At 40.1% G+C, this 144,179-nt stretch overlaps 4 protein-coding genes and 1 long non-coding RNA gene across 9 annotated transcripts; 3 read left to right on the top strand and 2 right to left on the bottom strand.

Annotated features, from left to right (window-relative positions):
- The first annotated feature begins 5,685 nt into the window (after positions 1-5,685).
- On the top strand, positions 5,686-13,217 carry zc3h11a (zinc finger CCCH-type containing 11A). 4 transcript variants are annotated; one of them, XM_017694673.2, is made up of 17 exons: positions 5,688-5,780; positions 7,500-7,561; positions 7,668-7,792; positions 7,968-8,087; positions 8,169-8,292; positions 8,413-8,607; positions 8,693-8,761; positions 8,834-8,914; positions 9,025-9,108; positions 9,204-9,272; positions 9,374-9,478; positions 9,576-10,100; positions 10,187-10,254; positions 10,358-10,850; positions 10,952-11,118; positions 11,225-11,355; positions 11,897-13,217. In XM_017694673.2, exons 3-17 carry the CDS (start codon positions 7,739-7,741, stop codon positions 12,111-12,113), a joined length of 2,502 nt encoding a protein of 833 aa, XP_017550162.1. In that variant the 5' UTR covers positions 5,688-5,780; positions 7,500-7,561; positions 7,668-7,738; the 3' UTR covers positions 12,114-13,217. The 4 variants fall into 4 exon arrangements, with proteins under 4 accessions (XP_017550161.1, XP_017550163.1, XP_017550162.1 ...); XM_037532376.1 differs by having other exon boundaries at positions 5,705-5,780; positions 7,665-7,792; XM_017694672.2 differs by having other exon boundaries at positions 5,686-7,561.
- Positions 13,218-18,591: 5,374 nt separating this feature from the next.
- Positions 18,592-25,297, top strand: maf1a (MAF1 homolog, negative regulator of RNA polymerase III a). Its single transcript, XM_017694671.2, has 7 exons — positions 18,592-19,402; positions 20,028-20,156; positions 20,261-20,429; positions 20,692-20,813; positions 22,276-22,395; positions 22,563-22,670; positions 22,812-25,297. Exons 1-7 carry the CDS (start codon positions 19,320-19,322, stop codon positions 22,831-22,833), a joined length of 753 nt encoding a protein of 250 aa, XP_017550160.1. The 5' UTR covers positions 18,592-19,319; the 3' UTR covers positions 22,834-25,297.
- Positions 25,298-25,358: 61 nt separating this feature from the next.
- trib3 (tribbles pseudokinase 3) lies at positions 25,359-30,063 on the bottom strand. The gene is made up of 4 exons (XM_017694670.2): positions 29,179-30,063; positions 28,096-28,383; positions 27,503-27,795; positions 25,359-27,229 (listed from the first exon to the last, which is right to left on the bottom strand). The coding sequence occupies exons 2-4, from the start codon at positions 28,381-28,383 to the stop codon at positions 26,764-26,766; spliced, it is 1,047 nt and encodes a 348-aa protein (XP_017550159.1). The 5' UTR covers positions 29,179-30,063; the 3' UTR covers positions 25,359-26,763.
- A 22,955-nt stretch (positions 30,064-53,018) lies between these two features.
- LOC108425713 lies at positions 53,019-110,041 on the top strand. Of its 2 annotated transcripts, none has more exons than XR_001857728.1 (3): positions 53,019-53,082; positions 99,600-99,654; positions 109,841-110,041. It is a non-coding gene; the product is annotated as an uncharacterized LOC108425713 (long non-coding RNA). The 2 variants fall into 2 exon arrangements; XR_001857729.1 differs by having other exon boundaries at positions 109,770-110,041.
- A 19,068-nt stretch (positions 110,042-129,109) lies between these two features.
- sox12 (SRY-box transcription factor 12) lies at positions 129,110-131,740 on the bottom strand. Its single transcript, XM_017694594.2, has 2 exons — positions 131,433-131,740; positions 129,110-131,237 (listed from the first exon to the last, which is right to left on the bottom strand). Exon 2 carries the CDS (start codon positions 131,178-131,180, stop codon positions 130,068-130,070), a length of 1,113 nt encoding a protein of 370 aa, XP_017550083.1. The 5' UTR covers positions 131,181-131,237; positions 131,433-131,740; the 3' UTR covers positions 129,110-130,067.
- Positions 131,741-144,179: the final 12,439 nt, after the last annotated feature.

The raw sequence follows: 144,179 nt of genomic DNA, 5'->3' as shown, positions 1-144,179 counted from the left end.
CAAGGTGGCATATGTGTGAAATCTATTTGCAGACATTGAAATGGATAGTCTGGGGCTGGTAAAGCATCGTGTGTAGCTTGAGTTTTACCTCGATTACTTCTTGCACAAGTCAAACAACTGTCTAACAAGAGTTTGACAGTTTTGCGTACATCAGATATGCAAAATTGTTTCTGAATGTTTGCCATCACCCCCCTTTGGGCGACATGTGAAATACCATGAAAATGGCGCACAAGAAAAGGTAAAACAGATTTTGGGAGAGCAATTCTGTCCTGTTCATCCCTAATCAGCCCATCATCAGCAGGAGCAGCACCCATGGATGTCCAGAAGGCACAATCCTGGGGAGTGGCCTGTGATTGTAAAAAGAGTAAATCAATGTCATTTGGAACAAGTTCATGAGAAAACATTGAGAATGTCTGTTCAGTAGCTGATGCCTGTGGACATAAAGAAGCATTAACAGCAGCTCAGCGGGCCACTTCATCCGCTAGTGCATTATCCCTTGCAAGATCAGTATCAGAAGTATTGTCATGACCCTTAACCTTTACAATAGCCAAACGCTTTGCCTTTGTACATGCTGATAGGAGTGCAGACACCAATTCTGAGTGTGAAATGGACTTACCCTCAGAGGTCTTGAAACCACGTGAGTGCCAGATCTTACCAAAATCATGAGCTACCCCAAAAGCGTAACAAGAGTCTGTATAGACAGTTACAACTTGATCACGGAAGAGTTCACAAGCTCTTACTAGTGCCATCAGTTCTGCTGCCTGAGCTGATTTAAAAGGCAGAGACAATGCTTCCCAAATAGTGTTCGAAAGAGAGCATACAGAGTATCCACAATGGAACTCTGAATCAGAGGGCTTAAAGCAGGATCCATCCACAAAGACATGAAAACCACCTTCTAATGGAGTGCTAGAAAGATCTGATCTAACACTAGATGACTCTTGAATCAGTTTAAGACAATCATGATCAGCTGGTGCACTGGAGCAAGCTGACGCTATCAAGGATTGCAAAAGGAAGACGGGAGTGTTATGAGTAGTAATGGACTTAATGGAGAGATTCTGAAGAATGGCTTCATAACCTAAACGCCGCTGAGCAGTCATGTGTTGTGTTTCAATGTTATTCAAAATTGTTAGCACCTGATGAGAGGTGTGCAAAACTAGTGGATGTGACAAAACCAGTTTCTCTTCATCAGAGACCATTAGGGCACAAGCAGCCACACCTCTAAGACAAGCGGGCATGCCCTGTAGGACCAAATTTAGAGATTTAGACAGGTATGCAACAGGTCTGTAGTTGCCTGCATGCTCTTGGGCCAGAACACCTGCTGCCGTGGTGCCGTTTTCAGAGACATAGAGGTGAAATGGCAGGCCATAGTTGGGCAGGCCTAGTGCTGGAGCAGAGCACAATGCGGCCTTTAGAGTTCTGAATCCGTGGTACATAGGTTCTGTCCATACAAGCTTATCAGGGCAGTCTTTGGTGCAAGCTCGTTTCAATATTTTGTCATGTGCTGAACAGTCCGGCACCCATTGACGACAATAGTTCACCAGGCCCATAAAACTCAGCATGGCCTGTTTCGTGACTGGAGGAGGGATGTCGCGTATGACAGAACGACGGTCATCTGAGAGACGGCGTTCTCCAGCAGCAAGCACAAACCCCAAATAGTTTTGTGGGTGAGACCTTGAAGCCACATGTAGCCAGGTGTTCCAGTAGCATACAGGACCCTTTACGGCACTGGTCCTCAGTAGTGGAAGACAGCAGAATGTCGTCTGCGTAGTCAATGACCGCAAAAATGCTGAGCAAATATCCACAACACTAAAAAATTATGATTTGCTGGGATAGAGGTCAAAATAGCTGACACGTGGCACCAGCAGGGCGATAGGTATGATGTCATTGATTCGTCTCTGATCTTGGGTAAATCGCCAGCCCTTGCCCCCTGGCTTCCGTACCGGATTCACAGCTGTATTATAGGGTGAGGTTGTCGGGATAATGACGCCCTGCTTGAGAAGAGAAGGAATAATAGGAGTTAGACCAACCTCTTTCTCTGGGGACAAGGGATATCATTTACAATAGACAGGTGTTTGATGCTTAAGTGTGGCCCTGTACGGGGGGCATTCAATGAAGCCCACATCGTCCTTATGGGACGACCACAGGTTAGCAGGAATGTCAGACAATTCTTCAGGAATTGAAACTTCAGGAAGTGCGTGTCCAATTACTTCAGTGAACATGGAGATGTTTGGTGCGGCCTGCACAGTCAAGCGACCCTGCTCAAAAGAGAGAGAGACACACCAGTCACAGGACCACTGTAAGAGAGTGAACTGAAGAGGGGGGACTGTAGCGAGGGTGGGGGCAGGCTGCCACTGCCACTGCCACTGACGAGGTGGAGGTGGAAGAGGATGTTGGACTCCGCCCCCATTGTTTTGTTCCTGCCCTTCTCCTTTTTCTTAGCTGCATCTCTACGTTTCTTACGAGATTCACGTGCAAAGTGACCCTTTTTTTGGCAATAGTGACACTCCAGATTTGCCTTTGAGGAGAGGTAGTGGGGTCCATTATACATACTGGGCACTGGTTCAAATAAGGCAGGCAGAGCTCCAACTGACTCAAGCTCTCGCACCCATTTTGCCAGATCAGATGGGCTTTTCTTGAGCAGATTTTCAGTATTACATCTAATGGTTTGTCCATGCTCCTGACACATGTTCTGTAAACATGTGGACACAAACAGGTTTTTCTCTGCATCTGTGTTTTGACCTAATCCTGCTTGTTCAGTCCATGCCTTAGTAAAGCGGTAAAGAAAAGCAGAGCATGATTCCCCTGGGAGTTGCTTAGAAGCAGTAGCCACAGTTAAATCACGATTAGAGGCATTCAGGCCAAGGAGGAAATTTCTGAGCTCTGTGTAAAACCGATCAACATTTTCTGAAACGCTCCAGTAATAAACTTGAGCACCCTCAGCGCATCGTTATCAGCAGAAAGTGAGGCTATGCCCTGAATGAAGTCTATTTTTCAAGCAATGCATGAGGATGGTTCTAAAATCAGGGCCTGTGAGCTGTGCATACTTTAAAACCTTTCAAAGCATCTACAAATGCATGAACATTAGAAGGATCTGGTAAACTATCACAAATATGTTTAATATCCATCATATTCAGTGATTTAACCTGACACATTTTAGCTCCAACCTGAACAAAGGGAGCAGAGATGTTTACACTCTGTCCTGCGCAAGAGGGAGAGGGAGACAAGCATGAAGAGGAGGGGGCAGCGCAGCCGCCAGCCCCTCCTTTGCTGACTTCCTGCTTCATGCCATTCGAGTCTGAGACCATTGCAGGGTTCACATCAGACTTACTAACTAAGGCTGCCAGCTTAGTTAACCCTTGTTTGACCAACGGAGGAGGAGACGAACTACCCTGCTTCAGAGCTTTAGGCGTCCTACTAAGTTCTATTCCATGCAACTTATCCCACACCTTTTTTGCGTTTTCCCATAACCTCCATGAATCAACCAGTGAGTTAAATCTAGCATCTCTTGCTTAAATGAGTCAGTTCTTGGATATTGCCTAAGTCCTGTACACTCAGTCCACCCAGCCAAACAATCGATATAAGGATTGCAATGTGAGCCCAAATTACAGCGTTCAAGCCAATCCTTTGGCGTTTCCCCTGCTTTAGGTTTAACATAACTAACACCCGACCCCATGGTTCACAGGCAGTATGTTAAATGGTTAATAAACTCACACAAAACAAAACACAAAGAAGAACGAAAACACACGGCACAAAAACGACAAAAATTATAACAATGAAGACTCGAAGGAGGAAGGCTTCAGGTTCACAAACACTGCATGTACTCAGCTTAACCCAGGCATGAAAACGGAAAAGAAAAAAAAGTAAACCAGTCCAATTTGGACAAGGAGTGATCCTCTCCTTTCTCTCAGTGAGCACAAAACAACCCTTTCCTGCACGGGGCAGAATCCCAGCCTGCCCGTGTCAAGAGAAACTCAGCTCCGCTTACAACGGAGGCTTCTTATGCCTTTACAGGGTTATGTAATACATTCAGACATTAACTATGAGATGCTGTGCGAGTAATAAGACAGAAGAAGAAAAAAAGTCTTACCAACGCAGCATCCCACTTCTGTCGCCAGGTTGTTCGAACCGTTTGATCGTGTTTTAGGTTCTAGGGTTCGACCTCACTACCAAAGCTGTGAACTTAGCCAGAAGCCCTCCGTCCTTCTAAGAGTCCAGCCGGCTGGGGGAAACTCAAATGACCACAGAGACAGTGTCTTTACTCAAAAAGTCTCTCCCGTTTATTAATCAGAATAGCAGTGTTTATATACACACAAATGGCATGACCATCGCGCGATCATGCGACAAGACAATAGAGGGAGAGGATTGGATGAAATAGAGATTTAGGTGGACAAGGGCCCCCAAGGACGTTCATGATGTCCAGGAACATGGAGCCTAAACAACAGATAATGTTAGAACATTGCTAATACGATGTCATTGTCACTATGGGTTACAACTAACCATATGAACGCACGAGCATAAGCTGAGGCCTCTGTATGACACAAGCCCTAAGGCCTTATGCGTACCATAGGCCTGAACCCCATAGGTCATGATATAGTCATGGACCCAGGATTGTGCATTGATCAGTATGCGCTGACATTAGGATCTAACAGTTACCACTGTCTAAATAACGCCTGCCACAGGACAAACCGTATCGGGTTCTGAACATTTTTTATTTAGCTCAGGGTGCGATAGGGGCGAGTTTTTTGAAAACCCTATTCATTCTGCTTAGACCCAGAGTTCCTGATATGGGCATAAGAACATGACGTCCACTACAAAATGACAACACGACTACAGCGGTCTATGGTGCAGCCTCAGACTGGTGCACCATTTAAGGTGGAACGAGAGAATTCGAACACCAAGCTGGCTAATAGGATGCATCGTCTTTCTTACTGTTTTATTTAATTTTTATATGTATTAGGATCAGAAGTGAGTCACACACTGATGGATTTGCTGATGTGTGTGAGTTTGTACTGGAGCTCGCGGAAGCTCGTTTTAACGTCAGGTACAGACTGAATAACGTTACTTTCCTGCTGCTCCGGACAGCTAATCAGCACGATCAGTTATTCAATAGCTACCGAGAGCAGTCAGTGCACTTTTGATTCATCCATGTGTGAGGATTATAACAAAGCACATTCAGTGAAAATCAGTTGAGAGCTCATCATATGTCAGGATACGTAGCTTATATTAGTTTACAAGCGGATATTGAGCGCTCCAACATGGCAAACGCGCTTAAAATATGTCAGTGATGTTTTGTGGTGTCCTGTATTTAGAAAGTGAATGCATTATTCTGTATAAAACGTCTGAGCGTTTATAAACTATGATTTATAGCGTCTGACCGGAATAAGGAACACATTACTGAGTAGCAATTCTCTCTCAATACCAATTCTCTCAATTATCAGCGCCAATAATACAGACTGCGTTTGAAAGGCAATAAACGCGGCCTATTAGACTCTAGATTTCAGAAGAAAGTTTGGACGAGCAGATGTCTGAAAACTTTTGGATATATAGGTTATTCTAGTTAACTAATTCAAGTTCACATTCAGTGGTTGATGTGCTTGTTTCTCAACTTCTTGGCCAGTTCTGCCACTTGAAATGTTTCCCATCTAAATCCGACGGGGGGCATTTCCGTTTGTGGTAAAGCGCTGTCGCCATTTTGTCCGTTTATACCAGCAGGCCGGGAACGTCGTCGACCAGTGCTCTTGTATGAAATCAAGTTTTAAACAGTCAAATCCATAGAACTGGTAATTTCTATGATTTATTTGTATCGATTGTATATTTAACATGATTATTTCTTAGGCGTAACTGTTCCTTGAGTTTGTTAGTTAAGTAACTTGCAGCGCTTGCTGGGTTAGCTTATGTAGCTTGATAGCTAGGCTAGCTAGCTGCTGGTATCGTTGAGACGATTCAAGGTAAACAATATTTTATTTGTTTAACCGATTGCTCGTCTTAATATCTGATATCGGACCTGGACACAAGTGTTTCATCGTGATGTGCCTCGACTTCAGCCAAGCCAAGAAGGGCCTGTCAGCGAGCGGTTGCTTTGTTAAATGCAGATGCATATAGCGTTAGCTAACCTAGCTAAGTTAACGAATTTAGCCGTTGTGTAACAGGCCCAAATCAACACGAAAACACTAAACTGTTAATAATGTGTTAATTTTATGGTCAACATTTATTCATTTTTCATTCATGTTTGTGATCCCAGAACCTTACTGTTTGTCTTAAACGCATTTAAAGATAACTACATAACCTAGGTTACTTCTCCAGTTAATTCTGTCGTTTTGCTTGGAGTATTTTACTACGTCTGTACAAGTAAATGAGGGTAGTTAGCTAATTCAAATTAGAAAGTTTTGTTTAATTAAACCAGTTATGAAACGTTAACATAGAAAACATTGCAGTCGTTTGAGACATTTTTGTTTCATTTCCACTGTTGCTGTTGATAGCGCAGACTAATCATGACTGGCGTTTTACATAGCCGTTTAGTTTCATTTAGTTTTCTGAAAATGTTTCATCACATTTCATCAGATTTTAAAACTTGATACTTAATCGTTATTACGTTTGTGACCACGCTTTATTTGTCCAGTACGTTGTACGTGTCTCTGGGCTCCGTGTCATCAGACGGCTAAACATGCTTGAATTAGAATTCCGTTTTGAAAAGAGCATTACTTCCTTTTGATTGATCACGAAAACTTCAAGTCTGGTAAATCCGAATGTACCATACATTGTTGTGAACCTAACAGTGTCTCATTGTGTGCGTAATTTGTATCTTTACGGCTCTCTTGAGTGCTGTGCTCACTAATATATCTAATATCACTAATATCTGACATGATGTTTTATGCTTTCCTCACTCATTTACCCGCTTTGTACAGTATGTGGGGAGTGTTTTTTGTTTTCTTTTTAAATGTAGGTTGTGCATCAAGTTGTTCTTCAGTCCCGGAGAAAACTGGATTTTGGATGCAGGCCAGCTTAAAGGGAAATATTATCCCTGAAGAATACAATCTTTCAGCCCCACATGCATTTTTTTTTTCACATTGGGCTTTTTATCTTCTCAAAGGTCTGCTGCAATTTCCAATTCTACTTCGTTTAAATTTTCACTTTTCTTCAAATTACCACCCTGTGTGAAGATTTAGAAGACCCCCCCACCTCCCCAAACACACCCCTCACTCACCCTCAAGATTTTCGGTCTCGTTCTCCTTGGCTTCCATCTGCAACTTCTAGTTTGAAGATATTCGTGCCCCAAACCAAACCCCTTCCATACTTTCTACATCTGTCTTTGGTGAGGAAACAAAAAGAGAAAGGAAATAAAGGAGAAAGAAAAAAAAAACCAAAGGACTGTTTCATCACCGATCACTTGTTACAAAGCAGTCTTAATGGGAGCAGGTCTCAGAGAAGGAAACCTAGGCCACAAGTAGCCTGTCTCTCATCCTGTTCAATATTTACTCATCGGTCAAGTGTTCCTTCAGGATCTAAACAGCTTGGAGCCAACCCTCAAGACGTGCACCTGGAAACGTCTTCTCCACTGCAGGTAAGTGGGCACATTAGTTTCACTATATCATTCTGTAGGCATAGAATGCTAGTAGGCGTAACATGAGCCCAAATGTAAATAGACTTGTTGCACTCTTGTTGAGTAGGGAGACTTCTGAGGGCCCTGTAGAAGCACTGAAGAGTTCCTGACCTGCAATATTCCCTGGCTGTGACGAGCATGACCAACAAAGGAGATGACTGCTACTTCTACTACTACTCAACATGCACAAAGGTAGTATAAATTGGTTCTTTTAGAATGCATTAATCCCTTAAAGTATTTGTGTATTTTTTTGTTACCTTAAAAAAAATCTGAAGCAGACACATTTATTTGAGTTGTGTGGAAAGTTGGCAATATGTTTTTCTCCATGTTATACTTTCTAACTTTTTTTTTTAATCTTCTTCAAAAGGGTGATAGTTGCCCTTTCAGACACTGTGATGCTGCCATGGGTAGCGAGATTATGTGCAGCCTTTGGCAGGAGAACCGTTGTTTCCGCAGTGTATGCAAGTTTCGCCACATGGAAATAAAAGTGAGTATGGAGTAACATTTTTCTGATTTGAGCCTTTAAGGCATTATATTATTGATTAATAAATTTTCCTGCTTCACACAGAAAAACCGCAAAGAAATCCCTTGTTATTGGGAAACCCAACCAGGTGGCTGTCAAAAACCACATTGTGCTTTCCATCATGAGAAGCCACGTATGATTGATGGGCTGTATGTACCCCCAGACAAAGGTATGACATTCCTATTTTATTTATTTCCCAAAAAATAAATAAACTCTAGTCCTTCGTGCTCTTGTGACTGTAAACAGTACAGTTTACACACATAGTGTAATGATGTTTCCCACCTCACAGGGCCAGCTGTAAGAAAAGAAAAAGATGAGGAGACTCCACAGGAGGACCATGTTCTATCTGCTCCGGCCCCCATTTCCAACCCCACCAACCCTCAGCTAAGAGGTGTCATTAAGTCGGAGACTCAGGAGAGTGTCCCCAGTCCTACACATCCACCAGTAGTCATTAATCCTGTGGATGATGAGGATGATGAAGATGGTAACAAGTGATTTGTCAATTACAGAATGTATTCACAGTGCTAAGCAGGCTTGGAAATAATTTTTTTTTGTTTTGCTGGTTGTAGATCAAGTCTCTGAAGAGGGAGATGAAGCTTCCAGTGTGTCTCCAAGGAAACTTATGAGCTCTAGCAAAGGTAAAAAATCTCTCTTCTGTCTGTTACTCATTGTACACTAAACCTTTTGTTAAATTCACTGTTTTTCCGCAGATGATTCTCTCAACTTTGGTATCAATACTTTGGAGGAGATCAGGTTAAGGAAAGCTCTGAAGGCCAATCTAAAAAGAGCTGGTATGCCAAATGATATGCATCCTTGCTTATGAAGTATATTTTGGAGTGTATAATACTTTATGCAGTGCATGTTAAATGTATTGATTGTGCACTTAATTGTTTATTTTCAGGCTATCCCAGTAGCAACGGAGGTGGCACAGAGAAGGAAAATATTCAGTCTCTCACACAGCTGGCTTCTCTTGCTACCAAGAGTGGTATGCCATGGAATAACTGATTTAGTACTGTTGTAATATACGATATGCTGTTATGGTTCTATATATTTTGATTTTGTACATGTTCTCTCCTGTAGAGTCTTCTGTGTTGGAGGACCCTGGAAAAAAGAAAGTCACTGACAGGCTTGGTAAAAGACTTAACAGAGGTAATTTCTAACCTTTATTACGCAGCCCCTTCTCCTATTCAACTGATGTAAATAGGCATCTATTCAGCATTTTTTGAGGTGGCATATTTTGCTTTGTTTAGACATCCATGTGGAAGGTGACCTTTGTCTGAAAACGAGCCTTGCTAAGCGTCTTGGTGGGTTTGTAGACTCACCTCAGAACAACCCAGATATGCCTCCTCAGAAAGGTAAGTGACTGTCCTTATTAATTTTATCGATGATACATTGCAACTGCAGTGCATCTTCATGTTGCACTTAAACCACTTTTACTATCTACTCCTTTAGCTGTAAAACCTGTGCGTGAAAGACTTGGAACAGCCCCTGATGTCACTGCACCCAAGTCGCCTAACGCTGAACCAAAGCCATCTGGGGAGATCCGGATCAAAACTCTCGAAGAGATACGGAAAGAGAAGGCTACCAAGTCCCAATTGCAGCATAAAGGTGTCAGAGTTGTCATGGAGGTGCCAGTAAAAACATTAAACTCCACCAAAAAGGGGAACAGGCCTGTGAGTGGACCTCAAGTAAAGACCTTCTCTGAGATCCTGCATGAGAAGAAAAAGCTGCAGGAGGATAAGGGGGTGTCTCAGCAAGGTAGTTCCAGCCCAGAGAGAAGTGAAGGCCTTGAAAATACTGTAGCAGTTAAAGTAGCTGCTCAGTCAGGAGAGGTCAGAGTGAAGACCCTTGATGAGATTCGCAAGGAAAAAGCTGCAAGGATGCAAGCACAGGCCCAGGAGACCTCAAGTGACAGCACCCTTAGTTCTAATGATGTGGTTGTGAAGAGGCGAATTCTTCGCATCAGCAAGAACACATGTATGTTTAAATAAGTTGGTTTTCTTAATCATTTGATATAGAAATTTTTAAGAATTTAATTTTAAAGATGAACTGTGTTTTTGTAGCAGTCACGTCAACCGTTCCCCTGAAGAAATCACAAGATTCTGAGAAGAAAGTGGATTGTGCTGCAGAGGCAAGGATGGGTTATGCTTTTAATAGTCATTTTACTTGCATATAATTTCTTTGTAGTTGATGCAGTTATACACTCTCTTTTTTTTTTTTTTTTACCAATTTAGTCTGCCAATGGAAAAAGTGACCCATCGAGCCAAGGTGTTACAGTAAAGTCCTTTGACGAGATCATGCGAGAGAAAAAACTTCGCAAGCAGCAGGAGAATCAGGCCATATCTACCAGCCAGCCAACTCCAGCACTCTCTGAGGAGAAGACTCCTATTGTAATCAGATCGCGCATAACTGGACCTGCAGCAACCCCACCGCCCACGGAGTCCTCAGACCAAGCAAAGCCTTCTGCGCGACAGCGTCTTGGCATGAAATCCCAGACCTCCTCTCCTGTGCCTGTGGTAATACCAGAGAGGATGTCTCCAGAGGTGCAGGCCAAGGAGAACTCTCTCGCCCCAAGTCCAAAGAAACTGAACCTGTCACCTACAGTAGCTCCTCATAGGCAAGCGGCAGAAGTGGCGATTTCTCCAGGCTCCAGCTCGCAGGAGCCACAAATGGAGAAGAATCAAGAAGCCACCAAAATGTCCCCAAGCAAAGTCATGGAAATGAAAGGTACTGTTCATTATGAAATACATAATCATACGTGTAAATCAACTACAGAAAGTTCTGTATGTAAACATTTTTGACAATGTGTGGTTGCATCTGAATTTCAGTGAGGCCCAAGTTGAATGTGAAACCTTCTGTGATGAAGCCAGCTGCTCAGGTAAAACTTGGCCAGAAGAGGAAAGCTGCAGGGAGTCATTGCTCTGCGGTTGCTGCAGTGAAACCTCTTAACGCTGTCCCAGCACCTGAAATTGAGCCACCCTGCAAGCGCATTGAGGTGAAGCATGTATTACTGCTGCAGCAAACTCATGAAGTACTATCAAGTAATGAATTTACACTGCTGACAAATATTAAGTTGACTTGCTACTATTTTCATTCCGTAGTCGACTGCTACAGTCTGCAGTGCAGAAGTTGGTGCTGGTACCCAACAAATCTCATCCCTTGTGGAAGATGTCATAGGCCTTCCTAGCAAAACTACATCGCCAGTTACTGAGACCCTCTCTGTCCCCCAAAGGTATGGCATGGTTTCTGATCTGTTAATACATTCCAGTCTTTGGTTATAATGTACAGGTAGACATGTAGAGTCTAAGCATTGACTCAGTCATCAGGAGTTTGCAAATTCGATTCCCAGTGAAGCTACAACCATCCATGGCTGGGCATCCAAGAGAGCACAATTGGCCTCGCTCTCTATGGGTGGGTAGTATGGCCTTATTCCTCCTTCCAAATCACTCGATGCTAGCCAGTGCAGGCGTCACTTAGCTGATGTAATAGAACTGATGGTTGGCGCTTTCCTTCAAGTGCATCGAGCTGTCCAAAACTGTGTTAACGACAGTCCAAAAAGATACGGTGGCAGTCTTTACATCCTTCGGAGGAAGCATGTATTTACCTTCACATGGTGCTGTCATGTGGCTGGAGGTGTCCTAGCTTGTGGGTGGAATTGGATGTAACTAAATTGAGGGGAAAAATGAGAAAAGATAAAGAAAAATGTGTGGTGTGTGTCTAAATGCTTTTTTTTTTTGTTTTTTCCCCACCTCCTTCCACTTCACCTCTTGTAGTCCTGTCGTTAAAACACTGACCCTGTCTCGGGCACGTCGGCAGAGTTTGGTTTCTGCTCGGGCTGCTACTAATCCAGGAAGCTCCTCCACGGTGGATGACTTCGAGGACCTGCTAGATGAATTCACTGATGACAAGTTGGAGGATGAGATGGAGCTAGACCCTGGCAAAGGCGAGGATGATCTCCTGCTAGAGCTCTCAGAAATGATTGACGGCTAGGCCTGAGCTCAGGAAATCATGGAATTACGTCAAGCTCTGTACACCCCAGCCCTAATCCACTGCCACCTAAGATATAATGGACTGTAAACTTTTAAAGTAGTTTGACTTATTAATGAGCTTATCATGATTTAACTTTATTTTAAAGTTTAAAAAAAGTTTTAGTTCAAAATTTGGATCTGTTTTCTTTACTATTTAGATTATTTTTAATGTTTAAATTGAAATGTTATATTAAATTTCTGCATATTCAGTATGTTCACTATCAATGGCTTGTGTGAAGATGGAGAAATTCAGAAAATTTTAAGAAATTGTTCAAGCCATCACAAGACATCCTCAGGAGCCTGGCTTGTACTTAACTAGATGGACTGTATGAGGACTTGTTGCAAATTATGTATTGTTGATGCAGAAAGTTTTATCTTGTATACTGTGTATGCTTTGGAGAGCTTTGTGTGAAAGAGATTTAGAGGGCCAGGAAGGCAAATCATGTCTTTAATTGATGCTCTCTTTTTTTTTTTCTTTTTTTTTTTTTGTACATTTTCACAATTTAGTTTGCTGAATATTTTTCAGGAATGGACAGAGCCATGTTATGACATCATATGTGTAGCCAGTCAGTGGATGGTGTTGAAACAGTTTCATGAAATGTATGTGCTGAAACAAATCAGTTGAATTTTTTTTTTTTTTTTTTTTTTTTTTTTTTTTTTTCCCTTTTCCCAGCAGTTGGATGTTGATCAGTTCTGTAATACCCCATTGCATGATTCTTTTTGGGCTACATCAAGCTGTTTACTTGGGACCACTTAGCTGCATTTCCTCTCCAAGTAATTCGGGTGAAATCGTATGCCCACTTCATTCTGGTGTTACCTTAATGTGAAAAGGTTGGTTCTCAGGGACTGTTTCAGCACTTTTAACCAGTGTGGGTTAAATGTTTTCCCCTTTTTTGTCAGAAATCTTGTCTTTAATTTGTCACCGTTTCCTTTTTTGCTGTCTGTTCAGAACTAGATGTAGGTTCATATAATTTGTCAGATTCTGCACCAGGTTTTGCTTAATTCCATTTATGTCAATCTCTTTGTAAATAAAATACCTTTATGAAAAAAGGTGTTCCATATTTAATATGGTTCTTAAATGAAAATGTGTGTGTTTGTTCCTAATCGTACCCAACTTCCTATTGAAAAATTAATATCAACTTTCAGTTAAAACAGTGCTTAACAGAAGCTAAACACATACAAGTCATGTGTTTAAATATGCTGCCAGGCATTAGAAACAAACCGAGATCACCGGTGTCACTAGTGGAAGATGAGTTCAGGGTTCAAGCAGCAGGAAATATTAGTTTCAGCTTGAGTGGGACATTTAAAGAAATAAAGTGAAGCACCATATTTAAAATATCAATATTGACTGTTTACGAATGTATGTATACATAATCTATAGGTAATTTCACATGGGCTATTTTTAATCTGTATTCTCATTTTAAGCCATACATGTGAGCATTTGTATATGTGACATACTTGACTAAGTTTATTCTGATTCTGAATAGTCAAAAGCTGACCACATATTTCACCAACCTCGTGACCGGAAGGTCGCCGGTTCGATCCCCAGAGCCGACAGCACATGACTGAGGTGTCCTTGAGCAAGACACCTAACCCCCAACTGCTCCCCCGGCGCTGCGGATTGGGCTGCCCACCACTCTGGGCAAGTGTGCTCGCTGGTGTGTATGTGTTGTTTCACTTCACGGATGGGTTAAATGCGGAGATGAAATTTCCCCGTTGTGGGACTAATAAGGGTCACTTAATCTTAAATCGCTGTCTTTACCCAGTCATGTAAGAAACAAAGGAAAGGCAGTTGCACAGTGACTGATAAAACTGCCCTAAACATTTTAGCCATGTCATTTACATGCTTTCATACTTGCAGTAAGACTTTTTGATGTATTTCAATAAATTTGCAATAAAATCCAGCCACACCTACAGCGATGTCCCACATCTATCATACTATTTTAAACACTCGTACAGTCACATTTACTCACACCTAGCACATAAAGGCTCGGTTACTCCCAACGGCCAGGAGCGCCTATGTCACTTGCACAAACATTGGCTTCATTTTAGCTGCAGTTTAGAGCTTAAACCGGAATCAGTCAAGTAGTAGGTTCATATAAGCTCCACATTATGGAAACCTTCAGGATCAGATCAATATAGCCGCGTATATCAGTCTTAAAGGCACAGTAACAAAACAGACTGTTTCATTTTAAAGGATAAAAGAGGTTGGGAAGTGATCGTGCAAAATGCGTTATGACTGTTTATACATAAAAGGACACAAACACTATAAGTGGACCTCAGGGGAATTGCTTAAAAAGGAAAAGTGTAAGATATTGTTGTCTATGTTGAAATTGTTGTCTTCTGGGAAGCTGCAGTTTGCGCGCCTGGGTTTAAACAAAGCCAAAATCACACATCTGCCACTAGACGTCGCTGTGTCTGATGTTTATCTACGATTTATCTTAACCCTGTTGTCTTAGCGTTTCATATTTAAACTTCCACCATAATCTCTGCGATTTTACAATTCACCATTTAATTAAACAATAAATAAATAAATAAATAAATAAATAAATAAAAGCCTGAGCCCATCTTTGAGTTTTTGAGGTTGAGTGGTCGATTTTATTTGAGTGGCGTTGAACTGCACAGACACACAGACGCGGGGGTGTGACGATGTTACTGATGGCATTCTTTTGGAAAATCACAGCAGTGCACCCGTGGTGCGAAAACCACAATAAGACACAACAAAGTTCAAGTAATAATTTATTAGTAGACCTAATATTAATCACAAATCTGGACTGGAATGGTGCAGCCATGCAATAAAATGACAATGACTGAGAAAGTGAGATTGAGACAGTTGGTGGAAATCTTGAATGAGGTTCGAAAATAGCAAAGATAGCTAGATAGATAGACAGACAGAAAGATGACTTCAAGGTGGTGATAAAATGTAGATGTGAATATCCTGTGGGCAGTAGTGACTTAATATGGTGTCACTGAACAGCAGCAATGATGTGTGGGGTGGTGCTGAAATCTTATAAACCATTGTAGTTTGGCCATTTTCTTTATTGTGTAGTCCATAGTTTACCATAGCTTTAGCTCAGCATGGTAGGCTACTCTATGATTTTATGACACAGTTTAGTTACTAATTAGTACCAAATTTTAACAGTCTGACTTCATCATAGTTTGTTACAGTATAACAGTTACCAGTGTTTAAAATACATGAAACTTAAATGATGGTGAATTCTGTAAAGTACTGGCCACAGCTGTGAACACAACATCAGGTCTCACCAAGCATCTGCACAGGCAACATGCTATCATTAATCTAGTAGGTGAAAGACCCCCGGATTCAGAGTGAGTGTATGCCAACCCTAACCAAGCAGCCAAAGCTTAATCTTCAACAGGTAACAAAAGCAGAGATTAGCAGGCTTATTCTGTGAAGTGCTCTTTGGGCTGGTTTTCACCAACTTTGCTGTCGGATTTGTGTTACTTGACTAAAGAACATAAAAGAAATAACTGGTGTATGTCCTGCTTTTTGGGATAGGGTTTTGTGCTGAGGTTGAAGTCAGCTTCCAATCTGCCAGCTAGCTTCTTGTTCTAATTTTCCTGTTCTACATTAAAGGGTGCAGCAGTCATTTTAATGCCGCTGGCACTAGAATGTAACTGCTGCACCATTAAAGTTGCAATGGGAAAATTTGAACAAGAACCTGACTTTAGCTTTGTAGCATATGTAAGGTTTAACGTTATAGGCTTTTGTTTGCTAGCAATTACATCACAATTCATCTCAGGCAATGTTGGGGTGAAATGCAAAAGTAATGAGTAGTGTAATGCATTGTTTACACAGGCAGTCAATGAATAAAATAATGCATTACTTAAGTAATGAGTAATTTTTAATACATGACTTTTTTTTTATTATGACCCCAACACTGATTATATCACAAGAGCATCATCTGTGTTCCACTTGAAAAACTCTAATAACTATCCCCTTAAAGCTATCAGACCTGTACATGAAAAACAACCACTGATTTCATTGCACCTAAAGTCACGTGGGGAAATCAGAATAAAACTCTTAAAGAGATCCAGCAAGAAAATGTTGCCAAGTGTCAGCTGCAGCTTCAAGGTATCATAGGTGTGCAGCTCACACCAACTTGTAGGGTGTTTGGTCAAAACCTCAACCTTCCCTCTGAACGCGTTGACAGATATCCTGCTCTAGAAGTTACCACAATGAATGGGACACATCATATTTCAGCACAGCATGCATTAAGAAAGGTTTTAACTGAAGCAGAATGTTTTGATAAAATTTCAAGAGCGCTATGCAAACAACTCCATCTTACAGAAAATATATCTAGCAGGTGACAGTGTATCTCAAAAGGAGTGGACTATATGGGGTGGAAAGGACTAGGAGTGGTGATTGGTTATGATGAAAGGCATTTGGTAGACATGGAAAAAGCTGCAAGGATGGAAACACAGACCAAGAAGACCTCAAGTGACAACACCTGACAACACCTAAAAAACTGTTTGGCTGTAAAGAGGCCAATTCTTTGTATTAGCAGAAACATAGGTACGTTTAAATCGTGTGTTCTTAGTCAGTCATTTGTTGTTATAGAACAGCTTAAGAATGAACTAAATCTTTACATCAGCCATTCCTGTGTTTTCTTAGAAGAAATCTCAAGATTCTGAGAAGAAAATGCAACATGTTGAAGAGATTTTTGACAAGTCATTTCATTTCATGATTCTGCATATAATTTTAGGCATGCTTTTCTTTTTTGCAGCTTGTTGAAAAGCATGACTCTCTCTGTAAAGGTTAAAAGACTTGCTGAGTTGTCAGAAATGACTGACAGCTTGGCCTGGGCTCAGGAAATTTTAGAAGCCCTTCAATGAAGCCTAGTTCTTTGTCCATTTGTATATGATCCTTTTCACAACCCTGTCCTTTGTTGTGCATTGTTTGGTACCTTGTGTGTTTTTCTCCTCATGGTTCCTTGGATTATCTCCTTGCTTCTGATTTATCTCCTGTTTGGTTTTCCTTGTAATTTCTATATTTATGTTATTAGTTGTCTTACTTCCTTAGTTTGCAGTATTCAGGTTTGTGATTATCATGTGGTTTTGATTTTTTTGTGTGTGTCCTTGTTTCTTTAATGAGTGTCTAGACTCTGCTTGCCTCCACCAGCCATTATCCATACTCTGTAAACCCTGGACTCCACAGGCATCCTGCCTCCATACCTCCTTCACTACATATATATCAAACCTATTCAGTATGTTCACTTTTAATAGCTTGTGTGAAATCGTATGCACCTTTCTGTCTCTTGACTTGGATAGTGGATTAAAAACATATTCCTTGAATGGGACACATATCGATATAACAAAAGTATTACACTATGTTAAATCACTGTCTTACCAGAGGTACAAAATATTTTGCAATTCCTGATAAAAGTCTTAACATTTTAGAATAGAATTTTGTATGTCATCATACTTACCATGTGCCTTTTAAATGCATTTGAACTTGAAATCAAAATGGACATATATTTTGTTAGTTCATGACCCTGCACATAATTTATCATATTACATAAAATATATAGTTTTTCCATCATCTTCCATTAAAGTGTAATGACTTTCATTTGCTTCTGAAACAGCCGAGTATTGACTACGTCACTGTGCACCAGTGGGCAGGAAAAAATAATATTAACTGATTATATCACATTTCACCTCGCCCTCCCACCGACCCCACCCATCATAGAATGAAAGGAAAATACATAGTTTCTGATTTATGGAGTGCAAAAATAAGTGCAGCTTCACCCACGATGATGATGTCACAAATCAATCAAAACATAGACAGCACTCATGCAGCAACATCTAGCAAAAAAAAACATTTATTCATATCCAGCAACCTAGTAGGTTACATTGTTTATTGGCTGATAAATGCACCATCTCAGTATTCCTTAGTAAATTTGTTGTTGTTGTTATTGTACAAATTGTATTGTACTGCTATATGTAAATGACGTCTGTTCTGAGTGGCTGCCCTGTGACGTGGCTCATTCGAAAACCAGCCTGGGCTGAAGCGTACAGAACAAACTGTTAAGATTAGATTTGTTTGAGCAAAACCTTTTAGGCCATCTGAAAGGCAATACCATGACACATTTGTTTCCCCACAGCTCGGAACCTCTGCTCCAATAAACATTTGAATTTCTAGAGTTATGGGTGCACGTGGGTTTAAAGTGGTATTGGGGGGTTGCTAAGAGAGTTTAGTTAGCATACTAACATGATACCAGTTCACGTGAGGCGATTTTTGAGAAAGGTTTGAGTTACGGCTGTTTTCTCTTTCCTCTCCTTCTTTCTAACTCAAATCCTACTCGGACATTAGCACGGTAGGTGGCGGTATGAACATCTAGTTTGCCATCCGCCATCACCAAGGCTACGTATCCTCTCCACTGAATTCACTCAGTTCGTGCTCCGGTCCTGCAGGTGGCAGTAAGCTCACAGTCTTCGTCTGTGGCTTCAGCTACATCAGAGATAACGGCGTCAGGAAAGGGCTAAACTTAGTTTAGCTGCGCAGCTAATATTGCGACAAATAAATATTTGTCTTTTTAAAAACTCCTTCTTTCAAAGACAACGAAACACCGAAGAGAAAGGCTTGCATAAGCCTTGCGTTTCTGCCTGAGCGCTGATTCAGTAGCTGGGATGCATAATTTCCCTCGCAATTTTAGCTTGTTTAATGGAAGGTACTGGAAATTTCACAGTAAGAAGGAGGACATATTTATTAGACATAGAAGTGCGATAAGCCCGCGACAAAGATTTTTAACGCGTTCCTAAACTGCAGGAGGAGGTCTCTGTGAAATTTTGAGTAAATAGGGAGCGCAAGCCTGTTTGTTGTTGCCTCGGCCTCATGATTTGCGTCGCTAGCGGTGGGCGAGTCAAAAACACTGCTGCGGGAGAATTTAGCTAGGTCAGTGAGTTAATAGTGTGTTTGTAATGTTAGCACGAGTTGTTTGTGGTATTTTAGTGTCGGGGTCTGCCGAAATAACGTCCAGTTAGGTAGCCAACTTTACCAGTTTTGTAGCAAATTCGAACTGATGGTTTGCGTGCGCTTAGCTGCTGTTTTATCTGTTTGTTTGCCTGAGCGTTATCTAGCTTAGCAGCTCTGTGAGGGTTCGGGGGCACCGTTTCCGTCAACATAGCAGTAACGGTAAATTAACAGACCATGAAGCTCTTAGAAAATTCAAGTTTTGAGGCCATAAACACGCAGCTCACCATAGAGACGGGAGACTGCAAGATAATAGGACGGTAAGTTCGCAGAAAACTTTAACGTGACATACGTTACAACCTAACATACGAAATGGTAACTTAATTTGAAAAAAAATCATTATTCCTAAAATGACAGTTTGCTAGACTTTATTAAAAACACAATTTTGTTTTTGAATACATTTTTATGTAATGCTTTGTATTACTTTCTGTGGGCCAGTCACTGTTTGGATATTTTGAGCATGATGGCCTATTGTAGTAAAGTGCTTCCATTAAAATAACTCCTTTTACAGCTTTTAGTAGTCTTCAGAAAAAATTAAGTTGGACAGGTATCGCAACCGGCCGATTGTCAGGATTTCAGTAACGGTATTACAGAAGAAAAAGTGGTTTTATGCCATCTCTACTTTTTTAAAATGGTAGTTCCTTAAAAAAAAACTTTTTCTTCTTCATAAATTGGATAAGCCAATGCAAGGAACTGTTTTCAGATTCTAAGAGGCTACACATACTATAATGTTTCTGTACAACTAAAACATTTCTTATATACTTAATATTGTACTGAGCTGACTGTAGTATGTATTTAGTACGTTGTCTGCAGCTTTTTCTATGCTCTATGGAATTTGCATTTTGGGTTACTGTCTGTGTTGTGATGTTTTGTTGACTTTGCTAGGATTGAAAGTTACTCCTGCAAAATGGCAGGTGAAGACAAGCAGATGTTTAAACAGTTCTGTCAGGAGGGACTACCTCATGTCCTGGAGGCACTGTCCCCTCCACAGACCTCTGGAGTCAGCCCCAACAGGTAAGAGAATGACTAGTTTGTTCAAAAGCATTAGACCTTAAGTCAGAGCTTTAACACATTTTTGGTTTGTTGTATATTCTGTATGTACATGTTTTTCCTCTCAGGCTGAGCCACAGTCAAAGTGGTGATGAAGGGGAGGGTCCTCTCTCAGATAAATGCAGCAGAAAGACTCTGTTCTATTTGATCGCCACTCTCAATGAGTCCTTTAGGCCAGACTACGACTTCAGCCGCACCAGAGGCCACGATTTCAGTAGAGAGCCCAGTGTCAACTGGGTAAGGAAGTTAAAATGTTGATCAATGTACAAGGCATATTAAAAAGTGCCTAAAAGAAACCTTTTTTTTTTTTTACTAGTTTATTTTACCGTTTGTTTTATTTTTTGTACCACATTCAGTTGTTCTGAACACTTTATTGTAATGGTAACTAAAACAGTTAATGTAAAAAGAACTGATGTAATGCTCTGTATGATCCTAGCTAGGACTGTGTAGCAGTAAAACAAAAGGTACTGATCTGTTTCATGGTTTGGTGTTTTTTCAGGTGTTTAATGCAGTGAACAGTAGTTTATCTGCTGCTGCTGGGGAGGCATACAGTCGCTTGCAGCCCCAGCTCTGGGAGGCCATTGACAATGAGATCAGCCTGGCTGAGTGTGATATTTACAGGTACAACTTATTTTAATGCACATACTTGCTAAACATTCTGAAAATACCCACATACATTCACTGCAGTATGGCACCGTACAGATCCGTAATCTCAATTTCTGTCATCATTTCCATCGATAAGTGACCTTGCTGTGCTGAATTTGGTTACCCGTATCTTCAATAATGCAGACTGTTGATTGGCTAAGCGCAATCAGCTCTTTGCAAAATTATGATTGGCACTCCTGTCAGGCGTTTCTAATAATCTCTAAATGCTACTTGTAAGGAGAATTCCGACTAACTTCTCAGAACAAATTTACAATGAGAACTGCAGTCACAGTAAATTATTAGGCTAAGAAGTGGTGGGAAAGTTGCATAAGAACATATAATGCCCAATCTTGTCATGGGTAGTCTTATTTCTTTCCTGAGGCTGAAAAACTTCGTCTTAAACTTTGTGTGCATAAGACACATGAATGGTATCTACTAGTTGGTATATAACCAGATTAGACTAACCTAATTTTAATAAGACATGTTTAACAACTAATGTAAATGTAAAAATTTGTGTGAAACATAACTGAGCAATATATAGATACTTGTGGTCTGTATTTAGTTAGTAATATTAGCAGATGAATATATAACAGACTATAACTGGATAAATTGCTAAAGATTTAGCTAAATTGCTAAAAATGTTTGAAAAAAGGGTATTTAAATTATGAAACCTTCTTATTAGACATGAAAACTGATTGCTTTGATTTCCATGCTTCAGTATAAACATGTTTTTCAGAATATCTTTTGCTTTATTTGCTTTGAATTGGCCAATTAAATTATTTTATAATTTCACAAACACTGAACATCTTGTAAAGATCTCCAGCTCTTCCGAAGGGATACCGGGGCATTCCCAAGACAGTCGAGAGATATAATCCCTCCAACGTGTCCTGGGTATTCCCTGGGGTCTCCTCCCCATCAGACATGTCTGGAACACCTCCCTAGGGAGGCGTACCAGAGGCCATCCTTACCAGATGGCCGAACCACCTCAACTGGCTTCTCTCAATGTGGAGGAGCAGCGGCTCTATTCCGAGCCTCTTCCGAATCGCTGATCTTCTCACCCTTATGAGTGGGTGAAACCAAACCAAAATTTAAAAAAAAACTTGAAGCTCCTCCATTGTTGCCAATGTTGGTGTTTACTTTTATTATTAGCTCATATGCAAACTCATGTCACTCACACACAATTACACAGCCTCCAGAGAACCTGCCTACTTTTATAGGTACCAGTATGATTGGAAATGGACAAAGGTACTAGAACAGGGCATGCAGAGTTCAGATTAGTATAAAGGTAGTAGTGAAAAGGTACTAATGGTCAGTTGAGCTGAGGTCCTGAGGGTGAGTTACATTGTGTCTGTCTGTGATGACAGTTATTTAATATTTGAACTTTTTGAGATGTTTTTATCTCTCCCACATTTGACTATTAATGGTTTCTTTCTCCCAGTTATAATCCAGACCTTGATTCTGATCCTTATGGAGAAGAGGGTAACCTGTGGTCCTTCAACTATTTCTTCTACAACAAAAGGCTGAAAAGGATTGTGTTCTTTACATGCCGCTCTGTTAGGTGAAGTTCTTGAGACAGAAGAAAATGTTTATGCAAGCACATGCTCATTAATTCTGTGCACTTAATTATGGATTCAGCATGTTTCTTGAGCATGTAGTGTTAAATATTTAATACTTTAAATATTTAAACATAGTGTTTGTGTAATAACTGTTTGTGTTTGGATCCAGTCTTTTCATGGCTCCACGGGACTCTGGTATTGGCACAGAGTTGGATCTGGACTTGGACGAAGGCAGCTATGAGGAGGAGGAGGAAGAAGAGAACATGGATGAGGAGAGGTGAGGGCAGATGTGTAAAAAGGTCATTTAGTAAGCCAAATGTCCAAGTGGAATAGGAGATGTCCAAATGAAAGGATCAGTTTCATCAGTAGTGATGTGAATGTACCTGAACTACTGTAACAGTATTATTTTCCCTTGCAGGTGTGGAGCTTTATGTGCCTAGTGAAGGTGCCGTAGTTCCAGCGCTTTGCTCCTGAATGCCTCTGAACAACATGGATGTCTCTGAGTCTGGTGTTACTTTGCCCGTATACTTCACACAAGTTATTATCCGATATGGTTGTTTCTTACTTTCACTATGTGACAGAATAAATCCATATTTTAGGAGGATTTCTGTGATAATGAGATCAGTACAGGGGTTCTATGTGTATTCAGGTGTTTATGGTGTGTAATTATTTTTTTATTATTATTTTTTTCTTACCAGTTACTGTTGGATTGTTTTTCCTTCTTATTTAAGACAAAAAATTGCGTGCTAATGGAATTTTTTGTGGCATTTTTTTCCTGTTAACCTCTTAATAGAGCACAGTCTGTTACATGTTTTATAATAATTATTTTAGACCCATCATCATGTGATGGACAAAGGTGTTTTAGTTTTTTATTATTATTATTATTTTATTATTATTGTTTTTAATGTAAACCTTCCAATTCCTTTTTCAAAATTATTCCTGAGTCATCTGCCACCAGGGGGCGGATTGCACCATGCAATTGTCAACCCACATGTCACTTTCTTTTGTTTCTGTTGAGCTTTGAGCATTGTTTGATTCGTCAAGCCATCACATTTTGAACTTTATTTTATTTTGCTGTGACATTAGGGGACCAAGCACCAAAGATTTGAGGCATGTTTTTGGATTGTTGGTTAGAGATGGTTAGAGTGTTTTTCCATGAGAATTTTTACTGTTGTTGGTGCATGGCATTCTTTGCTTATTTTCAGCGGGAGGGAAAAAAAGTTACATCCAGCACCCTTGTACCAAAGGCAAATTGCTGTGCTTAACGGCACAAATGCATTGTTCAGAGGAGGGACATTTCGGGTTAGTGGGTGACTTACATGGCCTATCCATGGTGCCCTCTCTAAACTAGGCTCTAGGGGCTCTTAACATGTTCTACTATCCAGATTCCAGAGCCACCACTGCCCTCCAAGTATAGTGTGCCTGAGGGGAGGCTAAACATAACACAAAAATTCCAGAATTAGCTTTGTGTTTGTACAGTCTTCACTTTTCCCATATATGGATAACGAAGATAGCCATTATTTAGATGCACAATTGTTTGAACCTAATCCACATATCTTGTTTGATAGATTTTAATTGTCTGCATTTGTGTAAACCTATTACTTGGGTTTTGTACCTAGCTTTGCTTTTTATTTCTCACAGATAAACCCAACCAGCATTAAAGATATTACAGTTTTAGGCTTGTATCCCAGGCTGAAATTTTCTTGAGCTTGCTTGCCTCTCTATCACCAACTACTGCATAAATATTAAGTTTCTATGGTTTTATTGCGGAAAAGGAGTTCAGTCACCAGAGCTCACCAGTTTGTACCAGTTCTAATTGTTGAGAGGATGAGATAACAAAACTTTTCCTGTTCTCTTCCTTTTCCTTTGTTCACAATTGCTTTTATTTCAGTTTGGGATTTGTGAGCATGTTTGGGATGTTTGTTTTATTTTTATTTTAAAAAAGAACAGTGCAGCACAGTGAGTCTCCAGTGTTTTTGTTTGTTATGCTAAAGCCCATGCTTCTCGAAGAAATTGGAAATATTTTCAGTCCTAGTATTATCTCTAAAATGAACACATGATTATTTGCTTGACCTGAATATAATGTTTGGTTTGCTACTGTTACTCCCACTGAATAGTGGAGTTGCATCACAGTTCTGTTGGGACATTCTGAACTAACCAGCAGCTTTTTGGGGTTTGACTAGATGTCAAGTAAATAAAGCAAGCTTAGTATGCTAAAAGCTGGTCAATCGATTTCCTTAGCTAAATGTTACAAGTGTAATTCAGATTCTAACACATTCAAGACATTCAGTGATCAGTGTTCTGTATTGTTAAATGAAAGTATAGAACATGACTTTATATTTTTGTGGTGAATTTCTTTGGTGTTCAGATTAGTATGTATTGTGGCAGCTGCTCTTATAGGGCTTTTGTGAGATGTAGGGTCAAAATGTAATGTCCAGTACATTAATAGTTTTAAAGCCAATGGTTAAAAATGTTACCTATTGATTCTTAAAGTATAAATCAATCAGCAGGTGAATGTGCAGTTTATTTGTGTTTAACTCTGTTCATTCTGTGCGACTTGGTTCTTTCAGTGTATTGTTTTTAGTAGCCTACTTCCTTACGTTCCAGAGTTTAGTATGAAGGAATTTAAGTTTTATGAATTTTTAAATGCTATAAAAGTGCTTTTTTGTCACTCTGGCTATATTATTTGGTGTGACGATATTCCAAACCAGACACAAGTCAAGTTTTACACTGCTTCTGTACATTCAAGGGGTTCAATTTTGGCAGTTTAAGGGGCAATAAGCTTTTATGGATTTTTTTTTTAATGGAGTTTTGCTCAAATATGCTGTTTTTGAAGTGGCATGTGTAATAAATCTCCAGACTTTCTGGGTCAAACCTCATGAAAGTCTGTTCATTGACATTGAACTTTCTAAAGAATTACTTGGCTTGAAATAAGTCAAAATCTGTCAGCATTGATGCAGGCACATTTGTGAAAAACAAAACGCTATTTAACCTTTCTTTATTTGTACTGGCAACAACAAAATACTTAAAAAAAAATACAACACATGAAACTGAACAAAAGTGTAGTGTTCTTTTTGCCATAGTTACAAAAGTGATATTTACAATTTTCACAACAAAAGTAGTTTGACAAACATGAGGGTCAAAGCACTGCATGCAGGCATCATTACTGACATCAAACGTAATGCCTTTGTTTTGCTTCACATGTTAGACACCACGTTACCATTACATGGAAACTTGAACTGCGGTGCAAGTCAGCTAGCACTCTGTATCCTTCGGGGTCTAACTAAGTCCACCCACAGCACATACAAAACAGACAGTACTCATGCCTTAGATCATGTTTTAACTTATCTATGACCTAAGTCACCATGCCTATAATGACATCACAGGTTCCTCAGAGAACAATGAAAGAAAGGAAAAAAACCCTGGCACTGAGGAAATGTCTTTCCTGAAAGGTTATACAGAATCGTAGCAGGACTTTATGTACAGCTCCTGGTCTACCTATAAACACAGCATTACTTTTATCATCCCTGTTCTACCATGTTCTCTGAGTGAATCAAGACCAGGATTTGTCATGAGAATACAGACATGTCTCCTACTGGTACAGAACATGAAACCTCCAGGTGGGAAAGCACTTTAGCTAAACTGAGATTCACTCGTTAAAATGAGGATCGGTGAAAGTAAATCTTTGGTAGGTTACTCCAAAAAAATACAACTACATAACATCAACTGTCCTAGTGAAAAAGGCACTTTAAATAGTCAACCTCATTTTCCACTGCAAATTATGTAAACAGTACATACGAAAAAAGGCACATACTGTGCATCAAGTATCCCAGGATTCAAGTTAGAGGTATCAGACAAGTGATTCGAAGTCTCTCCAACAAAGTGGATGTACACTGTATGACATATATACATGGTAATCACAATACTGCTGAAGTGAATGTCTGCACGAGTCTGACGGGTTGAGGAAGGTCCAGTTGTGCTTTGAACGACAAATCTGCTTGCAGAGCGGCCAATGCACAGCTTAAGTCTTTCAAATTTTCACAGCCCTTGGTTGTTTTCTCTTGATGAGACCACATCAGCATAGGTAGTTCCCAGATGTAATAAGAAGGCTAGCAAAGCGTTGTGGTCCTGTGTCTACTTGTATCACAATGGCCAGAAAGCCTGACCGAAGCCTCTCAGATTCTTTGCCTGATGACAAACAGCAATGAAGCTGTTCACCTTTTTTGGAATCTGAAATCTCAGCCTTTTCCTGTACTTGACCGCTACACACCCTCTAAAGTCTCTGCAGGGACTCTCTACGGTGCCAGCCAACACAGGGGAGTGAGAGCGTGAGTGAGAGAGAGAGAGAGAGAAAACGCTCTCTACCAGTCTCAATAGCAGTCCTCATCCTCACTCTTGTCAAAGTCCGGAACCACTTGGTCTGCAGAGTGCCTGGAGCTAGGGTGCTGATTGGAGATGACTGTGGTGCTACAGTGCAGCCAAGGGTGCAGCAGAATATCTGGGGCCTCCAGCCGCTCTGTGGGCAACTTCCTCAGCATACAGCACACCAGAGATTTGGCCCTGGGGGACAGAGTCTCAGGGATGGTGAAAGCACCTCTGCGGATTTTGCTGAACAGCGCTGCAGGCTCCACATCCTGGAAGGGGTAGCGTCCCACCAGCATGGTGTAAAGAACCACTCCCAGGCTCCAAATATCTGCTGCCTTCCCTGAGTATGAGTGGCGCGAATTCAAGATCTCTGGGCCAACATAGGCTGGGCAGCCATGCTTGTCTGTGAGAGAGTCGTCATCTCCATTGAGAAGACAGGAGTCTTCCAGGTTCTGCAAGACCAGCTTTGTTCTGTGGAGACAAAAGAAAGATTCTCTTAGTTTGCGCTTTTTCATTCTTTTGTATCTGTGTTATAGCTAGTCGGAAGAATCCATCTTCAATAGGATATCCTTACACTGTTACATACTTGCACAGTTATTACCATGACTAAAAACTCTCAAACACAAACGCTAACAGTGACTGGAAGCTAGTAACTGTCAAGGAAAGCTATTTCATAAGGCCACCTGTGTTCATTCATTGTTAGCAATGTCAGCAGCAGTGACTGACCCATTCCCTTAAACTGACCTTTGTGCATCAGCAAAGACGAACTTGCGCAACTTGAGGTCTCTGAGAACGACACCATTTTCGTGACAGTGTGCGACTGCTGATGCCATCTGCCTGAAGAGACGCACAGCCTCGTCCTCTTGTAACCTCTTACAGGTGCGCACATATGAGTGCATGTCGCCATAGTTGCGCTCGAAGAATACATACACATTATGCTCCCCCATAATCACCTCAGATATCTTACAGATGTTGTCATGAGGCAGCAATCGGGTGTAAGGAGCAATGAGGTCATGGTACTTCCTCATAGAAAACACCTACAAATGGAAACACAAACAAACTTGATTATAGATCTGCAAAAAAGGACAAAGGCTATCATTAGGCCATTACTCTTCTTGTGCATGTGAGTCATGTGAAGAACAATAATAACCTGCAGATATGACCTAATCATGGTTGCATGTGGTAGGCCAAAAGCAGGCACTACACCTTATCTGAGGAAAAGTACACTGCTAAAGACGCAGTGATTACCTTTTTATATCCAAACATCAGTAACAGGCACAAGTATAGCATTTGCTAGCAAGCCTCTCTGGTATCATATCGCAGGACAACAAGCTTACCTTACAGGTATATTCCTGCTCGGTGACACGGTGGACAGCTCTGTAAGTTTGTGTGCCCTCTATGGCCTCCAACAGAACATAGGGCCCAATGGAGGACACACGGTGGTTCTCTGGGCCTGCATGCTCTGAGCTCTGGGTCAGGGGCCGAAGGCAGGGGGCCAGGCCAGGGGAGGGGGGCTGGCTCAACCTACGGCGCTTACACTTCAGCGTCTCTGTGCTGTGGGAGTCCTCGCAGTCTACTCGCTTCAGTCGCAGAGGCAGCGTGGGTGTTGTGAGATTCACGCTCATCTATTGGGAGAGAGGGAAGGTCAGGGTGAGGAATGAAGGTCATAACCTTGCAAGTGCATGAGTGAGCATATTTTCTGTCTCCTGCACAGTGGTTCCAGGAGTTGTGCAATATTTGTTCTCGCAGGTCTAGCTGGCAACAGTGAGACTAATGTGGCAGCGTGGATCTAGAAGGCAACGCTGATTCACATCCGCTGCTCCATCAAAGGAGCTAAATATGAGCCACCGAAACGCCTGAGTGATGATCACCACTGCTTCATGCAAGCAGACTGTTACTCAAGTTACTGTCCGCCGCTTTCGAAAGCCAGTGAGTGAGTCACTCTCTCTCGCGCGAGCGCGCACACACACACACCGGGTTATTACACATTCAAGCGCGCGTCATAAAGTGACGTAGTGCAGTCTCGTTTTTCCACTTGCCGATGCCTATTCGCAGATTTTACACATATTCCATCCATATAAGTACATGTGTATTTTTCTAAAAAAGCAGCATCGTGTGAAATGTAAGCTTAAAAAGAAAAAAAAGAGAGAGAACCTGACAAAACCATCGCTTTGAGAAAGTCGAAACAACACTGTTATCACAGGGGTGAGGAGTGGCTGAGGAAAGAGTTGCACCATCACTTTTCCCTCTAAAGTTTAACCCGGACTATTTCACAATTAAGGCTATAATTTCTGAGGGAAAACAGCTAATCGGAAACGGACACGTATACAGCAGAGAGGGCTGTTTGAAAGCTAAATTAGGAGTAACGCTACTCTTAATGTGCTGGTGCGTTGGGAGCGAACACGTACAGTTTGACTCACCTCGCTCTCAGACAAAGGAACTCGCTCCTCTCCAAAACAGAACAATGGTAACTCCAGTCAACACGAGCTGAAGGCTGATTTAGCTTTGTGAACCCATGTCCAGCTTGAGAGAAGAAACCCTCGAATGAAAAGTATACTTGAAGGTACACGGAGTTTAGATCATGTATGGAAGGAAGTTGGGCAGAAACTCTTCGCCAGGCTGAAGTAGAACTGCCACGAGTCAGTCTGACTTTGACGAGGCGCCCGTTCTTGACAGTAGTCTAATTAGGCTAAATTACAATTCCGCTTGCCGAAGTACCAAACCAGCTCGTGTTGATGTGAATATGAATGGGCCTCTGGGTTCTCCTTGGTTGCAGTCTTTAGTTCTCTTCATCCGCTGTATGCCAGATAACAGTCCGTCCTGAAGTCGGAGAGACACCGGCGAGCGCTAATGTTGTCGGCACGAAGCTCTTTGTTCCTTATTCCCGCTGAATGAACGATGTTGCGCACAATTTCTTTCTCGGTTTCCACAGGGTGTGCAGTCCTCGGCGGGGAAAAATAAAGTGAAGCTCTTTCACAAACAGATGAAAGCAATTAAGCTCGAACCGAATATATTGAATTTGGCTAACGAAAAAAAAACAAGTTGTCAAAAAAAGTTCTCCTAGCAGAAGCGGAGGACTCGTCGGATTACGAGCAATGAGTGAATGCTCGGTGGATTTTTGTTTGGTCGGTGTGTCGGTTCCCTTCAAACGGGAACAAGGATCCCTTTATAAGATAGATTACAGATCAGACGTGTGGCCCCTCCGCCTGACCGTCCGACTGTGAGATCTCTATTTAGTCGGAGACTCCTATTATGCTCCTCTACATTACCACTCGACTGCCTTCGATGATGCTGTCTTTAGCCCGATTGCAACATCTAAGCTCCGCCTCCTGCGTCTGACGACATCGAGAGTTATTATTTTTCCTCCACCCGCATTCCGACAGATCCCGCCTCCCTGCACTATGATTGGCTAAGAGTTCACACTCGCAGAAATCCGTCGAATCGACGCAGGAGGAGCAACACTGCGAGTCAATCCCAGCGCGGCAGCTGGATCTGCCGAAATACGGGTGGGGAAAAACACGCATCTGTTGAAGTTTTTGCATAGCGAGCAAACAAACAGCGTACCAGGAAAGGAGCTGTTTGCAAAGATAGCGTCCGTGCTGGACATGTCCGAATGAGCCGTAACAGTGCGCCAAAGAGCTTAAGTCCACTCCGCATTTCGCATTTCACTGCGTTTGTAGCTGTTTACTGCATAAAAGCAAGTATTTTAGACCTCTGCTCCAAACGACCAGTGTTAAACAGCTTGCAAGTATTATTTTGAGATAGGTGCGCAGCGAGATGAAAGTAACCTCGTACTTCATGCGACTTGCTTTTTATAACAAACTTTATTGAGGAATATTATTTCAATACAAACACATTTTCAGATACAGGATACAAAAATACACACACACACAAAAATACTCCACTCATAGCACTGAGCAATGCCGCACCCCTTTTATGACTCGACGCCAATATAGGAGTTGCACCATTGTTGCACTGTTTATAACGAAGTCGTTCAGGTAGCCTACATAATGTTGCTTATGGTTTCTGAGGAAAGTGATACATATGGATAGGATAAGTTTATTATGTTTATAAGTTTGTTATGTTTATTCAAACAAGAAGTACTTTCACATTTTATCGGTATATCTTATTTTTCCCTAATGTTAAACTCAGCATATATATATATATATATAGGACACTGATTGACAATCAATTTCACATGCTGTTGTGCAAATGGAATAGACAACAGGTGGAAATTATTGGCAATTAGCAAGACACACTCAATAAAGGAGTGGTTCTGCAGGTGGGGACCACAGAACACTTCTCAGTACCTTTCTGCTTTCTGGCTGATGTTTTGGTCACTTTTGAATGTTGGTGGTGCTTTCACACTCGTGGTAGCATGAGACGGACTCTACAACCCACACAAGTGGCTCAGGTAGTGCAGCTCATCCAGGATGGCACATTAATGCGAGCTGTGGCAAGAAGGTTTGCTGTGTCTGTCAGCGTAGTGTCCAGAGGCTGGAGGCACTACCAGGAGACAGGCCAGTACACCAGGAGATGTGGAGGAGGCTGTAGGAGTGCAACAACCCAGCAGCAGGACCGCTACCTCCACCTTTGTGCAAGGAGGAACAGGAGGAGCACTGCCAGAGCCCTGCAAAATGACCTCCAGCAGGCCACAAATGTGCATGTGTCTGCACAAACGGTTAGAAACCGACTCCATGAGGATGGTATGAGGGCCCGACGTCCCCAGATGGGGGTTGTGCTCACAGGCCAACACTGTGCAGGACGCTTGGCATTTGCCAGAGAACACCAGGATTGGTGCTCTTCACAGATGAAAGCAGGTTGAGCAGATGTGACAGAGTCTGGAGACGCCGTGGAGAGCGATCTGCTGCCTGCAACATCCTTCAGCATTACCGGTTTGGCAGTGGGTCAGTAATGGTGTGGGGTGGCATTTCTTTGGAGGGCCGCACAGCCCTCCATGTGCTCGCCAGAGGTAGCCTGACTGCCATTAGGTACCGAGATGAGATCCTCAGACCCCTTGTGAGACCATATGCTGGTGCGGTTGGCCCTGGGTTCCTCCTAATGCAGGACAATGCTAGACCTCATGTGGCTGGAGTGTGTCAGCAGTTCCTGCAAGATGAAGGCATTGAAGCTATGGACTGGCCCGCCCGTTCCCCAGACCTGAATCCGATTGAGCACATCTGGGACATCATGTCTCGCTCCATCCACCAATGCCACGTTGCACCACAGACTGGGAGGAGATCCCTCAGGAGACCATCCGCCACCTCATCAGGAGCATGCCCAGGCATTGTAGGGAGGTCATACAGGCATGTGGAGGCTACACACAATACTGAGCCTCATTTTGACTTGTTTTAAGGACATTACATCAAAGTTGGATCAGCCTGTAGTGTGTTTTTCCACTTTAATTTTGTGTGTGACTCCAAATCCAGGCCTCCGTTGGGTTAATAAATTTGATTTCCATTGATGATTTTTGTGTGATTTTGTTGTTGGCACATTCAACTTTGTACAGAACAAAGTATTCAATGAGAATATTTCATTCATCCAGATCTAGGATGTGTTATTTGAGTGTTCCCTTTATTTTTTTGAGCAGTGTGTGTATATATATATATATTATAATATTTCTGGAAAATGTGAAGAAAATACCATATTGAACTTTGTTCCCTGTAGAGGATGTGTAAATTTGTTTTCACTTTGAAAATGAACAAAACCAAATTTTATGTCTGTCCCTGTGTGTGTAAATCTAGCATTACTATCATGAATGTTTTTTCCATGTTTTCAGTAAAAATATTCACATTACTTGGATGGAAAAGAAAAAAACCCTTTATGCATATGTGTGGATTTGCACATCTCAGAATATGTACATATATACACTAGCATATTTTAATTTAATTTCACATTGTTTTTTTTACATTGTCATCACTGTTTCAGCATGATGTCACAGACTGTTTGTTGTCCCACTTAAATTTTTTGTTATGTGGCCAGATGGCACAGGTTTGACTGGCTTCAATGCAAGGCTCTTCAGCTTGCTGTAAGGCCTGGGTGAGTTAAACTGCAAGATGCTCTGCTGCTCAGCCCTCATGGTTTCAGGGTGAGTCAGAGGCTGTGTGCGTGAGTGTGTGGGTGACGGAGGCTTCCTGGGCTGTTCCACCATCAGAAGGCCTCTGAGTGGGAGAGCAACCGGCCGATCCTTAAAATGGAAACGTCTCAGCCGAGCAGTACATTTCAGCTTACAGGACAACACCTCCGAGTGTCTTCAGATCCACAAATAGCTAGACACATCAGTCCAGACCATTTTAGCACCTCAGCAGTCAGAGAACGCATTAGAGAGGTTGTTTATTGTTGTGGCATTTTTGCCTGTTATCAGCTGAGTCACAGCACTGGAGGATGACTCTGACATGGTGTGACTGAAGTCGTTAGTTGAATTCTTTTACAGTATCTCTCTGCCAGTTGGAGCTGAGAAGAAATGGACAGGATGAGCTGCGTTTCCCAGAAATCCTCTGGCTGTTGGTGGCTCAGAAATGGTTCTGAGAAAATGTCACACTTCCTGAGTTGAGACATCGTATCACCATGGGAACTGGCCATGTTCTCCACGAAAGGTTTCATACTGATGGAGGCTGATGAACATATTGGAGTCACATATTCACACTGACAGATGAAGTTCTTTTATACGATCCCTCACAGCACTTTTGAAAACAAAAGTTCATCAGTTGGGTTTAGACGTACGAGTCTAGAAAAATTAGAAAAATTCATTTTTGTAAAGAACATTTTGATTATGTTTAGATTTTTTAAGCTTTAAAAAGATTATTCACATTGGTACATCTGATGTACAAAAGTGATTCTTTAAAGAACACATTAATAGGTTCTTTATATAACCAAATGTAACCAGAAAACACCCTGGACAAGAAAAAAATCTTATTTGCTTATATTTACATTGAAAGCATGAATGTTTTGTTTTTTTCCTGGAAAATTGCTATTTTATAGATTTATTGTTTTGTTAGGGCAGCAACAATACAGCTGAGTGCAGAAGTTTCATTGCCCTTGAAATTACACATTCATATCCTCTACAGAGAACACACTTCTGCGCATTTTAATGTCAATATTCTGTTTACTTGCTGAAAAAGAAAGCATAAAATGTGGCCTGCACAAAAGCTTTGGCACATTTTGTATTTTATGCTTTATTTTTCCCCAATATGTTACATTAAGGGCGGCACGGTGGCGTGGTGGGTAGCGCTGGCGCCTCACAGCAAGGAAGGCCTGGGTTCGATTCCCCGGCCGGGCGACGGGGGTCCTCTCTGTGTGGAGTTTGCATGTTCTCCCCGTGTCTGTGTGGGGTTCTCCGGTTTCCTCCCACAGTCCAAAGACATGCAGTCAGGCCAATTGGACATGCTACATTGCCCCTGGGTGTGAGTGACTGTCTGTGTCTGTCTGTCTGCCCTGCGATGGACTGGCGACCTGTCCAGGGTGTATCCTGCCTTCCGCCCGAAGACTGCTGGGATAGGCTCCAGCACCCCCCCGTGACCCTGACGGAGAAGCGGCTTAGAAAATGGATGGATGGATGGATGGATGGATGGATGGATGGATGTTACATTAAGCAAAAATAAAACAGAAATTACATACAAAAATTAGCAGAAAACTGACACACATAAATTTGTTCCCTGTAGAATACGTGTTAACTTATTTGCACTTAGAAAATGAACAAAGCGTGTAATTTGACTGGGGTGTACTGTACGTGTTCTGTATCAGTTATCAGCTGAGGACAAAAATGGACCCTGGTCATAACAGGTAGTGGGGAGACGGAGAAGAAGAGATTTTGGGAGCACTGGAGAAAAGAATATCTTTTCAGGACATTTAAGGCAAAACAATTGGCCTCATATGCAAGGAAATGATTGCAATCTTTAAATAAATCCAACATTTGTCAACATTATCAAAGCACAATTTACATGTTTGTTGTGCATATACACACACTTTGTCTGGCCAAGACTTAAATTTGGGGCACTTCCTCCAAAGGACGTTTCTTTTTGGCATCTTCATTTCTAAGATTGCGTATAGTAACTAGAAAGACCAGGCTTGTTTTCTCGGTCAGACCTGTTTTGATAGTAGACGTGCTGTTCTTTAGCCACGCACAAATACACTCACAGTAATTAATTAGCCTAGTTTACAGAGCAGCCCTGGCTTATGTGTCTAAGTCTAATTGGATTAGCTATGCAGCTGTGCGATTGAGTGGGCTTTGTTTTAAGGTCACACATGTCTCATTGGCGACTGCCCACACCACTTCCGGCTGGCACTTGTGTCAGCAACAATACTGCCTGCTCAGATCCTGAGAAAGGGCAATATGAACTCTTTGCCCCAACAATAGTGCTCCCTGCTATTTATTACTCTTGTAACACTTTCTATGAAGCCCCCATTTATAAGTGATTGTAAATGCACTTATATCTATTTGTAGCTTTGTAGCAATGTTTTGTAAACCTATAAACTCTTAACAATGTTTGACATAAACATAATGTAATAAAAGTGTCACTATCCAGTAAAATAATTTTAAACAGAGAGTGACCTGTATAGAATTATAAAGCACCAATAACACTTATGAATAATTTGAAACACATTCTGAACATTTAAAGTGCTTCAAGTAAAGTGATATTTAAGCTATCATATAATGAATGAATGATAAGGTATTATAAACTTTACTTTTGTAATGTGAGGTGGTGACATTTAATATCATACCAGTTACAAAGGCATTGTTGCACTTTGTAAACTTTTCTTTCTGAATGTTTTCAAAATTCTGAAAAAAAGACTATACTAAACACAGCTATTTGTCCCACATATGACCCGAAAACATAGATGGCATCTAATTGACGTTGCAGGGCAGGAAGCTTTTCAGCTGACCCTCCAATAATAAAAGACACTGACACACATAAACAGTACAACATTAGTAAAGTTATTACGCTTACAAGCATTGGTAGCAAGCTACAGAGAGTTATAAGCAGGTTTGTAACTATTTATGAGTACGGGCTTTATAGAAAATGGTACCAATAACATTCTTAGCTGTGGTCCTACAGAACATGGGAGCCACCTCTGTTTTCTTTTTTCAAATGTAGACCAGAGAGGTTTCACTAACCTATCATTGTATCAAATCCAGTTTTGTGCCATATATAATTTTGGTATAAATGTATTATCCTTCCCACTTTGTTGCATGACAAGACAGATGTTTAAAGGGGACTTCCACTGATTTCCACTGATTTTTTTTTTTTAAATTGGTTCATTGTAAAGAAACTTACAGACTCTAATTTCTTTACAGTAGTGGTGATGAGAACCAGTGTCACAATGTGCACAATGCGAATGACCAGTGAAACTATATGTGTCTTGTGGGTTTTTATACTGTATGTAGTGATGACTTTTAAATTTAAGTAAATTTAAAGTAAATTCCCTGCATGTATCTGTCCGCCATGTAATCATTTTCTGTAGCTTTATTAAATGTTTTCACATCTGGTTCCTGTCATCTCAGCTTAATTCCTGTCATCATCTTACTTAATAAGTTTGTCTAAAACAGTGCATTTCACCTCAAACTACTGTTTACATCTTAACGATGCAGAATGCAGAAATGTTGAAAAAGTGGTGCACATAACGTGTAAGAGAATGATCTTTTACTTGCTTCTTGTGATTGATTGCTTTAATTTTTGGCCATTTTGAGTTTAATCAGCCAGTCCACTGTGGAGAGTAATAAGACTCTGGAAGCAGATTAAAGAAATACTGCAGCATTTTTTAACCTGAACTCAATTAGTCTTGTCTGGAGTTGCAAGACTACCACTTCTGTATTTAGTAAAAGAACAGAAAACTCTTTGACTTAAAACACAGCTGTATAAATGCCAATGGCCATGCGGACCATGCTGACGCTTTGTCTTCTATTACAGTTATGTTATGAGTTATCAGGAGGTTTGCTGTTGTTTTCAAAGTTGGAGATACAGATTTTATTGTGAGTGGTGGCAATAAGCTTTTTTAATCTAAAATATATTCTGCAGCCCCTGTACATTCTACTGCTGTTCATCTGAAGCAAAGCAGTGGTAGTTTACAGGTGCAAACTGAAACTGGCAGACCATTTCCACCCCATGAAACTTGTGTGTGTCGCTGTGATTACTATCAGTCCTGAGGGGAATGGGTGGGGTGGGTATGGTGGGGTGTGGGGGATATGAGGGCTATAGAAAGTTTCTTCTTGGGGTTTCGTCTTCTCCAATCAACATAACTGCACCTAATTACAAAGGAAGAAAAACATGGCCCACACTCTCAAAATTAATGGTTCTTTGAAGGCAATGCCATAGTAGAAACACATTTGTTTGCTTCCCTGAATATCCTACTGCATATATATATATATATATATATATATATATATATATATATATATATATATATATATGAGAATGAGAAACAGCTTTTCTACTCTTAAAGAACTTCCACATAATGCAATATTTTTTTTCTTCCCATAAAATTGCATACAAGCCCTGAACCATCTGGGAACTTTTACTGTTAAGAGTATCAATCTGCTTCTGTACATAATGTAAGCACAGGTTCAAGGAACTACTTCATGTTATTACTGATTGCTGAAAAAAAAACTTTTTGGCTGATGATGTCATGGTGCTCCTGCAAGTGTTGCGGTGGGGAAAACACAGAGAGACAGAAATAGAGAGAGTTAGCTATACAGTGGATTATTTCCTTATTCAGGCTCACCCTGGATCCTGTACTGTGTTTCTGAAAGATTGTGAAAGCCTGAATTCCACAGCAGCGACCAGCGTTCTGCATAAACAAGTTAGTCAGAGCTTTTTTCCCCTCTTTTTTTCTTTCACTGTACTTACTGACAGTCTCGTGCTTCCATTCCAGGTCTTTGAAATGTGTCTCAAAAGACATCTTGGGACTTTGCCAGACTTTTTCAAAGACCACTTAAACAGTTAAGAGAATGCCATCTCCATATAGATTTTGATCTAAGTGTCTGAATGTGTGTATCAGTGCCTGCAATGTAGACAACCTTTTGATTTCAATGAAAAAAAGAACAAACAAGCCATTTTTAGTGTTGCAATACTATATAATGTAATTTTATCCTTTATATTGCATACATTGCAGAGCTTTGTAAAAATACTCATCTCTGCCATTTTTCCAGTCTTCCACTGATCTAATTCATTCCACTTTAGAGAGTGTTGCCATTAGCTTGCTTTTAAAGGCCCTCCACCCATCAAAGAGGGGATTGTAATCTTTTGAGATCACAGGTCTGGGGAGGTAAGTCTATTCATTAGCAGTATTTAACCAGTTTTATGCGTTAATGGGCTTGACAAAGGCTGCTGCTTTATTATTAGAGTTGTGTATTCCCTCCCTAATGGTTCATTAATGGACAGACAAAGTAGGGGTTCCCTTTGACATGAAAGAGGTGCTCTCAAATAAGTGTTGACTAATTTGCATCTTTCACACTTGTTTTAATCAACATTGCCTTGTTCTGAATGTCTTCCAAAATCGTTTTCCAAATCTAACCAAAGGGTTTTTGTAGGTTCTTGATCATGTACAGCATGTGTCTATGTCATTCTAAACCACACATAATCATGTTTATATTTGACTGGTGTCTGTTTAAGGAGAGAACGACCATGTCTAAAGTTTTATTTAGCCTTTATAGTACACTATACACAGTCTATATTTACTTACACATCTGTGCTGTCATATCATATGTTTTGAGCACACTGGCTGGGAGATGTTCAGAAAAGCATCAACTTCCAGTGACTCCATCAACTTGGAGGAGTATATATAATCAGTGACTGGCTACATCAGCAAGTAGTCTCCAAACTCATCACTACCACCCCAACCAGAAGCCATGGATGACTGCAGAGGTGCTCATGCTGCTGAGAACCTGGTGACAAGGCTTTCAAGTTAGGGAATAAGGCAAGCCTCAAAATAGCTAGAGGCAAGCTTTCCCAGGCCATCATAGAGGCAACGCATGCCTACTCAAAGAAAATCCATGAACATTTTCAAGACATTACAGACACATGGCGCATGTGGCAGGGTATCCAGGCCATCATCAACTACAAGACACCTCCAACTGCTTGTGATGGTGATACCTACTTTCCAGATGCGCTAAATAACTTATATGCTCGGTTTGAAGCACAGAATGCAATGTAAAACCGCACCTCCTCCAAATGAACAGGTGCTGTGTCTGTCCACAGCTGATGTGCGGAGAACTCTACACAGAGTCAACCCACGAAAAGCCCCAGGATCTGACAGCTTATCGCACAAAGTGTTCAGAGAATGTACTGAACAGATGGCTGATGTTCCCATGGACGTATTCAACATCTCTCTGAGCGGTCGTTCCAACGTGCTTCAAGTCCACCATCATCATCCCTGTGCCAAAGAAGTCTCTAGTGTCCTGCTACAATGACTACTGTCCCATTGCACTCACTCCCATTCGAGAGGCTTGCTACGTGGCACATGAAAGACCAGCTTCCCTCACTGGACCCACTGCAATTTGCATATCGGCCAAACTGCTCAACAGATGACGTCATCTCCGCCACACTCCACCTCGCTCTCCCACCTGGACAATAAAGACGCCTATGTCAGAATGCTGTTCATAGACTTCAGCTCAGCATTCAATACCATCATCCCTCAGCAGCTGGTTGAAAAACTGAGCCTGCTGGGTCTGAACACCTTCCTCTGTAACTGGGTCCTGGATTTCCTGACTGAGAGACCTCAGTTAGTCAGGATAGGTAATAACGCCTACAGCACCACCATACTGAGCACTGGCGCCGCTCAGACTCACAACTGTACTGGAAAGTACAGCTTAATTCACATCATCAAGTTTGCTGATGACACGACTGTGGTAGGTCTGATCAGCAAGAATGATGCGTCAGCGTACGGAGAGGAGGTCCAGCACCTAACAGACTGGTGCAGAACCAACTGCAATTTCCCCCTGGGATCAATAAAGGAATCTGAACAACCTGTCTCTGAACAACCAGGAGATTGTTGCTGACTTCAGAATAGTGCAAGGTGTCCACCCCAAGTTCCTTGGTGTCCACATCACAGATAACCTCACCTGGTCCCTCAACATCAACCCTATAGCCAAGAGAGCCCAGCAGCACCTCTACTTCCTGTGGAGACTGAAGAAAGCTCATCTCCATTTCTCCCATCCTCACCATGTTCTACAGTGTGACTGTGGAGAGCTTCCTGAGCAGCTGCATCATCGCCTCGTTTGGGAATTGCACTGCCTCTGACCTCAAGACCATACAGCGTATAGTGAGGACAGCTGAGAAGAACATCGGGGTCTCTCTCCCCTCCATCATGGACATCTACACCACACGCTGTATTCGAAAAGCCACCAGCATTGTGGATGACCCCATGCATCCTTCACATGGACTTTTCTCACAGCTTCCATCTGGCAGAAGGTAACAGAGCATCTGTGACATCTTTGCCAGACTCTGCAACAGCTTTGTTCTGCAAGCACTCAGGTTTTTGAACTCACAATGACTGAACTGAAAGCCCCCCTTACACACACACACAACTGGAACTTGCTGCTAATACAGTGTTTATACTTTGTACCATGTAAATTGTATCTCAGGAACTGCTGTGCTCACGCATTCACAGATCACAGCATGTTAAATAATCTTTGCAACTTATTTCGCAATCATACCTCATGCTCAGAAATGAGTGTTGTGTCGGCACTGCACTGTCCTGTCTGTTTACTGTGTATAATGTCTGTTTAATTTATCGTATTTATTGTATTGTTTCTAGTCAAAATTTTTTTTCACACTTACATCTTCACATTGCACTTTGTACCGCTTATTCTGTTTCATGTTGCATTGTGTTCCTTGGAGGAATGTAATTTCACTCCCCTGTGTACTTGTACATAGATCGAATGACAATAAAACCCTCTTGACTTGACTTGAAAACTTTGCAACCATTTGAAAATACTAGCTGTTATTTGTATTGAAGATTGATTTCATATAAAGCACTTGCTTCATGATTCATGCATTCAGGATGAATGGACCAAAAGAGATGGTCCAAATATCTTGGAATAAACCCTTGTTACATTACCACACATTCACACACAAAATTATATGTTTTTTGTTCTGACAGAATCAATATGCATTTGAATGTCATTGTGATTATGCAAAGCTTCAGATCATTTTAAGCAGAATACATCAAAAGGCATTCTTCCACTGCACAAAGCACCTGAAGCTTTGGCACCAGAAAACTTGAATTATGTGTTTCCATTGGCTACCAGTACCAGAGGTTCAAGTTTTATGGTTTTTGGTACCTGCTCAAAATTGACAGGAGCAGATACTTGAGGGCATTCTGTTCTGTCTTTGTTAACCTTTGTAGCTGAATCCAACATTTAACAAACTCTTTACTGTTCCAGCAGAAGATAAAGTCACTAAGCATTATTAGATGACCTACATGTGCAGCACAATGTAAAGTAGAGTACAGAGGTAAGCTGGAAGTTTACTCAGTATCACTTTATTTTGTTTATGTCTTGATTGCTATTTGTAGACATTGTTGACCAGTGCTGTTGTCTGCAACTGGTCAATGACAACAGCACTGGTCAGTGATGTCTACAAATAGCAAATAGCTTTGTTTCAGCTATGCTCATCCAGGTGGTTACTTTTGTATGTACTATGGGTTTTGACAGATCTGGATAAAAGTGCATGTTCTTATTATGCTCCTTGGACGTTGAATAATCTGCAGAAAGATCTTAACATAGATACACTTATATCTATTTAAAAATATAAGTGCATCATGAAGAATTTAGTAAATGAGATGTGGTTGTTTTTCTTGAGAGGCTTGAGCGAGTTTAATTAGCTGTATTGTATTATACATCATGTTGTATATGTCATATTTTATGACATGTGTTGTATTTTAACAATCGAGCTTGATCTCTCTTGTAAAGTAGATTCTTTGATCTCAATGGCACTTCCTTGTAAAATAAAGGAAAAATAAAGATAAATATAATGATTACTTTGTAAAGAGTTCACTGAGATGTCACAGAACTCTTAACATTATTAACACTAAGTCTTTACTGTCCACACTGACAAAGAAAACATAAACTTTGGGTGATTCTACACACAATTCTATGTAATTGTAGATATTATGTCAATGTGTGAGTGCAGAAGGGTGCACTATGTTGTTTAATGTCAGCAGTTTAACCCATGTTAAGCTGAAATAACTAATAAGCAAATAAAGCCAAATTAGGTGCTTTTGACTTTTACACATATAATGACCAAATGACTATAGAACTTGTTATTCATGGTTATTATGGCAGGTGCACGTGGTGTCTCTCAAGCAGACTGAAATTGAACTAGAATTAGAAGCGTAAGTTCTGTTCATTCCTGTGTGGACCAGTTCTTATTCAAAAATACTAATAATTTTCAAATAGATTTTGCCTCAGCTGAAGGCTTTCAAATATTAACTGTGCTGCAGTGTATGTCCCATTTTCGTAATGTGTGTCTTTCGAGTCTGGCCAATGTGTATCTTAGGAGTATTTTGTCCTTTTAAGCCTGTGCCCTCTTAATCACTTGGTTGTTTTGGCAACAGCTGTTCTGAGAACTGAATAAATTGAATACTTCCGTCTGGACGGGGCTTTGTGTGTGTATGTGTCTGTGTGTGTCTCTCTCTATCTCTCCGTCCTTCTCTGTGGGTATTGGCACTGAACGAAAGCATAAAAGGCACACTGTAACAGAAGCAGGGGTGACACTGATACTTGCGAATTTGGTCAACCACACCGATGTCAGTGCTAAACATAGGCAAGCCCATGGCTGCACTGTTTATTCCTCCTCCGCTAGCCTGAGCTACAAGTAGATAATGTACTCAGCCTTTATTTCTTTATTTGTGATTTGTTGCTGAATGCTTTACGTATGTGAAGTGAGTGATGAATGGAAACAGCTACTTTGGAAGCTATTCAGGCTTGCATAGACTTATAAGTCTATGCTGAATTGTTTCCGGAAATGTCCAGACAAAAGCAGCATGAAATGATGTACCTTGACACAGTGTTAAGTCATTTTCTTCCATTCCAGGTGGGTAAATACGGGCAGTTCTTTTCTTGTCCACTTAAAAGATGAGCAAACATTAATGAGCATTTCTGGGGCGTGGACTCTTTAGTAAGTTCCACTAGTGTGTTTGCTCTTTTGCCCAGCTTACTGCTTGGTTACTGTGCTTCGGAAGCGCTGCAGACTGCTCAGACAATACAGCTGGTGAGCAGTGCAGGGTAATCTCTTGAAGGGATCAAATGGCTGCTCGACATGTGTTGTGAGGAAGGAGATAGTACAGTCTGGCTCATTAAAGGCTCTCTTCACTGTATCACTTCAGAGCCACTCGTGTGCTATTAACAACATTTAAAGTAGTGCTAGGCAAATCCTTGGGCAAGACTCCTAACACTGCCTTCGCCTACCTGTGTAATATCATCAAATTGTAAGTCACTGTGGATAAGAGCATCTGCCAAAATGCTGTAAAAATGTAAATCTATCTATTTAGACAGTGTATATATCCACTAGTCATTGCCATAAGGAGGCAGGAATTTCACCAGAACATGCTGATCATGCAGAAAGCCTAAGACCACTTTCTGCTGAGTTGATGAGGTAGACTGTGGTTTCAGGCCACTGTATGACTGTGGCAGCAACTGCCAAAGAGGAAGTAAGCACGACCATGGTTACGTTTTTAGACTCTGCATCAATTTAAAAGGTCTTGTCTTTAATTAGGCAATAGTTAATTGCCAACTTAGCTACTGGAACCATTGGCAAATACTTCTCAGTCATTCGGCCTCACATGCAACAGGCATGACACCAAATTACCTAATTGATTAACTTCCCAATTCATCTTGTGCCAAAAGTCTCGGCTGGAGTGTTACTTAACCCTACACAGACGACAAAGCACTTAGCTCAGCAGTTTTCAGCGCTTCTCAAAACAAGTGGCGAGGTCCCTTGCAATGTGTACTGTGAAGTGAGACGGAGAAAGGAAACTGAAACTTCACACCCCTGTAGCTGTCTACCTGTCGATTTGAATCAAAAAATTACAGAGGAAAATCATAACTTCACCTGCTGAGTCATGTAATGATACTAATATATTTGCCCTGTTTATTGTATGAAAGGGTACAGTTTGTCCTTGAAGGTGGTGCGTGTTGAGCACAGGCCACATATAGGTTTGGAAAAAAGCATGTGTATATGTTAAGGGGTTATGACACCTCAGCAATTGGAAACTGCAAGAGACACTTTGGAGCATTTTTACAGTATCCGTGACTGGTCTACCCAAGCATGGCACAAACCACAAGATGTCAAAGTGTGATAAAAGAAGGCTTCAGTGGTGTAACAAAGTAGCTCTTCATGAATAGGGTGTAGTAACACTTTTATCTAGACTTTTTCCTTGACTGACTTGCCTCGTTAGGCCTGGGAAGCACGTTGTTGAATATTTAGCTGCCTTTAAATGCATGGTCATATTCTTAAGGGGGATTTTCAGGATAGAATTTAGCATTCAATACAACGTATATGTAATTTCAATGGATTATAGTACAATTATGTTCCCTGACTAAAGGTACTGAGATGTACCCTTGAGGGTACCACCACAGGGAGAGTTTCATTTTTTTTAAAAAAAAGAGTGGATTTTAAAATTGTACTCAAGTGTATTAGCAAGAAAACAAATCTGCTTAGTACTCAGTTACATTTAAGTCATTTATATTTGCTTACCAATTGCTTATTTGTATTTTACCCCTTAAAATGTCTGGCTTATTACACACTAAGGCTTATTGTTCAGTAACTACAGGGAGTAGTTTCAGTGCAAACTCGTTAAGTCATTCCTAAGTTATAGAAGGGTACACCTCGGCCATGTAAGGGGTTAATTTAATTCTGTTTTGTTGTTGACAGCATCTGTACTGCTTTGTAATTGGTGGCATCCCAGATTTCAGAGTTTTAGCATTTTATTTTAGAGCAAATTAATAAAAAATTGAAAAATAGAGCCAAACAAACTTCAGTGTGCTGTTAGATGCTGGATTTACTAAGAAGTTCCAATGCAGTTCTATTAGTTACTCAGCACTTAAGTATTTTTTATCGTAATACTTTTGTACATTTACTCAATCTTAATTTAATGCACTTTTAGTTGTCTCATTGTTTTACCCAAGTATCAATACTTTTACATGTGTATTGATTTAGGCTACTCTAGCCACCTCTACACATAACCAATTTCCACAGACAGTAATTTCCCTGTAAAGAACAGAAAACAAGTTGAAAATGAACTTAGAAGCCAATGGGTGGACCTTTCAGCACCTGCCCAATGGCTCCTATTATGAATGTGTTCCAAGTGAAAAGAGTTTTAATGTTATTTTATAGCAAGCACAGCACACACCAAAATGATTGTTCGACATGTATGCTACAGATAGGCTACAGCAGATAGAGATTAGGTTGAATATTCCTTTAAAACCTACTTCTCACTCTGAGACTAAAAGATCTTGCTCTGGGTTTTAGTCATAATCCATTCCAAAGCCTTAAGACTTTGATTCTGCCATAGCCGAGGTTAAATGAAATCACTGGAGATTGGCTCTGCATGTCTGCCTGTTCATGCCTTGCATGGGGGGGGGTTGGGGGGAGAGCATGACTTTCAAGCACTTTATTGTGCATGGCATTGCAAAACTCAAAACTGAATAATCCCCTCCCGTTTTGTTTTTCGCCATCCCAGAGAGAGCACGTGATTGAAAAGCAACAGGCTGGTTTCTGTACAGAGCTGAAGGCGTGGGCACAATGACACAGGCCATGATGACTCAGGCCACAAATACTTCACTCAAGATTAATCTCAAAAGTTTATTTCCAGCCCTCCGTGATTAATTTGTGAATTGATGCCATTTTGTGGTTAAATGGCTAAATGACGTTAGAGTTCATCTTCAGTCATCATATGTGTAGAGCAGGTCATCAAGTGCAGCTGCAATACCCCACATGCTCAGCCCAATCTAAACTCAATCTCCAAGTGAATTAAATAATAATAAATAATAAATGCTGGCTGTCACTTTATTAGGTTCCATGGTTTGTGCGGGCTCTAACTGTGGTGCTATATTGAGTGAGACACTTTGCAGATTCCAGTCCACTCCCAGACACGTAAGTGGCTTTTTTGAGTCAGCTGCCTTTCTCTCTGAATCACATGCTTTTCATAACAAATGTGATGAAACCTGGGGCCAAGTGAGTCAACCATGGGCTGACATTAAAAGTCGAGAGGCTGTGAGAGAAGTGGGGGGGGGGGGGGGGGGGGGGGGGGTGTTTAGCAGAAAGCGAGAGAAAGTTGGGAAAGAGAGTGAAAGACAGCAAGAGTAAAGAGTGGAAAAAAGTTAGAAAAATGAGAGAACAAGAAAGTTACAAAAAAAATGAGGATGTGAAGACAAGAGTAAACTGGGCAAAAATGAGAGACAGAGAGGTAATATTATACAGGCCTTTCATGACAGTTAAATAAACCAACATAAACAATTTATAAAAGCTTATTCCAACAGCATACTCTATCAGGTGTCATAAACACTGCTTTTGTTAATTTCAATGGCATTTGATTTGTTACTTGTTATGACAAACGATGCCTGTTGGAATTAGCCTTAAAAATGTCTATGTAGCCTTATGAATGTGCCCTTCAGTAAAGTGTTACCAAGAGTTAAAGACAGTAGGAGTGAGCAGAACAAGAGAAATTACTTTAATAGATACATCCTGCTTTAACCCAATTGAGGCAAGCAGTACTGCAAGATTTCACAAGCCCTTGCATTCTCATTAGCCGCCTGTTTCCCCCAAAGGTTTCCCTTATTGTTCTATGCATCAGTTGTTCCCTTGGCTGTCTCAAATGAAAAAAGATGAATAAGCTTTTCTTTGGGTTGAGAACTTTTGAGATGATCTTGTTTATTCTTTCGGAGGAGTAAATCATTAACGATGTTGCAAGAATCCTGGCCTTTTTATGAAGTGGGATCGAAGGCTTAGCTTTTCCCCAGCCTTAAGAGTGACTCAGTGGCACACCATACACCTGACACTTCGTGAACTTTGTTATAGGCCTCTAAGCTGTGATGTTCATCAGGAGGTAACTCATGTAATCACTTTTCATGCCACATTAGACCACAGTAGATTAAGGTTTGGCACTGAAAGTATTGACTGATTTTGTAATAAGGGTTGGGATTCCTTGTGGTGACATCAAGTTATTTTAACAGCTTTTACCTGAGGCGAAGTAAGAAGAAAGGTCATGTTGGCATTGAGCAACACATCTCATGAAAACGCGTGGGTGGCTCATTGCCTTTGAGCTGGGGAGATTTTGGTGCTTCCCAATGTGTAGTTAAAACAACTGTATTTCCAGCCTTAGGCATGTGACAACTAGCACCACTGGACTACCAGAAGAGAAGTGTTAAAACAGGACACAGGATTAAGAGCTTTTCGTTTCCTTGTGAGGGCATTTTATAGAATATATGAAAATGTTCTTAGGGTATTTTCACATTCTTACTGGAATTGGTTTGGCTTATTTTGACTTGTAAGATTGCAGAGCTGCTGTATTTTTGATGGGAGTTTTTACAATACACTTTAACCTTTAAATGGTCATGTTTCAGTTTTCTCTGTCACCTCTGTGTGATCACAAGATCCTCCTTCTGATACTACACTCTTAAAAATAAAGGTGCCAAAAAGGTTGCCTCAGAGCAATAGAACAACCACTTTTAGTTCCTTAAAGAAACTTTCGATGGGTGGTTCTTTGAGAAACTATTTTTGTAAACAATAAAAAGAACCTCAACATTCAATACCACTTAAACATTTTTTTAGAATTGTATGCCTAACCCAAGAACCATTAAGGAGCCTTAAATAACCTTACTTTTAAGAGTCACTTGGCTTGCTGGGCCCATCAACAATTCTGTGTCACCCAATCTGGCACCCTATGAGTTGAGGAATGTGGAATGTCCTGGGGAGAGACAGAGTCTTGTTGAAGAGAGCCCTGGAGACAAGGCAGGGACAGTGGTGGGAATCAGGATGCAATTATCCCTAGCTCTCTTCCCAGTCAGGCCCATCCTGGAGAGCGAGGATTTCCTCCGGAGCTGATGCTTCCGCAAGCTACAGCAGGGAACAGGAAAGATGGAGCCGCTTTGCCTGGCAGGTCTTTCCATCTGAACAATGAGAATAGGCAGGCAAAGGTATTGAAAATGACGCCATCCTGGCCAACAAACAGAAAGTAAAAGTACACTGCACAAATTTTAAAGACACCTGGGTCAATGACTGATGGGTCTATAAAGGCTTTTGATAAGGGGATTTCTTGGGGGCTAAGATGACTTTAGTTTAAGTACTAAGATCAAAGGTCCTGTTCTCCAAAGCAGTCTTCCTGGTAAGGGGAAGCACTGCAGGGTTTCCATAACTGACAACATTATGCATGTGTGTGTCTTCCTTCATCTCAGGATGTCTTTGTTACTGTCTGTGTTTTATCTGCTCCCTTGTTGATTTTCTAATCTCCAGAATGCCTTCCTGTAAGCTTTCGCGACTTCTTGGGGTGACCCCCAGGGTCAACTCAAAGGAAGGAAAGGAAGGATACAGCATGTCCGTACTGCAGGGTGGGAGGCAGATAAATGGCTGATGGTTCTGTTACCCAGGAGTTTATCTAATACACATGCTCGAGTGACAGTGAGTGAATAGATGACTGTCCTGCTGACTGCCAAATCAAATCTGAATGAGTTCAGAGGTCAGGTTACAACATTCAATAAAAATGCAACCACATTGTAAATTGTCTCTCTTATTGTCACTGTTGTAAGAAAATCTCATATCTCTGAGATGGTAACTTTACAGGAGAAAAAAAGCAATGTTACTGACATTTAATGAAGATAATACACTGCTCAAAAAAATAAAGGGGACACTGAAATAACACATCCTAGATCTGAATGAATTAAATATTCTCATTGAATACTTTGTTCTGTACAAAGTTGAATGTGCTGACAACAAAATCACACAAAAATCATCAATGGAAATCAAATTTATTAACCAATGGAGGCCTGGATTTGGAGTCACACACAAAATTAAAGTGGAAAAACACACTACAGGCTGATCCAACTTTGATGTAATGTCCTTAAAACAAGTCAAAATGAGGCTCAGTATTGTGTGTGGCCTCCACGTGCCTGTATGACCTTCCTACAATGCCTGGGCATGCTCCTGATGAGGTGGCGGATGGTCTCCTGAGGGATCTCCTCCCAGACCTTGACTAAAGCATCTGACAACTCCTGGACAGTCTGTGGTGCAACGTGGCGTTGATGGATGGAGCAAGACATGATGTCCCAGATGTGCTCAATCGGATTCAGGTCTGGGGAACGGGCGGGCCAGTCCATAGCTTCAATGCCTTCATCTTGCAGGAACTGCTGGCACCAGCATATGGTCTCACAAGGGCAGTCAGGCTACCTCTGGCAAGCACATAGAGGGCTGTGCGGCCCTCCAAAGAAATGCCACCCCACACCATTACTGACCCACTGCCAAACCGGTCATGCTGAAGGATGCATGCATGCAGGCAGCAGATCGCGCTCCACGGCATCTCCAGACTCTGTCATGTCTGTCACATGTGCTCAGTGTGAACCTGCTTTCATCTGTGAAGAGCACAGGGCGCCAGTGGCGAATTTGCCAATCCTGGTGTTCTCTGGCAAATGTCAAGCATCCTGCACGGTGTTGGGCTGTGAGCACAACCCCCGTCTGTGGACGTCGGGCCCTCATACCATCCTCATGGACTCGGTTTCTAACCATTTGTGCAGACACATGCACATTTGTGGCCTGCTGGAAGTCATTTTGCAGGGCTCTGGCAGTGCTCCTCCTGTTCCTCCTTGCACAAAGGCGGAGGTAGCGGTCCTGCTGCTGGGTTGTTGCCCTCCTACAGCCTCCTTCACGTCTCCTGGTGTACTGGCCTGTCTCCTGGTAGCGCATCCAGCCTCTGGGCACTACGCTGACAGACACAGCAAACCTTCTTGCCACAGCTGCACTACCTGAGCCACTTATGTGGGTTGTAGAGTCAGTTTCATGCTACCACGAGTGTGAAAGCACCACCAACATTCAAAAGAGACCAAAACATCAGCCAGAAAGCATAGGTACTGAGAAGTGGTCTGTGGTCCCCACCTGCAGAACCACTCCTTTATTGAGTGTGTCTTGCTAATTGCCAATAATTTCCACCTGTTGTCTATTCCATTTGCACAACATGTGAAATTGATTGTCAATCAGTGTTGCTTCCTAAGTGGACAGTTTGATTTCACAGAAGTCTGATTTACTTGGCGTTATATTGTGTTGCTTAAGTGTTCCCTTTATTTTTTTGAGCAGTGTATAACAAAATTTTTGCTGTTGGTCTGTTTGTCATGAAATGACACCTGCTCAGTGGTGGTCTTGATTATTAATGAACAGGTTAAAGTTCACCTGAAATATCACAAAATTTTCTGAAATTTCAATGTACTTGACTCCACCTGAATTCGTAGGCCATTCATGTGGTGCATCCTGGTGGGAAACTCATTTTTCCAGTGAAATCAAGACCACTTGAAAGCAGCATTGTATACATTATATTTCCAAAAGTATTCACTCACCCATCCAAATAATTGAATTCAGGTGTTCCAATCACTTCTATGGCCACATGTGTATAATACCAAGCACCTAGGCATGCAACTGCTTCTCAAACATTTGTGAAAGAATGGGTCGCTCTCAGGAGCTCAGTGAATTCCAGCATGGTACCATGATAGGATGCCACCTGTGCAACAAGTCCAATTGTAAAAGTTCCTTACTACTAGATATTCCACAGTCAACTGTCGAACGACAGCAACTCAGCCAAGAAGTGATAGGCCACAAATGACAGAATGGACTCAATCGCTACAGACCTCCAAACTTCATGTAGCCTTCAGATTAGCTCAAGAACAGTACATAGAGAGCTTCATGGAATGTGCCAAACAGCTGCATCAAAGCCTTAGATCACCAAGCACAATGCAAAGCATCGAATGCAGTGGTGTAAAGCGCCACCACTGAACTCTAGAGCAGTGTTCTCTGGAGTGACAAATCACACTTCTCCGTCTGGAAATCCGATGGATGAGTGGGTTTTTCAGTTGCCAGAAGAATGGTACTTGTCTGGTTTTTTTTCAGGAGTTGGGCTTAGCCCCTTAGTTCCAGTGAAAGGAACTCTTAATGCTTCAGCAGACCAAGAGGTTTTGGACAATTTCATGCTCCTAACTTTGTGGGAACAGTTTGGGGACGGCCCCCTCTTGTTCCAACATGACTGCGCACCATTGCACAAAGCAGGGTCCATAAAGACATGGATTAGCGAGTTCGGTGTGCACTGAGTCGTAACTTCAACCGAATAAAACACCTTTGGGTTGAATTAGAGCGGAGACTGCGAGCCAGGCCTTCTCATCCAACATTAGGGTCTGACTTCACAAATGTTCTTCTGGAAGAATGGTCAAAAATACCCATAAACACACTCCTAAACCTTGTGGAAAGCCTTACCAGAAGAGTTGAAGCCGTTATAGCTGCAAAGCGTGGGCCGACATCATATTAAACCCTATGGATTGAGAATGGGATCTGTAGAACTATAAAAATGATAATATGGACAATAATTGCAGACACAAGTTAGGTGTGCCTAAAAGAGTAGCCAAAAAACAGAACAAAACAAGAAAATATTTACAATGTTTTAATATGACAGCAAAGATATCTTCGACTTTGACTGTGGAGACTTCGTTCCTCCACACAATGTAGGCTAACTTCAGTGCAATCCGCAAGATGTTTATCAGATGCAGTTTCACTTCAAAAGGCCTTGTTTTTGCATCTGAAAATAACCTTGTTTACAATAAACAAGTCTAAAGCAATTAGACTATAGAGAAAGTCATTGCCGGTTTTATTATGCATTGCATTCATGTTCCCTTATTATAGTATTACATGAGACTTTTATCATCTGCTCTTCAAATGTGAGTTGAGGCTTGGTTGCGCCCAAAAAGGCTGCTTTGTTAGCTGAGGGTAGTGGCAGCAAGCTACAATGCATGTACCTCTGATGAAACTCTGTGTAATGCTCGACAGAGGTATTTATAATAGCAAAGGTCTCTCTATTTCTCTCTCTCTTTCTGACGTATTGCCTTCTCTCTGTTCTCCCCATTTCCTTCTCACTCTGTAGCTCTTTCCCTGTCTCTCTGTCTTGACTGTCTGTCTCATTCCTTCATTCTTTCTCACTCTCTTTTTCTTCCCCTATTGCTCTCTCACTGCACAAGCCTGCTTTTCCTATTCCCAGCTCATCTAAATTGCATGGCTGTGACAGCTGAAAGAGTTCACACTCTCAGACACAAGCTTTTTCCAGCCCGACAGGTCTGGCTCGGGAAAGGCAAGAAAGAAAGGAAAAAAACGAGTATGGCAAGTACAGCTTCACATGATGCAACCCAAATATCATCACGATCTGCTCGATTAAAGTGCCCGTAGTCAAGAGATGCACCCTCAGACAAAGAGAACGTTCAAAACAACGCCCAGAAATAGCTGACGCTTGTTAGAGGGGGCCACTTATAATCATTTAGCAGTTTCACAGAAATTTGTGTGTTGAAATCAGTGACCTTAGGCAAATGTGTTCGTCTAGTGGAACCTTATTTCCAGGATGTTGACTTGACTTTAATTTCCTCATTCAGAGCAAAGAGTTTCACAATGAATCAGCTGCTGCTGCGCGCACATGCAGAAGGTGGATGTCAAGGTCTTGCATGTCCACACCAGGCCAAATGCGTCTCCGTCAGCAAGTGACCAGCAGTTTTTTACCTAACGCTGACCTTTCCATGACTCCACACCTTTTAATTCCATTTCAATCGGGTCACACTATCGTGAGACTCAGTATCACAGAGGTGGAGCTCAGGATCAACACCTTTGGATTCATTCCCCATTGATCATCTGAGGGAGTGGAGAGTGTTGCATGGCATCATTTGAATATGCAACTGCTGCTTTGTGTACAGGTAGTTGCCATGGCTGCAGGCCTCCGTGCTTTGGGTGTTTTTTTTCCATGCCTGCCTGCGTGTGTCGACACAGTTCCTGTTGGCTGACGAGTAAGGGAGAGGGTTGAGCAATCCCCAGGCTATTGCGTAACCCTACCCTTCTCACTGCCACTCTCAGGTGTGTTCTCGCACTCTCTCTCTTGCTCTTACTCACTCTCTCTCTTTCTGTTTCTCTTATATTACCTCTCACTTTGCTCTCTTAGTGTCTAATTTCTCTGTCCCTTTCACTCCACCTTATTTCTTCCTCTGTCTCCTCTTGTACCATATACCTTATATATGTCTCTCACTCAACCCTATCTCTCTCTCTCAGGCTGAGCTGCCTGTAAATCAAACTCTTTGAGGAATGTGAAGCTTTCTGCTAGCGGAGGTGAGGTAATGCCATGTACATACGCGGCCTCTGGCCCCAGGGGCTATGCAGGGGAAGGGGTGGGCTGGGAGGAGTTGCACAACCGCCTGTCTGGAGCTGCTCTCTGAAACTCTAGAGCTGCTAGTGGCTGTACTGTAGACCGGGTAGGGGCTGGACACAGCTGTAACAAGTTGCAAGGTAGACAGGGACATCAGCACACAAAGAGAGTGACTGTGGAGAGACAATAGTGGTGGAAAATAAAGGGAGGTTTTCAGGGTTCATTTTAACTTGTACAGTGAGGCACAACCTTAACACTCCAGTTCACTCTCATAACTACACAACATACATATTAGTTTAATTGTTGGCGCTGTAAAATTCATAGTGTTTAATGAACAATAGGCCTCAGTCAAACATGTTTATGTGGCTAAGAGTGAATGAAATCATATAGCCACCATTGAAATCATTCTAACTAGTATCTACTAACTTCCTTTCATCATTAGCCACATTAGCCACATGTTTGGCTGAGCTATTCCTTTAAGCTATTAAGATGCACGATTGAATATTAGGCCTAGAATCTGAGGGGTTAATGTAGATGGATTCTTTGCACGCTCTGCTGCAATGTCCCTCTGGCTGTACAAACCACTGACTGTACAGTATGTTAGTCTGAGAAGACCTTTTTAGTGCTTTTGTGAACGAGGGAGCACGTGCGTGGATTCCGTCTGATGACACAACAGCCAGATAGCGCTGTACTGTATGCGATCACATGCAATTCCAGGCAATAGCACCGTCTGGCATTGCAATAGGGAGCAGGGCCTGGGCTTTTACTATGCCGTAACGATCTGCAATCAGAGTGCAACGATGACCAACCACAGAGCATTTACCTCCGCACACCAAGCCCGCACACCCCGCTCTCAGATGGATGAAGGCGGGTCAATCATGTTGTGTGTGTGCACGAGGAATAACAGCAGCAAGGGCTTTGAGACAGAGATTGCATGGGAATTGCAGGATGTGAGTCAGGTGTTGACATATAGCAACCACAGATCCCTATTCTGAGATCAGCCTGGCAAGGCCATGGCTCAAAAGGGGAAGTCTGATCAGGGAGTGCAAGCGTTGTTTCAATAGGAGTTGAGTCTCCAGGGAGCTTGATAATGTTCCTCCTGAGAATGCTAGCTTATCACACCAGCATCCGGCGTTTACAACATAAATTTTTACCTCATAGGAGTCACTGATGCCAAGAATATATTACCCAAGCAGTCTTAGGGCAGATGAAACAACAAGAAAACTGTGCAATCTCAGTGATGCATTGTATGCAACATCTTTTACTAGTGTTTCACTAGAAAAGTTACGGCAGGCCAGAAGGCAACTGAACTGTCCATGCTTTGCACACAATTAAGTTTTAGAAAGCGAGGTTGGGCAAGCTTTATAGATCTCAGCTTAGTTGAGCTGACTTAGCTAAAACAATATTCCAGTACATTTTGAACTAAAAACTTCACGTTATCTAGCTATTCTAAAAAGATCACTGATATTTTTTACTTGGGTTGAACGGAAACAATATACCAAATTACACATACATTTACAATTACAATTACACACACATACATAGGGCGGAAGAAACAACAAGAAGAATATTTAATACATGCAATCTCAATGATACTTCTTACATCTTTTGCAAGGATTTGACTGTAAAAGTTAATGGAGGCCAGAACTGAGCTGACCTGTCCATGTGTTAATCATTCACTAACACAGATTTGCCAAAAACTTTAGTTCTTTGTAAAAACTTTGTAACTTTAGTTCTGCTTTTCATTTCAAATGGGATTTTTCTTTATTTGAAAATGGTCGCACAGTTTGGATAAATCTGGTGTAGTTTTTTGTGTAATGAAGCTAACATTAGCATGGCCACAAGTTTGTTGTCATTTTAGGTGGCAACAGCAACATTGTCAGGGCAAACTATAGACTTGTTCAACTGTAAACTTGATGTAGCTGCGCTAAAAATACTCCATAAATGTCCCTTTATGCATCCATTCATTTTCTAAGCCGCTTCTCCCTCAGGGTTGCGTGGGGGTGCTGGAGCCCATCCCAGCAGTCATTGGGCGGAAGGCAGGATACACCCTGGACAGGTTGCCAGTCCATCGCAGGGCAGACAGACATACACAATCACCCACACCTAGGGGCAATGTAGCTTGTCCAATTGGCCAGACTGTATGTCTTTGGACTGTGGGAGGAAACTGACGCAGACACGGGGAGAACATGCAAACTCCACACAGAAAGGACCCAAACCCAGGCCTTCCTTGCTGTGAGGCGACAGCGCTACCCACCACGCCACCATGCCGCCCAAATGTCCCTTTATGTTAAATGGAATTTTTCCTAGTTTATGTAAAGTTTGTCCAAACTCACAAGAGTTCCAAGAATGCAGTAGTGCGCAAGCAGCTTTGGCATAGAAGAAACAAGCAGCTTCACCATTACTTTTTGCAATCTCAGTGACACATCCTATGCAACACCTATTGCAAATGGCTTCACTGGAAAAGTTAAGTCAGGCCACAAGGCGATTAGGCAGCAGTTCACTTCTTTCATGTGGGCAGGCAGTGGCAGGAGAAGTTCACCTGAAGCTAAAGAGGAAGTTCTTGGCTCTCATTCATGGTTCTTTTCAGCTCTCCTGTGGTTTCCAGAAAAAGGAACTTGAGAGAGGCAAGTCAGGGTTTCCCTTGTTCTTGTGAACATGTTATTACAGAGAGATTGAAAGGCACAGAAAGAGAGAAAGAAGTTTCTCCAGAGACTGGTATTCCCCTCTTGAGACTAACATGGCTAAATCAGGCGAGTTGCGCTGTCGTCGTTGCACTCACTGGAAAAAGTTGCTGCAGAGGAGAATAATGTGGGTTGTTGCGCTAGCTCGCATGAAATCATTAGTCATTCCATGAATCGCAATGTCATAATCATTTAGGGTTAATCATACATTTGACTTCCTTTTTTTTTAATTTTAGGGTCACTCTTGACTTTAGCCAATATCCTTTGCAGTCAGAAGCTGTTTTATTGCATAGATTTTTTTCCTAGATAATCTCAAAATTGCTCTTTATCTGTGGCCCGGGGCTCTTTTGGCATGAAAACTGTTTACATGGCCATGAATATGAAAGGTATTGAAAAGAGAGCTTGCATAAACCGTGCATGCAGCACTGTGATTTATTTGCACTGGTCTAAGATTGTGATTTCCTTCCTATGATGGCTGGCCCATGAAGGGCCAGGAGGGTGAGTCATTACTGAAGCATGCAGGGAGACATGGATGTCTCCATGACTACATTCGGAGAACGGTCATATAGGGGCCTAGAGGTCTAAGAATGTTAGAGTTGTGTAGAATGTAGCACTTTCCTTGTCCTCTGTCAAGTCAACATGAGCGCCCACACATTTGCACATAGACGCACACTCATGTTTTCAGTTGAGTACACACATCACCCACCAGGCATTCTCAATCACACGGTGCTTACAAAGACGCATGCATAGTAGCTGTCCGATGTGACTCAAAATGAAACCTACCACAGGAAAAGACCTTTTAGCTATGCAGAGATGATAATCTTGAAAAATCACATGTGTGGCATTTACATAGAGCCAGGACAGGATATGTGTGCTACAAAACAAAATTGTTTGTGACAACCAAATAGGCTGAACTTTGACTTTTGAAAAACAAACTGAATTCACTCCTTGATTAGACTGATATTGGGAAAGGGTCAGATTGTAAAAATAGCAGTGAAAATAGTGCCAGTAAGGTGCTAAAATGGGTTCGCTGGAGCAAAGCCATCCACTTAAACTCTGATATATTCAGTTTACTTATATCATTTAAAGAAATTGGAATGAAGTTTTCAGTTGTTTGTCATTATACCTTTCAGAAAAAAGCCTAGCAGACACAGAGGCCCTGAAATACAAAACATGACATCAGAAAAATTGCCTGCAACCTTTAGTATTTTTTAATTTCATTTTTATTTCTCATGTTGCATTGCTTTTCCAGTGCTATCTATGTATATACAGCCAAGCCAGAGCTCTCATTGGTTAGGACATAAGGAGCTAAGGACATAAGCCTAGTGTATTCACAATTTAAAGTGACAGTGAAATCACATCTTGATTTCCAATGTATGGAACTACTTTTCTGAGAAGTCATTTTGGAAGTCCTACATATATGACTAGTTCAGAGTTTACTTTGTCTTTACTGGAATTCTGTGAAGCTGCTTTGTGAAAACATCAGCTGTAAAAAGTGCTATACAAATAAATTTGACTTGACCTGACTTTAAGGTAGCCTGACCAACGTTTCAGTCAGATGAACAATGAAGAAATGAAAACAGCGGTAAGTCTATGCCAGAGCTCTGAAGGAAACACTGTAAAACTACTATATGGTCAAATCTGTATTAATATGTCAGTTACAAGCTTCAGATGAAAAGGGACATCTATATAAGCTACAAATGTCTGTGTTTAATATAGAAAAGCCAGAAAAAAGTTAAATTGCTGTTTGCTTAGTGCTAGCATACAACTGGAATCACAAGGGGGCACTACCAGAAATAAGCATTATTGTACAGGTATTTTTTTTTTGTGTTTCAGATTTATGGACCAAACTGAAGGCCTAGCTCTTAAAGTCACACTTAACTGAATTATACATTCTGTTGAATACAGACAAAACTCTAAGTTTAACAAAGTGTAAAGAGTGTAAGTAGAATCTTTAAGTTAAAGTCATTTATAGCAATTTTATAGCAGTGACTATATAAACTATTTCTAATGTATAAATGCTTATATTTAAAAAGACTGCTGACTTGGCAGTAACGCAAAGTTGCTGTCTTAGCAATACCATTAAAGTGGTATTTTTTATGGACTGATCTTATAAGAACTAGTTCTGTAAATATTATATGTCGACCTGAACCTTTTTCAAACACAAACTAAATGTAGGCTTTGGTGGGTTCAGCCACATTGGTGAAACAGTTGGCTATGCTTAATTTCCTTTGAGAGGGCAGCCCAAATGTGCTAAAGATGCTTTTTTTTATCGAGTGATTTGTATGTGTGATAGGGTTCGTCTTGGGAGAGCATATCTTTTGTTGTGACTGGATACAGATTCAAATTGAGATCCTCCTTCTTCTCTCACCTCATTCATTCTTCTCAAGCTTTCCATCGGTCAATTACCCGTTTTGGGCTGGTTCCAGGAAAGGTTTCCTTTTTCCTCAATGACCTCGAAGAGCCTATAGTGCATAAATGGAAGAGTGGGTAGAGGCTATTGACCGGATGAACCATTGTGGATAATGGATTTCTCAGGCTACATGTGCATTTAGGAGAGATCTAGTTTCTTCCCTACTGAATGAGGCCTGCTTCACTTTACATGACTAAAAGGCTTTGCTTCGCTAAGGGAAATCCTGCAACTAGACAAACCCTGTATTGAATATCACATGCAAGTGTCATATACCCATTTACAATTTCCTCTAGAAGGCAACACGATGTGTGCCAGTGGCTGTACATCTAAGCATGTGTGTTTGTGCTGTATGAAGAGGCCAGTATTTACACATTCCTAGCCATGCTATTAATAAAGGAACTCTGTTTTCCCATGGAGAGAGAGAGAAGTTCAGCTGCTTGTTCAGCTCACTATGTCCAAAGGGGTGGTGTGTCTGTGTGTGTGTGGGGGGGGGGTGTTGGGGGGGGGGGCAGTGTTCAGTACTCTAAACTTTGACCCCTTGGACATGTTGGACTTCCTAGTTCCCAGAGCGCAACGCAGACTTGCCCAACATATTATTTTGTTCCACTCTCTGTCTCTGTAAACTTCAGAGAGATATGCTTAGATAACAACAAATGCCTTTCCCTTTTTTCAATGAAAGGATGTTTTCCTCTGTTCACTCTGTTTTTTAAATCTTAAACTGTTTGTACTCCTATATTTTTTTCTGTTTTTAGATAGTTGAAATGCCATTCAGAGCTCTTTGACAAAGCAGCTCGATTTGCGTGCTGTGCTGACAGAACAGTCCAGTCATGATTTAGGGTTGTGAGAGTATTGCAATCTCTGTGGCAATATGATGACAGTATTGCGATAAGAAAGCGTGTGACCTATCATTAGACAACAGGGTTGTTTGCTAATGTCTGTCTGCTTAGTCCACAATAGAGACTTGTCTGTGTCACCACAATGATCAGCCAAATGTACATTTATGCTCAGTTTGACTGGTTTCACAGAAGCCAGCCATCCCACACCACAGAGTCTGGTCTCCCAGCTCTAGACTGAAGGAATGGTTCTTAAAGCTAATTTAGCTAATAAGCAAAATAAGCTAACAACATGCAAAGCATCACAGATTTTCCTCAAATCAAGCTGTAATCTTAATAGATTTGCTTACGTAGTTTCTGACATCGTATCACTATTATATAAAGAATTGTCAATATTGTGTGACTAACAGCTAAAAACATAAGTAGCAGCCACCTTGGAGTCTGAATTTTGTCATTTTTATAGATAACAGCATGTTGTGTAATGTCAAAAAAATGTTCCAGTCTGTTTCAGATTACTTAACAACTTGGCACAATTTGAGGCAAGCGCTTAATGATTTAATCGAGTAGACTGAACAGTGCTAATTGATGGCATGTAAGCTTTTTTTACTTGTTAGCAGAGACTTTCACAAGGCACTCATACAAGTTCGCATGCTAGATTAGCTGAAAATGTTAGCTAAATCAGCTATAGCACTAGCTAGCATACTTCATGTTGAAACTACTCACAAACCATTTCAAGTTGTCTTGCCACTTTCCTTAAAACCCCTCATTTCTGATGTAGCGCATCAATTTGTCTACCAGACATTAAATCTGACACTGCTGTACACAATTATGTCTGTCCATAACCATAGCAAAACACGTACATGTCACATATGCAAATTGGTAACAAAAGGTTTTTATTAATTTATCACATTAGAATATAGATCACAGAACCATTACCCAACTCTGTTTGCACACAGAGGAATTAGACCTCCGCATTTAACCCATCCGTGCAGTGAAACACCAACAAACATGCACACTAGTGCGCACAAACACTAGGGGGCAGTGAGGACACTTACTTGGAGTGGTGGGCAGTCCTATCCATGGCGCACGGGGAGCAGTTGGGTGCCTTGCTCAAGGGCTCTTCAGTCACATACTGTCGGCCAAGGGGATCAAAACAGTGACCTTCCAGTCACAAGGCTATTTCCCTAACCTCCAGCCCACCACTTCCCCCATTAAGATTGGTGGTCATAATTTAATTAGTTTTGTTTGGGGTTATTTTATCAGGATAATATTTTCAGTCTTCTTTGTCCCTTGGCTGTCGACTTCTAGCATTTATAGCTAGCTGATGTTAGTGCTTTCTCAGTTCTAACACACAGTGAGTCCCATCTGACGGACTATCTAAGATTTATTTTTCTCTCCTTAGTCAGAGAGAAATGAAAAGGGAAAAGGGGCAGGTGGGCCAGCCATTACATCCATTGTTGTTAGGACCCTCGAATGAGAGCGGCTGCCTTAGTCATTTCTGTTTTTTGTTGTAACCTGAAGACCACCTCACTTCCTTTTACGAAGTGCTCAGCGGACATCATGCACCCTCTGTAATAACACACAGAGACAGAGTCTATGGAGGGCCCTACAAAGGCAGCTTTGTTCTGGCCCATCGAGCAAGTATTGCCCAAGAGCGGGTCACTCTGCTGTGGTCCCATGAGTGAAGGCCACACAATGACAGCCTGTTTAGACATATCTCCTCCCCCATCCCCCTATTCCCCCTGCTCTCTGCTCTGCGGTTGGGTTCGTTTCATTTCACTGGGATGCTCTCACTTCCGTGTTATTGTCTTGTTCCTGCTCCCTTGGCTAGATCTGCTGAGATTCAGCACTTTGCTTGCATGCCCTGTTGCAGACAACACTGAAAAAAAAAAGTGATCATAATGTGTCTTGATTCCAATGTGTACATAATTTTCACATGAATAAAATCTAGTACATTAACATAATTGTGTTTGTTTACTTACCTTTGGAAATCATTGACCTGCCAATGCTCCACCCTCAAATGCATTTCTTTTTGTAACTGTTTTGGCAAGCTTTAATGATTTAATGCAATAATGTTAGTTGACCTCATGACAAATTGTAGTGCACAACTGCTGAAATATGTACATTTAAAGCAGATAGTCCCCAGAGGCTGCATAATTTATCCTTTTGCTCTCAAACTGTGCAAGTGCCCTTTTGGTTGTATGGACTATATATATGTAGCCTCCACTATTATTCAAGATCTGTACCTGTGTGGCACAGTCAGCTTAACCTTGCCTGGGGAATAGTGCTATGGGGGGCCACGTAGAACCCAATATTGTCATAACTTCCCAATAATGTAAGAACCCCAAAAATGTAATACAAATTTGGTCAAAATGTATTTAAACCCAATAATGTAATACAATGTCTTAACTCATAATGTAATGATATTACATTATTGGGAATTTATTATATGTACACAGACACACACACACACACACACACACACACACACACACACTATATATATATATATATATATATATATATATATATATATATATATATATATATATATATATATATATATATAATGTCCATATGATGGAGAAAACAGTAAATTAATCAAATATCACCAAATACAACCAAAGGGCCAAGAGTGGTATTTGCCAATCTCTGCAATGATGCAATAAGACGTTAATAAGACGTTGGTTAATAAGACGTTGGTCAACCCAAAAAAAATAATAAATTCCAATTTATGTAATAAAGTGCTACATAATCAGTAAAATATTTTATTATCAGTTAAGACATTGTATTACGTTATTGGCCAAGTTATTACATTATTAGGTTTTATTACGTTTGACCAAGTTAAGTGCAAAATTTTATTTTTAAATATTTCTGTCTGCTTTTAAAATATTGGGAAATTATTGCATTATTATATTCTACAGGGCAGCTTGTGTTCCACAAGCTACATTGCTTTGGTGCACTGCTTCTAGATTTCACTTCAGTCAAATCAGACCTGTCACACATGCATGCATCACGATTCTATTGATAAAGCACTGATAATATCTCTTTACAAAAGCATTCACATAATGATGTTTTTATATTGAACAACAACCATTCATAATGTTGGAGTAAGGGGAGCAAATAATGAGCTAACCTGCCAAAAGTAACTTGTATCTCTTTAGTAGTCAGATAGTGTAGTGTTTAACAAGGCTAGAGTTCATTTCCCAGCACTGGCAGAAATGGTATTGCTTCAGATTGCTTCGAGAAAGACTCCTAAAACTACACATTTACTCCAAAAATGACTCCTACATTTACTTTCCTTTGAAACCTGATTAGATCATCACTCTGGATGACAGTGTCTACCATATGTGGTAAATTGAATTAAGTTTCATTCACATGCTGATTTTTCTTTTTCCCCCTTGAGCTCCTTCCTTTCAAAATGTCTCTGCATAGGCCTGATTCATAGAAGGCTCTAATGTTTTTTTGTCATTTCAAATATGTCATTGTCATTTCAAATATGCTGTTTCAGCTGCAACAAAACAGGGCAGCTTTAGTAGCGTAACATTTTAAACTAGAAATTCAACATTTGTATTGAGGAATTATTGTAGCAGTTCAATTTGAAGAGTTTATGTGTTTAGACAATACTTCAGTTGTACACTACAATTATATGTATTGTATATGGCTTGTAGAATCTTGTGGCAGTTGCTATGACAGCGTAGACCATGGATAAGCTAAATGTGTTGGTGTAATATATTGTATTTATATGGAAACAATGAATACTTTTGAAGTCAATTTAATGCATCACTTTTTTTTCTTTTATCTTTCTGTCATCTGTAGTTTTTTGTTGTTGTTTTTTGCCATAGAGAAAAATAGCCCTCATTAAACATCAGACCAGAGCAATGTAGACAATGGCACCGAAGACCAGGCCGTATGCGGAATGTACTGTAATGTCTGTAATTGTTGCATCACACACATTTTACGCCGCCATTGTGTTTGGTGGCATTTTTAGTGGTATCAACAACATTGTGCTGTAGCCTGAAGGGCAGAATAGCTGTTTGATGAGGTCACCGCTTTGTATGTCTTACTTCAGTACGGGTTTGTGCCAGCAGCATAAAGCCTCTCGGAGAGAAACAATCAAGCGTCTGTGGTGGACCGGCACAAGCTCCTACAACAGACTGTCCACATTCACAAACTCTGACTTGTGCAATGTGCATACACTTGATTGCAGCATGGAAAGACCTGTACAATGAATGCATTTTCCAATGACACACACAGATCTCTTAACCTGAAGGTGACCTAATCTAATCTGTAATCATGGGATGTCTTCAGAAGCACAGATTTCAGCAAGACTCTGCAGGATTACGCAAGAGGCTACGTCTCCTGCTTGCTGTTGGGGGTTGATTAGAGTTGTTGCAGCCAGGAGGCTTGTGGACAGTAGGTCAGCAATGTGTATGTTTGTGTGTGTGTGTGTGTGTGTGTGTGGTTGTGTACATGTGTTCTGCTGCTTCTCTCATCTCACTGCTGCTATTACCGGTGCTATTTGTGAAACAGGACACTTCTGGCTGGCAGGCTAGTCACATTGAGCATTACTGGAAATATTCATGCTGACTTTTGTGCATATAATGATTATAGTGTTAGAGTGATAGCAGAGAACCAGTGAAAGCACAGCTTAGCAGTTCATTACAACATGTGTGAGTGAGTGTTTGTATGTGTGCAGATAATATGTGCTTACTTTGTATGTTTTCAATACAAAAATGTGCTGATTTCTTTTGGAAAACTAAGACAAAAACCAAGACTAACCTATAATATGAAGAGCAGGAAAATTCTTATGTTTTTAAAACTTAAAGGTCAAAAACATTTCTATTTGGTTACTAAGGTTAAAATTAGGGTTAGGTTTAGAGTTAGACTTATATATATAATTATTTATAGCACAAACTAGCTCACAAGATATCAATGATTTCTTTATGTTCTTTTTACTTTATTTGTGTTTATTGACATACTGTGCATTTGAATGCCATATGGTGTTTTACTGTTGCTTCCAAGATAAGTAGTTTTAAGCAATGTTCTTAGGTGCCTACGATTTCTGCACAGTACTGTGTATGTATATATGACATGTTTTAACATACAGGTGTTAGGTAAGAGGGTATATTTATGACCCCTTGTCCTGACGCTGTATAAAAACAAGTGTGTATGCGTGTGTGTTTGCACCTCAGCCGGGCCAGCTGATTGCTCAACATCCTCTCAGGTCATGTGAAATATGAGCAGTACAGAGCGACACAGGATGTGTTGCCTGGGCCCTCAGCATGCGGCCACAGCTCCCTCCCTCCATCCCTCTTTCACGCCCATCCCACGCCCTCTCTTCTCCCCAACTCTTCTCGTCCCTCCCCTCTCCTCGCCCCTTCCCTTGTATGTGTATGTTTCTTTGTCTGTGATGGGAGTGCACAGAACAAGTATTTCTATGCAGGTCCTTTGTGTGAATGGTTGTGTGTTGTGCTGGACAATAAGATCTTATAGTTAAATTTATTTAATATTAAATGTAAAACTGGAATGTTAGAATATTGATTTATGCAAATTACTAAAATACCGGGGTGGCCTATATTGTCTGACTGTGTAAAGTGCTTTTTGCTTTTTTTTTTTTTTTACTGTGGTTGAGGTTAGGTTTAGGTTCGGGGTTAAGTTTAGAACATTCTTACTGTCAAAAACTTGTATCTAATTGTTCCTTAATTTTTAATGTATAATAATGTAACAAGATTCCAAAAAATTTTGATCGGCTTATCATGAAATTTTCACATAATGTAAATGGCAACTAATGTTTTTTAAAAAGTAAGTGGTGACTAACATTGATAGCAATAGTGCATGTCAATGTTAGGGATGTATTAAATGGTAAGTGAATAGTGAACTGCTGGAGGGAGTGTTTATTGTTTCTTCATTCTATCTGGCTAGACTCATGCTGAATTTGCACTTTCAAGTAGTTGTTGCATCCATCCATCCATCCATCCATTTTCTAATCCGCTTCTCCGTCAGGGTTGCGGGGGGTGCTGGAGCCTATCCCAGCAGTCTTCGGGCGGAAGGCAGGATACACCCTGGACAGGTCGCCAGTCCATCGCAGGGCAGACAGACAGACACAGACAGTCACTCACACACTCACACCTAGGGGCAATTTAGCATGTCCAATCGACCTGACTGCATGTCTTTGGACTGTGGGAGGAAACCCACGCAGACACGGGGAGAACATGCAAACTCCACACAGAGAGGACCCCGGTCACCCGGTTGGGGAATCAAACCCAGGCCCTCTTTGCTGTGCTGGCGACAGCGTAGTTGTTGCATAATACATAAATTGAACCACCAACTTTTGGAGGTCACTTTTTGTCTCATTGGAATTGCAACATATGGCAGATTGCAAGCTGCTGCTTTGCTGCTGTGCAGTATGTTCAGCTATGCCTCTTTCTCTGTCACAAGTGACAGCAGTGTTACCAGCTTCGCTTGTTAGAAGTACAAGTTAGTTTTGTTTTTGACTGAGAAGAATATACAGTTAGAGGTGTGCATCCGGAAGTTAGAAAATCAAATCAAATCAAATTTATTTGTATAGTGCTTTTTACAACGGATGTTGTCACAAAGCAGCTTTACAGAATTTCGGAAAAGACCCCCCCCCAAGCCAGGGGCAACAGTGGTAAGGAAAAATTCCCTCAGAACTGAGGTAGAAACCTTGGGAGGATCCAGGCTCACCAGGGGGGACCCATCCTCCTCTGGTCAAACTACCTACAAGTGATAGTGATAAGAAAAGAGCAGGGCTAGTCAGTAGGTCTCAGAATCGCTGTTAGAAGCTTCAGGTGCCTCAAGGAGAGTTAGCACACTTTCAACTCCAGCAGCAAAGCCCTCACAGAGAGGCTCTGGGTGGCATCTCAGTGGCAAAGTTGCAAAGCTAAAGCTAATGCTAAAGCTTCCTCACACAAGCACCGCACCTTTCCCATTCACAGGTCAAACAGGTTTGCCCCACTCTGTTAGACACTCTCTGAGATGCATGTTGAAAGAGGTTATAGGTTATAATTGATTCTATTTTATGGCCAGTGAAAATAGCTTCACTGTTAAGGGCACCAGTAACCATAAGCTGTATGCCGGTATCTACCTTCGGGAGCAAGCCTGGTCCTTTGAGTTGGAATGGTATCCACCCCTCATGAAAGGGTATTTCCTGTAGCATAGCTCATAGTCTCTCAGATAGCCATCAGTGTAGGACAGTCAGTTGCTGACAGAGCAGGGCCAAGGCCAGGCAGCAAACAGGCTAAACTGTCAAATCTGCTAGCTGTCTTGAGATACCACATAGATTCCATCCAATTGAGACTGTGTCTGTTCCCTGAATAATACAAAATTTTAAAAAGTACTGAAGTAAGACATACAAAGCGTTGTCAGTGAGCTACAATTATGTACATAGACCTTCTTTAATCAGCAAGATGGAGGTATATCAGCTTTTTAAATATCTTTATATATATATATGCTTCAGGCATAAACCAGACAGCAGGCTACAAATTCTCTTCCTTGGAAATTTAATTTCCTAATATAAGTGCTTGAGGAACAAAAAATAATTAATTTTTACTAATTATAATCCATAGGCCACCAAGACCCTATTCTGTCTTTATACAGGAAATTGCTGACTTTTCAAATTTAATATTGCTCTTCATAATAATTCTTGATGAATTTAATATGTACTTTGACAAACCACAGGATCCACTTTAGTAAGGCATTTGTATCTATCTTAGACTGTTGGTTTCACACAAAAAATAAAGGGGTCCACTTTTTATTGCAACAACACTCTTGACTTAATTTTGACCTTTATTGTAAACATAGATAATTTAGCTATTCCCACGAGCACAGCAGTCTCAGATCATTACCTCATATAAAATATGCTTTAGTCGTGATATTTGTTCATCGCCACGCTATCATGTTAAGTAGTGTCTAACATCCTCCACAGCTAGTAGTTTTAGCAGAAACCTCCCAGATCTATCAGCTGTCTGTGTGAACATATTGAATTAGGTATTATTACATAGTGCTTAGAGGATACTTTTCTTTCTATTCTAGATAATGTGGCTCCAATAAAAGGAAAAATAATAAGGAAAAAAAAGCTCACCCCTGGTACAATGATCATACCTGAGCTTTAAAACAGACTGTCAGACAATTAGAGTGAAAATGGCACCTGACTAAACTAAAAATATTTCAGTCTGCTTGGAAGGATTGCCTTATAGACTATAGAAGGGCACTTACTGAGGCATGCTCAATCTACCTAACCTCTCTGATTGAAAATAATAAGTATTACTTCACCCAATTTCTAAACTGACCAAGAACCAAACGGCTACTGAACCCTAGATGCCATCAGCCCACAGCAGCAATTATTTTATTAATTTCTTTAATAAAATTGAAATAATCTGGCTAAATTAAATAGCTAAATTATCTATGTTTACAATAAAGGTCAAAATTAAGTCAAGAGTGTTGTTGCAATAATAAGTGGACCCCTTTATTTTTTGTGCTACAAACCTGCTGCCTTACAAAGCTTGAGGAGATTGTAACTACTGCAGAGAGGCTGGAATCGTTTCCCTTACTTCAACAAACTGAACTAGTTAAAATGATTCCCTCCTCAAAATCTTCTACTTGCATATTAAGTTTACTCCAAGAAATGTGGCCAGAAATAACCAAGCATCTACTATGCATAATAAACTCCTCTCTTAGTGTAGTTGTATACCAAAAACAGTCAAATTAGCAATAATTAAACCTGATTGAGAAACCTATCCTTGATCCCATACACTTCAGTCTGGATTTAGGCCTCCTCATTGTACAGAGAGAGCACCAGTGAAAATTGTAAATGATCTCTTTTTATTCTCTAACCAAGGAAATGTATCTTTGCTGGTTCTACTTAATCTTAGTGCAGCATTTGATAAGATAGACCACTCCATCTCACTAGATAGGCTAGAAAACCTTGTCGGAGTAACAGGAATAGCTCTTTCCTAGTTCAGATCTTACCTGACTGATTACTATCAGTTTGTGAATGCAAGTGGTGAATCATCTGTTTAGGACCTATATTATTTACATTATACAGACTACCACTGGGTACCATTATCAGTTTACACTGCTATGCTGATGACACACCATTGTGTATATCGACCAAGCCAGACGATAAGCTTCAACTAAATAAGATTGAGGACTGTGTAGACATAAACTCGACTGGATGTCGAGTAACTTCCTCCTACTCAACTCAAACAAAACAGAGGTTCTTTTTCTTGGTTCTTCTTGGTCCTGATCAGCTGTGGTCAGTACCTAACGACAGTGATCAGAGGAGGGACAAACCATGCATGATGGCATTGGAATATATTCCATCCAGTCTGAAATAACAGAAGGGCTACTGTAACAACAGAAGGGCTACTATATAATCTTATACAAGCAAAAACATTTACTGCTAAAACAAGTATGTGTTTGAGTGTGTGTGTGTCTGTGTGTGTGTGTGTGTGTGTGTGTGTGTGTGTATGTGTGTGTGTGTGTCTGTGTGTCTGTGTGTGTGTGTCACTGCCCAAGCCAGGTCCCATGCCTCTGACGCGTTTTAGCTGATACACTTTTAGCTGACTGGTGATATGTATTGTCAGTGTAAGGTTACTCATCTTAATAACAGCAAAGACACACACTCACCCTCACACGACAATGCAAACAGCCCTTTACCCAGAACTGTATGTCTTCTCTGCCCATATGAGAAAGTCATTCTGGGAATAACATCAGCTCAGTGCTACTCAGAGGAATCCATGGGATAGAAATATGTTGAACACAGTATTTACTTAACCCCTTAAATTCCCAGGCTTATTACATTCTCAGGCTTATTATTCCGTAGCTGCATGGAGTTTATTTTTAAGTTATACAAATGGAAAATGGGAACCTTGTCATATTGCCCATTGCTGGGTATTTTAGCAGTTTCAAGAAGTAGTTCTGCTAAAAATCAAGTTGAGCCAATTTTCTGTTTTGTCCTATGTAGTCAATATGTGGGACCATGTTGGGGACGCAAATATCTCTAAATACATTTTTATATGAACCCAGTTCCAAAAGAATTGTGACAGTGTGTGAAATGTTAATGAACACAGAAGGCAAGTTTATTAATATAGCACCTTTCAAGCACTAATGTCATTCAAAGTACTTTACAAATGAGAAAATTCAGAGTCAGAGTTATTTTTAAAAAGTGAAATAATCACAAAGAGAAAAACATAATTAAAAACATTAAAACTATAAGAAAACATGATTAAAATAATACATTTAAAAGAGAAAATCATTCAATGAAAAATCTAATTAGAAAGCCAATTAGAAAGCAATGATTAGTAAATTTTGTGTGAAAATGGTACAGAAATACAATATTTCATATTTTACCTCATGAAATTTTTTTGCTTTTTGTAAATATATGCTCATTCTAAATTTGATGCCTGCACCATGTTCCAATAAAGTCGAGACAGGAGCATATTTACCACTATCACTTTTCCTTTTAACAACATTTATTGTTGATTTGGGGACTGAAGACATCATTTTTTGTTATATAAGTCTCCAGCTGTGCAAACATACAGGGCCTTTGTTTTTATATTTTGAGTGTACTTAGACATGTTTTTAAGAAGGTAGCATATATTGCTTCAAAATGTGTTTAGCATTATTGGTGCTTTCACAGATGTGCAGGTTACCTACTAATAACCCCCAAGTCCATGACAGACCCTCCTGCTCCTGTCCCTGGTTCAGCATTGCACTGGTAATATCCTTACATCCCATCCCATAGACTTCTTCTGGTATTTTTAAAATTTTAAATGACTGTTTTTTATATAAAGCAACATTCGATGTCAGAAAAGCACTATTTAAATAAAACTCCAAGGTACATCCTAAACTGGAATTTGTGGATGCAGCAACATACAGTGTTTATTGACAATGGTTTGTCAATATTCCTGAGCCCATGTGGTGATATCCATCACAAAAACATGCCTGTTTCCAGTGCAGTGCTTTCTGAGGAACCAATGGTCATTGGTATTCACTTGTGGTTTTTGGCCATACCCTTTATGCCATTTTTTCTAAGTACTATAGAGGGAGAAATACCTATAATCCTGGCTGAGAAAGGTATTTTTAAATTGGATTTTTTACTGGTACATGTTTACAACCCTTAAATTTCAAACCATCCTTGCTCAAAAAGGTCTTGGCCTTTGCTGGATGCTTGTTTTATCCCCAAGCATGATTGCATCACCAGTTTTGAGATTGAACATTTCACAATGTTACCAGTCTTAAATTACCCTGTCCTAACTTTTTTGGTATGTGTTGCAGATGTCAATTTCTGAATGAGTGCATATTTACAAAAAACTATGAATCTTATCTAATTGTACTTTTTTGTTCAAATCAAAGTAGATTTATAAATCACTGCTTTCTGTTTTTATTTGTATTTTACCTACTGGTCCAACTTTTTTGGAAGTGGGATATAATCTGAGTGAAGTATAATGTTCCACATGTAAAGTGGCTCGGTGCGTTAGTAATAGTGCAGCAGATGAAAGTGAGGAATGGAGCTGAGGTGGCAGTTTAGTATGAATGTTTAAAAGTCCATCAGGCAGATCTGTTCAGTAGTCTGGCTGTCTGTGGGAAGAAACTGGTCATCAGTCTGAAAGATTGGCCCAGATGCCCAATAGCCTTCTTCTAGATGGGAGGGGTGTAATTAGTCCAGGTGAGGAGTGAGAGGGATCCTTCCTGATTCTGCTGGCCTTCCTCACACATTGTTTGGTGCAGATGTCCTCAGCAAGAAAATCTATCCCCATAATGGACTTGGTTGCCTTCTCTACCTGTTGCTTTCCTGTGTGAGGCAGAGCAATTGTTGTTCCAGACAGTTATTCTGCAGGTCAGGATACTGTCTATGATGCTTTCAACCACAGTTGTGCAAAGTATCTTGGCTGACTAGCTTCTTGACTGGGGTTTGATGGTTTTGAATGCTGAGCTAAAGTTGATAAACAGCATAGTAACATACATTTTATTGTCCAAGTGTGATAAAGGTTGGGTGAATGGCAGTGGGTAAGATGTCCTCACTGGAGCTGTTTTGCTTATAGGCATACTGATAGGGTTCAAGTGTCGATTATAGTCTTAAATTCAGTAGTAAACATGATAAAACATCTCATCACTAGGCTAATAATTTTGCAACTACTCTATAATATCCTGTTTCCAAGAGCTGTGCAAAATTTAAATAAAAACAAAATGTGATTATGTACAAATTTTGCAAACCCTATAATTAATTGAAAACAGTAAAAAGACAACATATCAAATGTTGAAACTGAGGAATCGCATTGTTTTTTGAAAAATACTTATCCATTTTGGATTTGCTACCAAAAACAGGTTTAAAAAAAGTTGAGAGGGGGAATTTTTTACCACTGTCTTGCACCCTTTCTTTCAACGACACTCTGTACTCTGAACTGAGGAGATCAATTGCTGTAGTTTTGAAAGTGAAATATTTTCCCATTCTTGCTTGATATAGAATTTCAGCTACTCAACAGTTCAAGGCATCCTTCATCCTATTTTTTATTTCACGTGTCAAATTTTTTCAGTGGGTGGCAGTTCTGGACTGCAGGAGCCATTCTCTTATAATACATGTAGAATATTGTTTTAAATTGTATTGCTGAAATAAGCAAGGCCTTCCCTGAAATAGACATTGTCTCGATGGTAAATATTGCTCCAAAACCTGCATATATTGTTCAGTATTAATGGTGCCGTCACAGACGTGCAAATCACCCAATGTCATGTGCACTAATGCACCCCTATACCAGATACTGGCTTTTGAAATGTGTGCTGATAACAAGCTAAATGGCCCCTCTCTTGTTTAGCCCAGAGGATGCAGGATCCATGATTTCCAAAAAGAATTTCAAATTCTGATTCCACAGACCACGGGACACCTTTCCACTTTGCCTCAGTCCATCTTAAATGTGTTCAGGACCAGAGAAAGCGGTGGTGTTTCTGGATCCTGTTTATATATGATTTCCTCTTTTATGTGGTAAAGTTTTAACTTGCATTTGTGGATGCAGCGAAGAACTGTGCTCACAGACAGTGTTTTTGGAGGTGTTCATGAGCTGACACAGTGATTTCCACTATAGAATTGTATCTGTTTTTAATGCATTGCCTCCTGAGGACCTGAAGCATGGCCAGCTAATATTATTTTTTGGCCTTGTCCCTTACATACAGAAATTTCAGTGGATCCTCTAAAATTTTAATGATATTATGTACCATAGATGATAAAAACCCTAAATTCTTTGCTACTGTACATAGAAAAATGTTATTCTTGACTTGTTGCATTGTCTTTCACAAGTGGTAAACCCTCCCCATTTTTATTCCTGACTCTTTTAAAACTCTTTTTATATTGTGTAACTGACCTGTTAGCAATTAACCTAATTCATTGTGAGATGTTCCAACAGGTGTTTTTAATAGCCTTACACAACTTCACCAGTCTTTTTTGCCCCTTTGCCCACTTGACAATGTTGGGACACTGCACCATAGACTCTACTGATTCTGTTGTTTCAGTTATAAGTACATCTTTTGAACTCTTGAACTGAAGAAATATGTTTATAAACAGAAACAACAGAAACTGCAACTAGTTTTAGTTAGCAATGTTAGCTTCATAGCCATATACTAAAGAAGGAATATTTGCACTCCAAACATGTCTTGACTGATCAAACATATCACCTTACTTTAAGTCAGTCAGCCCATCTCAGATCAAATCCTCATTTTGCTTTGATATAAAAGACTGAACCTTGGTATAAAGTGTAAATCTCACAGTGGACACATCACACAGCAGGCCAGATGAATGCTTGCACAAAATGTATGGTCAAATAAGAACTTGCGCAACTTTAAGTAAGAGCATCAAAAACAGATCTGAACCATGATGTGGATTTAGGCAGTCATTCCAGATGTGTGACACATCAAAAGCAATATTTCCTGTTAATTTCCATAGAACAGGAAAATTATAGAAGCTTTTATTACCACACTGAGTGATCATCCTCTGTAGATTCCTGCACACATACAGTCCTCTAAAGAGGATATCTTTCTTCATCTGAGGGATGTCCAGTGCTTATTATCATGCTTCTTCCTGACAGGAGCGGTCTGGGGCAGGATGCAGGATGTGGGTTATGTGTATGCATGTGCATTTCATGATGCTTGGCACTCATATTGGAAGCTAGTCAGGAGAATGGGCATTTGATTCACCTCATAGCTGACCCCTCCTAATGAATCAGCTTCACTTGATTCCCTCTGTGCCCCAGCACAATGTATCAGCTAGCCCTCAGGCCTGTGTGTCATGCACTCACTTTAGAGCACCCAGCCCTGAATCACACCAAATAGGATTTGTGCCTCTGGCATCAGGCCACGTGGGCCTGAGTTGTCAGTATGGCTCTCATACCATGCATACGTACAGGCAGAGAACTTTGTTAAAGTTGCAGTGCTTATTTCCAAGATTTGAAAACACATTTGTCTTTACAATAATGAAAGATTTGGTGAAATTGTCTTCTTGTAAATGTTGCTCATTGTATTCTTAAAAATAATGGTGTCAAAAAGGGTTGTTTGCGTATGGCCGCTGCCAGACCAAAACCTTCTATCTCCAAAATAGTAACCAAAACATTCTTAACTTTTGATGAATTTAGCAAGAATTAGTTCCAAGTACATTTGGGCCATTTTTATTGGTCCTTTCAACATGACATTTTAACAATGCATAAAGCAACTGGCATTTTGAGTAAAAAAAAATAAACAAAATGAAAATACAAAAGCAAGGTTTATTGTGTTGGTTGTACATATATTGCCCATCATCACAGCACTGCATAAAAATGCTATCCATTTCCTACAGTTCATTTTTGGTGTCCATTTGATTTTATCTAGAAAACAGAGACTCAGTTTCATGTCAAATTGAAATATTCCAAAAAGTAAAAATTTTCCTGACTTTTCTTGTGTTAAATATTCACACAGTTCTAGAAAGCATTCTTTGGAGTGGTACCATAGAACACTTTTAAAAATAAGGCATCCTAAATATTTATTGGCTTGGTCACGTGGTTCTTCACTGTCACAAATCATTACTAATTTCGTTGTTGTGATTGTATTGTATGATAAGATATTTGGATTGTATGCTGCACTTGAGGTTAGATCAGGGAACAAGAAATTCGACAAGACGTCCACTAATCTATGATCTGTTTTTCATGACTAACATCAGTCTAGACAGAGAGGAATCTGACCCAGGAGAGAAATACAAGGCTGTTCCAAACTCCTTTCATTTCACTGTCTTTTCTGCCACCTAGTGGTGAAATAGTAGACTTGCAGTCCTCAGCTGAAGCACTCTCCCTCCCCCTGCTGCTCCACACTGCACACTGCATGTTCTAAAAGGCTTTTATCTACTGTGTGTCTAAACTTATCCACAGAATTTTGGACATGCTTTGAATTTGTAAGCATGTACATTTTGATTTTACACTCTTATCACAAAAGTGTCCAACTCTTTCTCATTCTGCTGAACTGTCACCAAGTCAGTAATTTGAACAGGTATTAGCTTCCAAACTCTGAGATACAATGGAAGAATTATTCATAGAGTCTGATTGAGCCAGAAGGCAATAGCAGTTTTCTTTAGGCTTTTCAGTTCCATGGTTTTAGTTCATCAAGTAGTTAAGTTTTTTCATCCTCCAATACCCTTTAGGGGATGCATGTTTTGTGATTGCATGTGTGTTTTTTGTTATGTTTGTGTGCAAAAGTCAGATCTGAAAAAATCCACTGTGAGAATATCACATATCAACAATATGGATTTTAAAATGATGAGTAGCTGTAAAGAAGCTGCTGCTGGGAAGAGAAAATAGACTAGAATACTCTAAATGATTTTTTCAGACTGAGTCTTAATTTTACTTGGACTGTGAGAAGCAGAAAATGCAACCAATATGTAGGACTGAACATCAAAGGTGATATCAAGTTCATTTTATGGAGATGATTCCAAGACTTTAAAAATGCAGCTGGTGTGTTTTAGATCATTATGCTGCAATTTCTTTGCAGACTGTTTATCTTTAAGTGCTTGAAAAATCTTTTGTGAAATAATTTACAAAGCAACTCAAAGAATCTCATTAAAGTTCAAATGCTTAAAGTGTCCAGATATGTAAACAATAGAGCGGGGTCGGCGGATGCTGAGATGCATAGTGTGCAGAAGTCGCCAACTTTCTGCAGAGTCAATCGCTACAGACCTCCAAACTTTATCTGGCCTTAGATGAAGATTAGCTCAAGAACAGTGCGTAGAGAGCTTCATGGAATGAGTTTCCATGGCCAAGCAGCTGCATCACCAAGCGCAATGCAAAGCATTGAATGCAGTGGTGTAAAGCACCACCACAGGACTCTAGAGCAGTGGAGACGTGTTCTCTGGAGTGACGATTCATGCTTCTGCATCTGGAAATCTGATGGATGACTCTGGGTTTGCTGGTTGCCAGGAGAATGGTCTGATTTCATTGTGCCAATTGTAAAGTTTGGTGGTGGAGGGATTATGGTGTATGGTTGTTTTTCAAGAGTTGGGCTCGGCCCCTTAGTTCCAGTGAAAGGAATTCTCCCTTTCCTTTTCCAAAATGACTGCGCACCAGTGCACAAAGTAAGGTCCATAAAGGCATGGATGAGCCAGTTTGGTGTGCACAGAGTCCTGACCTCAACCCAATAAAACACCTTTGGGATGAAGTCGAGGGACACTGCGAGCCTTCTCATCTATCAGTGTCTGACCTCAAAAATGTGCTTCTGGAAGAATGGTCAAAAATTCCCACTCCTAAACCTTGTGGAAAGCCTTCCCAGATGAGTTGAAGCTGTTATAGCTGCAAAGGGTGGGCTGACATTATATTTAACCCTATGGATTAAGAATGGGATGTCACTCACTCATATGTGTGTGAAGGCAGACGAGCAAATACTTTTGGAAATAGAGTGTATGTTGTGCTGGTGCAAATGGACAGGATTGCACTCTATTAGACACTCTTACCTTGTCGGTCCACCTTTTTGCTGTGTAGTTAGTGCTAGTCATCCTCTAATACTTTATCAGTGGTCATTTTCTGGACATAGGACACTAACCACTGATGAAGGACTAGAGGGTGACTAACACAAACTATGCAACAGCAGCTATTGCCTCTCACTTTACATTTACAAGATGGACTAAAAAGACAGGGGAGTTAATAGAATGGACAGTAGGTGGACACATTGTTTAAAAATGTCCAGTAATCCTAAGATTCTCCAAACAGACATACTATGAGATGGGGAACAGAGCCAGTCGCCTGTTAGCTTTTCAACTCCATAAAGCCCAGGCCAGTCGTGTGGTTCCTAAGATTATTCATCCTATATCAAAAAAAAAAATACTCTCTCACCCAAAGGATATTGCGGACGCCTTTGCATCATTCTACAGACATTTATACTAAGAGCCTAAATCAAAAACAATTAATGATGAACTTGATGCCTTTCTTAACAGTTTACATCTACCTTCATTGTCAGATGAAGAAGCATCGCAAATGATAGCAGACATTACACGAACAGAAATACGTGAAGCCATTAAAAATGTAAAAAATAACAAATCTCGGGGCACAGATGGTCTCCCTGGGGAGTTTTATAAATGCTTTATGGATGTTTTAGTACCTGTGTTAGTTAAAGTCTTCAATTATGCTCTCTCCAAAAACGACCCACCAAATACGTGGTCAGAGGCCATTATATCAGTGATTCACAAAGAAGCGAAAGACCCGATGTACTGTGAGGCATATGGACCCATTAGTTTGCTGTGTAATGATCAAAAGTTACTGACCAATATTCTGGCAAAAAGAATGCAAACAATTTAAAAACATAAATAAGTAATCTAAATTTGTATGTGTAACGGAGCTCTAGTCCGTTCCATGCTGTGAGCTGGTGTAATGGACAAAAACACAAGACAACCTCAAAGTTTTAAAGACTCTTTTATTGTTACCCACATGGCTGCAATGGCAAACACCAGGTGGACCTTTTTGAGACTCTGCAAAACAAATAAAAACAACTGTGATTATCTTGCACTGTTCAGGGTGGCCAACTGATGGTGTAGATAATGACCAATTTATCTATGACCCTATTTATTTGAAATAACTGTTTGTTTTGAAATGAGTTTGACTTACCTGCTTGTTCCAGGTCAAAGGATCCGAGCCTAGGGAGTTCATGGGTTATGTAGTCTTGGGGTTGTACTACAAGTGGAGTGTTCCATCTCCCATGCTTGAGCAAATAGTAGTGTTGCATTAGGAATGTTTTAATATTAAATGTTTTATATTTATTTTAAAATATTGATTAAATAATAAAATAGTTTAACTAAAGTAAAATGTATAAATATAATTTGAATTTGTACATTTTAAAACTTACCTGCAAACTTACCTGTGGTTGGTTGAATCCAATAGGTTAAGGGGTTTGTAAAATGGAGAACTCGGGGATGTTTTTGGTCAGGGGGAAGCTGGCTTGGTGGGCAGATGTGTTTGTAAGGCCATGGTTGAAGGCATTTTTTGATATGAGTTTGAATTAAGTTGATCAGTTTATTTTGTTTTGTTTTCCCTTTATTTTCATTTTTCTTTTTCTAATTAATTATTTTTGGATTTTGGAACACCATGCACTTTTCACTGTGGACTTAATAAACCTTCCTTCATCGGAACTTCCAGTTTTCCAGTTTTTTCAATCTCCACTCAGCTATCCTGTAACAGTAAGAACAGTGGCAGAACAAAAGACCCAGAATCAAATATAAAAGATTATGTTCAAAGGAACATGGGGGCCTAAATTTACCTAACTTGAAAAAATATTACTAGGTGGCCCAGCTAAGATCAATGGTTGCTTGGATATCCCAAGATAAAGATGCCATATGGGTGGAGATGGAACAGAGAGATTGCCTAACTATGTACTTGGATACAATCCCATTTATGAATCAGAAAACCTGGAGAGTAAATAAAATTAGTAATCAATGGGCAAAAAATACTTTAAAGATATGGTCAAATGTGAGAAAAAATCGTAAACTCCTTATGTCAATATCTAGAACCATGAAGATTGCACATAACAGTGATTTTCTTCCATCTCAGCTAGAAATAGGGTTTAAAAGATGGGAAGAAAAAGGCTTAATTATGTATGCTCAATTATTTGAAGGAGGTAACCTGATGTCCTTTGATGTCCTTTATAAATATAATCTTCCAGCCCATGACTTATTCAGATACCTGCGGTTGAGGCATTACTTACAGACACATAGAGAATGGGACAAATAGTGGATAATAGTTTGGACATTAAAGAAAAATGGGAATTGGAGTTGAACACCATAATTTCTGACAAAAAGTGGGAATCATCATGCAGAGAGAGATTTCGAACAACTAGCAGCCCAACTTGGAAGGAATTCGAATGGAAAGTTAAGATTAGATTTTTCAGGACTCCTCTTGTCATATCAAAATTTAATGGTACCTCGGATCAGTGCTGGAGGGACTGTGGCCTGGTAGGAGACCATACACACATATTTTGGGACTGTCCGAAGTTATCAGAATACTGGCAAAACATACAAACTGAAATTAAAAAATGCCTAAATATAGAACTGCCCTTAGAACCATCTTGTTTTTTATTAGGAATATTACCAGAAAATGTAGGAAATAATAATAATACATTATTACTGAGAGCCCTTCTACTAATTGCTAAAAAGATGATTACAGATTTATGGCTGAGGCCTCAGCCCCCCACGGTAATGCACTGGAGGGAAAAAGTTAAGAATGTTTACTATATGGAAAGTATAACTGCGAGACTACAATTAAGATCAGATGAATTCTTGACTAAATGGTCCTCAGTAATCACATATTTGTTTTCAACAGATGTTTAAATGAAACAGTTCCCTCTGTATGTAAGTATACACAAGTAAATGTATTCAAAAGTACTGTGTGACCTACTGTGAAACATGTATATTTGATTCATTTATGTTTATGAAACAATCTGGTTATCAATCCCTGAGGAACTACTTACGGACAATGAGAGGATGCTAAAATCCATGGACTATCTCCAGGACATACACCTCTCAGCCCTGTGCTGTGTTTTTTTTTTTGAAGATATAACTGCACTTGATAAAAAAGGAAATAAAAAGAAGTTCAAAAAAAGAAATATGTCCAGTAATCTTGTTGTGTCTGATCTACTCATACTAGCACAGCATTCTAGCACATCACACCATCTCAGCGTCACTTCAGTACTGAGAATGATCCACCAGCCAAATAATACCTGCTCTGTGGTGGTCCTGATGAATGGGATAAAGGGCTAATGCTTAAAAATTATGTTTCAGAGAAATGGGATCATGAACTATACATTTTTGTAGTGCATACTATACATAAGCATTTTTGGGGCAACTCTCCAGAAGTCTCAAAGAAATGACAAAAGGTCTTTCAGCAGTATAATGATCTGAAACACACTAACCATCTTTTGGAGGTCTTGGATTGTTTAAGCACATCGCTGCTGTCGGAACGAAACCTCGTAACTCCGTTTTTCAGTTTTTGACATAATTTGAAAATGCCTGTTACTCTTTACATTGTATACTTAAATGTCATGATAAATGGACTAAAGGAAACGACCCAAAATGACTTTGTATGAATGTAAAAAATTCTGGTTCCATTGACTTACATTAAAAAAAGTATGTTTTTTCCTTCTCCTGTAAAGTTACTTCTTTGGAGATTTTGATCTCGACAGCAGTGATATGTTTAAAATAAATGTCACTTGGATTAACATTTTGTCTCCTAGCACATTAACTTAGTACATCTTTAAGTATGGCACAAATGTCCAGATACGTTATACCACTATATATGGTATAATACCTTTTCCTTCATTACTGACAGGAAGACTGCTGGCTAGCAATTAAGCACCTAGCAACTGCAAAAACAGTATCATTCCTAACTTTACATTCCAATAAACACTTCTCCATCAGCATCATCAGCAGTGATGCAGCAACCTTTTTTCATGTATGAAGAATAGACCATTAGTGGCAGATCTGTGCACTGCAGAGCTTGCGTGGCATGTAATTCCTGATTTTGTTGGCCCTGTCCCTGTCCTCTGCCCTTTCTCATTCCAGGCCTGCCTTGGTTTAGACGAGTGCTTCAGACGTGAAATAATACCTTTAAATAATGTAGTGCGTTTTTCACTTGGAGCAGCAGAGAGAATGCTGCTCGGGCTCCGGCTCATTAAAGCTTAAACTAAATCTCAAATCCACTTGGGCTTCAGAAATGTGTCGGAGCAATCAAACAAAGGCAGCAACTCCCCTGGGGGGCTCTGAGAGAAAACCCGGCTCACAAACCCCTCAGTGACAGGAAAACACACTCTCTGTGATGCGAAAATACAGATTTAGGTCAGGTGAATATGATTATTGTCTCGTCGAGGTGGTTGCATTATACATCATTACTTGTGGTTTTAGACGTTGAAGAGCAGAGCGTATTCCTCAGATGTTAGAAAAAGCAGAGGAATGTGGAGCGCTACTGAAAACATCCTTCAGTTTTAAGTGTGTGCGTGTGTTTGGGTTGCGTGTGTGCCAATATGTCTACTTCTGGCATATATGTGTGTGTGTGACTGTTTGTTATTGTACATTTTCTGGACAAAATGACATGACCAGAGATAAAGAAAAGAAATCTGCAGGGTCAACAACATAATCTGACTTAAAGTGCATCTTCTAAAAGCCACATTCACAATGTCTTGAAATACATTCATATGGCATTGTATGGCATACAATACTCATCGGGAACAATATGCTCCTGGTAGGGTCTCCCAGGGCGAACAGGTCTGGAGTGAAGACGCAGACTAACACGAACGAAAGTTCTCCATGCACAAGAAATCGTGTACCCTGCCCGGGAAAGGGTCACCAGGACCTACCTTTGGAGCCAGGCCTGGGGGTAGTGTTCCGCGGCGAGCGCCTGGTGGCCGGGCAGCCCACGTATCCCAGCCGGGCTCAGCCCGAAGAGGCAATGTGGGGAGGCCATGTGGGCCCACCACCCGCAAGGTCCAGCATGTGGGAGCGGTACAGTGTCGTATTGGCAGTGGGAGATTGCGGGGAGGCCCAAGGTGGCCTAGGCCCCGGCAGCAGAAACTAGCTCTTGGTACATGGAATGTAACCTCACTGGGGGGGAAGGAGCCGGAACTTGTGGAGGAGGTTGAGAGATACCAACTAGATATAATTGGGCTCACCTCCACCCACGGTGTCGGCTCTGGAACCAAACTCCTGGATAGGGGTTGGTCTCTCTCCTACTCAGGGGTTGCACAGGGTCACAAGTCCCCGGCTGCTGACCATGCAGTTGGAGTTTGTCACGGTGGACGAGAGGGTCGCCTCAATGCGAATTAAAATCGCAGAGAGGAAAACTTTGACTGTTGTCTGTGCTTATGCACCAAACATCAGGTCAGAATATTCTGCATTCTTGGAGCGAGTGGGTGGGATTCTGGAAAGGGTCCCACCTACAGACTCCATAGTCCTACTGGGAGACTTCAGTGCTCACGTTGGCAAAGACTGGGAGACCTGGAGAGGCATTATTGGGAAGAACGGCCTGCCTGATCTAAACCCGAATGGTGAATTGTTATTGGACTTCTGTGCCAGGCATGGATTGTCCATAATGAACACCAAGTTCGAAGACAAGGATATTCATAAGTGTACATGGTACCAGAGCTCCTTGGGTCAAAGGTCAATGATCGACTTTGTTGTCGTTTCATTTGAAGTGGGACCATAACATAATTTAACGTGGGACTAGGGTGAAGAGAGGTGCTGAGCTGTCAACTGATCACCATCTGGTGGTGAGTTGGATCAGATGGCAGGGAAGACTGATGGTCAGATCCGGTAGTCCCAAGCGAATAGTTAGGGTATGCTAGGAATGACTGTCAGAGGCCCCTGTTCGGAATGATTTCAACTCCCACCTCTGGGAGAGCTTTTCTCATGTCCTGGAGGAGGTTGGGGACATGGAGTCTGAATGGACCCTGTTCAAAACCTCCATTGTGGAAGCTGCCAGGCATAGCTGTGGCCAAAAGCTTGTGGGTGTCTGTCGGGGCAGTAACCCAAGAACCTCCAGGTGGACTAAAAAGGTGGCAGCTGCAATGGTGGCAGGAGCAAAATCCAGGGCATGGGAGGAGTTTGGTGAGGACTTGGAAAAAGACTTTCGTTCGGCCTCAAAGAGGTTCTGGACAACTGTCTGGCAACTCAGGAGTGGTCGGGATGGCTGCGCCCAAGCTGTATTTGGCAAGGGTGGAGAAAATCTGACTTCAAATGAGGATAATGTCGGTCGGTGGAAGGAGCACTTTGAGTTCCATTTAAGTTTCATTTATTGAGTTCCACTTTAAGTTCCATTTCCCTGGTGGAGGTCACTGAGGTAGTTGGTAAGCTCCTCAGTGGCAAGGCACCAGAGGTGGATGAGATTCGTCCAGAAATGCTTGAGGCTCTGGATATTGTGGGGCTGTCATGGCTAACACGCCTCTGCAATATTGCATGGACCTCAGGAACAGTACCCTTGGACTGGCAGACTGGGGTGGTGGTCCCTATTTTTAAAAAGGGGGACCGGAGGGTGTGTGCCAATTATCGGGGTATCACACTGCTCAGCCTCCCTGGGAAAGTCTATGCAAAGGTGCTGGAAAGGAGACTCCGACCGATAGTTGAACCTCAGATTGAGGAGGATCAATGTGGATTCCGTCCCAGCCATGGAATAGATCAGCTTTTCACCCTCTCACTGATTGTTGAGGGGGCATGGGAGTTTGCCAACCCAATCTACATGTGTTTTGTGGACTTGGAGAAGGCTTATGACCATGTTCCTCGAGATATGTTGTGGGAGGTCCTCCGGAAGTATGGGTGCGACTAATCCGGGCTGTACTCCTGGAGTGAGAGCTGTGTCTGTATACTCGGCATTAAGTCAGACTCTTTCAGTGGTAGCGTTGGCCAGGGTTGTGCCCTGTCTCCACTCTTGTTCGTGACATTCATGGTCAGAGTGTCAGGGCGTAGCCGGGGTCAGGAGGGCATTATGTGTAGAGGCCGGAGGGTGGTGTCTCTGCTATTTGCAGATGATGTTGTTCTTTTGGCAGAATCACATGGATGCCTACAGTGCTCGCTGGAGCGGTTTTCAGCTGAGTGTGAAGCAGTTGGTATGCGGATCAGCACCTCCAAGTCTGAGTCCATGGTTTTGGCCTGGAAAAGGATGGCATGCCCACTCCAGGTAAGAGGAAAGGACCTGCCCCAGGTGGAGGAGTCTAAGTATCTTGGGGTCTTGTTCATGAGTGATGGGAAGAGGGATTGTGAGATCGGCCGTAGGCTGGGACAGGCGGCAGCAGTAATGTGGTCACTGTACCAGACTGTAGTGGTGAAGAGGGAGTTGAGCCAAAAGGCGAAGCTCTCTGTTTACCGGTCGATCTACATCCCAACCCTCACCTATGGTCATGAGGTGTGGATAATGACCGAAAGAACGAGATCGCAAATACAAGTGGCGGAAATAAGCTTTCTTCGTCGGGTGGCGGGCTACACGCTATGCGATAGAGTGAGGAGCTCAGTCATCCGGGAGGAGCTCAGAGTAGAGCCGCTACTTCTCCGCATTGAGAGGAGCCAGCTGAGGTGGTTCGGGCAACTGATCCGGATGCCCCCTGGATGCCTCCCGGTGGGGGTGTTCCAGGCACGGCCTACTGGGACAAGACCCTGGGGTCGTCCTAGGACCTGCTGGAGGAATTATGTCTCCAAGTTGGCCTGGGAGCGGCTTGGGGTCCCCGGGAATGAGCTGGAGGAAGTTGCGGGGGACAGGGTCATCTGGGATTCTCTGCTCTCCCAACTGCTACGGTGACCCGGTCTGGACCGGTCAATGATGATGGATGGATGGATGATGGGTGTATGGCATACAAAACATCTTATAACACTAAGTATAAGATTATATAATTGCTCTTAAGTAGTTATGTGTAAAGCAAGAGTAAATAATCTTAGAAGGTCAGGTCTCCCATAGCTGTTGGTGGCAAAAGTGATTATATCCAACAAACGTTTACCTGGATGTCAGTATCTTGTGATACAGTATCATGTATACCTTGTTATAGTGTGTTATATAACAGGTATTTATATTGACACTGTCCCTTTGAATGCAGATTATAGTGTGTTAGTAAACCTGACATTATAAAGCTATATACTCTTATTTTGTGCATGCTATGCACATAAGTATTGTAGACATGGTATTTTGTCAATGGATAGTGACAATAAATGATTATTGCCTTATTAAGGATTATACCTTGATGACATGAACTGTGGAGTTTCCCACGCTGCACATTTTGATCAGCATTTATATTTCTCTATTCTAATTTTTTGTAGATTTTCTTTACTCAGTTTCTTGACAGCTACACATCCTCTCTGACTCATTGAGTTGTCTTCTTACAGTGGAAGGATGCACAGAAACACCTCAGGTTTTAAGAAATGAAGTAAGAATTTGGAACTTGGTTGAACTTTACACATACACACACACACACACACACACACGCACACACACACACACACACACACACACACACACACACACACACAATGAAGTTGGGACATTGTGTAAAACATAAATAAAACAGAATACAATGATTTGCAAATCCTTTTCAACCTATAGTCAATTGAATACACTACAAAGACATTTAAAGACATAAGACATTTAAATATTCACTCATTTAAATTTAAAATGAGTGAATATTTGCAAAAAACAATAAAGTATATCCGTTTGAACATTTATTATCTTGTCCTTGTAGTGTATTCAATTGAATATAGGTTGAAAAGGATTTGCAAATCATCATATTCTGTTTTTATTTATGCTTTACACAATGTCCCAACTTCATTGGAATTATGGTTGTATATACATAACAAAATACAGGGCGATTCGCTGAAAAGAGACCCCCAATATTTTGTAATAACTCTTGCTAGGACTAAGCAATCTGAATAAAACAACATGCAATGAGCTCCTCAGTATATGGAGAGAGTATATGAACAAGCTGGGATGCCCCTGTGCCAGAGCGATGAGGTGCCAGACAGCCATCAAGATGTTTAACTTCCATTTGCAATTTCTGGCTGCATACTGTATATGTATGATATTGTATAAAAAACAGAAGTGTGTGTGTGTGTGTGTGTGTGTGTGTGTGTGTGTGTGTGTGTGTGTGTGTGTGTGTGTGTGTGTGTGTGCGCGTATGTAAGCATGGAGAAAAGCGGCCTAGTTTTCTGCTTGGCTGATGTTGAGCTTTAGTGACAAATGGTGAGTTTGTGTGGAACGGCTGGCTGCATGGACAGTGTATCGGTCAGGGCCAGTGACAGACTGGATCCAGATCATTTCTTTTTATCACATTAGATTGATGGCCATAAGTTCTGATCCAAATTGGCACACAGACTCACAGAGTTGCAAGAATTCAGGGGCTGGTTGATTTCACCTAGGGCACAGCTAGTGTGAGGCAAACAGATAACTTTCAGTATCTGTGACCACAAGAGAAAAGAACTCTTTTCATTATGTGTTTTTGAGCACAGTTTCATCTCATCAGCATGCAACTGTTTTTTTGCATGTTGTTACCTTGGGTAACACTTTACAATAAGTGTTGACTACATATTAGTATTAAGTATGAAGTCGGAAACTAATGACAGCACCGCTGATAACTCTAAATATAGAAAATTAGAATGTGCTATTCATTTATTTATGAATTAATTTATTTACAAATATTTATTTTGTATGTCTGTGAAAGGTCACTGTAGCATTGTATCCACTTTTTGCAGAGGTGTAATGAAAATCCACATTTTTATTTTATTTCTTATATAATCAAATAAAATATTCATAGAAAGAAAAATCTGTTATCAGAATAACTAGAGCACTGTTCTCTAGTTAATGTTGTGACAGTATGTTGAGCTGCTAGTCAACATTAAGAGGAAGGGTGCTGGGAAAACTCACACCTCTCTAAAAAACAATCTAGTTTTCTTCCAGTTTTGTACATCATACACATTTCCGTGGAAATATATTCAATCAGTGTAATTGAGGAAACACAGCAGTTCAATTAAGGGGCCTCCAACACAAGTGGAAATTGCTTTTTTATGGCTAGAGTGAAAAAGGGTTAAACTAAAAACTCAACATCATGTATTGATTCTAAACTCTAGGTTGGAAGAGATTTTTTCAGTGTTCAGTAAAGCTTGTCCATCTTTGCCACAGTTGCTAAGAAAGAGCATTTCTAGGCAGAGCACGTTTAGGTGAGTTAAGGATCTAGGTATCACTGCTTTCATTTGTATTTCAGCATTTTGTTTCATTGTAAAGCAAACATTCCAAACTGCAATTCACACTAAAAAGACATTTCACCACTTAATTTTTTTTCAGGCCAGTTAGCAGGCCGTGCTAAACCCTTTTCTTCAGACAGAGTCAAAATGGTCAGCTAATTAAACCATAGACTGCAATACCCAGAGGACAGAGGTGGCCAGAATGAGTGACAGCCACAGCACAAAAAAACGCACAGTGTGAGTAGGTAGAAATAAACAGGGTTGCAGTAGGGAGAGGTGAAACAGGGGACAGAGCTGTTGAAGCTAAAAGCATTTGAGTTACAACACTGCAGTTCTGAAAATACTTTTTTGTCTTATGCATAAGCTGTGACAACAATGAGCACAGTTCAAACGTTTAAACATGTAAAGCCATTTCAGAAATTTCTTCCACTTAATGGTCTTATCATTTACAAGAAGGCATTTCACACACAGACACACACACACACAGATTGCAAGCTAAGCTTTTATGTCGAAGAAGAGGCGGGCTGGGAAGGAGGGGGGACTTTGAAGCCTCCCGGCTTGCGTGTCTGGTTGTCATGGTAACTGTGGGCGACCTTGTCCGATTGCCTCTGTCAGCGTGCACATTGGGGAGATGAGGGAGGCCTAATCAGGCTCTATCAGGCCGTGTGCATAGCTCTGAGACGACCCAGTCTGTCTGATGGCTGGTGACACTAGATAAAGCCCTGAGGAGCATACGCACACACATACAGACACACACACAGTCATACACACAGATGCACACATTATGCATGTCTCATGGATCATCGGATATAAGAACAGTAAACAATGTCAAAGAGCATATTTAGTAGCATAAAACCCTCTAAACAAACATTTTTCTGATAAAATATTTTAGTTTGTCCATATTTTATTCATTTTGCCTGTAATCATACATACAAACATACACAGAGGTGCACACATTATTCACGTCTCATGAATAATGGAACCTAGAACTGTAAACATAATGTTGAAAAAGTACATTTAGTACTGTAGCGCCTCTATGTGTTAATCATTTGGTCTCTCAACACAACATACTCACACATTTTGTATAAGTTGGCTTGATTGTACAACCTATGCCTAAGATTTATGCTTGTGCTTTTGGGACCAATAAGGCTTATTTTTTTTGTAGGAATGGCAGAATGTTCCAAAACTTCATATCTATTTGCCACAAATCACGTCACAAAGGACACCCCTCACACAAACACTCAGACTACATACAGACTTATATACATACTACAACCCCAATTCCAATGAAGTTGGGATGTTGTGTAAAACATAAATAAAAAAAGGATATGGTGATTTGCAAATCCTTTTCAACTTATGTTCAATTGAATACACTACAAGGCAGGCAGAAAACCAACATTGAATGCCCATGACCTTCGATCCCTCATTCTGTAACAGATATTACCACGTGGGCTCAGGAACACTTCAGAAAACCATTGTCAGTGAATACAGTTCATCTCTCCATCTACAAGTGTAAGTTAAAACTCTGACAAGCAAAGCGAAAGCCATATATCATCAACACCCAGAAATGCTGCCGGCTTCTCTGGGCCCAAGCTCATCTGAGATGGACTGTCGCAAAGTGGAAAAGTGTCCTGTGTTCTGACGAATCCACATTTCAAATTGATTTTAGAAATCTGGACGTTGTGTCCTCTAAGCCAAAGAGCAAAAGGACTGTCTGGATTGTTATCAGCGCAAAGTTCAAAAGCCAGCATCTCTGATGGTATGGGGGTGTGTTGCACATGTGTGAAGGCACCATTAATGCGAAAAGGTACATACAGGTTTTGGAGCAACATATGCTGCCATCCAAGCAACGTCTTTTTCAGGCACGTCCCTGCTTATTTCAGCAAGACAATGCCAAGCCACATTCTACACGTGTTACAACAGCGTGGCTTCATAGTAAAAGAGTGCAGGTACTAGACTGCAGTCCAGACCTGTCTCTCATTGAAAATGCGTGATGCATTATGAAGCGCAAAATACGACAGTGGAGTCCCCGGACTGTTGAGCAACTGAAGTTGTACATCATGCAAGAATGGGAAAGAAGTCCACCTACAAAGCTTCAACAATTAGTGTCCTCAGTTCCCAAACACTTATTGAGTGTTAAAAGGAAAGGTGATGTAACACAGTGGTAAACATGCCCCTGTCCCAACTTCTTTGGAACGTGTTGCAGGCATCAAATTCAAAATAAGTGAATATTTGCAAAAAACATTAAGGTTTATCCATTTGAACATTAAATATCTTGTCTTTGTAGTGTATTCAATTGAATATAGGTTGAAAAAGATTTGCAAATCATTGTATTCTGTTTAGGACGGCACGGTGGCGTGGTGGGTAGCGCCGTCGCCTCACAGCAAAGAGGGCCTGGGTTCGATTCCCCGGCCGGGTGACCGGGGTCCTCTCTGTGTGGAGTTTGCATGTTCTCCCCGTGTCTGTGTGGGTTTCCTCCGGGTTCTCCGGTTTCCTCCCACAGTCCAAAGACATGCAATCAGGTCAATTGGACATGCTAAATTACCCCTAGGTGTGAGTGTGTGAGTCTGTGTCTGTCTGCCCTGCGATGGCTTGGCGACCTGTACAGGGTGTATCATGCCTTCCGCCCGAAGACTGCTGGGATAGGCTCCAGCACCCCCCCGCGACCCTGACGGAGAAGCGGATTAGAAAATGGATGGATGTATTCTGTTTTTATTAATGTTTTACAAAACATCCCAACTTCATTGGAATTGGGGTTGTACTAACCATCTGGGATACCTCTGAATCCACCTAGCAATACTCTAGGTACCACCTGGAACATCATAGCAATCACATAGCAACACCTTAGCAACCATTAGAGATACTATAGCAACTATCTGCCAACACCATAGTACTTACCTAAATTACTATAGCAACCACCTAGCAATATCATAGTAACAACCTAGCAAAGACGTAAGAACCACCTAGCAATACCCTAACACCACCTGGAACAACAAAACATCTGCAAAGCGACACTATAGCAACTACCAGGAATACCATAGAAACCAACTAGCAACACCCTTGCAACTCACACATACTTACACAAACATACTTTCACACAGCCTCATCATCACCCACACACACACACACACACACACTATTTACAGACTGTACAGTTTACAATTATCTAAAGTTTAAACTTGGCTCATATGCAGCTGCTTCAGAGTGCATCATTCTGTTGGCAATGCTTTTATGGATATTGTAGTCAGGTGTAAAATTTCCTATGTAGTGCGATAAGTAGTCCAATTATATATTAGGGACCTCCCATGATACAGACTCCAGTGTGGTTACCTTGTCTGCACTGCCAGTAGTCATGCAACTGAATTCTGGCAAAAGTATAATTTGCAGCATCACTATGTTAGAGATGCTCCCACATTTCAAATATGTATTATTTTAATGTAAAACTGAACCTAAAAACAGTGATTTAGGCCTGATTCTGTAAGGTTACACGTTCCACCACCCAACCCTGTGGCTGCTCAAAGATGCCATCAGTTTGCTTATTAGAATTCCAGGTGAAAGACATTCAATCACAGTATGCACAATACTGCCATAATTGCTGCAGCTGAACCAATGTGAGCTGTCCTCAAATAATCTGACAAAAGCAATCTTCAGAAAAAAGTACGCTTTCAAATGTGCAAGATTTTGCATCACTTAAAACAAGATTAGAATACATGCATTCTTAATATGACATTCAGATAGAAACTAAACACTACTGGCGAAGCTGACAGCCTCAAGCTGATTGCATTCATCTGATTTGATCCATAATGAATAGGTACACTACACAGATTTACTTCCCTTGAATGACACATTTCAAGGTTATTTGTACTCCTAAGCAAATACGTCGACTTGAACGTGTCAAAGCAAGCCAACAACAAACATGTGTCAACATCAATACCACATCAGTGTTTAAAAAAAAAGTAAGAAAAGAAATGACAGGGAAGCCAGTCGAACTAGGGTTATTTATAAAGTGTTTCACCAGCGGATCCATTTGATAAGTGTCTTTGAAATGGAATGATTGCTCTCATTGCTATTCATTGTGAAACACTACTCATCCACTGTTCGGTTGCCATGTGTTTTTGATGATGATATGCGCATATCATTTTGCTGAATTTCAGAACAATATTTGGAGAGCTAGACACCCCCCCTCCCCCAGGCCTACTTTCCATTGTAGTCTGTGGTGTTAATAAGTAACACTCCTATTGCACATTTATTTATTTATTTTTTAATAACTAGCTGTCTTAGAGCGGCAATTTTAATTATTGTAATTAACAATTCCGCTTATGCTGCTGAAAACCTTTGCATGCATGAATAAACTGAAAATAAAATGACACAATACACAGAGGCTATTTGACAATTTTGCCAATAATCAATACATAATTTCAGGAACATTTCAGGAGTGGATGTGCTAACAACATTTTCAATGATTTTTCAACATATTGGCAGCATATTTCTAGTGTTAACATATGTAAAAATTGTAAAATGTGCAAAGTACAAAGAGAGAAAAGCTAAGAAAGTCAAAAAACCTCTAATAAAAGGTATGCTGTCAAACCCTTTTCAGAATTATGTTACTTTTTAATAGCTCAGGAGACTTTATGGTAATTCTCCTAAAATTCCTTAGCAGAAATAGCATTAGGCAAAAAGAAGACATAGAATACTGGAGAGATAAAGGAGAGACTTTACTAAGATCTCAAAAAGAGACATGAGTTTTTTTTCTAAGGAGAAATGTCTGATCACCAGGCTAGCCCTAAACAAAAGACTTACTGTTGTTCTAGAGATACTACGTATTAAAAGTGTCACGATTGGCTCCTCCTAGTCCTGTCCATGTGCATCTGCTTGTGCTTTCTTTGTTTTGATTCCCAGTCCAGCCCCCATGTTTTCCGACTCCACCCCTGATTGTTGCCACCTGTGTTTCAAACCTGTATCCTGTTATACCTTGTGAGCCCTCTTGTATTTAAGCCCTTTGATATGTTGGATGTATCGTTTGCTGTTTGTTTTATTCCAGCCCCTGTTATAGTTTTCTTGCGTTTCTTTCATTATGCTTGGCTCTAGATCTCTCCATATTTACTATTTGAACCTGGACCATTTCAACCACGACCCTGGTTATGAATTTGCCCTGAATAAATCTTGCTTTTCTCAGCATGCGCATCTGCCTCATCGCTCCACATTACAGAAAGACCAATCAATCAGGGATGCAGTGAGAAAGCAAGACTCCGGTTTGTGGTTGTTCCATTGGGACGAAACTCCAGCTGTTCCAGCTGTTTTCAGCTCGTTGGTCCCGTAGAAAGGCGAAGGACCATACCGCCTTGTGTCATGACAACGAGAGCAGAGGTCCACCCTGTGCCTTGGGTCCACCCGGCTTGAGCAACTCGCTCAAGAAGTCGAGGTGAGACAGAAGGAACCTGCAGATAACACTTTATACGGCACTTGGCTTGTTCTCAAGCGCCACTGTGAGCTTCCTATAGTTTAAGTGAGACGTGGGAGCGGCGAGTGGGCTCTGTTTCTGCCTGTTCCTCCAGGGTTGTTCAGCAGTCTATTCCTGGCGTTTTGAACACCGCCCGAGTTCCTGATGCCGTGGCCACTACCCGTGGCAAGCCTGATCCCATGGCAGCTACCCATGGCATGCCTGCGCCACCAGACCCGTCGGCCGTCGCCGCACCTCTGTGGACGTCACTGCAGGCTTGCCTGCCTCTGTGCATGTCACGGCCCCTGTGTTTCCACCCATCCCGCCCATCTGCTCCCGTTTGTGTTTTTGCTTCTGTTCCTGCTTCCGTTCTTGCTTCTGTTCCTGCTTCTGTTCCTGCTCCCGTTTCTCCTGTGTCTGCTCCCCATGGGCCTCCTGTTCTGCCTGTGTCTTCTGTCACCTGTTTTGCCTTTCCCTGTGTTTTGCCCTCCTCGATCCCTGGCATTTTGTTCCTTTCTGGTGTGTCTGTGCCCGTTCCTGTTGTGGTTCCCGTTCACGTTCCTGTCTCTCCTTCCGTTTCTGTGCCTGTGTCCGTTTTGGTTCCTGTTCCCCTGTCTTTTGCGTGGTCTGTTTTACATTCTTCTTTTCCTTGTCCTTTTGTGCCTTCTGTTGTCCCTCGTTCGGCGTCTTTTTGTGTTGTGCCTCCTCGTCCTCCATCCTGGCCCGTGTCTTGTCCTCATTCTGTTCATGTTTCATGTGTTCCTGTGTCTGGTACTGTGTCTGTTTCCTCTCCTGTTCCCATTTCTGTTTCTTCGGTTCCTGTTGTCCCGTTCCTCTGTGCCTGTTCCCATTCCTGTGCCTGCTTCTGTTCCCATTTTTGCTCCCACTTCTGTGCCTGTGCCTTCTGGTCCTGTTCCATGTCCCATGTCTATTCCTGTGCCTGTTCCGTCTTCTGTTCCTCCTGTCCCGTGTCCTGTCCCTGCTCTTCTTGCCCTGGCTCCTGTCCTTGTTTAGATCTGTCTCTGTTTTTGGTATCTTGTTTGGTTTTATTCTGTTTTGCTTAGGCGGGCCTTGTTGTTGCACACCTTTAGGAGGGTGGGGGGGTGCTGTCACGATTAGCCCCTCCCAGTCCTGTCCATGTGCATCTGTTTACATGTCCATGTGCTTTTGATTCCATGTGTTTGCCCCTTGTGTTTGTTGGTCTTTGTATGTCTTTGTATTAAAAATATACTATAGACTTGTTTTATCATGCTAACATTTGTTGTCCTGTTTTTTTTTCATATTTTTGCTTCATTTTCAAAAATAACATCCTTTTTCACTTGTTATATTTATGGTGATGCATATGTTTTTTTATGTATTCAGCTTGGTAGACTTGTCTGGATAAAACAATATATCATCATACTAAATTGTGTTTTCATTAATTTACCACATTTTTACAGTAACTCTTACAATTAGCCAAGTTATGTAATTGTAAATGTAAAAGTATGTTGGTGAGATGCATTACCTTAGTTCAACTCCTGCCTTCTATGCAGAACTGGACTGTAAACATTAGAGGTTATGCTGTGCATATTAACATTATTTTTTTTCATACAGGACTTGTGAGATGGCATACGCTGTGAAACAAACTATAGTTCAATTCTCTACTTTAAAAATATTTGACATTTTGACGTCTGGCAAACTGACAGAAATTCCATTAAAAACACTTTGACATTTCCAGTCCTAAAAGAGACAACTGCAAAAAATTGTTCAGCATCTAAGAAAATGACCTGTAAATGAAGCTTCCACCAGGTGTTGTTGAACTTTCAAAGACTTCACTTCTATATAAAAAAATGCATGAATCATAGAGTGAAAAAACAATATGTAGTGCACTATGAAATTAGTGTATCAATACACCACATTGTAAAAATGAAAAATTATAAAGTTATTGATAAATAATAGTCCTATCTCAGAACTCCACCATGGGTGCTATTCACAAAGTATCTCCATTCAGAAAAGATGTTTCTGATTCAGTGTTTTTGACTGCATACTTATGGAGGTGACTAAGGAGTGTAAAAAATCTGATCCTAAAGTTGCGTTTACTATTACTATTAGGACTATTAGTACTGGAAGGCCTCAGCCCTGATGAATTTAGCATCTCTTTTAAAGAGAAATCCTACCTATTTTAATCTATCATTCTATGTGAGTATTTAGTTGAGTTGAAATGTAATTCAGAGTTGTTTCATGTGAAATGGTACATTTTACCAACTCTGATTACTTTACAATGGTGATGATAGGAACCAGGGGACACAGTGGCTACAACACAAATATAGCCCTTTTTATTTTTTGCTATCCAGAATGACCAATGAACCTATTTTTGGGGGGGGGTGCTATTATGCTTTGAATATCTGGTTCCTATCAGTGTCGCAGTAAACAAATCTAACTTTGATTCCTCTTTAAGGGGAAAAAACATCAAACTCTGCATGGCTTAGGCCCTCTAGAAAATGAGGTTATCCCTCTGTTCTATGACCTATATAAGCCATAGTGTAGTACACTATTCTTTCTAGCCATTTAAGAGCATGATTAACTTATCCCAGCTCATGGCTGCTTCTAGTACACTTTAGATGTGGCAAGAAAAAGCAAAGCAAACCACAGTGAAACATGTCATCTGTATACGCTGCAGGAAGCAAAAGTGATCTGAGTGCCAACAGTGGGTGACACAGCCATTTATCAGCATGACCTTGCCTCACTGCCACTGAGGTGCCATTTGGCAATTAAGACCCCATAAAAAGAAATATCATCAAGTCATAACTTCGAAAATCCACGTTTATGACCCCCAAATATGGTGCCGGAGGTACTGGAACTGAGCAATCTGTTCCACATAAGAGAGCTCATTTAAACGCTGGGTGCTGTGCCGCACAGGAAATTATCCCACCATGAAGTGGGTGAAGAACTTCAGAAAAGCCGAACAAAAAGAGAAGCTGTGAAGTCAAACTGCTAGTTAATTAGTCGAGCCGTGTCGCATTAACCTTTGACGTCAGACGTGTAACTGCTGATTAGGGTCTTCGTCCTTTCACATGAGAGATGGATGAACACAAGTGTGACGGATGAAATATCACTGACTCAAGGACACCTTTATTATCATGCGTGGCATCACAACTCTGTTTTAATGAGGTTGTGTTTTATGGATGTAGTTTTTAATCATTGCCTCAAAATTCATGTCTTCACTGAGAAATTAAACAAGTAATGTCCTTTGTACCTTAATGAATCTTAATCTTCTAGCCTTAATTAATAAATGTTCGTGTGGTGATCAGTAATTTACTTGAGGCTTACTGAGTATGAAACAAATACTTTCAAGCAAAGTGTGTGTTAGGTTAGTTTAATGCTGTCTTTGAATCCTTCTGTGATTGGCTGTGTAACTAGCTCTTTAAAAAGTACCACAAAGAGTCCTTTGAGCAGTGTCACAGAAGAACCACTTTTGGTTCCCTAAAGAACCATGTTTTAAAAAGAGTCCTCAGAGTCATTTCTTTTTTTGATGCTACTGTTTAATTGGTGAGTTTTCCTCTTCTCATTCTGTGCAGTCATGCTAGTACATGGAAAAGCCTTCTGGCTGTTTCATGATATTTAACTTTCTAAATAAATGTTTTTATAATGTAGGCTACTGAAATATGTCCTAACATTTCAGTAGCCTTACTTATATACCATAAGGGTTCTTGGAAGCAGAAATAACTAAACAAATTAAACTAAAAATAAAATTGACAAAAAGAGCGCTTTGGAGTGATACCATTGAAGAATCAGCTTTGCCTTGACTTTAGGCCCACAGCATAGTTTGAACGTGCATGGATGAAAAATCTTTTTAAAGTGAAAAGAACCACTATATAATGCAAATAAAGGTTCTTTCCTAGAACCTCATTCCCAAGCCAAGAACAATTTAAAAGGCTTTCTTTTATGAGCGGACAGGATGTGTACATAGATTAAGTGAGTGGAAACAAATGAGAGAGATGCTTGATGCTCTATGCTTGATAAAAAAGCAATGCTGACTTTGAAGTTTAACACTGACTGTAATCAGAGTGAGTCCACAGCTTTTTCAGAGGCTTTGGTCATCCTTCTTTCTTCCTTGTCTGTCCCTATGATTGAAATAACCATTGCAGCCCTTAGAGGATGCTCTTGTCATTGACACAGCAACTCTCTCCTATATTTTCCTTTTCTTTTTTCTCTTTCTCTCTGTGTCTCTTTTTCACCCCCTTTTCTTTCCATCTTTCTCTCACATTTTACAACAAAAAAGTTGGGATGCTTTGAAAAATGTTGAATTGAACTAAATGCAATTATATGCCAATCGTTTTAATCCTGTATTTAATTGAAAATGCTTTGAATACAACATATCAAATGTTGAAATTAAGAAATTTAATTGTTTTTTGGAAAAATTTATGCCCATTTTGAATATGATCCCAGCAACACATTCCAAAAGTTGGGACGGGGCAACAAAAGGCTGGTAAAGTTGTGTAATGCTTAGAAAACACTGGGTGGTTAATTGGCAACAGGTCAGTAAGATGATTGGGTATAAAAAGAACATCGCAAAGAGGTTGAGTCTTTCAGAAGTAAAGATGAGGAGGGGTTGACCACTCTGGGAAAGACTGCACCATCAAATAGTGCAACAATTCAAGAATAACGTTTCTCAACATAAAATGGCAAAGATCTTTTGTCCATCTATGGTACATAATAACACCTTGCCACCTTCTCTGGGCCCAAGCTCATTTAAAATGAGCTGAGGGGAAGTGGAGGAATGTTCTGTGGTTTGACGAATCAGCATTTGAAATTCTTTTGGGAAATTATTGATTAGTAACTATTAATTACTGTGTCCTCTGGGCTAAAGACCACTCAGCTTGTTCTCAGTGCACAGTTTAAAAGCCAGTATTCATGATGGTACATGGGTGTATTAGTGCACATGGCATGGGCGACTGGCATATCTGTGAAGGCACCATTAATGCTGAATGATATATACATGTTTTGGCAACATATGCTGCCATCGATACTGCATCATTTCCAGGGAAAGCCTTGCTTATCTCAGCAAGACAATATCAAAGCACATTCTGGATGTATTATAACAGCATGGCTTAAAACATTCGGAGTCTTATGAAATCAAAAATACAACAAATGAACCCCCAAACTGATGAGCAGCTGAAACCCTATGTTAAGAAAAATTGGAAAACATTTCACTTTCAAAAATACAGCAATTGGTCTCCTCAGTTCCCCAACTCAGAGTGTTGTTAAAAGAAGAGATAATGAAACACACTGGTAAACATGTCTCGTGTCCCAACTTTTTTGGAATGTGTTGTTGGCATCAAATTCAAAATGGGCATACATTTTTCAAAAAAACAATCAAATTTCTTAGTTTCAACATATGATTTGTTGTCTGTGTACTATTTTCAATTAACTTTAAGGTTTAAATGATTTGCATGTCATTGAATTTTATTTTAATTTACATTTGCACAGTGTTCCAACTTTTAGGAAATGGAATTCTATTTTTTTTTATTGTTTTTCTTTCTTTCTTTCTTTCTTTCTTTCTCTCTTTGTGATGAGCCTTCTTCCTCCTTCCTACAGCAGCACTGAAATCACACCCACTAAAAGGAGAAAGAGAAAGTGAGCAAGTAAGACAGAATCTGTGTGTGAGCAAGTGCATATTTATAAAGCTCTGCCGAGCGCTTTCCTGACACAGTGGAGCGTGACTGTGAAAATGGATTACTGTGCAGATTTCAGCTCAGTGCGCTTAAGAGAGGCACACTGATGCTGCCCGTTAAACAGCTTAGCAACACGGCCCAAATTCATCACCTGCACCTCAATCGATCCTGTTTTTCCCCAGAGATGCGGTCTTCCCCTCATTGCATGTCGTTCCCACTTCTGCAGGAGTTTTGCTTCTCTTCGATGCCTGTTTTCATGCGTCCTTTTTAACTGACATTCTAATTGCCATTGCTTTAAAAACAATTAAAGGCCCTAAGTGACTCCAGTGCACAGTGTAATTGAGTATATCTTGGAAGTCCTAAAGGACCCATTATAGAAAACAATCTTCTTATTATTTTTAAACGGAAAGAGTTTGATGTACAATGTAAACTGTGTTACAGTCTAAAAATGCATCATTCACTCTACAATCCATATGTTCCATTTATGAAAACTATACTAAAAATTCAGTCTGGTTTGGATGCACTGTTTTTGTGATGTTATAAAAATCAACACATTTACTTACAAAACCAATTCCAAAAAAGCTGGTCAGTATGTGAAATGCAAATAAAAACAGAAAGCAATGATTTGTATCACCACATTGGTTTAGGAATAATTTACACAGCATAAGCCATATGTCAACAACATTTAAAAATACTGCTGCTGACTTCTCTGGGCTCAAGCCAATCTGAAATGGACTGTTGCACATGAGAAACATGTATTGTTGTACTGCGCTAAAGGAAAAAAGGACCATTCAATTTGTTACCAGTGTAAAGTTCAAAAGCCATGTTTTTATGGTATGGGTTGGGGGGGGTGGGGGGTTGGGCTGTGCCTAACCTGTGCATTTGTAAAAGCACCATTAACACTGATAGATACATTAAAATTTTGGAGAAAAATGCTGCATTTTAGATGCGGTCTTTTCAGGTATGCCATTCTTATTTCACCATGACACCAAGCCACATTCTGAATACGTTACAACAGTATGACTGCATAATTAGAGAGTGGGTGCTAGACCTGTCTGCCTGTACCCTATTGAAAATATGTAGTATATTATGAAGCACAAAATATGAGAATAAAGGCCCTACATAATTTGTCCCAGCTTTTCTGGAACATGTTGCAGACCTCATATTTGGAATAAACATATATTTTCAACAAAAACAATAGAATTCACAAGGTAAAACATCATATATCATATGTTGTTACAGTTATAGATCAAACAGAACTTACTAATAGCTGCTTTCTGTTTTTAGTGTCATTTCTCATTCACATTTAGAACTGGAACTGAATATCCACTTACTCAGCCTACAGCAGTTTAGCCCTCCCCATTTATAATGACATTATAAGGAGTGTTTCAGCCTAGACTGCTTTTTGAACTAGGCAGCCAAACAGAATTTAGTTTATTTACCTATATCAGCCTCAAAGACACAGTTAAACATCATGTTTAACTGTAATGGTTAAAACCTTCTTGGCACAAATCACACAAATGTCATAAATGAACCTCAGGAAAAAACATTAAATCCAACAAGAATATTGTATATGAGTCATTTAATGGTTGAATATAGCTGTTTGCAGTCATCTGTACATGAACTGTACATTGAATGGAAACTTCCATTAAATCCAGCAGGTCAGATTTCAGCAGGTCGGATGTTGAACCTCTGGGGAGAAAAGTTGCTTTCCTTATCCAGAAATTAGATATTTCCCACCTTTCACATCGTCTCTACTTCCAATTTCATTTTTTTGCCTGCATGTGTAAATGTTGTTGGTTAAAGTCGTGCACTCTGGAGGCTAGTCCTCCTCTTCCAGGATTTACTGTTTCATGGCCTTCAATGTTCTCTGAAACAGATCGAAGGGAACTAATTAAAAGTAATTGGAAAATCTAAATCTATCTGCCTGGGCCAGTCCTGAATAGGGTGTGATTAAACCTCTCTAACCTGATAAGTCAATGCTGTGTATTGGGTTGGGTTTTTAAAAGTATGCCTAGTGCACCCTTATCAGACTCCAACTTGAAAAGCTCTACCACTTTTCCCTCTTTCTAAACCTACATGATTAATAAATAACTTTGAACGTGAACTTGATTAACTGAGAGAATGGTTGGACTGATTTTTTCAGAGATGTGTGCCAGACTGTAATGTCTTCAGAGAAGGAAGATCTACTCTCATCTGTGACTTTATTGTGGACTCATTTCAGCCTGTTTTCCGCTTGCAGGATGCCACAGTGTCCCGCTGCACTTGGATCAAGCTGAGCACTAATGTGAAGCAAGGTGAGGGCTTTTTTAAAGGGGGAGGTACTGTAATTCATTACCTGCCATGACAGCACCTCTGACCCCCCCATGATGGATTAAAGGGGGATTTCAAGGGGAATGACTTGGCAACTGTACTCGTCTCCCTTAATTGCAAGCTTGTCTTCTCCTATCTGCAAGGGGCATTTGCCAGAGCCTGTGGCACCATGTTTTAAATGATACAAGTCTGTTTGCCCTTTAAAACACTCTATAACCTTCACATGTGTGTGAGGTTGTGTTTGTGTGTGTGTTTCTGTCTGTGAATGTAGCTGGAATGTAGATGCAACCAGACGCATCAGACATTACTATGAAAAGTATATCACAGTCTAACAAGTATAAAATTTCAATTTCAAGTATTTTTGTTCTGTTGCTATAGAGATTAGTAAACAAGTCATCTGCCAATCATTTTAACAATTAATTGAGTAATTGGTGTTTTTTGTAAAAAATACACTTAACAGCAACAAATCTTTGAAAAAAATATTTTAAACAATGTTTTTTTAAGACTGAGGAATCATGACTGTAATCTACTTTTAAGTATAACCAGGGCTGGCCTGAATGATTTTGTTCATTATTTGTTCAGTATGCTGCTATTATCTAAGCTTTGTCCTTTTTTAAAGCCATCAACATTGTAGCCAAAACTGCAACCAATTTCATCAGCAAAGGCCTTTAAATAGACACGTTATTGTTAAAAAATGTAAAATGTAAAAAAAATGTTGAGTGCATCATTACTAAAAGCACAAACTGTACTGCTTTCCATGGGTTCACTGAAGGTAAAAGAGCAAAAACAGCTAAGAAATCACAATTAGTTGGAAATTTGCAGTCGGACATTTCCTCACTACTAAATATTCCACAGTCAACTGTCAGTGGTATTATAATGACAGCAACTCAGCCACAAAGTGGTAGATCACATAAAATAACAGAGGGGGGTCAGCGGACGCATAATTCACAGAGGTCACCAACTGTCAATCGCTACAGACCTCCAAACTTCATGTGGCCTTCAGATTACCTCAAGAACAGTGCGTAGAGAGCTTCATGGAATCGGTTTCCATGGCTGAGCAGCTGCATCCATCATCATCACCAAGCATAAAGTAAAGTGCCACCACTGGACTCTAGAGGAGAGTGGAGTGGAGTTCTCTGGAGTGACGAATCAGGCTTCTCCTTCTAAATATCCAATGGACGAGTCTGGGTTTGGCGGATGCCAGAAGAATGGTACTTGTCTGACTGCATTGTCCCAAGTGTAAAGTTTGGTGGAGGGAGGATTATGGTGTGGGGTTGTTTTTCAGGTGTTGGGCTCAGCTCCTTAGTTCCAGTGAAAGAAACTCTTAATGCTTCAGCAGACCAAGAGATTTTGGGCTCTCAACTTTGTGGGAACAGTCTGGGGACGGCCTCTTCCTGTTCCAACATGACTGCGCACCAGTGCACAAAGCAAGGTCCATAAAGACATGGATGAGCGAGTTTGGTGTGCAAGAACTTTACTGGCCTGTCCTGACCTCAACCCGATAGAGCACCTTTGGGATGAATTCGAGCAGAGACTGTGCAGAAACACGTCCAACATCAGTGTCTGACCTCACAAATGAACTTCTGGAAGAATGGTCAGAACTTCCCATAAAATCACTCCTAAACCTTGTGGAAAGCCTTCCCAGAACAATTGAAGCTGTTATAGCTGCAAATTATATTAAACTCTAAGGACTAAGAATGGGATGTCACTCAAGTTCATATGCATGTGAAGACAGAAGAGTGAATACTTTTGGCAGTATAGTGTGTGTGCATGTGGTGACCCTTCTCCATGAAGCACTTAGTAGGCGACATGCCTTACACACTGATTTCTTATTTAATACTTTGTTGATTGCTAAATAATTATTTCTTATACATGCTACTATTTGAATTATTAATCATTTACTTACTGACACAAATAATTAATAATTATTTTTATTGATTCCTTACATTTTCATTATTTGATACTCCTAACTCAAATTCCATATCTTGAAATACTATCATTATAAAAGCATAAACCTTTCCTTTATGCATAGTTAATTATTATTATATGGTTACTAGATCATTTTTAAACATTAATAAGCATTAATTGGACTCCAATTATACATTTCCAACTAAACTACACTATAGGGCCAAGTTATGTGCATAACTAACTGTTGCACCTGTATGAGCTTGTAGGGCTTTCCATTTTAAGGCCATAAATATGGAGTTGCCCCCTATTTGTGACTATAAAAGCCTCTGCTTCTTTAGGAAGGCCTTTCACAAGATTTTGGAGTGCGTCTATTGGATTTTGTGCCCATTCAATAAAATAGAGCATCTGTGAATTACTGATGTCAAATGAGAAGGACAGGCTTGCAATGCAAAATTATCCTAAGCAGAGTTGAGGTCAGGGATCCTCAAACTGTTTCCAGGCCCTTTCCCAAACTGTTGCCACAAAGCTGGAAGCATATAATCATCCAGAATCTCTTTTTATACTGTAGCATTAACATTACCCATCACTGAAGCTAAGGGGCTGAGCCCAAACCCTAAAATCAGTCTCAGACCATTATCCCTCCTCCACCAATTTTTACTATTGGCAAACCTAAATTCATGTATGACATGTTTCCATTGCTCCAAAATCTAGTGCTGGCATATTTGAAACCACTCCAGCTGATATTTGCCATTATGTATAGTAATCCGTGTATGGGTTTGTGTGCATCTGCTTGGCCATATAAACCTATTTCATGAAGCTTCTGATGCACAATTCTTGTTCTTGTGGTGATGTCCATGGAACATTTGGAGCTCTTTAATGAGCAATGCAAAAGAACATTCAACAGGACTGTAAGAATGTACAGAAACCCCCCGGTGGCAAGCCAAGGGCAACAGTGGCAAGGAAAAACTCTCTCAGAACTGAGGAAGAAACCTTGGGAGGAACCAGCCACACCAGGGGGACCCATCCTCCTCTGGTCAAACTACCTACAAGTGATTATACTACTTATATTAACAGCAGTAATATTGGTATTAGGAATAACTAGGAGTCTATCAGCGTAGGGTGGGCAGCTCGTCCAAGGTAGGTGGTGGTAGCTGCTGATATTATATAGTAGCATATCAGAACAAAACCTTGTATCTCCAAAATTACATCTTTGCAGAAGAAGGAAGAAAACATACTTTAAATGTAAATCAATGGATCCACACTTTTTCCAAGTATTTTTGTGCCATTTAGTCCTTTCATCATGAAATGTACACAAAATGTAAACAGCCATTTTCAAGTCAAGTCAAAGTTTATTTATATAGTGCTTTTTACAACAGGCATTGTTGCAAATCAGCTTCACAGAAAGGTCCGAGTCCCCATGAGCAAGCCATTAGTGACAGTGGTAAGGAAAAAATTTGAGAAAAACCAAGACTTTTTTTTAATTATATCAAAAACTGAAAAGATAAAAAAAATTTTTTTAATGAAGATTCAAGTTTTTGTTCCAACAGCAGCTTTTACTTTTTTACTTTTTACTTTTACTACATGTACTTTATTTGTATATACTTATATTAAATTATGTTATGCAATATAATATAATAATGAAAAGCATTTACAGTGCTGTAAAACACTAACAACATTGGAAGTAAAATTAAGATGTAGACATTTACTCAATAGCGATTCATCATGATTATGAATAATGAATATCTCAATGTGTATCATTTATTGGCTATGAGCATCAAATAACTAAATCAGTATTAATTACGAACAATGATTAGGTTTCTATATTCAAAATACACTATAACCCTGTTTCTGAAAGAGTTGGGTCACTGTCAACATGTAAACAACAACAAAATTAAATGAAATGCAAATCATTGAATTCCTAATTGAAAATAGCACAAAGACAACATCTCAAATGTTCAAACTGAGAAATTGTTGTTTTTTTAAAACATGATTTTATATATATATATATATATATATATATATATATATATATATATATATATATATATATATATATTTGTTATTTTTTATTTTTGGAAATAGGGTTGTCACAGTAAACAGTTAAAAACACAAATGGTAGTATTTATTCATGAATATCCATTATATAAATATAAAGTATCATCAACAAATGATCAGATAATGATAAAACTGCAATTAATAAGTGCCATATATCATAAAGTGTTAACTACACTATTAATATGTATTTTAAAACACTGTAAAATGCTGTTTGGGCTAGCCCTTAGTATAATTCTATATCTTTTACACACTACAGAAAATTTGAAATCACATTTTTTGCTATTAGTCACAGTTTATAACTGTGTGGCCTGACAGATCATATCAGTGCTTTCCATTGGGCCATAGTATCGGGTGGGCAGTGATGTAGTCAGTGCATGGAGTTTGGTAGCTTCTGCTTTTCCAGATAAATAAATAGGAGTGAGCTTTTGTGGTGGAAGCTTATTTCATGGAGGCCCTTTATGTGTGTCTGTGTGTGTATGTGCACATGTGTGCATGTGTGTCTGCTTGACAGTGCACAGTGTTGGGATTTGGGGGTGTGTTTGGAACAGATTGCCCGTGGGCTCCCCTACTGTGTGGTTGCAGCTGCCGAAAAGAGAGGGGAGGGATGGATAAAGGAGGAGAGAGGAGGGAACATGCTCATCAGTGGAGAATGAAGGCCAAATCACAGCCCCTCCCTCTCCTCCTCACTTTCCTACACACAGCTCAGAGCAGATAACACACTCACACACACAGACATTTAATCTCAAACACAAACAAACAAACTGCTAGACAGGAGAGAGGACAGGGAATGTGAATGAATGACACTGATTAGATAGAGTATGTGTCCTCTGAGGCCTGTCAAGGTAGCTTCACTTAGGCAGCCTTCTAGGCACTGTGTTATTAAACAGTATTCAGCTTATCTTTGGCACCTGGCTGTTGTCATGAATTTCATGAACTGCTATTGTAATTATCATAGTAATGCTTTCAAAAATGAAAGTGCCTAACATTTATTCCAGTGCACCCTCGTGTTTTGACAGCAAAAATTTCAAGCAAAATTGCATTCATTGAAATAGATATCATCATGATCAGGAGTTTCACATCTGATTTGCCAATAACATTTTTGAGCAAACTTTTTTTTGAGTAAAAGTTTAACTTTGTAAGCTTACTGTGTCAAACTTAAGGTCATCAGTGGCCAACATCACAGCTGCTTGGCTGCACCGACCTCTGAAGGGTTGTTCCTTTATATAGTAGCATTGATGATCCAATATAAAGCAGATGCCAGTTTTAGCCAGTGGAACACTTTGACACTCAGAGCTAGGCATTCACTTTCGATCATAAAAATCAAAATTAGATTTGGATTTCTAAGCTGCGTCTTTTACACAAACAATTTTTGGCCATTTTCCAGATTAGACACGTACATTCAAAACCTGCAATCGGAATAGACAGGAGTGTCAAAGATTTTCTAAGGTAAAATCTAAACACTATGTAAGGGAAAAACAACAATAAACCCTTTCTCCACAACATAAAGCGTTCATTAAATAGCTACTTGGTGCAGTTTTACATGAACTCTTTTAACAAATGGTCATCCCTGACAGAGAGCCATGTCTATACATAAACGCATTTCCTACCTGACCCTAAATCAATACATAAAAAAGAGGCAGCATGATACAAAGTTAACTGCATGCCAAATTAGATGGTGTTATTACCTGTATTTTGTTATTTTACTGTATTGAGCTGACAGGTTAGCAAGCTTGCTAGCAGCTAACTTAGACAGTTTCCTCACCACATATTGTTATTGGTGGCTAGTGTTACTGTGTCGACTAACAACACGCCAACTGCAAATGTTTACTGTGATGTGGGTAAATTCAGTCTTAGACTTTGAGACTAGATGTATTGGTAGCTGTTTTAGCCTAATTTTTTGAAAGCTAAACATTCTGCATTGAAGAGAAATGCAGTAATTTCCACAGGACAAGATTTGATAAAATACAGCATGGCAAGTGCAACCCAGCAGTTTGGTAGCCCAAAATGAATAATGAAAGTGGCAGAGCAGGTTGGATTTTTTTTCTCTGGTGAAGGAGAAGGGCCAGCAATAGGCTACTGTAGCAACTTCACACACAGCTCTCATCCAACATAGAGCAAATTGTGCATGAAATTGGTTCAGAAAACATGAACTGGAACTATCCCATCTTCCATCCGTTTTTGCTGGGTCTGCAAAAAAAAAAGAAAAAGAAAAAAAGCACATCGGGTGTTTAATTACACAGTATCAACGTGCCAGTGTTGCAAGAGAGGTAAATCTGCTGCTGCTGGTTCATGCTCTGAGTAACTGTGAGTAATAGGGCTTAGCTGAGTGATGACAAATGATAAGTGCAAGGATTAGATGGAAAGATGACAAAATCTGTGTGTTGCTAGATGGTTATCAAAGTAGTATGTGGAGGCCTATGAGGTGATGGCAGCTGCCTAGTAGTGTGGGTGGATGACCTGACATATAACATAGCAGTAAGGCCCTTACAAAAAAAAAAAAAAAATCACACATGAAAATAAATGACATGTAAATCCTTCACATGTGGCTCTCACACACTTCACATGTGATTTAATGTGTGGAAAAATCACATAATGAACATGAATGTGAAGAATGAAGTGTGTATTTTTCACATGTATTTAAGGAAATGTGGAAATTTTACAATTATTTTTACATATTTATGATATTTCACATGTGACATATCATTTTGTTGTCATTCACTGTTCCTGTACAACAATTCACTTCTCAAACAAAACAATATTTACAAAATATTTTTTATTAACCACAGTTTTCAGTTTCTTTTCTCAACTTGCTGCTACTCTATTGATAGTCTCTAAATGTTAAAAGAAAAAAATATATATTTATATATATTTTATTATAATATATAATTATATATAAATTCTTTTCTTTCTTTTTATTTCTTTGTTTATTTTTTTATATGATAAGTAATTGGGTGTACAAAACAACAGCACATGAAACACCTTACGTGCTAGACTCTACCTAATGTGATAACTGTAAGCAAGCCAACGTTAGCCAACTACTTGGCTAACTTATTTGAAGGGAATAAGTTAACATGAGCTGCTAAGAGCTGCCAATACTAATACGGCAAGTAATCTTAAATTGATAGTCAGTTAGTTAGCAAGGCTGTGCCAGTGTTGTAATGGCATCATTTGCTTTCGTTAGCCTATAACTATAATTTTCCATGCCAGGACCTTTTAATTCAATCTCATTAAACAGAAATTACACATCACAAATAATAAAAATGAATGTAACCATTCTTGTTCAAGTATATTACTTACGGTATTAATTATCTCTCTCATTTGTCTTCTGTTTAAATCTAGCTGCTGGCTTGTCCATTTAAAATGAAGAAAAAAAACTTAAGTTGCTGTGGGGTGAGGTGGAGGGATGGTCATAGCACATAAACCCTTACAGAAAGTCATGTTTTTCAATCAAAAACCACACGTCAGTTAAGCTATGTATACACATTTTTTGACAAGTTTTGCTGTATGCTAACCGAAAGCATCAGCTGCTGATAAAGGCAACTAAGACTTTTTTTACTTCCATTAGATAAGTGATAAAGCTAGTTAAAAAGTCTATAAACAGGTTGCATAATCTTATAACGTTCTTATAACAATACCAGAATAAGAAATATTAGATATATTAGCCAGATTTAAGATGTTCCATCCATCCATTTTCTAAGCCGCTTCTCCGTCAGGGTCGCGGGGATTTAAGATGTTATCACTTTTTAATTTTTTTGCAGCATACCTCGAAAATTAGCACAAGTCAAATTTTGTTGAGTTGTTAACTCATTTCAAATAGACTTGCTTATTTTATTTCTGACATTCTTTCACATATAAAAATGGGCAAGAAAATTCAGGCCTTACAATGTTGGCTATTACCATGGCCAGTTACATAATTTGAGTTACATAATGCAAATCAGCCCACCTTAAATTCCTACGTTAAACTGTCTGTAAAATGGGTATTTGCACTTAAAATGGTTTACCTTTTATTTATTTAAATGAAAAACATATCTACACATCTGGTCAAATTTAAAAGTATTTTTTACATGTAAATATATGGTTAATTACTGGTGACTAAGTTGTCAATTTTACAGTTGTTATGTAAATATATAGGAGATTAACATATTGTAAGTGTACAGCAGAATAAGAGTTACATGACATTAATCTTGAGATGCAGGTGACTGTGGAATCACAATTGTTATTTTATTCTTATTTACTGTTAATATGGTACAGTAAATTAAAGGTAAAGTTAATGCTACTTTGAGCCAGTAATTTACTGTTATTTATACTGTGAAGTTTTGTACAGTGGTTGTTCATCTTAAACAGACTTGCTTATGTGGTCTGAAGTATATTTTTTGCAGTATAACTAAAGAATACTATATGCAAAATTAAAGCTGCAAACTATGGACACGTCTTGGCTGATAGACTATATTTTGGGTAATGGGAAAACTGTACATTTGAGTTGCTGCTGAAGTATTACTTTAAGCATGCAAACTGTAACTGACAAACTCTCCAGCTCACTTGAGTTGGAGCCATATGACACTCAGAAGCCCATCGACTTCTAAACATACTTATGATAAACAGGGGACGTTAATCCCCGGCTAGAAGTGGGACGCTCTTTATCTTGCCTTTCCATTCACACACTTGTCCCGAGTGCAAGGTTACAAAAATGTCACTCGCAGAGGCGTCCTCTTTGACTCGTGAGTGACACGTAGGAGTACGCTGCAGTAGAAAATGATGCAAAGGATAATCCCTTGTCTAACTGCATATTTACAAGCTTTGACCTGGTTTAATGTCTAAGAGGCTTACACTCCTGGAGTTTTTTTATTCACACATTCAGGCGTTGCGCTGTGCATCCTATCTGCGTTATTGATTTAAATCACAGGGGCGCCCGATTGATATGCATCGGCCGGTTTCGGAGCCTGCAGCAGGGGTATTTGTAAGCATCTGTGGCCTAGAAATTAATTTTGGCGGTGGCATTTGCGTGTGAAGCACAGCTTCTGAGTGCCATTCATGATCAGACTGATGATGATGCTGCCTGACACTTGACTCCTTTCATGTAGGGCCAGTTTGCCTGGTAAACTGAACATTCTGAAACTGAATTTGAGTCATCAGAAGTCACTGGAGAATTGTCAAGTGAGAGTGTGCACAAGTGAGGTCAGAATGCCACAAACATGTGTTTTTGTGGGAGAAATCACCTACTGTTCAATGCTCAGATGTAGTAGGCACAGGAGGAGTGGACATTGCCTTGAAATAATTGACCTTTGACAGTCATCTCTGAAATGGCAGGCTTTACGCAAAGGGCCAAGCTGTGCCTGATGATAATCCATGAGATGGTTCAAGATGGATTTGGGTCAGAATATAGCTCCCCCAACTTAAACCTACTTAACATGTGAAAAGTCTATCAGTGGCAAAAAAAGTTTTTCATTCACCTCCTTTCTGTGGATTTTGAGAATATATGGAAAAACTGGATGGAAAAGCCAAACATTGATGAACAGCAATGAAAGCAGATTCTTTGAATAAGCCATTCCATAGAGGGAATGAAAGTCACATTGTTTGGCAGTATATGAATTGTTTGCTGTAGTGGCATTCACAGCGATTCAGTGGGCATCAGTGAAGCAGGACTGTGACATCAGCCCTCATTAAATCCAGCTATTGTCTTTTTATTGTGATACACTAAAAATGAGTATTTCCTGCATATTTCTTGACTTAAGTGTAAGGTTACATTGGTGCTGGTTTTACAGCAAGCTACTGTATTTAAGGAATACAGTAGATTACTGCAGAATTTCCTTTTTAAAGTTACAGCACTTTTTTTTCTTTGAGGGATGTAAAGTAGGTCTTCCATAGTCCTGCTCCGAAGAACCCTTTTGTCACCATTTCATATTATAGTTAATGTTCAGACCTCATACATCCCCTGCACTAGATATGTGCACCCACTGATAATCCTGCTGTACAGCTTTGGTTATCCACGACTTTTGAATGGTAAAAAGCTTTCTGTACTGGCAGTGCTCTTAGTTGGGTGTTTTATGCCTTTTATAAGAATATCACAGTGTGCTTTTAATCTCATTTGCTTTTCAGCCTAATCACATCATTTTATTGGCACATATTTTTTGTCTAGGATTCTGTGTCTGCCACTAAAACTGTCCTGTATGAAGACTGTTTCAGCTGTCATGCCTTTCATCACGTCAGGTTCAAGCCGAAGAGGCAGGCCTGGTGAATGTGGCTTTCTTCCTCTGCTGTCTCACTCTAGCTACAGGACAAATAATGAAGTGGTGTGAAATTGTGTTGGACCCAGATACTCTCCTGCCAAAAATATCATCAAAAACGCTCTTGGAAATTATCTGTGTACTGTTTCATGTTGGCATTTCTGATAATGGGATGGAATAAACAAACTGCTAATCAAATGCAGTTCCATTGCGAGAATCTTTATTGGACTCATTAAAAAAATGCACAACCAGGCTTATGATGCATGTGGGTGTTGTGTATGCTGAAGCTTCTCGTAGCTCATACTTGTTTTAAGGATTTAATGTGTTGCGGATGTATTAAGGTTAATCTGTCTCTCCCGCTAAACCTATGCAGTCCTGCTGGGAGATCAAAACCACCCAGAGAAGATGAGGGATGGGTCAGGCGCTTTATATAACCACTTCCTTGGCCCCACACTTTGATACATAAAGCACAAGTTCGAACTGCTATTTGTCATAATGCTGGCATCGCAGGAAAAGCCCTTGTTTTGGATCAAACTAGACTGTTTAATAAGAACGAAGCAGTTCTTTTAACAACTTCTCAAAAACTCCAACATTCTTTTCTAGAGAGGCTTAAACTGGACTTAGAGAGGATCCAGGGTCTACATTTTAGCCTGAACCTATTGGGAAAGCACGTAAAGCCAGCAGAGTACACAAGATTAGAGAGAAGCCCATCAGGAGCCCTGGAGGAGCTGCCAGAAAGAGTAGAAAGGAAGGAGTCTGAGAAGAGTTTTAAGCAGGGATAACATTTTCATCTGAACTCGAAAACAGCCTAAGAACATTCTGCAAAGCACTGCGTTTTGAGCCCAAACCTGACTGCAACCGAACCAGACTTGAACCGAACTACCACCCAGCTGAGATCTAATAAAAACAAAACAAAACACACATTTTCACTAATTGTGACTGCTAAATGACCAATAATCACTGTGAAATCACAGGGAATTACTAACTAATAGTTGTGTTACTTCCACAATAATTTACATTAAAAGTAAATAGCAGTAAAATAGCATCTGTATACTATGACTCGACAGTCACTTGGACAAGAAGATTATTGTGATGTAGCTGTATCTCTACTGTACACTTACAGTACTTATGTGCAATTAAAAAACAGTAATCTCCTGTATTTTAATATAACAATCATAAAGTTAATGTAACTCTGTTCATATTACATATAACAGACATTTGAACTTTACTTACAAGTTGCACAAACATGACCAAAACATATATCTGGCATTACCAGTAATAAATAACAATTTTGTCAGCACCCCAGTGTTCCTTCATTTAATCAATCAATCAGTCAATCAATCAATAAGAAAATCCAGACAATAAGCTTTTAAAATAGCAAAACCTGAAACGTAACAATGAAAACATATAAAATGTTTTAAAATTAAAATGTTCATTTTTTAATCTGTCATATCTCATATCCCATGCGTTACAGCTCAATGTTAACCTCACAGCAATTTATTATGTTATTGCAGAAAATATCTTAAGATAATGATTGTAGCAATTTACTGTAAAAATTATATTTATGTAAATATCGTGAATTTCTGGCAATCATTAACATTAATTTTAAAAAATGCATTCAACAATCAGTGCTTTCCAACAACATAACAAAATATGTTTGTCTGGATACAGTATCATAGCTACATAACAATGAAGATCCATAACTACATTGATTAAGGCATTGGTTTCATTTGGTTTCATAATGGCCTTGTGGATGTTTGTGAACCACACTGATGGCAGTACAGGTGACCTTAACATGCCAGATTACAGAAAACAGAAAAACAGGTGTAAAAGGCAGTAAATGTAAGGAACGAAAGTAACTTTAATAATAACTAGTAATAACTTTAGTAACAACTACTTCAGGCAAAAAGACCTGAATGTGAACCTGACTAAAACCCTGATGTGAATATTTCATTCATATTCAGCTTGGACACTTCAAGCTCAAAAACGCAATCTTGTCTTTTATCTAGTGTCTTCTTCAATATATCATTCATATATATATATATATGTTGGAACAACACCTTGTATCCCCAAAATGGTAAATCTACAGGAGAAGGAAAAAACATACTTTAAGTCAATGTAAGCTTGTAAGTCAAAGTCTTTTCAAGTAATTCTGCGTCATTTATTTGGGACGATGGTTAGGCTATATCCAAGGCTGACATATAAAAAGGGACATGGAGATGTTCACTCAATGTTACATTTAGAAAAAATACATTGATAATGAGCTTTATAATAGCATTTGTAATGCCCCTTTTATTTATTTATCTGATGGAATTCACCAAATACATTCAATAACTGGAGAGCTCTGAGAAGTCAGTCTTCTAGTGTTATTCTATTCTTCTAAAGTTTTTAAAAGACAAAACATTTTTATTATTTTGTGCTGTATTATGTTTACTTGTATTTATTCTAATGTTAAAAAGTGTCACTGCCAAAATTACTTACTGCTAACATAAATATTTTTAAATTATTTTCTTGGCTGCTTAAAAGTTTGCACACTACTGGACACTTAGATGGCCGTAACCCTGTTTGAGATGCTTTTCGAGATGCTAGCTTCATACTGTATATATGGCAGCCGAGAGCGAGCAAGAGTTGCTGGAACACAACTAATCCATCACATTGGGTAAGTGAGTTTTGTCACCTGTGAAAATCTGCAAATATTGAACAATTAAATAATATATATTTTTCACATTCAGTTATACATGTGTTTAAATAAATTGCATAAACAACGCATTAAGTAACTAAAGGCTGTAAAAGTCAACATGAATTGGAAATCACAATACATTTTCATGACTTTCATAATGTACTTGTAACACAATGTAACATAATGTAACACAATATCAGGCAGGGTGACTAAGCTACATTAGTTTTTGCTTAATGAAATGCGATGTTGAAACATTGGGTAATATTATTTGTCCCTGCCTTTTCCCTGTTGCATGGTGATGTAGATGAAAAACAAAAGATGTTTTAGAGGTAGGTAAAAGTCATTACATTTTGATAGAAGTTTACAGAAAAAAAGACGTCTTTTAAATGATATATGGTGACCAGAGATATTAACAATATAAGAGAAATTTTGATTTCAGGTCCACTTTGTGTTTTAGGACAGGTGCCTGTAACAAATTCAACTATGAGGTGCTTATTGACTCATACTTCACCATATTAGCATCCATCTTTAGCAGTCCATCAGTCTGTCTGAGGGGGGAGCAGTATCAGATCAGACCTTTTCCCTGTTTTTTTTTGTTTTTTTTTACTAACATACAAATATAGCAAGCATAAGCCACATTTAGAGTGTATAAAGAAGAAGGAAAGACTTAACGTTGCCTTGTGTGTATGTGCATGCCATTACAGATAAGCTGTGGCCTACAAACCTCACCATGTCTCAGTTTTCTCTTCAGCAGCATCCAACCCACCAGGTGCGGAGGATGTGTGTGTAGGTTGTGTGTGCCTGTGTGGGTTTGCGTCAGTAAGATCTGTCACAAATGACACACACTGTGTCTGTCTTTCTGCTGGTAAGGTGTGTCAAGCTGCTGACGATTTTGCCGAACCTCTTCCTCTTTTTTTTAACTCTTGCCCCTAGCTGGCTGAATTTACCTTGACATTTCACTGAGAGAGTTTGTCATCATGCCATAAAAGATTATTCGCATGTCAGGGATTTGCTGAGGGTATATATATCGCCTGCAGAACCTGGAGCAGCGTTCTGCTGTTCTCAATGTAGCCTAAAGGAAACAGCCATGGCGTAAACAGTTTCTCAGGAAACTCACCATATGATATAAAGAACAAGCTTTTAGAAATAACACTGTTAATCATTTTCTGAGGGGGGCAAATAGAAAATACGGAGCTGTGCATTGTATAATTCATTCTTAATGTGTCTGTTCAATGTTTTGTGTACACATATATATCCTTATTGGTGGGTACTAATTTTTGTATATTTTCAGGACAAAACTGTCCTGACCCCGGAAAACCAGAAAAAAACAGCACCATTGCATGCCAGCACTACTAAAATATTCCTAACTTTGAAGAGTGGCTTTTCTTTTTTGTACCTGCCAAATTCAAAATCCAAATGGTAAGACAATTGGTTTAATTTTTTATTACATACAGATGGTTACATGGGCTTGATTGCAAAACCCTTTATAGAACACGTTCAAGAATTCAAATTTTTTAATGTGGTTGTTGGGAGTGGGCTTTACACATATAAGAAATACCAGTTCTATATCATGATTAACACAACTTTTATTAGATAAATAAAGATGTGTTTTATTGTTATCAACTGTCATAAACTGTTATTCTTTTAAAAAGCTTTTTATATCTAAAATTGTTGCAAATGGAAATAGTATTTTGGTACTAAACCCACACATGTTAAACATCAAATTCCAAAATTATATGCATTAATTTGGATTCCCCTAACCCTACCCCCACTGGAGTTCCTCGACACCAAACTCTTAAAACAATGTCTTTATGGACATTGCATTGTGCATAGGATCACAATCATACTGGAACAGTAAAGGGCCTTACTGAAACTGCTGCAACAAAGTTGGAATACTTTGCATTATGTGTAGTGATGGCTTGCGTGCTGCTGCTTGGCCATAGAAACCTATTTCAGTGGCCGACACATAGTTGTTGTGCTGATATTGTTTCCAGATGCAGTTTGGAAATTTGTAGTGAGTAATTTAGTAGAGGATAGACAATTTTTACTAGTCCTACTGTGAGTTTGTGCAGTCAACCGCAACATGGCTGAGCTATTGTTGCTCCTAGACGTTTCCATGTCACAATAGCAGCTCTTACAGCAGATCTAGCAGTGCAAAAATTTCACAACCTGACTTGTGGCAAAAGTGGCCTCTTATAACTGTGCCTCATTTAAAATCACTGAGCCCTTCAGTCATGGCTATCTGCTTGATTTTGTACACCTTTTAGCAATAGGTATGGCTGAAACACCTGAACTCTATAAATAAGTGTGTTGTCCACATACTTTTGGCCACATAGTGTATACACATACACATGATGCAGCACAGTGGTGTCTCAAATCCATCACATTTCTCAAACATGAGGTGTTCCCTAGGGGCTTTTTTTAACATGAAGCACACACAAATTTGCTCACATTTTCTATTAATCAAAGTTATATAATTTGCTCATTAATGGACCAAATTCTGAAATTCTAAGAATCAGTTGATAATTTGATATAGATATATCTTTTATACCTCAAATACAACACTACTATATATTTTTATCATAAAACGCATGACAGATTGGCCAAACGCAAAACAATAGTTGGGCCATTTGCCCATTGCTTGTTCGGGCAAAAATCTGCTCATTCAGGTCATACAGTCCTACACTGTATCTTAATATTTCTGTTTTCTGTTTATTAGAGTCTGCGATATACTGGCAATCTGTCCAGGGTGTATTCCACCCAATGACCAGTTTGATAGGCTCCAGCACCCCCCTGCAACCCAGAAGGATAAGCGGCTTAGAACATGTGTGTGTCCCTGTGTGTGTGGGTGTGTGTGTGTGTGTGTGTGTGTGTGTGTGTGTGTGTGTGTGTGTGTGTGTGTGTCTGTGCGCGTGTGTGTGTGTGTGTGTGTTTATTAGATCACTCAACGTTATTGAAGTGCAATATTTCAGAATGGCAAGTTTCGTAACAGCATAGAAACACTGAACAAAATCTGTGTGTGCCCCCTATATAACATGCTAGTCACAATCCAATAAAACAGTATGCTAAATATGAGATGCATACAAAAACCAATGTCCTGAAAAAAACATGCATGTTTCGCTGTGTTCAGTCTGGTGTGTGTATATCAGTCTAGCACTAAGATCATGTCTGGAGAATGCCCTACGCAAGCACAAGGTCAGAAGAGGAACTAGGTCAGTGCCAGAAGCATGTTGCCAGATTGGTCATGCCCACTCTGTTGATGCAAGGCATGTGTAGACAAGTAGGCTGGGAATGCTAATGCAAGAATTACTGCTGCATTCAATGTGTCTTCAACATAAACTTGAAAAATGGACTTAACTGAACTATAACAAACCATGCACGGCCTTTAACAGACTCCAAATACTGGAGAAAAGTTAACTGGGAAGTCTTCATTTAAAATTATGAAGCCATTATATGACAAGGAATTCATACAAACGGGGTGTCCATTCAGCTCTGTCCCCTAAACAATGTTGGAGAACTTAAAATATGCATCATCATGAAAATTGTCAAATAATGATTACAGATTGCTGAGAACATAAATTTAAATTGTTAATGTTTTAGGTTAATTTGGGGTAGTCAAGTTTAATGAAGTAATGATGACAGCTTTACATTTTCATTTTACTTCTACCATTTGCACTGAAGGTAAAATATGCCAAAAAACTTTAAAGACTGCTTAAAGACTACAGATTTATCCAAGACGTGCAATGTTTTCTTTAAATACTGTCTGTATTTACAGTTGCACAACTTCTGTTCTATATAACATGACATTTTGCAGCGCTTTCTGAGAATTTGTCTTATTTTATGAACATTTGTGATAATGTGTACATCCTCTTATGAATGAGTGCATCTATTTAGAATTTGCAGCAGCATACATGAACTATGGTTGTACAGCACACACATATGTGCTCATTCACACACCACTGCTTTTACACATTTAGTTTGGCAAATAGTAAAGTGTCAAGGCTAAAATTGCCTCCTCAGGAAATGAAAACTGGTGCAGTTCATGACATTCTAAAAGGGGAAGTAGTCATGACGTATGAGCTGTTTGTGTGTCTCGCCACCTTTAGACTGTGAGGTTACTCTTAAAAAAAAAACATGGAAAAAGACAAAAGGTGAATGCAACAGAAACAGGAAGACCGCTGTCTGTCGCTCCATTCTCTTGGCTTCCTTTTCTCTTTTATCTCTTTAGCAAAAATCTTTCATTCTTTGTTTTTCTCCTTCACAAACAGCCACATGAGAACTGTCTCACCTCATCTGAACTATTGGTTGTATCTGTGTGGCTGTAACCATTGGCCTGTCTCATACAGCGTGGCTTAGCAGCAGGCTAGCACTAGGAAGTTACAGTGAAGATATCTAATGTCCCCTCTGTTCGTATCATGCCAGGTCAGAGAGTGTGTGTGTGCGAGGGCCAACCACTCCTTCCCAGCCCTCTAAACCTCTCATTACTGTCTCCTCCTGGCACTGTGGGTCACAGCTTTCCATCCAAATGTCTAGAGAGAGGGCCAGAGGGGACAAGCAGTCCAAATCTGTCTGTCTGCATGTCCCACTGCCCCCTCAAATCCTCACAGCTTAAGAGGGCTTTGGTATGGCGGTGGTGGCACAGCCCTCCATATCCACCTTTCCTTTCTTACCCAACACACCCAAATCAGACGATAACTCTCACATTCATATTGTCAGTATCGACATACATTTCTCTTAACCTTAACGCACTAGTCTGCACAATTATCCCCTTACCACAAATAAAACACATTTTTAAATGGCCTTGCTAGATCTGCCCTGGTCAACTGTCAGTGCTATTTTTGTGAAATGGTGGTTTCTAAGAGCAGCAAGAACTCATTGATGAATCAACTCAGTTATGAAGCTGAAACCATACAAACTCACAGAGTGGGGCCACCAAGCACTGAAGCATGTATTACGTAAGTCATCCTCTTTTGCATTACTAACTATTGCCTCTGGAACATCAGTACAAGAACTGTGCATCGGAAGCTTCATGAAATGAGTTTCTATGGCTGAGCAGCTGCACTCAAGCCTATGATCGCTATGCACAATGCCAAGCATTGGCTGGAGCAGTGTAAATCCCTCTGCTTTTGGACACTGGAGCAATGGAAGTGTGTTTTCTAGAGTAATAAATCATGCTTCACTATCCGATGGACGAATCTGAGCCTGGTGGATGCCAATCTAACAGAACACATAGTGCCAATGGTCTGGAACTGCTTTTCAGGATTTGCACATCAATTGCAGTGAAGGGAACAGTTAATGCTACAGCATACAAAGATATTGTAGACAATTATATCCTTCCACCTTTGTGGCAACAGTTAGGGTAAGGCCTTTTCCTGAGCAATGACCTCAACCCCACAGAACACCTTTGGGATGAATTGGAACATTAAGCCACAACATCAATACCTGACCACAAAAACACTATTCTGACTGAACAGGCACATATTCTACATTGCATTTCTGAAAACAGTAGTGGCAACCATCTTTAGAACAGAATTTTGTCACTAATGAAGTGTGTCATGATTGAGGCATGCAGTGTTAACAATGCTAATTGCGACTCTACTTGTTAGTTTCATTAGTCCAGTGCAGAGGTAAAATGAGGCAAAACATGTAAAGGAAATAGAAACATTTGATTTTGACCAGACTTACTTTGAAAAAGAACATTTTAGTGATAGCTGAGGGAGAAGAATATTACAAAGGCAAAATTGCCTATTTTGTCCTGCAGAGACTTTGCATGGTTCTTACGTCCCTCTGGCCTGCTAATCGGCATGTGTGGAAGCGCTGACTCATTAGCGCGGGCTGCTGAATCCCCAGTGGTGCGTACAGAGCCAGGTCAGGCAAGAGAGAGAACGCTGCACAGACGCAGGAGCTGGGCTGAAATCTGCAGCTCTAGAACCAAGTGATCCCAGAAAGTTCACATGTATTACAGCTAGGCAAATGCTCTTTTACTCTCTTTCTAGCACTTCCTCAGGGGTGCACCTTCATGTAAGTTTGATTCAACACATAGGCCACTTCTACATGAGCTCAAATGTAAAAACAGGGGTTCCTCCTGGAGAGTTTTTTTTCTCTATCAAATCACACCTGTGTACAAAAAATGAGTCGGGAATTCAAATGTAAACATGCAAGAATGTACAGTTAAAATTAGTAACTATAAGCAGGTGCTGGATTTATTTCAAAGAATTGAAAGAATACCTCAGGAGGGGCATTTTCATATTTTTCCCCTTACTATCCATGTAACATAAACCAGCCATTAGGGGTGTACTTTGTGTACTTCTGAAAAACATACCTAGCTAGCAAGGTGTGTGTCTTAGCTAAAGCTAACATCACTTGCTAATGAGGCTTGTTTAAGGCATGGACTTTCTGAGCAGTCATATAGGTAGGACTTTCTGCTAAAAGACAAGCAATGGTTGCATACTGAGTCAGATTGCACTCTACACATCCAAAACTAAAATGAACTGTCACTAGACATCTTTGAACTCAAGGCATCTTGTACCCATACTACTTTTACATTAAACCACAGTGACCTCCAGATTTATTGGCATTATTGGTTGTCAACATGTATGCATATCTGTAATTTTCTCTCTCACTTTCTCTGCTGTATTCTATCTCTTTTTAATTTATTGCTCTCTCATCCTAACTTGGCTTTTCTAATAAACTCTTGCTCTCTCATCTCCACTTTCTGCACACCTCCCCAAACCCTGCAATCATCTCGTTGACTGCTTATCACCACATAATTGGAAGGACAGCAATTAGCAGACACTAATTGATCCGCATATGGATGAAAGCGGACTGACACAGCACTTTAGCGCTCGGCTAATTCTTTTCCTATCCATGGCCTATATAAAACAGCTCTTTGAGATAAATCAGGGATGGAGCGGTCCATTTCACGCACTGCTTCTTAGAAAAGTAGTGCGAGAAGCTTCCCCGCTATTGGCGATACCTCTTCTCACAGGCCATTGGAAAGCAGGGCCTGGTGAATTATAGACGTCCAATTATTCACACTGTAAAACATCTGCTTAGCCAAGCGCCCAGACCAATTCAATAAGTTGTTCCACCGATGAGGCTTCGCTTTTACTGGAGACAGATTTTTTGCCAGCATTTATCACCAGGTTTTCCAATACAAGGCACCAGACAGCAGAGCACAATGAATTGACCTCTGAATGGACTCTCTCAGCAGCCTGTTACAGCTGAAAGAACCTCTGCCTGGGTTTTAGTGTTTGTGAACAGGGGAAGCTTATTTTGCATGACCTCAAGTCTGGGTTGCGGTGCACTTTCGAAGGGATACACCAAATTCTGTGTGAAAGCTTCTACACATAATCCTACTAATCCTCTCAGGTGTGGTGTCACTCTACACAGTACGGCAGCTTATTGGTGATGGGAAATCAAGACACAGGCCAGATATCCTTAAACACTTGCCTGTCTGCATGTTAATACTGCATAGAACTTTAACATGTTTATATTAAGTAGCATTGACCTCTAGAATTATAGGCACCCCTGATTAAGATAAGGATTCATTGGTTGTCAGTGAAATATATATTTTTAGTTATGAATACATTTATTTTGACTGATTATTGTATAACAAAGTACAGTCATATGCATAACATTTGAACATTGAATTAAATTTTGGTAAACATTCTATACAGGGAACAAACTTGATTTTTTTTTTTTGCTTCTGTTTATTACTTCTGTATCTTTTATTTGCAGAGCTTAACACATAAACATACAGTATCTCACAAAAGTGAATACACCCCTCACATTTCTGCAAATATTTTATTTTATCTTTTCACGAGACAACACTATAGAAATGAAACTTGGATATAACTTAAAGTAGTCAGTGTACAGCTTGTATAGCAGTATAGATTTACTGTCCTCTGAAAAGAACTCAACACACAGCCTTAATAGCTGGCAACACAAGTGAGTACACCTCACAGTGAACATGTCCAAATTGTGCCCGATTTTGTCGTTGTCCCTCCCTTGTGTCATGTGACTCATTAGAGTTACAAGGTTCCAAGTGTGAATGGGGAGCAGGGCTGTTAAATTTGGTGTTTTGGGTAAAATTCAGTCATACTGGCCACTGGATATTCAACATGGGACCTCATGGGACAAAGAAATCTATGAGGATGTGAGAAATAGAATTGTTGCTTTCCACAAAGATGGCCTAGGCTATAAGAAGATTGCTAACACCACATTAGCTATAGCTGTCACAAACTGCTTCACAGGAGGGGCAGGAATCAAGTGCAAGTTTAATTCCGGATGCAAGGTAGGTAATAACAGGCAGGGGGTCAGAAATCCATAAAAGCAGGCCACAGAAAGCAGACAAATCCAAAGAGGGCAAATCCAAAAGAGTAGTCAAAAACAAACCAAGAGGTAAGGTCAAAACACCAGAAAACCAAATCATAAACATAAATGCTCAGAATTGTGGAAAAACCAAACAAGACTTCACAATGAGCACCTGCAAACGCAGGGTATATATACACAAGATGGCAGACTACAGAGGTCAAAGGATCAAGAAATGCCTAGTATTGGGGAAACGGTGACCTCCTGTGGAATGGCAGTCGGCAGATGTGACAATAGCATGGTGGTCAAGGTCATACAGCAGGTTTCCAGGAGAGGTTCCACTCGGAACAGGCCTCGCCAGTATCGACCAAAGAAGTTCACATCATCATATCCAGAGGTTGAGTGCTGTTAGCATTGCTTCAGAGGTTGAAAAAGTGGGAGGTCAGCCTGTCAGTGATCAGACCATACACCACACAATGCATCAACTCTGTCTGCATGGACATCCTCCCAGAAGGAAGCCTTCTGAAGCTGACACACAAGAAAGTCTGCAAACAGTTTGCTGAAGACAAAGAATATGGATTACTAGAACCATGTCCTGTGGTCTGACGAGACCAAGATAAACTTGTTTGGCTCAGATGGTGTCCAGCATGTGTGGTGGCACCCTGGTGAGGAGTACCAAGACAACTGTCTCTTGCCTACAGTCAAGCATGGTGGTGGTAGCATCATGGTCTGGAGCTGCATGAGTGCTGCTGGCACTGGAGAGTTTCGGTTCATTGAGGGAAGCATGTATTCCAACATGTACTGTGACATTCTGAAGCAGAGCATGATCCCCTCCCTTTGGAAACTGCACCACATAATGACCCCAAACTGCCTTGCTGAAGGTGAATTGAGGACCAGTGGGGCATCCTCAAGCGGAAGGAGGAAGAGCACAAGGTGTCTAACATCCACCAGCTCTGTGATGTCATCATGGAGGAGTGGAATAAGATTCCAGTAGCAACCTATGCAGCTCTGGTGAATGTCATGCCCAAAAGGGTTAAGGCAGTGCGAGATAATAATGGTGGTCACACTAAATATTGACACTTTGAGCACAATTTGGACATGTTCACTGTGAGGTGTACTGACTTGTGTTGCCAGTGGCCAGTGAGTGTATATCATGTTATATAACTGTATTGCTACAACAATTATTATTGCTATAATTCCTTTATTACTATTACTCCTTTATTACCTATTACTGTAATTCTAAACTTTTTATTTTTTGCTTTATAATATCAAACAAATTAGATGAATATCAGTATACAGTACTATGTACTTTGTACCACTGGCCTCTTTTCCTTTGGTAGGTTTGCTTAGCTGTGCTTACACCTGCATGAGAGGAAGTTACATGCAATCAGCTCTTGTTTTTAGTTCGATTCACATATCATGTCGTAGGCCAGAGCCCACAACTCTGCACTAGTGCAGAGAAAATCCAGGAAAATCATTGCCTTTTCTGGCAACAGCAGACTAAGTTGCTTCTCTTGCAGCTCAGTTGTATCTTGCCCTGATGATATTTGCATTTTATGACAACAAATCTGGCTTTCCTGTATGTGATAACGTGTTATTGCATGATTGTAAACTTTTTTTTTCCAATGAGGAAGATGCATTTACCTGAAATAAACAGTCATATTTAGGGGAAATCTGTGGCTTCAGTCCATCAGTGAAACTGAAAGCCGCAGATGGTGCCTCCGCATTGTGCAAGCACACTTCTCGTGTTCAACTTCCTCACATATCCAGACTTTTAGCTGATATTAACTGATGGGGGGCCAGTTTGCATACCTCACTCATTGTAAAATGACAGACTGAGTATCTCTCTGAACAGTCATAACACTTGAAACTCTGATGATTTGGGGCTCTTTCGTATCTGAATTTAACTTTTTCACATAGTAGGTAAAAGAGTAAAATAATAAGCATTAATAATAGCTGAAAAATAAGGGTTTGAGGTATTTGTTTCTGATTTTTCTCAAAACTTCACTCACAACCTTGGTGATCACAAAGCTGTGTTTTGACCTCTGGTTTGGGAACCTCTCACTGCAGCTGTCTGTATGTTTGATGTAGTGTATGCTTCAGGTTTTTATGAAGTGAAATAAGAGGAACCCCATTAGCATGCGCATCCAAATACAAACTGGCATGGTTACTGAGCATAGGTACAAAATATCAAAGTTACAATTTACCTAACAATGCTCTTTTACAGCAGTTAGGGTGAGGTTGGTCAAGCTACACAGAATTGCATTCAATCTAATGAGAAAGTGTAGCACACAATTCAAAACACCTAAATTTAAAATGAATTATTAGATAAAAGTAATAACTGCCTACATCTTTTCTACTACATATACTCAAGTAAAATTGCGGGTATTAAAATTGTGAGTATTATTACAATACTTTTACTTCCATTCAACTGCATTAGTCAGGAAAGTAATTACCCAGCTCAATTTCAGTCATTAACATTTAGTTACTAATTTCCTTTTTTGCTGTTGTTTAATTTATTTATGTTATGTTAGAGACAGGCGGCACGGTGTATCCCTTCAACAGTGCACCGCAACCTAGACTTGAGGTCATGCAAAGAAAAAAACGGAAAAGTCAAAAACCGGAATAGACAAAACATATAGTCAAAACATACAGAGCAAAATCCAAAAACGGTCAAAACAGTCAAAGCACAAGTAAAGAAGTCAAAGAAATAATGCTCAGTAGTCCAGTGAAATGGCAATACCTCACAATGAGGAGAATAAACCAAGGACTACTTAAAGTCTAAGACAAACACAAACACAGGTGAATCGATTTAGATGTTAGGTGACTGAGAACGAGGCAGTTGCATGTGATTGGAGGACTAGATGACATCATTGGGACTGGAATTATGAGAAATGGAGTCCTGAAGCATGCTAGGCAAGGGAGGAGAACCCAGAAGCATGACAACAGCATCTTTACTACTTTGTGATTGGTTATGCCTTTGACCTCTGATGGTTATGACTTTATTTTACACATCAAACATCACAAAGAAAAGAATAAAGCCTAACAAATTTATATTCCTATGCAGACAGATGCTGTTCTACAAAATTAATTAACACTTAGTTTTTTGTACTTTTACTTTTTTTTGGAAAAGCACTTTTACTTGAGTGATTATGTATGCAGTTATTATACTTTTATCTTCAGCTTAGCCTACTCTATCCACCTCTGTATGTTATTAATGTGAAATGCCATTTATTTTGTATATGCATGAAAGGTGACAATGTTAGATAATACAGTGGATAGATCGTGTGTAACTTTTTTGATGTGGAATGTTAGCCTGGTGGCAAAGTCTATGTCATTGTTTAGATCTTGCTTGCTTACAACAACATAGTGTGGCTTCAGTAGCATAGCATTTTAAATTGCAAACTAAATGTTATGTAGAAACTCTAAACAAACACTTTTGCAATCTCATGTGAATAGCTATGTATTTTGACAAAACCCTTGGCAGGGGGACGACTAGCAAGTGCTTCCTCCAAACCAACCACCGCATCTTTTTGAGTTGTCGCAAATACCACGCCAATAGACAACTCAATGAGCTTGGAGAACAGTCAATTCTGTTACAACAGCTGTCAGGCACTCACAATGGCTAGAATATTGCTGAGTGCGAGAAGGCCATCCTATCCACCTAGAGCGACTGAGGATATTTAAGCTTTCTTGGACACGGATGGTTGTGGCATCACCTAGTACTGAGCTCATGATTTTCTTGTGAGGGCCTAGGCTTAGATGGTTGTGTCATTCGGAAGCTCCAGTTATTAAAAAGCTATATTATAATGTGGTGACAGGCAAATAAGGTGAGGCAAGGGACCCATGCATGAAATTTTCAATGGGCCCCAAATGGGATCAGTTCTATTTTGTCCCCAGACAGAATTATTATTGAAATCTTAACACAGTGTTACAATTTAGAGCTGGATAACAAATGTTACATGCAATACCTGGAAATAGCAGTTGGGTTTGTGGAGGTAAAGTGTTTTTTGCATGTGATGTGTATATGTATACGTGCTGTCACTGACATGATTGCAACAGCCTCTCAAGCTTGTGTGCCCTGACCACAAGAACATCTGCATCCTTTCTGAAACTCAACGTCAGAGATGCAGTGGGAGGAACCCACCACACAAGACAGGTACACACCAGACAGCAAGCATATTAAACTACTTTTATCTTAACTAATATAGATATAATAATGAGCGACATATTTAAATTCTGTTAATAAATAAAAGAATTTTGATTGCATATATATATGTGTATGTAATATGTTTGTTTGTTTTTTTTCTTTTACATTCAGGTAGAAACACAGCAAGGCCACATGTGTGCTGAAATAGCTTGTTTATTAATGAGCTTGCCACTATACATATAGTTGTATTCAAAATGAGAAACTGCAATGCTCAGATCTACCATTGTTATGTACAGCAAAGTGCTTTCATTTCTGCCCACATACAGAACCCACCTTCAGACACATGGGAACGCACTGTAGCTGACTAAAAAAGCAGATGCACGCACGCACGCACATGAGGAAAAACAAAGCTAATCGTGTGGAAAACTGATCTACCGAGATGAAGAAGATTCTTCCAACTATAAGTTTTTTTGAACACAAAGTAGGAGACAGGTTGATAAAACACACATCATGGTCAATTATGCACCAGTCAGATAGAATTGCTGTAATACTCAAAGAGAGAAAAGAAAAGAGCATCACAACAGCATTGGCTGTTTTCTTAAAGCCACAAATGGATTCAGCTTCACTCAGTTTGAACTTTTTGGTGTGAGGCTGGTTTAATGGAGTCTTTAACATCTTTTTCTTGCACATGCATAATGTGTATCAGTCCATGGTTAAGCAGCTGCTTAGCTTCATGTGGTTGCTTAGAGTTGATGCTGGTGCACATTAGGCCTACTTACAAATGCCTACAATTACAGTTCAGGAAATCTAAATTCTGACGACAGATAGTGGTATTGAAACATTCAGATTGGACAAATGGCCTGTCTTGATTTACATGCAAGGCAAGAAAATCATATCCCTATAATACTTCAGGGTATTTGCATGTTAAAAGAGCATCTGTCAGGCATTCATGGAGTCACAAGTCATGATATTGTGTATTAAAAGTTATGATGATGGGTTAGGCTGTTTGCAGGAAACAGTAAAAGCCTGTTTAGCCAATAACCAATGGACATCATTTGTTACATTATTCTTTAAATGAAATTGAGTAGACCCTTTGTTTGGCATGTCAGTTGGTCATCATATTACCATCAATGTTTAGGTTGAAAAGAAGTAGATCTTGTTAGTGTAACCATGTTGAAATCAATAATGCTAAAAAAATACATATGTTTCAGAAACAAAGTGTAAAGATACTAAAAATGTACAAACTTTAAAAAATTCTGATATTTCCTATTAACAATACATGTTGGAAAGTAATATTGTGACATAAACCTATAAAACCTAATGTATACCATTATGTGAGGCAATCTGGTCATACTGTACACACTTAAAAATAGAGCTGCCAAAAAGGGTTTTAGGCCACAGAAGAACCACGTTTAGGTCCCTAAAGAACCTTCAACTGATTATTTTTCAAAGCATTCACTTTTTAATGAAACCAAAAGTGGTTCTTCTATTTCATGCCTTGAAAGAACCCTTTTTGACTCCTTTATTTTCAAGAGCGCACTTGGGTTAGTTATTAGTGTGATGTCCAAAGTTCCAAATAGTGTCACATCCACTCCAGGCTGAACTTGGAGTTTACTGACAAATTAATTGGGACTGGTCAAGATTTGAAAACAGCGAATTCCATAATAAATCTTCACATTAGACATGGTGCAACTGAAAGAATAGTAAGACCCTGAGGAGCAGACTGACGTTGTGGCCTGTAAGGCAAGCTGAGGCGAGCCGCATGCAGTGAGGTTCTGGTTGATCGACGTGTTGTGATATGAAATTGTACCACCATTATGACAGGTTGAGTGGAGCCAAGTCCGGCCTTTGCAAAATTAGCATCGTCCTTGCGTTTCTGTCTACCATAATGCTATTCATCAAGAGCCAGCCCAAAGTAGGAGGTGTGGACCAGATGGGTTTCTTTTTTTTTCTTTACACTGGTTCATTTATATACAGCTTTTTTGCATTTATCACTTTGACACTAATTTGCCTGAGCCCATCTGTGAAATGTCTACTCTTTTTTCTGGTGCTCTTGCTAAAATATTTAATAAATAAACAAATGAGGCTATTGGAAACATTACAAAATAATATATTAAATAATTAAAAAAATAAAGTCATTGAATAAATAATCCAGAGATGCTGGTATGGTCACTACAAAGATCTCCCTATTAAGAAACCTTCATTTTAACATCTTCTCAATGTTTAAATAAATGTTTATTTACAGTTGAAAAAGAAAAATGTGTCTGAAAGACTGCACCATGTTGTTTGGAAATATTTCATCGTTTGAAAGGTTTTGTCTTTGCAAAATTCACCTCTGTTGCTACATACATATTTGCAGATGAAATCAGTGATTCCAAATGTCCATAAGCATCAATCTTAATGGCTGAATCAAAACAGGGTCAATGCAGTTCCACAGTGAGCTGATGTTAAAGGTCCTGAGTCCGTTTTGATACTGCTGGTGTTGATTCTTGTATTGGTTCAGTGTGAAGCCTGGATATTATATATGCACACATATATAATACGTGTATGAGGAACAGTTTGATTAACAGGTTTAATTGTGTGAATCTTAATGTAGAGACATAAGCTCTCCCTGCTCGTGAGATACACCATTGAACTCTCAAGTTGTGGTGACACGCTTGGATGTGCAGAATCTGCATTTAAATAATCAACAACACTTTCCCTGATAGTTTGGGCCAAAGTCCTCTTTTACACCCATTCACGAATCCATTTTTAGGTCACATAAGAGCTCTTGCTTTTAGCAAGTCAAATGTAGATGCTATTTTGTAACACCACCAAGCATCATGTATGAACACTTTTGCATTCATGCTTCATCCATGAACACAATGTGTCGGTGGACTCAATGTATCATGGACTCGGTTTCTACAATTGGGGTTCTAGTATTACATTACTTTAAACATTTTGAGCACTTTGAATATGCCATGTCTAAATCTATTCTTACTGTACATATATGTAAAGGCAAATTGCTCCTCCTACATAGTGGACAAAATATATCTATATAGTAAGGTTGATTGAAGGCCTCTGATCATGCATTTGTTCTTGCCCCTATTTTCTTTTCGTATTTTCCTCTCACATTAGACGTTCCTCTCTCGGTTCACATCCTGGATACCTGAATTATTTGTAACAATATAACATTACACCATGGATGTGATGTATTTAAACAATCACACTAGCATTGGTAGTATGAAGTCTAATGAAAGTGTGTATCAGAACAAAAAAAACACATATGGTGATGGTCATACACTTGATTACAGTTCAAACTGATCAAACTGTCAGCTGTTTGCTGCAAGGAGGAGCACAGTAAGAAAGAAAACCATTCCTGTGGGTGTGCGAGGGACGACATGACACAAACAGTCGTTATGCAACCCGAGTAAATGAGGTTAATGTGAAAGCTAGCACACAGCGATCGTTTTGACTGGGTGCCCCATGCTCCTTTGCTTCACTGCTGTTGCTGCACCACATGTGGCTGCGTCTTCACAGGGGTGCAAGGCATTGGAGGAGGATTAGCTGTTTATGTAAGATTGAAACTGCAGGGTTTGTTGTCCCTCTGTGACAGCTGATAGTGAGAGGTAAACTTTGCCGGGTTTGCTGACGCTAAAATGAAAATGAGTGTGGGAGTCGGATAATAGGATGGTTCCCGTTTGAGAAGCAGCAAGAAAGCAGTGCACTCAGTCAACTCAGCCGGCTTCAGACGGTTGCTCCGGGAACAGAGCGGCCGGGAGAGAAAAAGACACACATGCACTCGTGCACGCACACACACGAATCATCACAGATGAATTACCTACGGGAGGCACTAGGACCTAGACAAACGATCCCTGAGAGAGTCAATGGGGCCAGCTGGCAGACGCAGATTTCTCGCCCTGATCAGGGCAGCTGCAGCCAGACTGCAGACATGACATGCATTTTACAGAGCTAGGGCAGTAACCCCCCTCCCCAAAACCCACCCTCGCACCCAAACCCCCTCACTTCCCCTCCCTGACGCTCCTGCACAAAGACTGCTGCCTGCATGGACAGATGCACAGCTCCCAGAAAGAACGGTCCCCAACCCCCCCCTTACCGTAACCCCCAAACCCTAGTCCCCTTCACCCGCAGCCTGTCCTGCCTGAAAGCAAGCGCACTCCGGCACACACAGACAGTGCAGGGCTCCTTTCAATCATGCCTGTATCTCATGTCTTACGGCATTAGCAAGGTGATGAAATTGCTGTTACCTAATTAAAGAGCAGAGGTTCAATTTTGTGCCAGCCGCCTGCCACTCCGCAGCACATTATGTCTGGCAGCTTTCTGACACTCCACCATACTGTATGCCTGTCAAGTGTAGCAGATTTTAATTAGCTTCACACAAGCTGATTCTCACCCAACCTAGCTCTTTATCCTTTCAGATTGCTAATACCATCAGTACTCAATACTGTAATACAGCACCTACTCCATGATATATCTTGTGCAAATAGGTCTTGAGTCTTCCAGTTGAACTACTCTGAATTTCTTTGAATACCTTGGCGGAGCAGAACAGTAATGCTGTTATGAACAGTCATGAAATTTACAGTGCTATGTGGTTTATAAATACTAATGCATGGCTAGCACTACCAGGTCTGTGCTGCTCTCATGCAACATTTCAATGTCCAGAGATAAAAATTATGTTTTTGAACTCTGATAAAACCCTGGAATAATTCAGACCTGTTACAAGTTTATCTGCTGTCACTAAGAATCACAACTTTGCTGCCTATGACCTTTTCTTGCCCTGACATTATTTTGTAGGCTGAATGTCTGCTTTTTGTCTGAAACTGGGTCTCTGGTGTCTGAATATTTAACTCCACTTAAGGACTCTGCAGAGCCCCATGCTGTTCTTTCCTAACCCAACAAGATGTGACATGCTTGGAAAACAAAAGCATTAGCACTTACGGAATTCATAGAGAAATAAAACAATGGAAAAAAGGAATTGTCCAAGGTCAGGGACATGGACATAACATGTTCAAGACCTCTGGTTTTGGCAGACATGTCTGCTGACCCAAAATCACATTGGACTTGACCTTAGTAGGTAAACACCAGGTCAGAGATGCTTGGTACAAGTAAGTCCCCAGAAATCATCTCGTTCACCTCTGGAGTGCAGTAGTCTGGAAAGTCAAAGTGGGATCCTGAGTTGGCATGAAACGCTTCAAAGTCCTTGTCCAGAGTGGAGCAGTCCATAGGCATGCTGTCAAAGTTTGTGTTGGATATGATATGCAAGATTTCCTCATCCAGTTCCTCATCTGAAGAAGCTGATGAAACAAAGGAGGAGGAGCTGATGGAGGTCGGCGTAGAGGATCTTCCAGAATTAGACCCTCGTGCCTCAGAGGCCCTGACCTCTGAGGGTGCCTGAGACCCACTGTCAGAGGAGAGACTCTGGAGATTGCTGGGCTGTGAGGTGGGCACTTTGACTCTGAGTTGAGGAATGGGCTGCTGGTCTTTGATGGGAATAGTGGTCTGCTGGTGGAGGACAACAAGACTTGTCTGATTCTGGTCATCTTGCAGGGTCACTGGACTTGCCAGGTTTACATCCACTGTGTCATCATCACTCATGCTCTCACTGTAGCTCTTGTGTTTATTGCCATTGAAGTTCACTTTGTGTTTGGAGGAGTTGGGTTTAATTTTGAGCCCTTTGCTGGTGAAATTGGCAGATCTACCTGAATGGGACTTGCTGGCTTTTAGTGGGAGCTTGTCCCCAATTTTGACAGGTGTGCAGCACTTGCTCTTCTTCCTGGGACGGTACTTGTAGTCAGGATAGTCAGCCATGTGCTTCAGGCGCAGTCTCTCTGCCTCTTTGATGAAGGGTATCTTCTCATAGTCTGGGAGCAATTTCCAGCGTTTTCCGAGGCGCTTGGAGATTTCTGCATTGTGCATGTCAGGCCACTGCTCCATGATCTTCCGTCTCTCAATTTGGGACCACACCATGAATGCGTTCATGGGTCGTTTGATGTGCCCAGTGGGAGTTTTGCACCAGTTAGGGTCTTTGCTGGACGGGACATGTCCAAACACTTCATCAGCATCCTCTGCTCCCAGTCCCACGAACACCTCTCGGCTCGAATCTCTGTCCATGGCTGTAGAGTATTTTTGCTGAACCATGATGCAGGAGCACACTCTATTCAGAAGTGTCTCTAGAGTCATCCATGACTAGACACTGTATGATGCATTCAAGTCTCTTATCAATGCTTGCTTTTTGTCCTAAAAGAAAGGAAGGCAAGTTTTAGGGTTCCTATCATAGAATAGTTCCTTTGGTTAATGCAGACTGTAAAACAGGAATGCTGATTGCTTAACCAATGCATCATCCTTGCCTGATCTATGAAATACAGTTTATTTCATGTTGGCATATAAATTTATATAAAAATTGGTATACTCTATGTGAGATAAAGTACTTACAGTAAATAAATGCTGCTTTTCTGCTACAGTGTACAGTGCTGCTCCGGCTGGTCCTTTCCTCAGGCAGACATGAGCTGCACTGTAGCAGATGTGATAGAAGGCAGTGAAAAAAAAGGCTGCGGTGTGGTGTCTGCGTGCAGTTCCATCAAGCCTGTCCCATACAGAAAGCATGCAGACCCTCTCTCTAACACTCCCTATCCCCTTTCTGTCTCACTGTCTTTCTCTCTTTCTCTCTTTCCCTGTTTGCCGTCTCTCCTCCCTATTCCCTCTTTGTAGGGACGGCCCCCCGTCTGCTGCTCTATAAACCCACACTGTAAACAGCTCAACCTTACCAGACACAGACTCCTCCCCTCCCACCCACCACTCTGAGCCATGGTGTGTGTGTATATGTGTGTGTAAGAGAGAGAGACAGAGAGAAAAAAAAGGGGGGTGAAAGTTTCCATGCATTGAGGCACAGCGACAGCAGCGGCTGGAAAGAGAGAGCGAGCGAGCGAAAGGCAGAGAGAGAGAGAGAGAGAGAGAGAGAAGTGCTAAATGAGGAAGGTACTAACATTAAATGCTACAGACTGAAACTTAAAACCTTTAAACATGTCACCACCACGTCAGTGTCACTGCAGTGGTGAGAGTGATCCCCCATCCAAATAATGTTTGCACTGTGGTGGTCGTATGGAGGTCTTGACCATTGAAGAACCATCCAAAAGAGCGTTAGCAAATTAAAGAGAGTAAAAGAGGGACCTCCATTACTTTCTTCTACAGCTTCAACTTCTTACTCCAAAATAAACATAACAGTTTGCAAAGTTTTCCATGTAATTATGTAATAATTAACCTTGTAATTTTTAACCTGTGTTAAAAAAGTCCTCTTTGGTACAGTTAATATTTGTTTTTATTGTGTTTGCTTTAACATTTATTAAATGTAGAAGTATATATCCTTTTTTATAAATCATAATAATATGACTGGTATTGGTGCAGGGGTCCCAAATGTCTGGAAATGGATCTGCCTTTAAGTTGGATAAGAGAGCTAATGCAGTTACATTCAGGATTCAGGATGATCTTGTGAGTATGTATGATATAACTGAGTTACATAATTTCAAATGATGTGATACAGACTATACTCCACTCATAACATAACATACTGGCATACATGGCATTAGATACATAGTTATTTCCTCTGAGTAAGAAGATTACAGACTGATTATAGTTTGCTTAAAAAGAAGTCAAGAGTAAGCAAAAATCACCACTTGAAACAAAGAATTTTGCTCTCATTTTATGTCACCACTCTTGTCAGTTTTAGGGGCAAGGTCAAAATGGTAATACTGAGATTTAATGGTTTGGCAAGTACAAGCACAAACAATTTTATTCACAATGCTGCATTAAGATCTACAGCTAGACACTTCAAAAGTAGGGCTACATATTCTAAATTGTACACTGCCAATCGAAAGTTTGGACTCACTTTTCAAAGAAATGGAATTTCTGCTGTTGTTGCATGTACAAAATGAGTTCATCATGATGCCACCACTCTACAGCTTTGCAGCCTTCAGCATAATTAGGAGAAAGATTAACATATGTCAGGTGATTCTAAACTTTGGAATAGAGATATATGAATTATATTTTTTCAACTATTCAAAGAAGACACTTTGAGCAATGCGATAAAAAAATATATAAAAATTTGGAGTGATTTCAGTTTTTTTAAGAAACCATCTATTCATTTCCTCTTCGAAAGAGGCCCTTTGGACACCTTTAAACTTTAAGAGTTTTTGTTGTTTTTTTGCTTAATTCTCCTTGGATTTCACATGAATCCTCATTGCTACTTAACTTCAAAAGGTGAAGAATGGACAAGTATTGCAGATACATGTGTTTTAATCACATTTTAAACTCAGACATACAATAGGCCTTCAATGTCTTTTTGCTAGCTTCACACTTATTGAGCCTTTTAAATGGGAATGTAAATGAAGCAGTTTGAGGAGTACAGAGGCATAATCCAATATGCACAGCCTCTATTCTAGATGGGAGAAAATCTGAATACATGAGTCTCATGTCCTGGTATGACATTAGTAAAAGCCATCATTATGTTACCCAGCAAATGGACAATTGGAATGAACTCTCATTATCCAAATAGACCGAACCATTAATGGCTCTGTGAAATATGTCAACTAATCCATAGTGACAGCACCGTTGCATCAATATGCCGTTGCATCGTTGCACGGCGAAATGCCCCAAAACAGTTAATTAAACCACTGTCACTGAGATGCCAATAATGGTAATACACATTTAGCAGTCGATAAAGGCCAGCTACAGGATATGTGGAAGCTGAAGTGCAAGCTTTGCATTTTCACAAGATCCACATTTCCATTTTGTGGGCGAGTGTCCAAAATCTTTTCCATCTGCCAAATTATGTACCTCCATAAGGTCATGCATTAGATGAGTCATGTAGCTCTGATGTATGTGAGCAGGGCCAGGCCTTCTTGTAATCATTTCGTCTTGGCTGATTCTCTGATTCAGCAAAAAAGAAAAAAAGAAGAGGACATCTAATAAGCGAGTATGCTGCACTTTCACCATAGCGTCAAGCTCATAGCACACCCTATAATGACCAGTGTGACCTCTCAGCAGCCTCCCCCGGCCCTGGCTATAATGATCTAGGCCACTGGGCGGATGTCAAACATATTCCCTTTGACAAATAAAACTGACATTAGCTTGACGTGGCGAGCGAGGGGAGGGAGGGAGAAGGGTGGCAAAATAAAAACACCACCAAATATCACCCAGCGACCTAGTTCATGCCCAGGCCAAATCCCCAGGCAGCCCTAGACACATCTACTAATTACGAGGAGGCTGGAGGAGGGTGGATTGGACCCCCTGAGCGGGCCGGGAGTCTACACTGCTGTCTGGCTGATAAGGTTGGGACTCTTCAATGGACAGGCATTGGAGCAGCCTGCACGTAGATCATCTTTCAGGGATTAACGAGCGACGGGAGGAGCGCACAGCCTGATCCCTGCTCTGCCTGCACCTACAAAATCAGACTAACACATCAACCTAGCTTAGAACAAGATGGGTAGAGAAAGAATCTGTTGTAACAAAATAAAATATGTTACCAATCTGCAGTAATAGATAAAACATGTTAGCCCTTATAAAAATATTAAATGTGACAATAATACAGCAATAAGATAAAGTAGGGTCATTAAGTTGTATGTACTGTAAAAGTCTCTCCAAATGGTCATAATAGAAGAGTGTCAATATCACTGTGACATAGAATGACAATATCCGGTATGTGTTTTGTTTTTTTTTTTGTTCTTTGTTTTTTCTGTTTTTGGTGTATATGACTGTACATTATCCTATTGCTGTGATTATTATTATTATTTTTTTTTTTACATTTTATTAGGCTAACATGCTAAGCTTGCAGTTGTACAAGTGCGCCATATCATAATCAAGCTATTACTCTTCATTATTGCGATACTGTGCTAAGCCATATAATATTAATTCACATGTTCATTATCCTGATTGAGGTTTACATGATGGCAGATGGTAAATATCGTTAAATGCACATAATCAGTAGTAGTACTATAATACTTACTGAGTCTAAACACAAGCAGGATTCTATTGAAAAAAATTTTAAAATTTAAAATACATGTACTTTTTTTGTTTCAGGAACCTTAATGACCTTTGCTTGTAATAGAAGCCAAAGGGCAGTTTCTAGAACACTAAAGTATTTTTTTACACATGTTTTAAGTTAAGAGGTTTTCTGTTCCTTTCTAAATACAGGAAAATAACTGTCCATAATACTTACAATACACTACAGATGCAGCAGATAGAGGCTGGTTTGAAAAATGCTGGAGTATTCCTTTAATGTGTTTCTGAAAAATGAAGATAGAACCTGTAGGCACTAAGCTCGATGATCAGTAGATTTTGAGCCTTTAAGAATGGTGTCTTCGAAGGCTCAGGTGATGACAGTAAAGGATGAGTACTTGTTTCACACGGCCTTGTGTCTTCACTCTGCTCTCTTCTTCTGCTTAAGGCTTGAGAGTGAAAACTTTTTCCATCCTGTTCTTGCGTGTTGAATCTTGTCCTTGCTCTTGGCCTCTTAGATGCCTCTCATGTACAGCTGTTTATTTGCTATAGTCATTGTACTGCTTTGTGGTTTGGACATGAAACTGAGTATGTGGGATATGTCAAGTGTTTTAATGAGGAGACCAACTATAGAGGACATTTTAGCACTTTATTCATCATACTCTTGCACTGTCCAAGACATGTTGTGCCAAACCCATATAGCACTAATATAATTGCACTTCAAAAGTGTTTCTTTTTTTTGTGTGTGACTTTTACACATGTCATAAACTCAGTTCTTGAGTGTATTTAGAGGTTTTAACAGCCAAGTGGTTCCACCACTCTGCCTTACACATCAAATCAGGTTATTAGTGTCCTCCATAGCTGCCCTTGTAAATCTGCCCACATGAATCGTATAGTAACAACACACTCATCAGAAGAATGTCAGGTTACAAAGTGCTTATTTTAGGCCCCTGAATCAGAGCCAAGTTGTTTGAGTGGGACGTAGTCATTGCTTTTCCTCAAAGGTCAGGGGTGGCCCTGAGGTTCGCTGGTTGGTGGCCCGGGGAGGGGGGATAATATGTGTGCATGTGTATGCATGTATGTTTGGGGCAGATTACCTCTATGGTACTCTGCTAGACAGCTGACCGGCTCAAGATTCCCCCCTCCCACCTCCTGTGCCAGTGACCTTTGCCCCTTGTCCAACAGCAGACATGAAAAGGAGAAATGAACATGAACTCCTGTATCCCAGACAATGACCTCTGACCCCTCTAAGACAGCTCCCCACCTCCAGTTCATCCTCAGCCATCTATTTCTGGGAACAGACAAGTAGGCCGGACTCAGGACAGAGATCAGGGTGAATATCAAGACATTGGCTGCATCTAAGTAGTCGAATGAAACTTCCTTTCCTATCTGTTCTATGCTTGACCTGTAGCTTGCGGCCTCACTAAATGCACTGGCAGTGCTGACTAGCACATGGACTTTCATGGCAACTAGATCAGGCAAAACTCTAGGAAAGCAGACAGAAAGGAAGTTTCATTTAACTACTTGGTTGCAGCCAGGATCTACCCTGTTTAAGCCTGCTGGTCATGTTACTGTACATTTTCCAGATAACCACAATCAACAAAGGGGAATTCCACTGATTTATATACTGCTAAAAATGAAAAGTTAGCTCAACTTAACAATAACAATATAAATTACAGTTCATTTCTTTAATTAACTCAACTTGAGGAGACCAGAGCTCACACAAATCAAAATGTTTTGTTTGAGTTCTCCTGACTTAGAGTTTTAGTTCTGCGTTTCAGTTAGGTAAACAATGTTTACTGAACTGACTATCCCACCAAGCATTTTCTCTTGTTGGGCTCCCAGTTATAATGACTGTGGCGTTACTAGGGTTCAAATCTGCAACCTCAGTTATGTGTCAGTGCTTTTGCACCTCTCAAAAGCTGCTGAAATGGCTCAGATTTCTGTGTCCTATGTTTAATAAACTGTAAAAAACTGTTTAAATTTTGAAAAGCAATGTATAATATGGTTAAAATGGTCTTAGAATTTACATCAACTTCAGATTGTGCTTGAACCCCAGTGATCCCATAGCTCTCCATATCTGGAAGCCCAAGAGGAGAAAATGCATGAGGAGTAAATGCATGCAACACAAATTTTTTAATTGTCATTATGTCAGATCAGGCAATTCTAGTGCCATAAATTTGTGCTGTGTCTTGGTCAGAAGACTGGCAACACTACAAGTTTGACCCAACCAATCACTGTTCACATTCTTGCACAAGTTCATAGGTCATTGGGGAGAAGCAAGAAGTCAAGAAGCTTTTGATCATGGCTACAGAGCGCTATGTGTGATACTGGCGGTTTTGTGTTCTGAAAAGAAAACAAAAATTTAAAAATGATTGTGGACCCATTCACAGGTGTCACAAAGAGGACAGTACGCCTGTCTATCTTTCACAAGGGAAGTTGAGGTAAGAAATATGTTAACACATCAAGGACATTACATAAATGTAGCATAACTGTTGGCTGTATGCAAACCGATGCTATAAACACTATTTCTTGTGCTACAGTCGGCCTGAATTAATGTAGCCTGATCTCAGCATAAGTACAAACAAATAGAGAAATAAAATTTAGGAGACGTTTTATCTAAACCTAGAAATTAAAGCTGGGTAGGCTCTGGTTCTGTCCTGGGTTCAATTAACTCAAGAAAGGGTGTGCAATCAGTTACTTTATTAAAGCTCAATTCCAAAAAGGTATGTGCAATGCAAATGAAAAATTAAAGCAGTGATATGTAAATTCTGTTTTACTTGTACTAAATTGAAAATGGTACAAAAATACAAAAGTTGATGTTCCAACTTATGAACTTCATTATTTTTAAAAAATACGCTCATTCCAAATTTGCTGATTGGAACTTGTTCCAAAAACATCACTTTTCCTTTCAAGGACACAAAGGACTTGGCCTTTCTTTTATGTGTATATTTTCCTTTATACTCAAGCATGAGTGCATCACCTGATTTTTTTCACAGTTCACAGCAGTCCTGGAGATAAGTAACCCTGTCTGAACTTTTTTGAAACACACTGAAGTCATTAATTTCAGAATACGTGCATATTTACAAAAAGCTATCAAGTTGACAAGACAAAACATTAAATATCTTGTTCTCATATAAATCAAGGTCAAGGTGAAATTTTTAATTTTCTGTAAGGTAGTCTTCAGAGGCATTAACAGCTTTGGGCATCTTGTTTCTTTGTTGCACTGATTGTGAGTGTCAGTGTTTAGGAGCTATATCACTACAAGATCTGCCCCCAGTGGTCACCAATCTGAATTAAGGGACAGCTAGAAGTCCGGTGGCACTACATTAATGTGCATTTATTTTTAGACAAAATAGACCATATATGCTGCTGTCATGTAAAGGGTTCACAATTTACTTTTTGGAGATACAAGGTTTTGTTACAACAGTGATAAAATGCCACGTGGATGTTTGTTAACTTTTGTGCTTATTCCATTTCTATAGTCTCACCTGCAGTGCTTAACCGAGAATTAAAAAATGATTTTGTTGTAACTGGTTCAGCATATGGTAAATAAAAGCATTAGACAACAGCTTGCATTGTTGGTAAACAGACAGGCCCGCCTGCCAACTCAGTGGCATGTTTCACTGTTGCCATTAATGTTAGAGATGTTTTACATTTGCCCACACTAAAAACATGTCATCAGGATGGGGTTTTTCCAGGGGAGCAGATGCGCTGCAGTTCAAGCATCACTTCACCTACACTGAGCAGCAGGCCAGTGGAAATATCTTTTCCTCCCTGATGCCAGCCTCTAAGCAAACCCCTCTCATCAATTGGTGGTGCTGGGGTATCCAGGGGGTCAAATGTCTCCCTGGCGGTCAGCATCTAAGTGGGGCAATAAAATGAAATAAATAAAGACGTCTCAGACCTTGTGCATTGGCAGTGACAGGAGAGCAGCTTAAAAGGTTGCGTCTGAGCACTTTAGACAATCAGACCCCCCAACCCCCCACGCCTCGAACGAAGTGAAGGCCAAGAGGCCGCATCCCCATAGCTCTTTCTTTATTCATGAGAGAGGTACTTCTTAGTAGCCACATATACTGTTCATCTTACTGCATCACATAAGCACTACACTTTTAAATATAAAGGCGCCAAAAAGAGACACCATTGGTTCCCTAAAAAACTTTTCAGTAGATGATTCCTTAAAGAATGCAAATCACCAAAAGTGGTTCTTCTATGGCATCTCAAAAAACAACCTTTTTGGAAACCTTCATTTTATACAAACTTTTGGAAAAACGTTGTGTATTCAGTGTATTCGCCAAGTGTATTCGCCAAGAAATACAAACACTGAAAACAATAAACAACAGAGAACAGAGCAAAACATTGAAGCACAATGTTAACAAGAACAATGGAAAAAACATCACGCAGAAAATGCTGTGAGTTAATGACAAATAGGTGAAGTACTGGAAAATAGTGGGTGAAGCTAGCCTAATGTATTTACAATATGGCACATAAGAGATGATTATACTGTATGAATGTCAAACTAGCAGATTTTAAACCCCTGTCTTTACAGCTATTGCCCTTCCCCCCCAACCAAAACACGCTCAGTGACACACATATCCCCATATGCTTCACCTTGGTCGGTTTTGACAGTTGGCTTCAGTGAACAACGAAAAGGAAAATGGAGGTCGACAGCAGGGGCGAGATAAATATAAATATGTAGAGTTTACATCGTGCCCCTTAACAAATCATGGGCCAGGCTTTGACATTGTCATAGGCAGGGCAGGCTGCTGAAATAGGATTTTGGAGTGAAGGGCAGGACAGGGTGTGGAAGGTTCCTCCTCAAAAACGCTCCCCCACTCTGTCATAATAACCTCAAGGCTCAAACATTTATACTGTCCTCTCCAGTCCAGTCCATTAAGGTGCAAGCCCCTGACATCCAAATTCATCACGGCCTCCTTTTCTTCCAGAGTCATTTAATGTGTATGGTTTTATTCCCCCTTTTGCCCCCATAAACATGATTTAAAGCTTGCAACAGATTTCAAGGATAAATTTCACTTTGCCTTGGAGTAATACATGAGAAACAAATGTACCAAAGTGTTCATATTTGGTAAAGATTACAAACTAATGTAACGATTTGGTTTAAACAAACATCATGAGCATAAAAATATGTTTAATGATCATAGCTGTAGCCAATCTACTGTACATTTCAAACTACACACCCCCATCCCAATGCCCCCTGTGCTAATGTACTCTGCATGGGTTAAAGAGAGAAAAACTCTAATGGGGCCTTCATCATCATTTCTATCATTGCTCTAGTAAACTGCAGTTCCCAAGCAAATAAGTGCAGACTGAATGGTTTCCAAACCCAATCCTTCTTTATGCACTCTGTCCACAAGGCTGTTTCTTTCTATAAGTAGTATAATAACTGTGTTTAGCTTTTATGAAACTTAAAAATATTCATTTTTCAATCTCATTGCACAAAATAACAATGTGGGGTGGAGGAATGAGGGGGTGTAAAGGCAACGTGTAGGATGTAGCTTAGGGCCCCCAAACGTTCAGAAGTAGCCCTGCATGTCAATTACAGATTTATCTGTGAATTTATGATAGAAGATCTGAAGATTTGGAGCCTACAATACAGTGTATGTGAATATTTCACAGTAGGCAGGAATGGAAGATATTTCGAGTCTAGCATGTGACTGATTCCCAAGTGTCTTAACCCTTGAAATAAGCCAAAAAACTTTCAACCGATACCACATTTGTGTTTGTAAATAGAAGAAGATATTTTATTATGATTTGATGAAAAGTTATTGGTGTGTGTACAGGGTGTTCCATAACAGGATGATGTGGTGTTCAGTGAATGAAATCCCACTAATGACACTAATAACTCTAGACCTCTATGAGTAAAAATGCACTGTTTGTATCTTGTACTCTGACAATTTATGCAATTCAGCATGCATCCACAGATGATTTGTTATTGTGACAAAAAAGACTGATACAGACATTTTGTTTCACTCAGAGGAATGGCTGGTGTGTTCATGGTTGTAAAAACATGCCAAAATTGTGTATTTTTTTCTGTGCTTAGTTGGCTTGCATGGCAATGGCATCCAGCCCTCCACCTCTCAACCAATGCCTCCTTCTCCCGCTTCCGAATGGGATGTGCGCTGGGGGTCACAATGCTGTACCAATTACTCCTTGCCTGCAAGGCAGCCCAAGTCCATGGTTTAATAATATTTTGATCTGAGCGGGCATTAGCCCCACTGGCCCTGTGGGACCTGCCGTTTCTGCATCATCCTGCACTCTTGATCTCTCCTCCTCAAGGCCTGCTGAGCCACTCCTGTTCCCCATCTGACAGCAGAAAAGCTGCCTGCTCGCAAAAGCCTCTTGTTCCCTAAAAAAGTCCTGGATCCTGCTGCCAGTGGAGAATACTAATATTCTGAGGGTTGCATAACAGGATGGCTGTTGGAAAGCCTTTAGCCTTTAACTGGAGTTGTTGTATCTAAACCTTGGAACATTACCTTGTGAAATAGAGAAGTAAAGTAAAAATAGATCTGTTGTTACCAGTAAACAAAATAAACAAGAACAGAATAAAACATCAGTTGGTTTGGTGTGAGCTGAACCAATACTGTAAAATTTACGTTCTTACAGTCCAACCTGTATCAGAACCTACAGTTGCATGGTACATTTGGTCTTGAAATGGTAGAAATCAGCGCCTGTCTATTGCTGATATGCATTCCAATCAAACCCTTTCAAACCTTTTCTTTTTACTAAAAAGACTCCCTTTACGTGATGTAAACATTTCATGATGAACAGAATAATAGCAATGATCTAAAATGACTTGACATTATTTTTTACATTGTTGTGCATTAAAGGTAATGTTTTCCTTTTCCTATAAAATTACCATTTAAGTGATGCAATGTTTTGTTATGACAGCAATGATTTGTAATGATAGAAAGTTGCACTTGTCTATTGTCACTGAGGCAGCCTTTATTCTGGGGCAGTCGATTTAATGTGTTTCAGGATATAACGGTTTTCTGGCTTCATCACATCTGTCATGTGAAGCTGTTACATCCACTATGACATGCCCATATGCAGTAGGCCTGTCATAGTCACAAATGCCCAAAGCACCAAAACATAGAAAGTAGAATAAAAAACACATGTATTGACAGCTGCATCACAATTAAACTACTCTATTTCCCCCCAAAGCAGGGAGGTTTCACTATAGCATTCCTGGACATGAGGCTTGTCAGATATATATGCATTCTGAAAGAGGTTTTCAGCCCTCAATCCATATTCTGTACATTTGTGTAAAATCAATATCAATGCTTCATTGATTTCCAAGACAAGCTTTTTATGGGCAACCAGTATGTCTCCTCATGCCTGCCCTGGTATTACTATATATTACACACTGCACAAGTCATCACACACTCCATTTATACATAGCCCTCTTAGGCTGAAGAGCTTCTGATAGCATGCTGTTGCCTTGCTCCATTTGTTGCCTTTTGTAAGACAGCCGTCACTATGTTTGAACCATCTGAAGTGCTCGAAAAGCAAATCACACTATGTTTACTTTTTGACTTTGAATGACTGGAATGAATCCAAAACTAGTCTTCGGTGCACAGAAATTAGGATTAATTAATTCCATTAGGCATTTCCATTCAGTCCTTCCACTGGAAATACACTACTCTTAGCTGATTTTCCCACTGCATAAACACCTGGAACCCTTGGCAATAGAAAACTGGAACTGTGTTCAGTACTGAAGGTTCTATTTGCTCAGGATCAAATGGTAGTTGAGGGTGTTCTGTGTCTTTATTAAGACATGCAACTGAAGCCAATGACAATTTTATAAATTCTTTCTTCCTCTAGGTGAAGAAAAAGTCACCAGGCACTATGACTTGACCAATACGTGTTCTAGAATGTAAACTAAAATAGTGTTCATGTGCCATTTGCTATTCTTAGAACTATTACATTGGAAAAAGTTCACTAAGGCGAACTAATTATCTAATGCTAATTTTATTAACATTTATGCTAGCCTCCACACAGAATAGCTGTCTTTGCTCATATTTTCATACTTGACAGAGAAAAACATGAACTTTGATTTTACACGATTCTCTGTAATTGTAGACATTTGTGTGTGTGAGCACTATATAGTTTCATGTCAGAGCAGCTAGTGTTAATCTAACTTAGATAAGTAGAAAACTCATTTGCTAAATTAGATGCTTTAGACTTATACACATAAAAAAGATCAAAATATAAAATCTAAATTGCAGTTATTCTGACACTTTTTTTTCTTAGTCTGACACATTATTTTCTCAAGCAGGCAGAAACTTATTAGAACTAGCAACATAACAACAAAAAAATTCCTTTAAAATCAAGTGCCTTTGGAGTGACACATATAAAAAAAACTTTCTTAAAGAAGCTTTCAGTGGATGTATCTTTTAAGGTTATATTTCAGGGTTTGTAGTGCTATAGATGCAGCAGATAGAGGTTAAATTGAAAAATGTTTTTTGTATTCTTCACAACCTTATGCTCTGAATGATTCTTTAAGGGACCAAAAGTGGTTAAATGGAATTGCTGCAAAGACCTCTTCTGGCACCTTTATTTTTAAGAGTGAGAGATAGTAGAGCCTGAAATTTTAATCCTGAATACAGGTTGAGCAACTTCTATTCAAGCCAATGAATCTGAACCACCTCATCAAGTTTTTAGTCTGGATAAACTGTCCATAATATGCTGTTTTAATGCTGTGTGGTGCTGCTATAACAAGATGTTAACTTTCATCTGTTTAATCTGTTTAATCTTAAAGCTCTATTTATTTACATAGAACTTGTTTCATGTAGTATGTAAATAAGTATGAAAATAAAGTAAGCACTAAAACCAAAGCAGGGGAAATGCAGTGGATGATCTGTTAAAAGTGTGAGGTGAGCTGTAAGAAATTGACTTGAGCTCAACCTATATTTGGGAAATGACATCCAAGTGCGGTCCTGAAGGTTGCAGATAAATATTTCAAGCTCTAGTAGATGTGGATTGATGTTCAGTTTAAGATGCAGCCCGATTCTTGCTTCATGTCCCCATTTCCTCCCCTGTGTTATTAGCTTCTCTTCAGGTGCCAGTCTCTGTGCGTGCCTGTCTGTAGTTGGATTTCAGTGCATTAAAACTCGGCACTAGGCACTAGCCTTGACAGCCCCTGATGGTAAAATCACACCCACTCCCATC

The sequence above is a fragment of the Pygocentrus nattereri genome, chromosome 21 (genome assembly GCF_015220715.1).
Source record: "Pygocentrus nattereri isolate fPygNat1 chromosome 21, fPygNat1.pri, whole genome shotgun sequence".
NCBI classification, from domain to species: domain Eukaryota; kingdom Metazoa; phylum Chordata; class Actinopteri; order Characiformes; family Serrasalmidae; genus Pygocentrus; species Pygocentrus nattereri.
The sequence above is the reverse complement of the archived record's forward strand: the minus strand, read 5'-3'. Positions and strand labels throughout refer to the sequence as shown.

Bases quoted from the DNA above. Each gene is read 5' to 3' on its own strand.
- zc3h11a (XM_017694672.2), top strand. From the start codon at position 7,739: ATGACCAACAAAGGAGATGACTGCTACTTCTACTACTACTCAACATGC. The intron at 8,915-9,024 runs GTATGCCAAATG...GTTTATTTTCAG, and splicing joins GGCCAATCTAAAAAGAGCTG to GCTATCCCAGTAGCAACGGA. The intron at 11,356-11,896 runs GTATGGCATGGT...CACCTCTTGTAG, and splicing joins ACCCTCTCTGTCCCCCAAAG to TCCTGTCGTTAAAACACTGA.
- maf1a (XM_017694671.2), top strand. From the start codon at position 19,320: ATGAAGCTCTTAGAAAATTCAAGTTTTGAGGCCATAAACACGCAGCTC. The intron at 19,403-20,027 runs GTAAGTTCGCAG...TGACTTTGCTAG, and splicing joins GACTGCAAGATAATAGGACG to GATTGAAAGTTACTCCTGCA. The intron at 22,396-22,562 runs GTGAAGTTCTTG...GTTTGGATCCAG, and splicing joins TTTACATGCCGCTCTGTTAG to TCTTTTCATGGCTCCACGGG.
- trib3 (XM_017694670.2), bottom strand. From the start codon at position 28,383: ATGAGCGTGAATCTCACAACACCCACGCTGCCTCTGCGACTGAAGCGA. The intron at 27,796-28,095 runs GTAAGCTTGTTG...TTCCATTTGTAG, and splicing joins AGCAGGAATATACCTGTAAG to GTGTTTTCTATGAGGAAGTA. The intron at 27,230-27,502 runs GTCAGTTTAAGG...TTGTCTCCACAG, and splicing joins GTCTTTGCTGATGCACAAAG to AACAAAGCTGGTCTTGCAGA.
- sox12 (XM_017694594.2), bottom strand. From the start codon at position 131,180: ATGACTCTAGAGACACTTCTGAATAGAGTGTGCTCCTGCATCATGGTT.